This window comes from Lycorma delicatula, chromosome 10 (assembly GCF_047948215.1).
Source record: "Lycorma delicatula isolate Av1 chromosome 10, ASM4794821v1, whole genome shotgun sequence".
NCBI lineage: Eukaryota > Metazoa > Arthropoda > Insecta > Hemiptera > Fulgoridae > Lycorma > Lycorma delicatula.
Window position 1 is genome coordinate 29543833 of NC_134464.1, and position 114855 is coordinate 29658687.

At 31.7% G+C, this 114855-nt stretch overlaps 3 protein-coding genes and 1 long non-coding RNA gene across 10 annotated transcripts in view; 3 read left to right on the top strand and 1 right to left on the bottom strand.

Moving 5' to 3' along the window:
- Rsph3 (Radial spoke head protein 3) overlaps positions 1 to 20200 on the top strand; it is a 121156-nt gene extending 100956 nt beyond the window's left edge. The window contains exons 6-11 of one of the 2 annotated variants that reach the window (XM_075377278.1): positions 2187 to 2390; positions 3407 to 3569; positions 12033 to 12119; positions 16024 to 16143; positions 17619 to 17736; positions 19926 to 20128. In XM_075377278.1, the coding sequence (XP_075233393.1) occupies positions 2187 to 2390; positions 3407 to 3569; positions 12033 to 12119; positions 16024 to 16143; positions 17619 to 17671 (627 nt within the window). In that variant the 3' untranslated portion in view covers positions 17672 to 17736; positions 19926 to 20128. Of the gene's footprint in view, positions 1 to 2186; positions 2391 to 3406; positions 3570 to 12032; positions 12120 to 16023; positions 16144 to 17618; positions 17737 to 19925 lie in introns of both variants that reach the window. The other variant, XM_075377277.1, reaches the window with a different exon arrangement.
- Positions 20201 to 27741: 7541 nt separating this feature from the next.
- LOC142331140 (uncharacterized) lies at positions 27742 to 45055 on the top strand. 3 transcript variants are annotated; one of them, XM_075376841.1, is made up of 4 exons: positions 27742 to 27833; positions 35087 to 35175; positions 41972 to 42118; positions 44143 to 45055. In XM_075376841.1, exons 2-4 carry the CDS (start codon positions 35125 to 35127, stop codon positions 45040 to 45042), a joined length of 1098 nt encoding a protein of 365 aa, XP_075232956.1. In that variant the 5' UTR covers positions 27742 to 27833; positions 35087 to 35124; the 3' UTR covers positions 45043 to 45055. The 3 variants fall into 3 exon arrangements, with proteins under 3 accessions (XP_075232956.1, XP_075232957.1, XP_075232958.1); XM_075376842.1 differs by having other exon boundaries at positions 27762 to 27855; XM_075376843.1 differs by having other exon boundaries at positions 27764 to 27802.
- A 12324-nt stretch (positions 45056 to 57379) lies between these two features.
- Positions 57380 to 69429, bottom strand: LOC142331142 (uncharacterized). The gene is made up of 3 exons (XR_012757897.1): positions 69071 to 69429; positions 61125 to 61307; positions 57380 to 60975 (listed from the first exon to the last, which is right to left on the bottom strand). It is a non-coding gene; the product is annotated as an uncharacterized LOC142331142 (long non-coding RNA).
- Positions 69430 to 69467: 38 nt separating this feature from the next.
- LOC142331139 (zinc finger MYM-type protein 1-like) lies at positions 69468 to 105369 on the top strand. 4 transcript variants are annotated; one of them, XM_075376838.1, is made up of 5 exons: positions 69468 to 69669; positions 74940 to 75029; positions 82366 to 82506; positions 84234 to 84323; positions 103183 to 105369. In XM_075376838.1, the coding sequence occupies exons 2-5, from the start codon at positions 74979 to 74981 to the stop codon at positions 105262 to 105264; spliced, it is 2364 nt and encodes a 787-aa protein (XP_075232953.1). In that variant the 5' UTR covers positions 69468 to 69669; positions 74940 to 74978; the 3' UTR covers positions 105265 to 105369. The 4 variants fall into 4 exon arrangements, with proteins under 4 accessions (XP_075232953.1, XP_075232951.1, XP_075232954.1 ...); XM_075376836.1 differs by lacking the exon at positions 69468 to 69669 and adding an exon at positions 69699 to 70221; XM_075376837.1 differs by lacking the exon at positions 69468 to 69669 and adding an exon at positions 70356 to 70374.
- The last annotated feature ends 9486 nt before the right edge of the window (positions 105370 to 114855 follow it).

The window sequence follows — 114855 nt, forward strand, 5'->3', positions numbered from 1 at the left end:
AAAAAAGGTTTGAAAAATACATAAAACTGATTATAATATTAATCATTAAAAAATTGTAATATTACTTCACAGTAATTTACACAAAAATGAACATATACAGTTTGTTAATTTGTTTTAAAACTTCTTATCACACGATAAATATATTGTGCATGAAATAAATTTATAAAAAACAGGGCCGACATGAATTAAAGTTGAAGGCCGAATGTTAGCATGTCTGACAACTGTTAAAGTATGAGGTGAATTGTTAGCAAACAGCACAAAATAGAATAACACTCGATCGTGTAATTACTGCTAAGAAAAAATATGTGTATAGTAAATATATTTTATTCTTATATTCTGCAAGTATTTTTTTTTTGTCTTCTGTTCAGTGTCAGTTTTATGCATATTTATATTTTAAAAAAGAAGAAAACACTGAATTGAAAGATGATGACTTTAAACATAATAAAAAATTTAAAAAACACATTCCAACCACATAACTTACATAAATCAGTACCTAGACTATCAAAAATAAAGACCAGGAAAATCTAACAAACAGCATCATTGAAAAAGACAGTAACTTTGTTGTAAAGTGGTAATGCTTTGGCTATTTTCATATGTTACAAAATTTTACCACTGCATTCTCATATATTCAAACTTCAATTTTATGTGGTAGATTAATGAAAAAAATGTTTTCTTAATAAAGTTACAAATTCATAATAATAAAACAACACTACAGAACTTAAAAACAGTATAATAAAAAAATACTAACTCATAATATTAAAAAATTAATTTCTCGAACATGGTATGGCTGATATGTTAATTTAATTAAATAATAATAATTAATAAAAAATTCACCTTAATGATTGATGGTTGATTGATTTGGTTGATTTTATTAATTGTTATTATTATTTAATATTAAAAAACTATTTTAAAAATTCAGGCATCTTATTGTACAATATACTATGTGAAATAGATCCACTCCAAAACAACTACCCACCAAGATATTGCAAAAATTCAACTAACATTTCTTTACACCCTGGCGTTAAATTGTAAAGATTTTTTCATCCACCAACAACCTATTTTTTCAATAGCATAGACAAAGTATCGTAACATTTATTTGTTCTTTAAGATAAAAGATTTTGTAACAAAGGAATTGACAACTATTCCATAATATACAAACAATATACAGAGAGTATTGTTATGTATAGTAAATATATAATTATGTTGCAGTACATAAAATACATAAATCAAATTAATCAAAAACAATAACTAACATACTTGCGAATCAAAATAAATAATCTTAAACAGTGTATCATAATACAATTATAAAAAGTCTGCACATTTAATATCCTTTATTTGTCCCTGTGAGATGGATGATAATGAATTCTGTAGCTTGTTAAAAATGTCAAGTCTGTTTGAGACTTGAATCCAGAACTTCTGGATGAAAGACAGAGTCACTACCACTCTGCAAAGGAGATTGGAGATTGCTTTTATCACCAATATACACACAGTAAGTTTTAAAAAAAGATTTCTTAATTTTTTAATGAATTTTCTGTAAGACTATAATTTCATCTCACTTACATGACACAAACTGAATGTTTTGCTAGATAGGAATATTTTTTCTGTATAATTAGGTCAATGTAAGTAGTTAATTACCTCTGCTATAGCAGTTAAGTAATTACATCATAGTTTGAATTCTTGGCCTTATTTTTTTGTATAGTCTTTGTTCTGGTAACATCAAACATACCTCTTTTTCTCATAGCATGCCTCATTCATTTGAATCAGTGATACTCACTAATCTCATAAAATAAATTTTCAAATTCTGTTAAAGTGCAATCATAACTTTCAAAGGATGAGTCTTTGATTCACCCTTAATTGAAATCTATTTGTTATATTATAAACAATAGTTTGATTAATCATGTTATTAGTTCTGGCTTAATGAAATAATCAGGGAGACTAATTAATGATGAAGATGGTATTCCTGAATCATTAGTACCTTCAAGAATTATTATTTGGGACAATCATTTTCCCAATCTAGTTGATGAGATTTTTCTTCCAGTAATTGCATTAGAGTACTTTATTAAAAGATAAACAAAATTCAAAAATATTTTTTTGGTTCTAGTTGGAGATAACTTTCACTCTTAAGTGAAAAAAGACAGGCAAATTTTACTTCATATGCTTATAACTGTGTTTGATTTTGTTTCCAGCTGTTTGATTTTGATAAAGAAGTTATGCCAATACTTGAAGTATTAGTAGGTAAAACAATTGAGCAAGCATTAATAGAAGTGTTGGAAGAGGATGAATTAGCATCAATTAAAGAACAACAAAGAAGGTACAAAGAAATAAGAGCAGCAGAAAAGGCTGAAGAAGAAAGGTTAGAAGAGGAAGAGAAGAGGAGAAGAATAGAAAAGGTATTATTTTAATTTTGTTAGCATTCACATTCAACTAAAATAGCAACGGTAGAAATCAAACAGATTTTCTTGTTTTACCTTAAAGTATTAAATGAGCATAATTAATGAATTTGTTTGAAACACCCTCTTCAAGAGAGGTGATTTCTAGTAACTGGCTGATCTAAGGATCATTTTTCAATTTAGAAAAAATCTGTAAACCAAAAGTCCAGTGTATACACTACCCAAGATCTTAAATTCAATTCCCTAAGATAGAATTTTTCTATTCCAAAGGTTCATAAACTTCCTCCTTTTCTGGCCACATTTATGAAGAAGAGTATCTCTTCTTCATCTATGCCAATGGTTTAATTTCTCTATTCCAAACGATTAAATTTATAATGATTTGATTTAAAATTAAATCAAATTCTATTAATACAATAAAAAATGTATGATGCCAACATTGGACCAGAATGAATCTATTCACTGAGAACAAATGAATATATTCTTATTAATTTCAAATTAAAGATCAAATATGGTTGCAAACATTATGAAATTTAATAATTCTGATTTCTTTCTACAGTTTTTTTTCTATTTATATAAATCAGTATTTATAAACAAGCCATCACATAAGGACATATTAAGAGAACTGAGCTTGCCAATCAAGAAACAACTTTCATTCCTACGTCATCTTCTAAATTTTAAATTTTCTATTTAAATTTTTTAATTTACATTATATTATTATTTTAATATTTTATTGAATATTAAAAAACAATATTTTGTAAAATATGAATATTTAAACATGTTGTCAGGATACATCACAAAAAACATTTCCACTGTAAATTCCTATGATATTAAAATTTGGAAGAAAACCAATTATTTGGTAAATTTTTTTTCATGGACAAATAACAAGGAGAGTTCATCAACTTAACATAAAAAAAAATCACAATTGATTTTAATTAAAAACATTTGTTTCAGCTAATGATGTTATAAGTTGGTCTCATATTCATAAAGAAAGTTAAAATATTATTATTGTTTTGCAGGAGAAAAGAATTGCAGAACATATTACTGCATGTAATATACAGCAAGATACTGAAGAAAGAGTAGCTGCGGCTGTTCTTACAACTGGCTACATAGCAAATCTGCTTCCATCTGTTTTAGAAGGTCTAAAAGAAGCTGGTTATCTTGTTGATGAAATTAAGCAAGGTAATAGAGGAATTTTTTCTCAAAATTATGTTGTGAAAACTCAATATAATGAAAATTTTATTTTATTAAAGCCTATAAAATATAAAAATCAAATTTTTGTTCTGCTGTTTTTTGCTTTTTGATCGGGTTTTTTCGGATTTATCCATCAGGAAAGTGCTGTTTAACATTGTGATTGGACTACTGGACAAGTCTAAAGAAAAAATAGAATTTTTGGTTAACGGATTACTAAGTTTTTAAATTTTTTAAAAAACTTTTTTGTTTTTTGTTTTTTTAAACGGAAATTTTGGATTCACATCAAGGATGGATATACAAATAAGTGTTTAAAATTTTGTGAAAATTAGACAATGGACAACTGAGTTATTTCTGTTTTTTATAGTGGACATTTCGTGCAAGTTAATACAGGAGAGTGACGTCACTGTATTTAACGTAAATAAAGACTTGGAAAATTTTCACTAATAACATAGGTATACTGAATTTTTTCTGTTTACAGATTTTTAAGGGATAACTTTAAACGTTCATATCTTGTTACCCGTTGGTCGTAGACCAAAACTGTCAGGATCTATACGAATTGGGTCATTTCCTATCGATTGACCCCCCTTATTTTTTTTTATTTTGGGGGACCGTTTTGACCCCCCTTATTTTTGACCGCCCCGTTGGTCCTGGATCAAAACCGTTCAGGATCTATACGAATTGGATCATTCCCGATTGATTGACCCCCCTAATTTTTTCGGATTTTGGGGGACCATTGACCCCCCTTATTTTTGGCTACCCCACGTGTGGGGTATCAAATTAAAGGGAATTACTTGGAGAACGCAACTGCTACATAGTTGTTGAGTTTATTTATCATCCGTGGCGGATAAAGCAGAACAAAGTTATGCTTGTGGATAGGGATCCTCAGGCCTTCCGCCGCTGAAACCGACTGATCCCAAGGGCAAAAAACGAATTAGACAATCCTCCTCTGAAGAAGAGGTCTATACTGGTGGCTTAAAGGAGGTTACTCTTCGACTAGGACAAGCGATGATGACAAACAACATCTGGGAAAAAACATGTTAAATTATATGTATGACCATAGTAAAGAATTAAGAGAAATATACACTGCTTTAAAACATCTGCGGGAGACTACGACTACTCCAGAGACCAGTTCACAATATACACATACTGATATGCCCCCTGGTGCAGATGAGGAACACATATTAAGTCTTGAACTAACTGATGAGGAACTTCTGGATATGACCGCTAAGAGATGGTCTGCCTGGACAATGTTTAAAGCCAAATTAATTACCTTGCCTGCAGAGGGCATTACAGTTACCTGTCAATTTATGGATATCATAAAGTCCAAAAGGGCAATGGCAGAGGGCAAGAAGCCTGGAATGATAGCTGTAGACACTTCTGTCATTATGGATGACGAATACGATACTCAGTCCAATAAGTATACTGTTTTCTACGACTCGACAGAGGGCGACAGGGCTGCTGCTGGGTATATACTAGGCGCGGTCAAGAAGCTCTTACTAAGGACCCCTAATGCGGCGTTCGTTCTGCCAAGTGGTCCTATTGGTGTCAGGATTAAGAAGATCTATCTGTTCAGGACTAGTAAGACGCCTGCATTGATGGTAGCGCCGAAAAAGACTGAAGAGAGTAGGACGCGTTCTAGACCCGCTTCTGCTCGGCATTCAACACCTCCTGTGGAGGACAGCAAAGTGGTGGTTGTCCGGTCACAGGGCAAGTCATATGCTGATCTACTCCGGATTGTAAAGGATAAGATCTTTAAAGACGAGGCAGGGGAAATCCTGTCCCTTCGCAAGGGTAGAAATGAAGACTTGGAAGTCAGAATTAAAGATGCGGCTCAGTTTACCACAACATTGAGAGACAGGGCTTCTGACCTTCAAGTGGATTTCCGTACTAAGGGCGACCGACGCGCAGTGGTACACGTTAAAGTCATGGAAGAGACTACCACAGCGCAAGAATTAAGCGAGGCTATTACGGCTGTTATTGGAGACACTGAGTCTTTCAGAATTACCTCATTACGGCAGGCTTATGAAAATACTCGAAATGCGACAGTAATAACCAATCAGAGGGCTACAACTAAGTTAATTTCCAGTAGAATAAAGGTCGGCTGGGTTCACTGCCGGGCTAATATCAGGACTGATAATTTGAGGTGTCAAAGATGCTGGGCCGATGATCCCACGAGTACGGTATGTAAGGCCCCGGATAGGTCAACCCTTTGTTACAACTGCGGTCAGAAAGGCCATGTGATAAGAGACTGCAAGGACGCCACTAAATGCCTTGACTGCAACTCCATCAATGCCTTGATGGACCATCGCACGGGAGGAGTGCAGTGTGGACTACCTAAATAATGGCTAAAATAATACTATCTAACGCCAACAGGAGCATTCTTTTCCACGATCTGGTGGGGGAGACTGCGAACGATCTTGAGGTTGAATTTATAGTCACCACAGAGCCCAACCTGAGAACGGCGGCCAGAGGTGATTGGTGGGCTGATGCGGTTGGGGATGTTGCTATCAGTAATGTCTCCGGCCGTCTTGGCTGGCACCTACTTCATAGAGGTAAGGGAATTCTGGCAGTAGCACTCCCGGACTTTGTCCTTATAGCCGGTTATGTAAGTCCAAACATTAATATCGGGGACTTTGCACAGTACATCAACGATTTGCAGCGAGTTATACAGCGGGCACCTAGTAGACCTATACTCTTAGGCGACTTTAATTGTAAGTCCATTTTAACTGGCAGCTCTTATACCAATGCAAGGGGATGAATCTTCATTGACATGATGATGACCACAGGGCTGATCTGCCTGAATGACCGCACTTATACCTACGAGGCAAGAGGCCATAGATCAGTGCTGGATCTTACGCTGGTAGACGGCAGATGGAATCCTTCCGTCTTTAGTTGGAGCGTTCTTGAATCTGAAACCGGAAGCGATCACCTAACAACTTTGCTTATTATGGAAGGCGCAAGACCTTCAACATCAGCCACTGCACGATTTAGATTTAGTCCAAGACAAGTTGAGGTGGTGGTTAACAAGATTGCCAGGACCCTATCTGATGGAAGAATAGTAACGCCGCAAGTCCTTCAAGAATCAATTATTACAGAAATGTCTAGAGTCCCGCAGTTTGGAGGGGGTCGTCACCCGGTATACTGGTGGACGTCTGAAATTGCAGATCAGCGAAGAGTGTTACAATTTTGGCGTAGGAAAAAGCAAAGGCTGCGGTGCGCCGTATGACCAGGCGAAGTAAAGATTTCTCCAAGCTAGGCGTACTTTGAGAATCATCTAATAAAGACTAGTAAAAGAAACTGTTGGAAACAGCTGTGTGCTGACTTGGATACAGACCCGTGGGGACGGGCATACAAAATAGTAATGAAGAGACTAGGACGCCGCTTGTCTGTCCTAGTTACAGAAACGGCCAGACTGCATCTTCATAGCCTCTTCCCTGTTCAAGACGAGGGACATACGGACATAATAGACTGTGAAGCTAAACGCTTTACACAAAACGAGGTCGCTATTGCCGTTTCTGGTCTGAAGGATAAAAAAAGTCTGGGTCTGCATGGAACCCCGGCTGCCCTCCTCAAAGGATTAATGAAGATAATCCCCTGGGAAATCACTGACGTGGCCAATTATGGATTACAAAACAAGACTTTCCCCGCATGCTGGAAGGAGTCACGGACTGTTTTCCTGCCTAAGAAGTCCGGCAATCAAGAAATCATTAGCTATCGGCCGTTGAGTCTCAACAATAATATGGGAAAGGTTGCCGAGCGCTTGGTAGCGAACAGACTTATCCAAGAATTAGAGTCCAAAGACGGGCTTCATGATAATCAATTTGGGTTCAGGAAACTTAGATCCACGCTGCAAGCTCTGGAAAAAATTACCAATTGGGTATTGTCTGTCAGATCTGGTACGTGGTGTACCAGAAGAATCCCGTTGCTTATTCTGTTAGATATCAAAAATGCCTTTGGATCGGTCCGATGGGATACGATTATGGCAGCTCTCATGGATAAACAGATTAGTTCCTATATCAAAAGACAAGTACGAGAATATCTGACTGATAGGTGGACTTTGGTCGAGGCGCTCGAAGGTAAATTTAGATATCAGCTTCATGGAGGAGTGCCGCAGGGGTCTGTGTTAGGCCCCTTGCTTTGGCTAATAGTAATTGATGGAATACTCAGAATGAGATTACCTGAAGGCTCGGAAATAGTTGCTTATGCCGATGATTTGGCTGTATTAATTGAAGCCAAAACTGAACGTGACCTTGAAGTTACCGGTAATGAAGTGCTAACATTGGTTAATAACTGGCTCTCGGACCGAGAACTATCTTTGTCTTTAGATAAATGTCACTATATTTTTCTGGCTGGAAGAAGGCGACTCAGAGACCTAAACCTCCGCGTGGGCGATCGCAGACTAGACCGTGTGGCAGTAACAAAATATCTTGGTATCATTATAGACCCAGCTCTAAAGTTTAGTCCTCATCTCGCACAGAAATGTAAAGAGGTCGAGAATACCGCAAAGGCTTTAACAAGATTGTTAGCTGGACATGAAGCTCCACGTGCATCTAGGCGGCGGGTCATTGCCTCAACTTTAACCTCTGTATTATTGTATGCTGCACCTATAAGGGAAAAAGCACTTTGTGTTGCAAGAAATGTCGTAAGACTTAGAACTCTGCATAGGCAAGCTCTTATAAACATCACTTCTGCATACCGCACCATCTCTTACGATGCGGCTTGTGTATTATCATCGGTTCCCCCTATCGACCTCTTAGTTAAAGAGCGATCACTTAGGTATAGTGGCATGCCAAAACAAGAAGCCCAAGCCAACATCAGGCGCATATGGCAGGATAGATGGAATCTTTCTACTAAAGCTACCTGGACCATGAGATTGATACCCGACTTGGGAATGTGGCTTGATAGAGGACATGGGGAGGTTGGTTATTATCTTATTCAAATACGTTGGTAGCTTCGAATATTATTTACATCGATTCGGTAGAAGACCAGCACCTATTTGCATGTTCTGCCAGGATTCGAATACTGCCGAACATACTCTGTTCCACTGTAATAGATGGACTATATATAGACGACGTGCAGGGCTGCAAGAATTAAATTCGGAGAATCTGCTTCTTTTTCTCCTGCGATCCGCTGACAATTGGAACAAAATGGAGGAGTTTGCCAAGATAGTGCTAAAGGCTAAAGATGATGTAGCCCTTTTAAGAGGCCATTGAGGCCCCGTGGTAACTTAGAAGTTTAATATTTTCGTTAAGGCAAGCAGCTATGAGAATGAAGATCATTCCTTCGTTTGGGGATCATAACAACTGGGTAATGAAAAGACCGAGGCCCGGTTCCCTCGGCGGGGGCTAGGGACGGCTTTGTCGGGCCTGGTTCTCTGTCGGGGGGGCTTGATGCAGGCACATTAAAACAAAAGATCCAACCGAAGGGGCTGACCTGCCGTGCCGGACTTACAGCTGGCGGGTGGGGAGGCCTCCTTTGAGTTTAAAGGACATTTTCCCGGGCTGCGCATACTTGAATGGATACCCGGCCCGGGGAAGTAGGAAAAAAAAAAAAGGTAAATCAAATCTGTTTAACTGATTATGAAAATCTTTGTCTTACTCAGTTTGTATTATTAATGATCCAGTATAAAATTGTATAGCATGCTTTATTGAACTTCAATTTTTTCAATGAAAAAACTACTCTTACTTTGTAAGATTATGTGTGTACATCAGGTTATCATAACTATGTAACTTAGATGTTTATTCAGATGATTTTTACTTAAATGTAAAGAATAAAGTACACAAACTATAGACCTACAGCTACTGTTTGAATGTTGTTTATGTGTGAATGTATAAAAACAATATTCTAAAACAAGTAAAATATTGTTTAAATCTTACAAATCCTTAACCCATATCATAACCTTTAAAGAATCTTCAAAACTTAATTTTAACACCACACCCAATAACAAAATAGAACTTTACTAATTTAGTGTTTCGTAAACACCTTACACCATTCAGTTACACCAGCTTTGTACTGTTTTGTAAATATCTCAATTTCCCCCCCCCCCCAAATGAGAGAGAGAAGAACACCCGCCTTGTGACATGTCTAGTTGCCACATCACCCCATCCATTCCTAGCCATTAGTGGCTTAATCGGAGAACATCTTCTTGCCCTCAAACTGATAACATTCCACAGTCATCAGTCAACCTCAGTGAGATGCCACTGATGCAAATGCCTCAAAAGACATTCACATAAGTAAATTTTGCCCTTGTCAAGATTTGCCTTTTAAGAAGACATCAGACACCTAAATCTACCATGTAGCTCTCAGAAACTGCTAAAACTAACTGCCTACCTGCAGAAGATCAATGGCCTCGTACACCTAACTCTTATTACCATTCTAACACCACCTAAAACCATATGTACCCGCTTTACAATAAGAGTATTTCAGTAATTACAATGACATGACAGCATATGTTAATAAATTTAGTGATTGGAGTGCTAGTGTTTTGTAAACATCCCAACCCCGTAGGAGAAGACACCTTGTGACGCTTCTGGTCGCCCCCCCCCACCATTTGTAACATGATGGGCTTTAACAGGAGAAGTGTGTTTTGTATACAGACGAGAACCAGTGTATGTAACATGGTATGGCCATTGGCTGTGTTTTGTAAACATCCCAACACTTTAAGGGAAGACACCCACCTTGTGACACTTCAGGTCGTCACACCACCTTCCCCCTGTTCCTCGCCCTGATGGGCTTTAATAGAATGTCCAGGAATCACTTAAAATTTTGAGAAAATAAGTTTATTTTCATGCTCACATATGAATTATAACACACACTAGTCTGAAATCAGCCGATAGGGGGTATGCCTGAACTTACCTTATAGTGAATGATTTCCCAAAAGAACTGTTTATAGGTATAGAATTTTTTCCCTTATGATTCTCCATCCATTTCTTAGAATTTAGTTAACTTAATGACTAAGTATTTCCTTTCTTCATACATATTTCTTCCTTTTATACATATTTTAATTTTAGATAACTGAACACAATAAAATTTTCTAATAAGTAAATATAGAACAAATTTTATTTTTAAAAAACATATTTTTATTCCTGAGGAAATGAGTGAAAAAAACTAAATCAAAGTTCATAAATGAAATACATCTTTGAGGATTATGATTACAATCAGATATGTAAATACCCTTTCTCCAAAATAGTAGAATAACGCAGAATGATGAAGAATAAAGAAGAGGATTTAGATACCTTGCATTATTTTTAGGTATCATTTTTGAAATATACAAAATAAAATATTTTTGTTCCCCTAAAGAAAAGGTAACTGCAACAGCTGTAATTGTCACATTATGATTACTATTTCTATCTTTTTTTTTCGTCTTTTTTTCTTTCTTTGTGTAATCTGTGTACTAAAGTCTGGAGTTAACAAATTATATTCTTAAGCGGTAATTTTATTGGTTTCACCTATGACATCACTTACGTAACTTTTCAAATTATGTATAAGTATTACAAAAATTGGAAAAGAGTTGCATAACTTCCCTGGTGAGCCGGGAAAGTTATCCAACTTTGGTTATTAAGAGCTTTGCCCTTGGCAAGCTACTACTTAGGAGGAAAATTATAAGCCCCGTAGCTTCTTACTTCATCAGCCAGAATATACCAATATAATTAATTCTATTAATTTGTTACAAATTTTGACAGGATTAATACACCTGGAGTTTTTCGCTCTGCTAATAAAAGTGTCAATTGTAACCAAAATTTAATGACATCAATAACTTATATTCAGAAGTCATTATATAAAATCTTATAAAAATCAGGTAAACCAATCTTAAGATAATAAGCAAAATGATAATGATAAAAACCCAAAAAAAGTTAAGCTTATTATTTCACATTCCTGAATTAAATTGTCCAAATACATAACCAAATGTAATGGAATTATTTAATTACTAAAAGAATGTGAGTCCAGAAATAAGAAAAAAGAAAAAAATGGATTTTTGCCGTTATCTCCCAATCTCCTTAACCAACTATGATCAAAATTATATGTCATTCATTGCCCCATATAAAGAAATCATTACGTCAAATTTCACTGAATCAGTTCATCCAATCCAGAAATATCAAGCAAAAAAACAAACCGATGTTCATACATCCTTCTGAATTTTTCACTATTAAAATTGTGATTTTTGATTAGAAAAGGTCAAAGGTCACCAACACCACCAATGAAAAGTTTGATGCAATAAGCATACTTTATCTTGTATATTATATGTACACATCTAATAGTATAACTATGTAGCTGCAAAATTAAACATAGTTTCTAAATACTAATGTGTCATATAAATTCATAATTAAACATTATTAAGAAAATGTTAAAACCATTCATATTGTCAAACAGTGCACAAATATTAAATTTCTATTCAATTTTATTGACTACTGTTATAACCTATTTACCAAATTTTTTTTATATTTTTTATAGATGTTGAAGACAATTTTATGACATGGTTAATGGAAGAAGTTAAACAAGAAATGCAAAGAATGGTTGAAAATAGAGATTTGTTATCTGGTAAGAAATACACATTCATATTCATTGAGTCACCAGTGACAGTGAATTATGTAATAGCTTATTTTGCCTATTTATCCTTTACTCCTTTACAAATGTAATTTTTAAACTGATAGATAAAAATTAGTAGGTTAAATTCTTAAATTAGTAGGTTAAATTCTTAAAAACATTTTAGTTACATAATATTAAAAAAAATCTTTGTTTCAAATTTGACCAATGCTTAAATTATTTTGATTTTATTTTTTTTTTTTAAATATTGATATAAGTTTATTATCACATCTTTGTTTTATAAAACAAAAAGCAGTTTCATATTATAAAACAAAAATCAATGTTGTATCAGAATAAAAATATTCAAAAAGATACTCTCTGCTTGTAAGAATAGAACTCTTGGCAAGAACTATGTTAACGAAATAAAGTTAGCTTAATATATAAAGACTGCTTATGAATACAAATAGTATTATCACCCCATATTATACAAATAGTTTGAAGTATGTATTAATAAAACATTATCTTCATTATTAGAAACATCTTTTTTCTCACTGAGGATGAATTTTCAAATAATCTAATTACAAGATTATGTTTTGCAAATTAATAAATATATGAAAAAAGACTTTGGATACTAATTTAAAACAAAAAAGAAAAACATTATGTGTATATATAGTAAATTGTTAGATATGACAATCATTCCAGACTTTAAAACTAGTGACGTTCTTAAATCATTTAGAGCTATACAATTACATAATAAAAAGTTAATTTTATTAAGATGTGCAAAATTTCTCAGCAATAAGAACATAAAACTGTGTAATTCAATGAAAACATATGATCTTTGTTTTTATCTTACTTAAGTTTCTTTAGTACTTATCTACAATAACAAGGAGGGTTGTTGAATTTTAATCCATTAATTTAAAAGCGTCATTTATACTTTTTTATAATAATTTTAGTGTTAACATATTTCAACTTGTTGTTCTACAAAAATCATAATATTTACCTTCATTGTTATAAATTATTATTATATAAGTTATTATTACATAAGTTATAAATTTATGTGAAGGCCATATATTCTGAATCAAATTAACATATTTCTCTAAAAAATAAATGTGCAAAACTTAATAAAAAAATTCACGGCAAACAGAAACTTACTTTTTTGTTTAATACACGTATTAGCAAATTGTAATGAATGATCTTTATTGTTGTAAATGTAAAATGCTATAATCAAGTAATTCTCCTATCTTAAGCTGTGATTAATCAATATATAAGCTGGTGCTGAAATATTTGACAAAATGCTTTAGGTAATAAATATTTAAGTCTTTGGTAAACCTTACTCTCAGCCTAATGAAATGTACTACAGACTTTCCCTCTGTGTATTTGCAATACTTAGGTGCATCTGCTTAGGTCTGTAGATAGGATAGGATAGGATAATAAAACACATAGTCATATCTTTTGTTAGTTAAGCATCATTTACAAGCCGATAATTCAGACCAGTTTGTTTCTCTAGTAGACTGGAGAATTGCCTTAAAGTACTTGAAAAGGTTTCTTAATCACTTCAGAGAACAACAGCACCATTTTTCATTATAGTTTACTTTCATTAACACACTCCAAAAGAAGAGACTGATCAGAGTCTTCAGAAAATCTTTCTAAGACATATTTCTACTTTCATAGCATATGAGTCATAAGTTTACTTATTTTACAAAAAAAAAAGTTTAATACATAATGATGATTATGTCTTTCTAATTACTTGGGAATATGCTTTCTTCTTGAGATTTTTTTTTAAATCTAATTCTCTGGGAAATCTCTTTTTGAAAAATATTTTCAACTATTTAGAAAGTAAGCATGCATTGAATTTATTACGTTATACATTTTTTTGGTCTCATGACCAATTAAACCCAGCTGAATAAAAAAATATTATTGTAGGCCCGTAGTGTGTTTGTACATGTGAAATGATGTCACAAGCATTCCATGAGAGGACAGTGGGAGACCGCACGAGACTGTTCAGTGAGTGACTGTAGACAATTAGTGAAAGGGATAAGTACTGAAGTCATTCATAAATTTTTGGGGTAGATTTTTTGTAAACAGCAAAGATATATGCAGAGAATAGAATAGAATGAAGTTTATACTTTGTCTTATCTATTGTATTATTTAGTTAATAACCAGGAATCAAAAAAAATTTCAAAAACAAAAAAACTTTATCAGGCAACATTGCTTTACTAAAACGGTTCCTTTTAGCCCTTTTTTGACAGTATTTAGGTTGTCAGGTGTTGGATATATATATAATAACCTGAGATAAATTAGGCAGCATTGCTAATTTTAGGAACCATCTTAAAGATCATAAATAAATAAATTATTTTAAAACTGTACCCACCATAGGCTTACTTTAATATTTCATTTATAACACCAAATTTACAAAAATTTGATAAAACCTCTCTTTATTGTGGAGATATTGTTGCATGTTCACGACTCGATGAAGATAGTGAGAGATTAACAATTTAAAACATTTAATAAAAATGTTTATTACATCAATAATAAAAATAACAATAAAAATAATAAATGACAATAATAAAAAACTCACAATAATAATCAGCATAACAATAATGACTACAGCAAACAATAATAATAAATGTCAATAATATACAAATAATAATCATAGTAATCACAACCACAATAATAATAATAATAATAATAAAAATCAATAATAGTAATATTAAACAGTGATTACATACAAAATAGAATTTAAAGTAATCATCAGAATCTATTTACAGGTAGTTAAATATTGCAAACCAGAATTCAGTCCTATTGACAAGACATTAGCATGACCACTAATCTTAACACTTTTAACAACTAGCCTTGTATTAACAACAATACTACAACAAGTTCAAAGTTCTTTCACTGCAATACCTTTGCTCTTCACAAATAAAACTACCATAACAATTTATGAATGAAATTTAATACATTATCTTTTTCACTTATTGTCTAAGAGTAACTCACCGAACCACTTCTTGTTTTCAAGTACTAGAATTACTTGTGACATCACTTTAATCACGTCGAACTTGTACACACTAGAAATTCATGCCTTCACTGACTCCCCGACCTACTGGCAGGATACTCTCACTTCAGACTCGCATAACTCCTCGTTTAGAACTCTCTCTCAGAACTCAACTTCAACTCGTCTTACCTGGCGTATTTATACTCCTGTCCTCTTGACCTGCAAGACCAGATGCCAGTTGAGCATAAGAACGATTTACCGAGCCCTTTCATTTTCCCATGCATTCCTATTCTGGGTCCGGTAACTCTTCTCACAGAAGGTGTGTCAGCAAACAGTATTACAAAAGAAAATTGTTAAACAGATCTGTTAGCTTTACTAAAACGGTTCCTTTTAGCCCCTTTCTGGATTCCTCCCATTATTATATTTTCTATTACTTTCTTCTTAATTGGCAGAAATTCATTACTCAGGCTACTATGCCAGTCTTGTTACAATATCACAAAAACAAAAAATAAAGAAAAATAAAAATTTAGATATTTTAGATATGGAAAATCTAACATTACCATGAAAATTCTTAAAAGTTTAAACCAATTCACTTGAGCAATTCTCAAATTACTATCAGACAAACCAGGACGCCTTCTGATCCTGAGTTTTAAATCCAGTTTTTTTTGTATTTATCAACAAAAAACTTCTTATTTAGTTGTTCAAAAATAATAAGGTAATCAATAAAAATTTAATTTAATATGAATGCTAAATAATTATGAAAATCTGAATATTTACTTCCAAAATATTATCTTCAAATCTGATCATATCTAAATATTGGTTCCAGCAGTAGTTTATCATCTCACTCAGGACCCAATTGAATTTTTTAGTTTATTTTCGTGGAATTATTATATTGTTGATCACATTTTATTGTCTTTTTTTCTTTAGAAATAGTGAAAGAGATTTTAGAAACAAGAGCTGCTTTATCTGCTGGTGAAAATGAAGACAAGCAGCCAACTAGTGAAGAAGATTTTGATAAAAATCCTTTACCAGAACCTGATATATTATGTGAGTATATTATGTAATCCATTAAGTTTTATGCTATTTAAAATAAAATACTTCCTTATTAAAATTTTGTATTTTGAATTTAATAACTGGATAAATATATTCTTTAATGAGATTGATGAATTTTTTTTTATTGAATGATAAACATTTAATAGAAAATCAGTTAGGTTATTATGGCTTTATATACTGCTATTCTGAAAAAAAGGTTCATTGAAACCGTTGAAAAAGGTTGAAACCATTGTTTCAAGTTCTTCAATCAAGATATTCTTTTTGTTGGGCCCCACCTTCCATCTATCTCTTATTCAACCATAAGATATAAAAGACAAATTATTTCCAATATTTCATCACACATAAAAAATATTCAACCTTTTTTCTTTTAAAATTTTAACTATATAAATGTACTTTACCTTCACAGAACACCTTCATACCAAACCCTATCAAATTAATTTAAATATTTTTCTATAAATCCATATTTCAGTAGTCTATATTCATTTTACAGGATATTGTCAGAAGTTCTAAGAGTCAACAACATTTACCAACATACAGTAAAGATATGGAAGTATTTTTATCATCATACGCTATCTTAAATTGTGGCCACACTATACATTCTTATTTTAAGAAAAGCTGTTATAGCTTTACATTTTTGTTCTGCTTCTTATTTCTCAAGAATGATTTCAGCTTTCATTTAAGTAGCACCCTAAATACAAGAATGTAGACATTCTTTTAATTGCAACCACCTTCAATGAACAAGTTATCATCGTGCATTCTTTTTTTTCTCACTTATCATTGATAAGATTATATTTTTATGTTAACTGCTTTAACCATAACAGTTGCTGACAACCTGATATGGCCAACAAGTTGCTTAAAAAAAAAGTATGTGATTACTAGGAAAAGTGAGGAATGAAGTGGTTTCTTGTTACTTTCTTCATGTAGCCAAATATACAGTTACATCCAAGTCCACTAAAACATTCAGTCTGGCAAGTGATGTATTTCTATTCACCAGATAGGATAGCTGTATACTGAGCATCATTACTTTTGAGAAACAACTGTGACTATTATCTCTAGTACCTCAGATGCTTTATATGTAATACATTCATAAAACCTTGGAGGTACTATAAGACAGTAGAATATTGTATCTACAATGAAATATTGAATTATATAAATTGCTTCAACATGGCTGGGAAATCATTGACAATAGGTCACTGACTGAAACGATAATTTTTCTGAATATATAAAAATAGAGTCAATAATTATTGTTATCAACAAGAAATGCTTTCTACTGTATACAAATAAAGATGTCAGGATCTTGGAAACATAATGTTATGAAAAATTATAGCTAAATATTGCATTACGAGATTGTACTTTTTTGATCACAGTAATTTATAAAACTAACTTGATAGTTTTTACATATATAAATATTTAAATAAAGTTTTTAAACAGTAAACATAAAAATTATTAACTAATAATATAATTTACAGCTGGTGAAATTGCAGAAGAGGAAACTTCAGTTAAATCAGAGAAATCATTTTAATGTTACAGAAATAGCATTTTTCAAAAAACTTAATCTGTCGCAATCAAAAACATTTAAAATTGAAGGTATTTACAAATTTTTTTAATGAAATTTTTCTAGATTAGTTCCTTATTCTAAATATATAAATTAATAAAAGTATTTTGCTATACTTTTAATTAAATTCTTATAATTTTAGAATTCTTTTATTCTTATAATTAATTCACTAAAGAATGTTTTTACTGATTAATACTAAGGAATATGGTATGAAAAATGTCAAGCCTTCGTGAAATTGAAACCCCAAAAGCTTGTAGATGAAAAACAGTGCCACAAAGACCTTATAATTTATTAATTAAAAGGGCCAATAGAGATGTGAATTTGTAATGTTAATTACAAATTAACCATACAATTGTTATAAAATTAAATTATTTTACAAGTTACAAAATTAAGTTAAAAATTAACTTTTATTGAAAATAAAATATATAATAGTAGATTTTAAAAATGATATATTTTTAATACATTTTCAAAGATATTAATATACCTTATATTTTTATAGATTCTGTATTAATTCATTCATTTTATAATGATCTCCATAATTTTTCATGTTCAGGGCTACAAAAAAAAACAACTAATTATGGAATTTATGAATATACATTGCGTTAATTAAAAAATAATATTTGTTTCTAATAGCATCCTAAATATAATCATGGACATAAAAAAAAACAGATATTTTTTTATTAATATAGAAGGAAATCGACGTTACTTAATGAATTTTTTTTAATACAAATTTTATACAGAGATTAAAAAAAATGTTGCTAATATGTTAAAAAGAATATATGAAACTAAAAATCAAAGAACAATAGCGAAACAATAAGAAATATGTTAATGTTTCATGTTTTTTTCTTGAAGAATTAATTCACTACAGAAGTTTACAGAGAAGCTTGTATGTGGGAATATAGAAATAGAATTTTGTAGTGTATGAAAAATGCCATGCCTGACTGGGATTTGAACCTCTGGTTGAAAGGCTGAGAAATTAGTACTCCACCATGGAATTGGCAAATATTTAATTTAAAATGTGACCACTCTAATCAAATTTTATGAAAAAAATATTTTTAATTGCTACTTTAAAAAATTCTTTAGAAGACTGAAGATGGTTACAAGAGTGATAAGAAATTTTTTCAAGAAATTATTAAAAATAATATATGTTTATTTAATGATTAATTATTATTGACATTCATTTATTATTAATAATTTTTAGTTTTCAACTTTGTCATCCTTATATCCACCTTCAGCCTGCTGAAGAACTTTTTGGAGGAAGTTATTAAAAACATTTTATTATAAAATTTGGTTTGGTTTGGCATTTTAAAAGTATATTAAACTTTCAAAAGATTTTCATTGTCAATTATCATAGACAGAAAAATCCAAAGGTCTGCTTTTAATTTTTTTTTTAATTTATCAATTCTTATTTTTTTAAGAAATCTATTTTTTCTGTAGCAAGCTGGCAAATGCAACATACTACTATAAATTCATCAGTTCAGTTACTGTCTGTCACTCATACCATCTGATGAAATTCATTTAATCTACTGCCCTTTATGTTTTATCATTTCTCAGATGCATTCATACTCTACCCTGGTCTTTATTTAGTAAATTAGCAATTATTTTGAACATAACTGATAATTCCATTTTTTTGGATATTTTTATCCAGTAGCATCTACTGTTATCCATTCCTATTAAACATTTATCTAAAATGTTTTCAGTACCAGGTATATTCTGGCATAAATAGTTTCTTTCCATAAACTTGCATAATGATGACATCATTTTATTACGGTTGTGTTGGTCTAACAACTTCAATACATGAAAATTAAATTGTAAACACTATATTTTTTTCTCAGATTTATGTATGTGTGTAACAAATACACACACAAATTCAAAAGGGTAACAAATTTAAGAGTGATAAATTTAGAAATTTTATGATAATGTAGAATGTAAGTAGACTTAGTTCTACAATTGTTCAGTATTAAAAAACTTTACAGTTTAAATAAAATTTTTATATGATTTGTAAAATTTGTATTTAAGAATTATGTTATGTACATGATTTCACTTCGAAAACTCACCAAATTAAATGATTCTAAAAATTAGCTGTGCATTTAAAATAGTATGAGGCCACTTAAAAGAAAAACTATATTGCCAACTATAATTGGTTTAAATTTTTATTTTAATGAATAATGTTTTGTAGTAATGACATATTTAAAGAAGTTATTCTAATGATTTGTTTCAGATAAGCTTGAAGATTGAACAACTGATTTCTATTTTAAATTTCTTCAGTAAAATGGAGTGATCACTTCAAATCAGACAGAGAAATATATTATATAATTTATAGAAATGAATTTTAATCATAAATGAGAGAATCAAAATAAATTTTTAAAATATTTTAATAACAATGTTTTATTGCATTTATTAATAAATATGGATTATCATTATTATTACTTTTAGAGTCTATAAAAAAACTTTAATATTTTGCTTATAATATCAAAATATATATTATTACACTGAGTGCAGTATTTCTTATGTAATTAAATTGTTATATAACTCTTGATCGTTTTATACATTAATTGTTTAAAGCCAATCGATCCACTATGCTAGTTTGTGAGAAATCACAAATTTACAAAATGGATTACATTTTTTTTTATATATACTTTGTCGTAAAATAAGATGTAATGAACTTGTATAAATTTTATTTACTCCGTGAACTTCATCAGTTAATTTAATCATGAACAACTTAATTCAATCTCTTTTCATGTTTCAGCCTTAAGTATGTTATCTATCACCAATTATTCTTGTTTTCAAACATAAAAAAAATGGATTTTTAAACAAATACTTTATTCTGATTAGTATATAATAAAACAGTATAGCATGTCAGGAATGGATGGATACTCTATGACAAAGATAAAAAAAGTACTTTCTCAGCATTTGCTTGGATAGATCAAGGAAAATCAAGGTCAAACAATCTGAACAGCATTACAAAATACATAGTTAATTATAAAACAAAAAACAACAGTTAAAAATCAATATTAATAATTAGAAATAAAGAATAGATGAAATAATACTAATATAAATGTAATATGATACTAAATACATAAATACAAAATAACTATTCAGAAGGCAACAATAAAAATTATTTGAGCACAGTTGTAGATGATAAACATCAGGATTTTTATTTTTTTTTTTAAAAGCAAAAAAATATGATTTGATTTTGTTGCAAACAGAATCAGTTTTATTTGCATCTAATAAAATACCAGAAATATTCACATTATGGATAAGTGTGATACCATCACAACCATTAACAGAAATTCTAACCACATAATTAGTAATGCTACTTCCTGAGAAGCACAATGCAACAATTCTATTTATATTTAAGGTAGATAGTTACAGTTATAATGCATCCAAGTATTCTAAAGATAAATCAAAAAAAGAAAATTAATGACATACAAAAAATATTTGATGCATTCAGCTTTTAAGCTCGCCCTCAGAAAAATGTAACAAAATGAATTCTTTACCAAAACATTATGTTAGTGAAAAACATGTTGTTTTAATTTAAAAATTGATATTATGACATACCCAGTGAACTGATTACATTACCAATAATTAATAAACTGTTGGATCATTCCTTTAGAAGTTTCCATTTTTGTTAAAGTTAAATGAAGAACCTTTTTTTAAAACTAAACATTATGATACAAATTCTTTTGGTTCAAGAAAGTGCATGTGGTTTGTGAGGTATTATAAATTATTCATTTTATGTATTTGTATACCATTTTTCCTAATCATTACAATAATAAAATAATACATTAAAATAAAACAATAATGGATGCATAAAATATTTATTTATGGATGTATAAAATGTTTATAGCATCTACCTTTGTTATTTTTAATACTTAATCAGAAGAAATTTATAAAACAGATACATATTAAAAACAAGTAAAAGTAGATAAAAAAAGAACATTTTTAATTTTTTTTTTTTTTTAAAGACAGTGAACTAATAACATTAATATAAAAATCATAGGCTCAGCACGTACCTAGTACACTGTCATTTATATCATTGTTATAATAAATAAAAGAAATTATCAATAAAAGACACATTATCAAATTATCATTAAAGACACTTTCATTATTACTGATATATGGATTTTTTTTTATTTTGATACTTGAGACTGCAGTCACCCACTAAGCACTCACAAATACCATTGTTAATTTGATTTTCATTTGCTAGGTCATCAGTTTCTTGAAAGATTATTGTTTTATGCCACAGAAATTCAAGGTTTTTCAGCTAATCAATACCAAAATATTTATCAAGCAAATTTTTAATATCATCTCTTTTCATAAAATGAATAGCCATGATTTATCACTAGCGTTGTAAAAGAACATTTGCAGCACTAGCAATCCATCTAAAGTATTTTTCTTCACAACTGATAGACAGATTTCTCATTCAGTCAATGATGAAAATTTATAATTTGTAAAATACAATTTTTTGAAAATTTTACCTGATTTCAGTTTCTTATGTTTTGATATGATAAATCATTTGACATCACATATATCTTTTTATATTTATATAAATACTTTTTAATATAATTCAGAGAAAGTATAGATTTTAATTTCATAAACAAAGCAATCTGTACAAAGTAAATTTACAATATAATTTTCTGTATATTTTCATACACTCTTCTTGTGATTTTATTCCTATTTGTTTTTTTTTTTTTTTTTCAACTCATCCAAAAACCTTGTTCATAGAAAGAAATGAATGACCTTGAACAGGAAATATACTACTATTTTTTTAATGTGGATTCACTTTTAAACTAGTGGCACAAAATGTGCATAATATGAAAACAACGGTCTTGTCCTGCACATTCATCACAAAAAAGGATATGATATTAATATTTTCATTTTAATCAAGTTATTTTAACTGATGAAAAAGAGCAGAACCTATTTCTTGAAACAATCTATCAATCAGATCCTCACACTTAAAACATAATTCTAGGTTTAATGTCTACAAAACAAAATGAGAAATAAAATAGTAAAAGGTTTTTTATAACATGTTTTTGGTAATGGATGGATTAGTAGATTGAATGCGAATGAAATATATGTCTCAACATCGACAGTTATTTCATATCTTCATGTCATAAAATACGTTTGATCAAAGTAACTGAATCCATAACTGAGTGCATATTTTGTTACTTGTTTACATCATTTTAATCTGAATCAGTTTCATTTTTCAAACGGATGCTCAAGGAACACATATTCAGAATTGGTTTACTGTATTCGATATTAAATTTGAAGAGAAAATCTTATAGAAAAATGAAAAAGTAATCTTGTTATATCTATTCTAATCTATCTCAAATGGTAATTTTGTCCAACATTACACATTTTACACAATTTAGCTGTTGATAAGTCTGTATTTAAATTAATATCTTTACTCTTATGTCTGAAGTAATGTGGTGACTCACGTTATTTACACATCAACCACAATTCTATAAAACTGCCTATATTTTCAGAAAAGAAGCTAATTATGTAGCTTTCAGAATCTCAGAAAAAAGATTTTGCAAGATCGTATCACAAAGCAGTAATACTGGAGTGTACAAACTAAACTGGAATGACTGAACTAAATACTCCTTTGGAAGACTGGATACACATTATCCTTAAAATTAAAGAACCTGTGACACACATCAGAATAAACTTGAAGATCCTTTTTAATAGACAAGATATGGATTAATTAGTATTAATCAAAATATCAGCTCAAAAGCCACAATCTCAACATGATTGAATATTATGAAATTTACTAATATCCTAAATTTGATAAAAGAAAGTTACTACATGAAAAACCAACAACAACCAGTTGGTGTAATGGTTAGCTACCACAATAACTTCTAAAAACTTAGTTGCAGCTCCAATTCCTGGCAAGGGTCTGCTATTTTTTCACATATCATTTCATTTACCTTATCTTCCTCATTTAAAATATATGCAAAAGCATGTCCAAGGTTTAATAGTGAAAAAAATTATAAAAAAATAACAACACCGACAGAGATCAAATACATACTTTCAATCAGATGTAACACTACTGAAGCAGGAGCTAAATAATAATAGTTAAACAAGTTGGCCAAGTAATTTTTTTTAAAGCATGTAACTTAAATGGTTTCCAAGTCCCCACTGTTCATTATTCATGTTTCCATATTTTATAAGCTTCATCTCTAACAACACCATCTGTCAGTTAGTGATAGAACTATTTGTGTTACTTACCAGTGTTATGAGCTACACAAATATATTTCTTGTTTAAGCTCAAACTCTACCAATCCTCTAAATCTTGTATCATACTGAAGTGAAATAAATTTTATGTTTTTTTATCAACTATCTCGGACCTGTACCATACAGAAAGAAAGTCAAGAGGAATCAGATAGAAATGCCTCACCATAAATGTACGTACATACAGGACATATGTAACCAGTAACAGCAAACATGGTAATAAAATCTGAAAAAAAAATTTCATGCTGTTTAAAAAATTATGAATTTTTAATTTGTTTTTTTAAAAAAAGGTTTTAATCACTTTTTGTCTACATAGTACAATGAATAACTAATATATTGCTTCACCTAAATATTAATCAGAATAAAACAGCAGTTTGGAATAAATGAACTGATAGTTGTTGATGTAAGCACAATATGTTAATGTTGAATGAAGTTAGGTTTTTACCTATAATCTTAACACTATTTCAAGAATAGAACTTCTAAATTTGATGAAATGAAAATCAAGAAAACATGTTTATCGTACAACACTAATTACTTTTAAACACAAACCAAACTAAATTTACTGTAAGCAAAATGTTTTTTTTTTCTTTTTTACTTATGTTTCATCTTGCTGATTATCTCAGTTAATCAATCAAAAGCAAATTGTTGCTTCATTTTGAGGTGGTCAATGAAATATCATTGATTACTAATGTGTTGCTACCATCCTAGATAAAGAAGTCTTGATCACTTTATATCCTGGAAGGTTGTGGGTAGAATGGATGCATACTACCTATAGGTAACCTTGAAACATTTCATCAGGTAAAATTGTTAATCTGTTTTACAGCTCCTTGCTTCTTAACCCCTTTATGCCTGATCGCTTACTGCCCCCACTGGATTCATACTTGAGACATGGGTTCTTTAGAGGAAGTATCATATTTTATATTTGGTATGAGTCAATTTTCTAGTAGCTGGCTTAATAAGAAATATATATTTAATATAAATAAATAGTTATTTTTTATGATTTTTTGACCCTGCAGTTTTAGCTAGTGTCATGCTAACTCCTGCTGGCTGACTCAAGTCTAATAAATGATTACCTTCAAACTCTGAATGCTCATACACCATTAGAGTTCTGCCTCATGAAGCAGTGAAAGGACTGAAAGACTTGTATAGCATTTCAAATCAGTAATCAATGAAACTGGTTTAAGTTATGTTTTTAAGTGCTATCTTGCTGACAAGTATGATTATAATAAAACTAGTAATTTTTAATTACAAACCTAATTAAAATTATTCTAATATAATGATTTTTAATTCAAATCATAATGCTATCAATAACTTAAACTCATAACACTAAACTCGAAAGATTATGTATTTCTTTGGGATGACACTAATATCAATGTTAAATGACAGAATATATAATCCTGTTCCAATTAGGCTATTAACATAGGTACCGTCTGCATAAAGATGTCATACAGTTTCAAAGTTTAATATGAATTCTTTAAATATTTTTAAAAGTGAATTTGAAGTATCAAGGTGTAACTAAGATCTTCTTTACTGTGTAGTCAGATTTCATTGGCAACTACAAAGAGGGAAGTTCTGCATAGTTGCCCTTAAATATAGAAGATTCCAACTATTACTGATTCAATCAATCTTTAATCTCTTAAAAGGCAGAGATTATGTGAATTAATTTTAACAAGGTTTCAGTACTAAGTAGTAGTAGTGCCTTCTACAGCCACCATTTCATGGGTGGCCATTTGATAGACCATTGACTTCAGTCATTTGAGTGATGTCAAACACTTCAGGCACTTCTCTGTTCCTTTCTACTACATATCAGACCTTTAATAAACCTCCTAGTTACTCAATTATTATCTGTTTTGTTTATTCTAAATTTTTACAACCTTTCATTTTAATCATTTCCTTCTAGATACATTCACTAAACCTGTATACCTTAATTTAGGAGTCACCAACTCTGTTATTTTAACAAAATTCTACTATACGAGGTGCTACCCAAAAGTTTGGGGAATTTGAATTTCACGCGCAAACCATTGCTGTTATGACCTGCTGCCACAAGACGTGGCCAACAGTATTCTTTGTGAATCATTGTTCCAACAGCTATGACGGTGAGAGGCTGCATTGTTGACATACATGCGGTTGTGTAACATTGTGTTTTACTGCTTCGGCGAAGTTCTAAATGGCAGATTTTAAAGAGCAAAGAACCTGCATCAAATTTTGCTTCATGCATAAAAAAACTGGTACATGCTTGTGGAAGCATTTGGTGACAATGTTATGTGCAAAAGTAAAACTTTTTTGCGGTACAAACGGTTGAAAGATGAACAAACGACAGTCGATGACGATGAGTGTTCAGGAAGAACATCAACAAGCTCAACACCGGAAAACATCGCGAAAGTGCAAGAGGCTATTGTTGCAGATCATAGACAAACAATTGTACGATTGCACAATGTTTGAAAATCGTACAAATGTTATATGTTTCCGTGCAACGCATCTTGTCGGACAATTTGAACATGAGACGCATTGCTGCAAAATTTGTACCGAGACTGTTGAACAAGGACCAGAAACAAAATCGCGTAGTTGTCTGTAGTGAATTGAAAAATTCAGCAAGAGATGACCCTAACTTCATCTCCAACATCATAACCGGTGATGAGACATGGGTGTACGGGTATGACCCTGAAACTAAGCAGCAGTCGTCGCAGTGGAAGTCGCCAAGTTCACCGCGGCCAAAAAAAGCACGCCAAGTTCGCAGCAACGTGAAGTCCATGATAATTGTTTTTTTCAACATCAAAGGCATTATCCATAAGGAATTTGTTCCTCTTGGTCAAACTGTCAATGGGATGTTCTATTGTGAAGTTTTGAAGCGGTTATGTGAAAGCATTAGGCGCAAACGTTCAGATCTGAGGGGGAACAACAGCTGGGTTCTGCACCATGACAACACGCCCGCGCACACATCGCTAGCCGTTCGGTATTTCTTGGCTTCCAAAAAGACGGTAGTGATTTCCCACCCGCCCTATTCGCCTGACCTTGCCCCGTGCGACTTTTTTCTCTTTCCGAAAATAAAATTTCAATTGAAAGGCCGTCGTTTTAACACAATTGAGGAGATTCAGGAAGAAACGCACAACGTGCTTCGAACACTTACACCTGCAGACTTACAGAGATGCATGGAATCATGGGAAAAACGCTGGGATCACTGTATCTATGCCCAAGGGGATTACTTTGAAGGAGACACTGGAAATTATAAGTTATGGTAAGCTATTTTATTTTTATGGTCAAATTCCCCGAACTTTAGGGTAGCACCTCATAAATGTCTTTCTTCTAAGTCATTCATTTAAGTATCTTTCAACCCAACCAATTTTCAACACTCTCCCGCAGATTGTTTTTCTAATTTTTACACATGTTTGACACACAAAAGTAGACTTCAAGGAGAGAATTAGAGTTATAGAAATGAGTCTCTTTACATAAATAAATACTTTATTCAGACAACATAATTATTTAGTATATAGATAACATAAATATGGTAGTTATACCATTGTAGATAATCAAATTATTACTTTAATATTATCGTTTTTAAAGAATCAAGAGAAACTGTAAAAACAACCTGTATCAGTACATAAAGCCATTGTAAAATACTTGTTGAGTAAAACCTAACACGTCACAATTCTTTTTAACCCATTCTTTCAGAATATTTTACGCATACTAAGAATTATGGACTAACTACTTGCTTCGCATTCCTAAATAATCACGGTTTTCTTAATCATTTTGCATATATTTTAAGTATCGATTGTGATAAGATTATCGATGTTGAATATATACATGCAATTCGATTGTTTTATGTAAATTTCTCATTTGTTAGTTGCAAACAAAATTTTGTTAAAGGTAATTTGTTATTGCCCTACCGAAAAACTTGGTTAGTAGCATTAGGCTGTGTAGTAAGTAAATTCCTGAATTTGTTTACTTTATTTGATAGAAACGAAGAATATTTTTCTCACGAACTATTCTGAGTAAACTCTGTCTCTTATCTAGGTTAGGTATAATACTTCTTTTTACATGGTTAATTCATCGAAATTTTTCTTAAATTTCAAGAGTTTTCTTAAAATTGCAGTAAGAAATTTTATAGGTTTTACGATGTTGAGAAAGATTGTACAGCAAGCAGAAACAACTTTCTGCTTGCTTTTCTCGGAATTGTTTTTGCGTAGATTACAAACCTGTAAACAGAGTTTTTCCTCATACTGTATTTAATATGTTAAAAAAACGTAAAATTGATTAATTAGCCTTATCTGTTACCAGTATAAGGATCAATACACAGTATGGTTTTAATGCATTAAGTTGTTAGGGAATGCTTTTCTTTTGTTGGCAGCTTCTGGTATAAACCAAGTTGAAGTTGTTTGCGAAAACCCAAACCCCGACTGATTTTCTACCACTGGAATATCTTTCAAATATTCATAATTTATTGCTTTAGGATTTGGAGGGAAGACATCCAGTTTTGAATGAAAGATTATATATTTAATCACTCAGCTGTGCATGAACTTTTTCCAAATGCCCATGTTATGTCAACATAGTGATTTGTTGATACTCAGACAATTACCTTAGACACTCAGACAATTTTCGGTACTTACATGTTAGTACTTGAGTTGACCAATAAATTGCAAACTTTTGGGTATTGTTAATATCACTCGATTTTTTTTTTTTTTTGCCTTCAGTCATTTGACTGGTTTGATGCAGCTCACCAAGATTCCCTATTTAGTGCCAGTCGTTTCATTTCGGTATACCTCTACATCCTACATCCCTAACAATTTGTTTTACATCTTCCAAACATTGCCTGCCTGCAAAATTTTTCCCTTCTACCTTTCCCTCCAATATTAAAGCAAATATTCCAGGATGCCTTAATTTGTGGCCTATAAGTCTGTATCTTCTTTTAATTTTATTTTTCTAAATGTTTCTTTCATCATAAATGACAATTTCATCAATTTCCTTTTTCAACACCTCTTCATTTGTCACTTTATCTACCCATTTGACTTTTAACATTCTCCTATTGCACCACATTTCAAAAGCTTCTAATATTTTCTTCTCTGGTACTCCAATCATCCAAGCTTCACCTCCATATAAAGCTACTCTCCAAACATATGCTTTCAAAAATGTTTTCCTGATATTTAAATTAATTTTTGATGTAAACAAATTATATTTCTGAATGAAGATTTGTTTCCCCTATGCTATTCAGCATTTTATATCATTCCTACTTCGTCCATCTTTAGTAATTCTACTATCCGAATAACAAAATTCTTCTACCTCCATAAACTTTTATTTTCCTATTTTTGCATTCAATGGTCTTCGTTCTTCGTTATTTCTATTACATTTCATTACTTTCGTTTTGTTCTTGTTTATTTTCATGTGGTGGTTCTTGTGTAAGACTTTATCCATGCCATTTATTGTTTCTTCTAAATCTTTAACTCTCAGCTAGAATTACTATATCATCAGCAAATCGTAGCATCTTTATCTTTTCACTTTGTGCTGTTACTCCAGATCTAAATTGTTCTTTAACATCATTAACTGCTAGTTCTATGTTAAGATTAAAAAGTAACGGGGATTGGAAACATCCTTGTCGAACTCCCTTTTTTATTACGGCTTCTTTCTTATGTTCTTCAATTATTACTGTTTCTGTTTGGTTCCTGTAAATGTTAGCAATTGTTCTTCTATCTCTGTATTTGAACCCTAATTTTTTTTAAATGCTGAACATTTTATTCCAATCTACATTATCGAATGCCTTTTCTAGGTCAATAAATGCCCCGTATGTTGGTTTGTTTTTCTTCAATATTCCTTCTACTATTAATCTGAGCACTAAAATTGCTTCCCTAGTCCCTATACTTTCCTAAAACCAAAGTGATCTTCTCCTAACACTTCTTCCACTCTTCTCTCAATACTTTTATACAGAATTCTAGTTAAGGTTTTTTATGCATGACTAGTTAAGTTAATTGTTCTGTATTCTTCACATTTATCTGCTCCTGTTTTCTTTTGTATCATGACTTTAGCACTCTTTTTGAAGTCTGACAGAATTGCCCTTTTTCGTAAATATTACACACCAGTTTGTGTAATCTATCAATCGCTTCCTCACCTGCACTGCAAAGTAATTCTGCAGGTATTCCATCAATTCCAGGAGCCTTTCTGCCATTCAAATCTCTTAATGCTCCCTTAAACCCAGATCTCAGTATTGTTTCTCTCCTTTCATCCTCTTCTTTCTCTGTAACAGAATTTTCTAATTAATTTCCTCTGTATAACTCTTCAATTTATTTCACCCACCTATTGATTTTTTCTTTCGTATTATAAATCAGTGTACCATTTTTGTTTAACACATTATTAGATTTTAATTTATGTACCCCAAAATTTTCCTTAACTTTCCTGTAAATTCAATATGTATATTCAGAGCATTTATTTCCTTCACTAATAAACGTGAGAGTAGTAAACAACCAGATAATTCAAGCCTTGGTAATGTTATTTGCTTTAAGTGAGCAAGTCCTGATTTGGAACAGAGTAAGTTACATGAAATTGTTTGATTAGAAAATAAAGTTCGAATGTAGATACAACAGCCGTAACCCTTTATGGAGGCATCTGAAAATCTGTGTATTTGGATTTAGTTACCTCCATGCCATTGTTGAATTTAATTGGACAACTTATCTTAATTAATTCAATTAAGTGCAACTGATTGTATAACTTATACCATTGAGAAATCATTACGGGTAATCTATCATCCCAATTAATTTTAAGTTCCCATAAAGATTGCATAAAACATTTATGATAGAAAACAATAGGACCAATAAGACTTAACTGGTAATAAAATACTCGTGCAATAATAGAGAGAATAGTTCTTTTAGTATCAATAGATTGAGTAATGTGAAATGATAATGTGTCTAGCATTGTTCCATAAAATGCCTAAGGTACATAATTCATGTTCCTGGGCTAAAGGAATAGAACAGTTATGCTCAGCAGTAGCAATGTTATGACTATTAGAGAACCATTGATGAAATGTAAAACCATAACATCGAGTAGCTTAGAAACATTAACCATTAGTTGGATAGTTTCATCTAGATGGTCGAGCCTAAAATAAAATCATCAACATAAAAATAATTTTCTAATAGTATTACATGCTAATGAGAAGTCTCTTTGGTTTTCATTTGATATTTGAATTAGGCATCTAGTGGCTAACGAATTTCATACTATATCGGCAAACATAACCTAATGCTCACTTCACTTGCTAACCTTCTGATTGTTCTAAATATTAAATTGGCTGATTGTTAGGCAGGATCAATACTTGTATATATAACCAAATTTTAGTCTGAAAAAAAAATGTATGTTACACTTTTACAGTAGTGAATTACAAAATGTTTGGTGAGGATACGGTGTAACTTACAAGGTTATGTACCTTGTAGCATCAATATGATACCTTTCACAGATGAAAGGCATCATATTGATGCTGTGTGCGAGTCATTTCCATTGAGTATATAAAAATATAGGGTACTTACGTATTAACGCCACCGCAGCTACATCTTCTGTTTAGGTTATGTTGACTTTGTGTACTGACAGATTGTACGTATATCAAAATAACCTAACTAAATATAACCTATGCTCGCTTCGCTCGCTAACCTCTTATGTATTAACGCCACCGCAGCTACAGCTTTATTTAAAAACAAAGTAGTCAATCGGATTTCGGTGGATTAACATTAATTGGATTTCGGTGCTATTACATTAAGATTATATTATTAATAAGTTGTATATATTATGCATATTTAATGTTAATTATAAGAGGTTAGCGAGCAAAGCGAGCGTAGGTTATATTTAGTTACGTTATTTTGATATACGTACGATTTGTCGGTACACGAAGTCAACATACACATACGAAGTCAACATAACCTAAACAGCAGCTGTAGCTGCGGTGGCATTAATACATAAGTACCGGATATAGTTATTAGAATATTAGTGGTCATGTCATAATTGACTTTTTTCCCTTATACATTAAAAAAAAATTTTAAATCCATCTGCATGATGTTCAATGCAGAAATGCCTCTTGCAGCAATGTAATTTAATTTATGATTATTCTTCTTTTTATACACTAACAAATCTGGCAAGTCATTTTTTTTTTTATTACCATTAGACTCTTCTTTTTCTATTACTACTTATTCTGTTAAGCATCTGGAACCACTGTAAGGTATTACCTCAGAGGATGAATAAGGATGATTTGTATGAATCTAAATGAAGTGTTAGTCTTGTTGACCATTCCTGAGAGATGTGGTTAATTGAAACCCAACCACCAAAGAACACCAGTATTCATGATCTGCATTCAAATCCATATAAAAGTAACTAACTGCCTTTACTAGGATTTGAACCATAGTACTCTTGACTTTGAAATCAGCTGATTTGCGATGACAAGTTCACTACCAGACCAACCCGGTGGATAGCATTAGACTCGGTGGATGATGGTTCCTTTTTTAGAACTTTAAGGATTATTGTTCTTAGCGATCGCTGGAAAGTCTGAAATTTCAGGTCCTCTTCCAACCATTATCATAACTCATATATGAATTCTTTCCTGGTAATTTTCTTATATCCTTTTGATGTTCTTACTTATTCAAAATAATATAAGGATTGATGCTTGCCATATTTATCTTACAATAAAATATGCACAAGGGCCACTGCTTTGTTTTTTTAAAAACAATTCATTATTCTGCACATATGATTGAAACAATTAACTCCACATTTGGTTTCATTATAATGATCATTATTTACCAGTCTCACAGTTGTGTGATAAAAGATGGACAATGTTATTTTACTTTGTATTTGATGGCAAAAGCACTATTTGGCCACTTGCAAATCACCTACATTTCTTCTCTTCCATTGAATGCAGTAAGTTAGCAATTCTGTTGTAATCTCCTATCATTGGATCAGACACATTCTGTGAGTGTTATATATTCTTTTTAGCTGGGCAAAATACATTATCACCTGATGATTTTTCGTCAAATGGTAACTCACAGTCATCAGAGCAAGAGTAAGAAAATATGTCATCCTCAAACTAATTTCTGCTAGGTTCACAAGAATTCTCCTTACTTCTGCTTGCATTGATGATCATATCTTTTTTGGATGACTGAAGTGCCAGTTTCAACTAATAAAAAGTACAAAAACATCTTTGACTAAGAAAGCCTCAATTTTTCAATTATCTAAATTCAGAGCACAAATAAACTTAATAATTTAATTAAAGACTTATTTTATATACTTATTTCTATTATAATAATAAATGATTGGTGAATAAAATCCACTAAATAATTTCCAAAATGAATAAAACTTGTAAAATGTAAAACATTGTTGGTAAATATTTCTAAAAGTCATGAAACAACACTAGCAGAGAGAAAGCAACACTACATTAACTGGTTCTGCTAGGTAAACCACATGAAAGGATGTGGGGAGCATACCAGGATTGTTGGTACAGTCACTTAAAAACTCTGCTGAAACTAACAAAAATTTAAGTTGCTTCTTAAAAATTATGGATGTATACCATTTTAGAGGTAATATGGAATTTATTTCATAATTAATTAATTAATTAATAGAATTTGTTCTTCCAAAGGACCTTTCATGACTAATTAGCACCACCTTCTTCAGTGCTTATATTGCTGCTGCTGCTGCTGTTAATGCCATCAATTTCAAAAATGTTAAATTATTTTATTTATAAAATTAATTGTTTACATTTGCTATTATTGTTTTTTCTTGAATGTTAAGTACTTTCACTCATATATCTGCTTCATCAAAAAGTTTTAAATGTGTATGATCTAATGAAACACATTTTTAAAATAATAACATTTTAGAGAGGTTTCTTATCTGATAAATCGTTTAATTTACATTTATTATCTTGGTTACTGATATGAAATAATTATTTTGCTAGTATTACATTAATTATATAATGAAACTATTGTTTTTGTTATCATAATTGTAATATGTATTTTAAATATAGAATGTAATTTATTTTAATTATATGTCCAAATCCAATTATCATGTCCAAATTTTATTTTTCCATTAGTTGTATTTTCGTTGCTGTTTTTTTTTTGGTTTTAAATAACAGCAGAACAGTTAATTTCAAAATATATTGCATTTAAGAGAGTATGAATCAAACTAAAAGTAAAATGAAACATAAATAAAATTGAAAATAAAAAGAAAATGGGAAATTGTTTTGTTTTGTCCAAAATCTTATCAATAATGAAATTGTATCTGGTCAATTGTATCTGGAAATAGACTGTATTATTGTTTAAAGTAACTAACCCTTTCTGTATTATAGTCTACTTTATATAAGTGACCATAATTGGATTCTCTTTGGTGGTTCATAAGTAATTTATCTCTCTATACAAGTCCTGTTCAAAAAGATAATTTTCTTTTTCTTGAATGGTATTTTGAATGTTAGAAGAAAGGTCAGAGGAATACTTCCATCTAGTGATATTGTTACTTCTGATGTACCTCATATTTCGTATTTAAGATCATTTCTCTTTCTTTTTTATATAAATAATGTTAACTTGAACAAACATATTAAATGCAGATGACCTGAAAATATTTTAAAAGGTACTGTTATACAAACTTGGTTATTCAAGTTCTTCCCTGATGTGAGGCTAAACATTGGAAAATTCAAAGTAATGAAATTTTATAAAAAAATTTTATTTAACTATAAGATTGAGGTATTCCTTTAAAGTTTGTTCAATAATGTGTTGTATCATGCTACATGCCAAACTCATTCATTACACAGTTTGCATATTTCACTTTGAACAGATCCATTAAGATGCTTGGATTTATCAGTAGAAACATAAAATATTTTTAAAATGTGAATGTTTTAAAAAAATTTTTATTGCAGCTTAATCTGTGCCGAGTGGCATATTAATACTATCACTTGGTCTACATTCTATATGATAAAAAAAATGTGTAGCATAAGTTTTTAAAAATAATCAATTTTAAACTACATTTGATATATTGTGATCAACATTGATTATTCAAACTTATGTAAAATGTTGTATATATTACAAAACAGACATGCAGTTACAACATTTTTCTGTTATTTAAAGTAGTTACAGTGCACTATTAATTGAAGTATATCTAATTGGCATTAATAGTGTTATTTTAAAGTACTTGATACTTTTTTAGATACCGTTTTGAACAATTGAAAATGATCCTGTAACCTTATGAAAATGGAAGGGAATATGAAAAAAGAAATTTGTTATTTTAGTGAAGAGGTAAGTTTATTTATTGAATTGGCAAAGATATTTTATTTTTTTAGAATAATGCTGTTTTCCAATTCATAAAAATTTTATTGGTTCATAATTGATGTGGACTTAGATAGGGACTTCTTCCTGGTGTAACACATGCATTACTAAGAGTATTTTTGTTAACACACAAGTGTCTGTGCATTAATGGTTCCACAGCAGGCTCCTAGCTAGTTGCTCTGTCACCGACAGTAGTACAGTTTTTAATTTGATCTTTTTCACTATAGTCAGGAAACATTGAATTGGCCACTAGATTAATCAAAAATCAGTTTCTACTTAGTTTTGGGCTAATAACTAATTTTCTTCTTCTTTGATCCCTAGCTGGTGACTGGAGGGGCTGGCTGGCCGCAGCTGCTGTGGGTGTTGTATAATTCTGAACTTTGCTCACAATGTTTTTCCATGCTTTATGGTTTAAAGCAGGGCTTCTTAAACTTTTTTATATAGCGACCCCCTTCAAGCTTAGGAAATTTTAAACGACCCCCTCCTCCATATAATGAAATATATATTAACCGTAGATGTAGATGTAATATCGCACTATTTTACAATGTAAATAAAATAAGGATTAAAGAATACGTACCCATTCATTTCACATATATATAATTGGAAACGTTGACGGGATATCGGTCGTAATAAAACACAATAAATAGAATGACATAAAACTATATATATATTTATTCAATAGAAAAAATAAACTTTTGTAACAATTTTTTTATAAGAAAACATAAAACTATATCTATATATTCAATAGAAAAAATAAACTTTTGTAACAATTTTTTTAATAAAAACATATTATTAACATCAAACAATATTAATGTGACGGATGTGATTGTTTATTTTTACACAAATAATTAAATCTAGGCTCAATTTGAGTTAGTGCAGATCGTAATAAATTTTCAACGTTTATTAAAGTTGAACGGTATTTTGATTTTATGTAAGTTAATGTGGAAAAGGCTGATTCACATAAATATGTTGTACAAAATGGCAGTAATTTGTTCATTGCCATTTCCGATAGTAGGGGATATTCTGATTTGATTTCTATCCAAAATTCATGCACAGGCACTTGAGAAAATCTAAGTCGCAAGGTAGTATCACTTGTTAATTCGGCAAATTCTTCTTGTGCTTTTAAGTTTAAAAAATTAATTTCTTCCATTTCAATTGAAAATGGATTGCAAATCCATTGTTGTGTATCGATATCATTGGGAAAATACCTATGCATGTAAACTTCCATATCCTTCAAATGATTAACTATAATTTTTGTTATAGGAGTATTTTTTTTTTGAAATATTGTTACTAATTATATACTCGTCAGTAAATGGAAACATTTCGAGCGATCCACTTTCCACTCTGTTCTTCCATATAAGAATTTTTTAACAAAGGCCTCAAGTTTATTTTTTAACATAAACATATTAACGCAGACTCCCTGGATTGATAAATTCATATCATTGATTTTATCAAAAATATCTGCCAAATAGCATAGCTTGAGAAGCCATAAATTATCTTGAAAATAATCGGCCAAATTAGAATTTTGCTCTGTTAGAAATATAAGAACTTCATCTTTTAAAGTTAATAATCGTTTCAAACTTCGACCTTTTGATAGCCACCTAACTTCAGCATGTAACAATAAACTTGTATAATCCATATCAATGCACAAATTTTTAAACAATCGACTATTAAGTGCTCGACTTTTAATAAAGTTAATGATTTTGACTGCATCAAAAAACACAGTGTTTAATTCTGGTGCAATTTTTTTAACAACAAGTGCCTCTCGGTGAATCATACAATGTGTAAATGTAATATGATCATTTCCAGCTTTAACAAATGCTGTAAAACCAAGATCTTGTTCGGTCATTGCTGCAGCACCGTCCGTGCACACACCAACACAATTTTTCCAATTTAATCCTTCTTTTTCAAAAAACTCATTTACTTTTTTATATATATCTTTTCCACGAGTATGACCTTCCAGAGGACGACAAAACAGTATATCTTCATGAATGCTTCCCTCATAAATATATCTTACAAAAAGTAACCACTGTGCCATTTTTGAAATGTCTGTCGACTCGTCCAGTTGTATTGCAAACTTTCAGCTGTCTTTAAGCCTCATAAGAAGCTGTTGAAATTGATCATTGCTAATGTCTGAAATTCTTTTGGACACAGTGTCATTTGATAATGGAATTTTACTAATTTCAGCAGCATACTGTTTTCCATGAACAATTTCAGACATTCTTATAGCTGCAGGTAGTAAAAGTTGCTCTCCAATAGTAAAAGGCTTTTTCGTTTTTGCTATCAAATACGAAACTTCATACGATGCCAATAGATATTTATCATTCAAAGTAACATACTTCTCCAAAGTGTTCTTTTCTTTATTTGATGTTTGCAAAAGACGCTCAAAATATTCTATTGGCTTTTTTGATAACGTTGCATGTTTAGTATTCAAATGTCGTTGCAGTTTTGACGGTTTCATGCTTTCTGCAGCCAAAACTTCTTTGCAAATTAAGCACACTGGTTGTTCTTCATTGTTGTGAGAAGAGCATGTGAAGCCATACTGCAAATATGATTCGTCATATTTTCTTTTTTTTGTTTTGCTAGAAGTCGGATTTGAAGCACTGCAACTTGGTTGTGACGGCGTGGCAGACTTATTAGTTGGAATTTTAATTAGCCATTTATCCATGATGGTTAAATAATAATAAATAATTAAACAAAATGTAGTTGAACTTTAACGTAATAATTAAAAACACCAACTGAAAATTACACAGTAAATACACACGTGTCACTACGAAGACAAAGCTGAGTCCAAACTGAAGTACAAACAGAAAAATAACTACACTCGAATCTTTACCAGTGCAATGACAACAAATTACGATCAGATCAACCCCGACGCATGGCGTGTTCAAAGTGTGCAGCGCACAAAGGCACCGTATCACAAAGACGCCGAAAAAGAAGCTTTCATTTAATTTTTTTTATTATTCTTTTATAAAAATAATATGCCGATTCGCCTAGCCTAGCTTGATTATGCTTCCGTATTGTATGTTTAAGCTGTAAGGCGACGCGGCGTCTGGGTACTTATAATCACTAAGTTATCTTGCAAACACTGACGCCGGCGGCCAGACATCAATGTCGAACGTTCAGTTGAAAATCGAGGAGCGCGTTGTATTTATTATTTTAAATGCTACTTCCATATTTTCATTTATAGGCCCTACATAACAGTTTTGCATTGCCACTTTTTTCAAAAAATAGTTATAATAAAACTACAATAGTATTTTGTATGATTTTTATTTGTATTTATATTTGTACGTAGTGTGTATACTAATTTTAAAATTTTATTTATAATGATTGAAAAGTATCAGATCTTTGCGACCCCCTTTCAGTAGTCTCGCGACCCCCCTGGGGGTCGCGACCCACAGTTTAAGAAGCCCTGGTTTAAAGAACTAATTTTACCTAATAATAATAATCTTAACTAATATTACTAACCCTACTATCCTGTATGCAAACATCAGAAAGTCCAACAATTTGAAAGAGAATTTCTGTACACTTACCATTCTTTAACAATTGGACCACTGATGAACCTCACTCTTTATCATGTAGATGTTACGCCCAAGAAGAAACCCGGATACCTTTATTGTCAACACTCCTTAATCAACTATAACATAAAATCTATTAATTGCAAGAGTACTAACTGCCACCTACGGGTTTTGACAGCCACCCATGTTTTGTAAACTACTCTCTAAGCAGTTGCACTTTTTCTATAGCTTGATTGTTCACTTTCTTTTCTCTCCTTCATTAAACTTTATTCCTTCTTCCTTGGACTAATGTCACAGGAATTGGGTCAGCTGCCACCCAGGTTCCATCTGTAATATCTTGCCTTGCCAAACTGGTCATCCTGTTTCTCAAATTTAATCTAATCTAACCATCACCCAAGCAGTACACGACTGAAAAAACTTGTCATTCTTCCACCTTACCAGGTGACTTCTATCTGTCACCCTTCTGCACCTTTACTAATTACCTTTCCCTAAAACTGCCTATTATCTGAAATATCATCTTCCTAGAGGGGTCTAAATTGGATTATTTCCGCCATACAGTATTGCATAAAGTGGGCAAGGTATAATTTTCAACACTGTAACAGAAAAAATTTTCAGATTTAAAGAAACTTCTATAATTAAACTGCTGTCTACATCCATAATCCTTGATTAATAATAGATTTTAGGTATTAAATAAAACATTTTCTTCTTTAAATATTGTTTATTATTAAAATTGGTATTGTTGAATTATTATAAGATATTCAGCCCTCTATAAACACAATCCTTATATAGCTTTGCATTTAAATATTTATTATAAAAGAAGTTCAAATTTTAAGTACCCCTACATTTTTGGTAAGTACCTGTTATTTATAGAAAAAACGTAGTACCACATCTAATACAATTGATATTGTAAGATGGTGGGTTTATTACAAAGCATAAAATGCAAATATTTATCGTACCATTACACTTTAGATGTAATTTATTCTGGTATAGACTGTTTTGTTCCATGTTGAGCCGGTTGGTGCTGCACTCTAACATATACTAGCGCTGGCCGGCAAGTTAATCTAATATCACCATTCTACGTTAGAATCGCACCCAGTGCAGTCACATTTTTCATTTTGTCTGGATGGATAATTAGTGTTAGTTATATTCTACGTCAGAATCCTGCACAGTGTGGTCATATTTTCATTTCAGTCCAAGGGGACTCATACTTTCTTGATAATGTTCAAGTTCAATTATGGCTAAAGTGTTATACATCCTTAAGTTTAATGTAACTATTGTAATTCAATCAAAATGTCAAGGGTGACAAGAAATTAAATATAACGATTCAAGAAGAACATAGTGTTGCTTCATCTCATTATCTACCATCTCATGAAAAATACAGTCCACACTAGCTCTAAATTCTACCATAGACTATTATACTTAAAAATTCATGTGAAAAGAAATCCGTTTAGAAAACACATCATCAACTTTCATCTCTTTGTTCTTTTGTTTCCTAACATTTAAAACTAGAAATCTTTTATTTGTGTAGTGGCAAATTGTTTTTGTGAATTTTGCAATGATTTGTCTTCATTATATTATACATATTAATGTTTGAAATAGAATGGAAAAAATTGCAGCTATATTAAAGTGGTACGCTTAAAAAATTTGTTTAAGGAAATTAAACATTTTGGATTTTATATACAAATATAAGTTTTACTTTTCAGCAATGTGACTCCTAGTTTTCAAAATATTGTAAACCAAAATATACAAAAGCTGTATTTTTTGTACATATATACTATTTGCAATAAAAAAAAAATTGTAAATAACATAGAATGTAATCAAAGCAATCTGTACTGTAATTACAAAAAATCCCTTTTGGCACGCTGGAAGGCAGAGGTAGATTTCATCAGTGCTAAGTAGGGGATAAAAAAGATTCCATCTTAAAGTTAAGAAAAACTACAAATTTACTCAATACTACAGTGGTTAGCATGTTTAGCATATGACAAGCTCCATATTCTTACAATTCCAACAATATTTTGGTCATCCCGTGTTATAATTGATCATATCAAAAATTGTTTCAGCAAAAGTTTTAGGTAATGTTTAGAGGACTAACGACCACTTTAAACCGATTCAATACTATGCCTATTTAGGGAGGTATGATTTTTTTTTGTCTTTGAAACCCCATTTTTCCCCCCCCCCCCCACCGCCCTGCGGGCCTGTGGTTGATGATATCAAAAAACTTTAGACCCTTATCCAAAGAATAGTAGGAACTTAAACGAATTCAATACTTTACTTAATAAGAAAGTTATAGTGATATTTTGTTTTTTTAAAAAAACCCCACATTTCCACCCCCATGGTCCAATTTTGGCCATTAACAAACTCGTCTGAGATTTTGGGTCATCGTATTTTATGTATCAATTTGAAAGTGATTGGCGCAAAATTGCGGCAGTTATTGTGTCCACAAAAAAGTGAAATATATATAAACTTTCAAACTGATGGTGGTTTTGGGGTCTGCGGGATGGGAAACACAAAGATGTCAGAATTTTCCAGAAATTGAATCATGGTACCCATTACAATAGGTAGCTTTCTTATGAAATCTACCAAAAATGATGGCAAACACTTGAAAAATCAACTGATTTCCGGCTACTGTGATAACTTGGAGAATTGTAATGTCAAAAATTATTGATGCATAGAAGAAACTACAAATATAAGCATTCAATTTGTACCAAAATTGAAAAAATCAAATATGAATTAATGATCAAAATATTTGATTATTCTGTGTAACTATAGTTTTTCTAACAGCACTGAACTTTTGTTTTAAGAAACAAAGTCATCTGTCAGAAAAGCTAGCTTGGGTTAAACTTCAATCTTACATTTCATTGCAATAATGTTGTAGTTAGAATATCTGGACATTTAATTCAATAATATGTGAATTTCATTTAGTATGAAAGTATATTTTTAAATGGAATTTATTTAAAGTATTTGCCAAATACTGTGGTTGACATCTCAGTAATCTAATAAAACATATTTGTCTTAACATGTACTAGTTTTAATTAATGTGTTTTCTCAGCATAGTTAATGATATTCCAGGTTTCGACTTCAACTGTTTTTGAATTGATCTACTTATTAAAATTAATCCCTATTTTATTTACCTTAAAAATATTTTACATTTGGGTTTACTTAAGTAGTCTACTTATTAAAAAGAATTGTTTAAGGAGGATAAGATAAGCATCATTGCAGATTTTCATATAAAATATTTTATGCTACAGGAAGTGGATGATGGTAACTTGTGTTCAGATGAGCTTATAAAAGAAGACCCTCTTTGTATAGAAACAAATGATATTAAATCAGACCCTGACGGTTGCAATTTATCATCAGTTAAATTTGAACAAGTGTTGATTAAACATGAAGAAATGGTAAGATTTTTTTTTTAATTTTTAGCATATATATATTTTATAAATTAAAGACATATGGTTAGGCAATAAGCAAGTACTGTGATGCGATGAATGTTACGTTTATTCCTTCCTTTGTTTAATTTTCTCTTTCTCATCATGTATAGATAGATGTTATTAATTTATATTTATCTTGTTATTATTTTCTGTGAATAAATTTATTATCATTTATTTTCAATGATTCTTGATGAAAGGCAACCACATATTTCAGATGTAACATTTATAAAAATATATTTATTTAGTAAGAGTTCTCCATTTTAATAGTTTCTTGATAATTTTTACTATTTCATAATAGTTAATGAACTCATATTTTTTAATACCATGTATTCTACAATTCGGTTTGGATGAATCCAGATTGTTTGCTCTCGCAGGTTTTGAAATCTGATTCGAGTTCTCCATCAAAAATTAGGCAGGGGATGTCTTTCAGGAAATGTTTATTGAAACATCTGGGGGTCCTTTATGAGGGTCAAAGTTTTGAAATATGTGCCCTTCTAAATTGTTAGATTACTCTATCACCCATTCACTTGCTTATATAGATGGACTGTGTAGCCCTTTTAAACATTGTCATCTTTTGAAGCAATTGCCAAGAATTCAAGCACCAAAGCAGCAGTTTTTATTTTAAGTGACTGCCGTATAGAAATTTCCTTTGGCAAAAATTTAAATGACAGTTTATATAATTCTTAAATATACTTAATTTTTTTTTATTCTCAATATACGAGGGTTATTTTTTTTTCAAGGTCCGATTGGTCGTGAAATTAAAACCACAGTAAAAATAAACAATTTTTTATTTGTAACAAGTACTTACGTAGTTACTCTATTTCTCTACATAGTCGCCACTCCGATTTAGACGTTTGTCATAGCGTGGTACCAACTTTCCAATACCCTCGTCATAGAATGGAGCTGCCTATGTTTTCAGCCATGTTTCTATGCTGGTCTGCAGCTCGATGTCTGTGCCAAAATGTTATCCTCCTAGCCAGCGTTTCATGTGAGCAAAGAGGTGAAAATCGGATGGAGCCAAGTCCGGGCTGTATGGTGGGTGATCAAACACTTCCCAACAAAAATGCTGCAGGAGCTTCTTTGTTACAGCTGCAGTGTGCGGCCGAGCATTGTCATGGAGAAAGACAATGCCTGATGACAACATTCCTCTCCACTTATTCTGAATTGCCCTTCGTAGACGTTGAAAATACCTTTTCACCTTTTTTGCAATCTTTTTAGGGGCTAACAATTTCATATAGTACAAAAAACCATATGTGTGTATACATGTGCACTGCTTTTGTATGGTCTTTTAGCTCAGGATTGACCAAACCTGTATTGTAGAGAAAACTTTACATAAGCAAATTTGTTAAGCTTAACATATATATATATATATATATATATATATATATGAATATTTTTAGAAAAATATTTATTAAATTTATTCCCCACCTCAAAAAAGTATATATTTTGTTTTTTGGATCTAACTTTTAATTTTTATTAAATTTTTTTTTGCATTTTTCTTTATGCTCAAAGGGGTATTAAAATAAAGTAGCTGTAGCAGCTACATTATATTCTAGACCCAAAATGAGAAGTAATTTATTTTCAATACATTTATAAAAGTTAAATCAAGCAGTACTTTGCTTGATTTTTTTTTAGATTTTCTTAGGATATTTTTATCTGATGTTATTGTGATTTTAATTTGTTTAGCCTTAAAAGTTATTTAGAAAATTTAGTAGAGGTAGTTTTGTTTAGTCAAGAAATCTTACATCTCCTTTCATTTTTTTTCATATTAGAAAAAAGGTCATAATGTCATCTACTATATAAGTATTGTTTTGCCTGGTGAGCTGAAGTAGTGTGGTTAGCAAACTGGTTTCTAGATCAGCTGGTTTCAAGTTTGATATCTGGTAATTTTTCACCTGATTCTGTCTTCCATGTTAAAACATTATCCTTAAAGCTTTTTGAGAATATAATACTAAAATAAAAAATGTTTATGAAAAATATTATTGTTACAGGATTTAGGTACAGAGATAGTTAATTCAGTGGAGGAAGATGCTGAAAATTTATCAAAACATCTTCTATTTAGCAGTGATGAAACAAATGTAAACAGCCACAATTTACCACAGGTTAACGGTGCTGATAATGAAACTAAAGTCTATTGCAGTATATGTTTAGTTAGATTTGAAAATCCATTAGAGCATAGTAATCATGACTGTTGTGAAAGAGATGATATAATTCGATGTAAGTGTTGTGCTAAATTGTTTATCACAGAAAAAGATATTTCAAATCATTTTAAAGAAAATAAAAGTAACTTTAGTTGTGATGCATGTAATAAGACATTTTGCGGCAGTATTTGTTTAGAATTGCATTGTTGCAGTTTAGGTAAAATAAATAAAAGTAATAGTTTGTACATCAATAAAAGGTTACAGACGTGTACCAAGAAGATTAGTGATGAAGAATTAATGCAGCAGAATAGAGATGTTTGGGAATATAGATGCAAATGTTGTAATAAAAGATTTAAAAGTGAAAGTAATCTAAGGGAACATTTTAGCGAACATAATTACAGGAAAAGATTTACTTGCAGTTACTGCCCAAAGTCCTTCGATAGAAAATGGAATTTAATGAGCCATGTTAACATTCACACTAAAGAAAAGACATACATGTGTGATTTTTGTCAAAAGTGTTTTAGTCGAAAAAGATCATTGAAAAAACATGTTAATAGCATTCATTATAGTGAGAAAAAATTCATCTGCAGTATTTGTCAGAAGTCTTTTGATGATATTATATCTTTAACGTATCATCTTGATGATCATGCTGAATTCTTGATGTTTACATGTAATATTTGTGGAAAGTCCTTTAATAAGAAAGGTAATTTAAAAAGACATTTTAATACCCACCAAAAAGAAGTTTTTTAGTTCTAATTTTTGCCAAAAGTTATGAAAAAAATCAGCTAAAGAAAAGTTTAATAGTTATAATTTTTTCTAAAATCTTTCAAAAGAAAATTCTCAATGAAACATTTTAGTACTAACAAAGTATTAAAATATTAACATATTCTGAAAAGTAGGTTTTTGACTTCGAAGAAAACTGTTTTATAGAAGATGTAATTTGATAGCATTTCTTACTACTGACAGAAATCCTTAGAAATATGTTAGTTCTTATTCAAAATGTAGCATTAGGTTTTGTTACATATCATTTAAATTATAGATTATTACGACTACGTGAAAAGATTTAAAAATATATTTATTCATTGCATACTTCCTCTGCTGAATTGGTAAATAATAGTATTTATGAAATACCTAAGCAAAAAGTAAATGGTTTATGAACAACTGTTTTAAATGTGATTTTCTGTATTATCATTTTTAGAAAACATTAGACATTTAATATTACTAGTAACTATTACTGTTTCTGAAATAATAAGTGCCACTAATAGCCCATTCTAAGAGGGTTATTTTTTTTTCAAGGTCCGATCGGTTGCGAAATAAAAACCCACACAAAAATTGGATGAACTTTTGCGCATATGTGTTGCGCAGCGTCTCTAGTATGTCCTTCAATCACGCCGCATCACTTCGTTTAGTTTTGAACACGCAGCTTAGACACGTAAACATGTCTACAACAATAGCATCATCCGCCAAGTGCCAAGTGCGTGCGGTAATTCGATTTCTTCAGACTGAGGGATGTAATGCAGCTGAAATTCATCGACAAATAAGAATGTGAAACTTCAATGAGTGACAGCAAAGTGCGACAATGGTGCAGGAACTTTAAAGCAGGAAATGCAGATGTTGATGATGCAGGCGGTCAGGGAAGAAAGCGAGTGTCAACTGATGATTTCGTTGAGCGAGTGGATGAGGCAATTCGAGAAAATCGTTGGTTCACAATTTCTGTATTGAGTGATTCGTTTCCTGAAATTTCAAGGTCAGCTCTCTAAACCATTGTGATGAGAGACAACAGTACCTCAAACTGTGTGCGAGATGGGTTTCCAAGTTGCTGTCTGACCATCACAAAACAATGAGAATGGACGCCTCCCTAACGTTTCTCCAGCGCTACCACAATGAAGGAGAAGATTTTTTGAACAAAATTGTCACAGGGGATGAGACATGGGTCCATTTCGAAACTGAAGAAACAAAAGAACAATCCAAACAGTGGATGCATTCTCATTCTCCCAGTAAATCAAAGAAGTTCAAGCGAACCTTCTCCAACAGAAAGTGTATGGCTACTGTGTTCTGGGAGCAGAATGGAATTCTCTTGGTGGAATTCATGGAACGTGGCACGACCATCACTGCAGCCTTATACTGCGTGACTCTTCAACATCTACAAAGGGCAATTCAGAATAAGCGGAGAGGAATGTTGTCATCAGGCATTGTCTTTCTCCATGACAACGCTCGGCCGCACACTGCAGCTGTAACAAAGAAGTTCCTGCAGCGTTTTCGTTGGGAAGTGTTTGATCACCCACCATACAGCCCGGACTTGGCTCCATCCGATTTTCACCTCTTTGCTCACATGAAACGCTGGCTAGGAGGACATCATTTTGGCACAGACATCGAGCTGCAGACCAACATACAAACATGGCTGAAAACACAGTGGCTCCGTTCTATGACGAGGGTATTGGAAAGTTGGTACCACGCTACGACAAATTTTGAAATCGGAGTGGCGACTACATAGAGAAATAGTGTAACTATGTAAGTACTTGTTACAAATAAAAAATTTGTTATTTTCACTGTGGTTTTAATTTCGTTACCAATCGGACCTGGAAAAAAAATAACCCTTGTATCGCTGAAGAGTTTTTTCCCAATCCACTGTTTACTAAGTTTTATTTAATATATTTCAAGTGGTAATATATGAGATTTGGCTATTAAATAACGAGACTAATACTACAGAAGAACTGCACATGTACCAAATTCATACAATTTAGATTGTTGCCAATCCAGTTTCTGTAGACATATTAGTCTGGCTGTGGTCTTCTTTAATTTTTGTTTTGCCAAAAAAATAACTACTTTATTAGAGCAAAGAATTGTCATGAAATTTCATATGATACTTGGAAAAACCACTACTGAAACTTATATTTTTTAAAAAAGAGTATATGGTAATGAATGTTTATCATGTGAACAGGTTTTTGATTGGTTTAAGTGTTTCCAAGGCTGAGATAATGTTGAAGATGATGTTCGCCCAAGTCACCCTTCCACGTCAAAACCAGATAAAAATATTGAAAATATTGGTAATCTGATCCGATCTGGCCATCGGTTAACTTTTCATGAGATTACTGAAACTGTAGGAATTGACAAAGAATGCATAAGGCAAATTTTACATAACAATTTTAACATGCAAAATGTATATATGAAAATGGTGCCTAAGATTTTCACAATTGAACAAAAAGAAGCATGTGAAAATGTTTGTTCTGACACTTTGAATGCCATTTAAAATGATCCAAACTTCTTGGAATGAGTAGTAACATGTGATGAATCTTGGTTTTTCACTTATGATCCAGAAACTAGGCGTCAATCCATGCATTGGAAGGCCCCAACTTCACAGAGCTAAAAAAATTTGAATAAGCAAATCAAAATTCAAAACGATGATTGTTTTTTTTTTTAATATTCATGGGAGATTGTATACCCTCACTGGATTCGTGAAGGTCAAACTATTAATCAACATTATTACCTTGAGATCCTTGCTCAACTCCATGAAAAAATATTTAAAAAAAACGATCCGAATTGTAGAAGAACAAGTCATGGGTTCTTCATCAAGACAACGCACTGGCTCACACTGCATTGTCTGTCAAGATGTTTCTAGCCAAGCATAAAATACTAGTGTTAGACCATCCACCTGACCTGTGAGTTGTGTAGTGTATATGTGCTTTTTATGATCTGTATATTTAAAAATTGAAGTGCCATTCTAATTTTCAAATCAAGAATAAGCAGATATTGTTTTCATTTATGGTTTTACTAATGGAAGTAGCTGGGCACAAAATGTGAATATGAATGAACATTTCTGAATAGAAGCATTCCTACTCATGAAACACTTTCCTTAGTTTTCAATAACTTACGAACTAATGCATCTTTTCCAATGGTTGCTTGTTCCATTGAGCGTCCTGTAGAGCCGTCTGTACTTGAACAAGAAAATATCGTTCAAATGATACTGCAGCAGTCCTCAACTCAGCTCTTGCAAATCGAGCAGGCATATCTTATATTTTAGTCTAGAGAACACTAAAGAAAGAGAACATTTATCTTTATCCTTTGCAAACTGTTCAAAATCTTCAACCAGGTGACAGTGAATTAAGATTAAATTTTTGTTGATGGGTACTAGAAAAACAAAATATTGCTCATTACATTTTATTCACCAACGAAGCTATTTTTACAAGAAACGCAATAAAAAATTTGAAGAATAGTCAGATGGTCAACTGAAAATTCAAATTCAATAAAAGAGTCAAACTTAACTTTCAAATCAGATTTTCAATAAATGTATGGTGTGGTATAATTGGGGGACCAGTTAATCGGACCATTTATTTGTCAAAATCTCCTTTCTGGTTTTGTGTACAAAGATTCTTTACAAAATCAATCGTCAGTTCTGCTAGAATATGTATATCTTAAAAGGAGGCAGCAAATGTTATTCTAACATGACGGTGCACCACCTCATTATTCACAAGACATTAGACAGCATTTAAACTTAAGTTTTCCAGGCAATGGATTGGTCGACGTGAGTCAATTAATTGGCCTCCTAGATTCCCTGATTTAAATCCCTTGGACTATTAACTTTGGGGTCATTTAAAGGAACTTGTTTACGGAGAAAAAGGTAATTCCAAAGAAGAATTATTGAAACAAATTTTAAATGCTTTTGAAAATCTTAAGAACAACCATATACTGTTAGAAAAGCTTCCTTTGATGTTATACTTCACTTTAGATTTTGTATAAACTATCAAGATCATTTTGAACAGTATCTGTAAGGTATGAAAATTAAATTTTAAAAAATAAAATTAAATACAATAATTTTTTTTGTGCAAGTCATTTCATTAATTTTTTGTTCTGTTTCTTCAGTAAAATTTTATATTTTAAAACATTTATTTGAGTTTTATTTGACTTATTTACATCATTATTTTTAGAACTAAATTCTCTACAAGTTTTGTTAAAAATTTTATGCATTTATTAATCATTGAACAAAGTTATTGTATTGCACACCTCAAAAAAATGGTTTTCAGACAACAAAATTTTAGTTTTACTTCGGATATTATTAAATCATACCAGTAGATTTACCATTTACCATTAGATCATACCATGTATCTACTGGAGTTACAGTTCTGGAAACTCTCAGTTCTGGAAAATGTTATTCAATTTTTTAGGTTAAAAACCATGGGAAACCATTAATTTCACCTCTTAGTTAACGTCCTAAACATTTCATTACAACCACATTTAACTGGAGGGGCTGAATTCCAGGTGAAACCTTTTGCTAGCCATAACTCGCCAACAAAGCATTTCTGTGTCTATGTTTATTGTGAACTTTTTTATTATTTTGATGAGAGGAATGAATACACCTGTGAAGTATGTCGGTTTCCTCATGGGACAACTGTATATGTTGTGTATATACAGAGTGGCCGGGAAGTCACCACACCCCTAAAATTAACAAAAAGTATGAGTTAGTATATGTGTTTAAAACATGGTATTTTCGTTGGGGTCAGTTGGCAACAGTTATGCACTCTGAATAAAAGACAGTTGTGTTAAAATGGCTGTCACGAGTAGTTACAGTGTCGAGGAGTGACAAGTGTATGGGTTCATGAATCAAACAATGAAGCTAATTAGTGATATATGTCAACAACGGTTTAATAAGCCGCCACCACGAGAAACAACAATAGTTGGCTTGGGAAAAACATACAAGGAACAATAATATTGCTCCATATGATTCATATGGAGCAATATTATTTTTCAGATTAGATTATTAGACTATTATTTTTCAGATGGAAATTTTCATAATTATAATAAATATTTAATAATATCAACAAAATTAATCCTTTATTATAACAATTTAAAAAGAAAAAATATGGTTTTATTTCGTTGTGAATAAAATCAATTTTATTTATGTTTAAAAAATACCAGAAATTCTAACCACACAATTAATAATGCTATTTCCTGAGAAGGATAATGTAACAATCCTGTTTATAATCAAGGTAAACAATTAATGCAGCCTAGTATTTTGAAGGTAAATAAAAAATGAGAATAAATTAAATATAAACAATACTTGATGTATTCTATTTTTACACTCATCCTCAGAAAAAATTAACAAAATGAATTTTTTACCAAACATTATGTTACTGAAAAATATGTTTTAATTTAAAAAATAGATAATTATGACATACCCACTGAACTGATTATAGTACCAATAATTAAGTAAACTGTTGAATCATTCATTCAGAAGTGGAGTTTCCATTTTTGTAAAGTTATATGAAGAACTTTTTTCAAAACTTAAAGTAACACCATCATCCAAAATTCATCTGGGTCAAGAAAGTTCATGTGGCTTTGTTAGCTATTGTAAATTATTCATTTTTCCTAATCATTGTAATAATAAAATAACATTAAAATAAAGCAAAAATGGAAGAGTGTAATATATTTATAGAATTTACCTGGGTTATTTTTAATGCTTCATCAGAAGAAATTTATAGAACAGATAAATAAAGGAAAATTAAAAATTGATAAAAAAACAATTTTTAATACAAAGACAGTGTACTAATAATATTAACATTAAAAAACAAAAGCTTATCATTTCTTCAAGTACACGGTTATTAACATCATCGTTGTCAAAGCATCTGTACATATTCATTCACAATATACACTTCTCTGTGTATATTTTCATATACTCTTCTTGTGTTTTTATTTACACTTGTTTTTTTACTCTTTCAAAAACCTTGTTCTTAAAAAGAAATGAACATCTAACAGGAAAAGTCATTTGAATTTTTTTGATGTGGGTTCACCCAAAAGCAAGTGGCACATAATATGACTACTCTGGTCTTGACCTGCACATTCATCACATTCAAAGAAAGATATGTTATTAATGTTTTCATTTAAATCAAGTTATTTTAACTGATGAAAAAGAACAGAACTTATTTCTTGGAACAATTTATCAGTCTGATCCTCAGACTAACAACCTAATTTTAGGTTTAAAGTCTACAATCCAAAATGAAAAAATAAAATACAGTAAAAGACTTTGGTAATGGATGGATTAGTAAATCGAATGCAAATGAGATGTATGTCTTGAAATCTGTAGTTATTTCATATCATAGAAAATATTTGATCAAAGTTAGTTAGAATCTATAATTGAGTGCATAAATTTTGTTGCTTTTTTACATCATTTTGATCTAAATCAATGTCAGTTTTTAAACAGATACCCAAGGATCACATATTCAAAGCTTGTGCGCTGTATTTGATATTAAATTTGTAGAAAAAATGTTATAGAAAAATAAAAAAGTAACTTTCATATTTTCAGTCTGTCTAACATTAAAGATTTTATATAATTTAGTTATTTAAAGGTAGTATTTAAATAAATATGCTTACTCTTTTGTCTGCGTAATGTGACCTACATTAGGTGTATATCAACCAAATTTTACAAAATTGCTAGCATTTTCAGAAAAGAAGGTAACTATGTAGCTTTCAGAATCTCGAAAAAAAATTTCATTAAGTTCATACAACCAAGTAGAAAAACTTTAAAGTAGCAATCCAGGAGTGTCCAAATTAAACTGAAATGACTGAATTACTTAAATAAATACTCTTTATAATAGACCGGATGCACATTCCCTTACTCCAGGTATAAAAACCAAGGACATACAACATCAGAATCAAGCTTTGCAAATCATTCTATAGAAATGGATAAGACATGGTTAGTACTAACCATGATATCAAATTTCATCATAGCACTCAAAAGCCAGATTCTCAACAAAATTAAATATTATGAGATTTACAAATACCATAATTTTGACAAAAAAAAAGTAATTCATGAAAAGACAGCCAGCCACAGCTAGTTGGTGTAATAGTTAGCATACTAGCTTCTAAACAAGTTAGTCTCAGCTCCAGTTCTTGGAAAGGGTCTTCATTTTTTCACTTATCATTTTATTTACCTTATCTTCCTCATTTTAAATTTATGCAAAAGTATGTCCAAGGTTGTAATAGTGAAATAAATTTAAAATAAACAGATATATCAATGTGTAGGAAGAACACCTTCATGTACATATGTGCTAAAAAAAAACAGTATAAAGTTCAAAGTCTGTGACTGCTGAAGCATGCACCATGTATTTTCATTATATGAGAAGCAGGTTAATACCTTATACCGTAACTTAAAATACTCATTCTGATCTTGAAATGTTATCTAATGTAAATAAATACTTATATTTTATTATTTTTTGACATTTACATTTTCTGAGCTAACTTTGCTGACCGACTCAAGTCTAATAAATTGTTACCTTCAAACTCTGAATATTTAAACACCAATTAGAATTCTGCCCATAAAAGAGTAGAGGCCTGAAGACATATAGCATTTTAAATCGGTAATTAATGAAACTTGTTTAAGTTATGATTTAAATGCCATCTCGCTGTCCAAAACTGATTATTATAAAACTATTACTTTTTAATTAAAATTATTCTAATACAATGTTTTTTAATTCACATCATAATACTATTTTTTTTATCTACCATCTACAGTAAATGGGGATTATTTAAATTATAATTATGTTTATTAACATACCTTCATCCCTGGGTATTATGCATTTCTTTGGGCTGACACTATCAGCCCAATGTTCAATGTTAAAACAGAATATATAATACTCAAACAAATTCAGAACAGATCTATGATGAAACAATCATCACTGAAAGAATATATGATACTGCTCCAATTAAGCTATTAACATTCGTATCATCTGCATAAAGTTCTCGTACAGTTCCCAAGTTTAATATGAATTCCTTAAATATAAGCCACACCAAGGGAAGCTGTGTATAGCTGCTCTTAAATAAAGAAGATTTCAACCATAAACAGATTCAGACAACCTTTAATCTGCCAAATGGCAGTGATTATGTGGATTAATCTTGACTGTCGTCCAATGCTAACCAGTGGTAATGCCTCCTATAACCACAATTTGATGGATGGTGGCCATTTGATGACCGAAATGAGGAGAAGCACAATCTTCTCGAGACCAAATGTTTAAGAAATTCGGGCCAACAACGTTTTGAGTGTTTGTAATAATACGATCGAGAAGCAAAGCCACATACTTCACTGCGTTTAAATTTCTATCAAATATAATCCCTACCCGTCGTCTACCAATAATACTTACCCGTACATTTACTTTGACTAAATCTGTGCATGTGCCTTACGATATTAGTGTAGATTTATTAATATCGATGCAGTATCGACAATTACGGCGATTACATTGCCGTTTAAAAAAAATGTGGCCGCATCACTAAAAACTGTTGTTTAATATGTTAGGTACTGGAGAAATATTTTGCATCGCTCAAATCTTCAATCGTAGTTATTTTCAGCAAGTCCACGCACCAAACGAATTTTGAAGGGTTTAAATTTTCACTTTTTTAATATTTGAAACGCTGAACTTTGGCTAATATTATGTTTGCGTGCTCCTATTCGAGTCCAGGAAAAAGAATTCTCAATAGATTCTTGCATAACCTCTAACGACTTGTAATTATTTGTTGAATATTTAGGCCTCCCTGATTTTCCCTTATTATTAATGTTCCCTGTTTCTTCAAATAGTTTGATGAGTTTTGACACTATACTCTTTGAAATAGGGTTACGATTATTAAATTTTGCATCGAACAATTCACACACTTCATTATACGACCTAAATCTTACCATCAAGGTCCCTCATCATTAAAAGTGTGACCCTCTCCTTAATGACACGTCGATAGAAATGTTAGCAAGTAGCACAGAAAAGATTATTTCGGTAAAAATCAATTACAAAAAAGAAAAAAAATGTAAATAACAAAAATTATTTACAAATGTGACAAAGGTAGGCAAAATCAATTAACCAACCGATCACAGTAAATTCTCACAAGAAACTAAGAGAGTAAGTAATGAAACACTCTAAATAGAATATTACAGCCCACCGCGTTGATCTAGTAGTGAACGCGTCTTCGCAAATCAGCTAATTTCGACGTTCCAACGTTTAAATCCTAGTAACTACAGTTAATTACTTTTATACGGATTTGAATACTAGGTCGTGGATACCGCCGGTGTTCTTTGGTGGTTGGATTTTAATTAACCACACATCTCAGAAATGGTCGATCTGAGACTGTACAAGATTACACTTCACTTACACTGAAACATATACTCATTCATCCTCTGAAGTAATACCTGACGGTGATTCCTGGAGGCTAAACAGGGAAAAAAATAGATTACACAGTGAAGTAAGCTTCATTTTGTAACAGCGGTAAGAGACCGTCAATGACCAGCACTGTTAGATGACAACATTTTTATTTATTTACTCATTAAATTGGGAAAAAAACGATTTTTTATATTAAAAAATAATCATTATTTAAATTTAACTTTTAAAATAAATTTTAATTTTTACATTTAATTAATTTTATTTTATTTTATCGGTGAACTTACTAAATTTAGTAAATTTAAAATCCAAAATTTATCAGTCGCCATTTTGGGTACAGACATTTTATCAAAATTTTACTTCCTTGTTACTTCGTACAAGGAAGTATTGTCACCGCAAAAAATTTCGGTTTTCAGATTTCAATGGAAATATCTATTCTGATCATCCCTAAATCCATTTTGACTAGTTTCGGCTTGACATCTTTACGTACGGGTGTATGTATGTACGTACGTATGCACCTCGCATAATTAAAAAACGATTAGCCGTAGGATGTTAAAATTTTGAATTTAGGATTGTTGTAACATCTAGTTGTGTACATCTCATTTTTACTGCAATCGACTGAACAAAAAGTGTCCAAAAAAGCCCAAATGGCAAACAAATTTGGATTTTGGACTCTTTCTTAACTACAGTAGTAAGCCTTCATTGACAGCTTTTCAACGATATATCATAAGTGGTACTTATTTACATTGGTTCCAGAGTTGTAGCCAAATAGAATTTTAATTAATTAAATATTTGGAAATTACACGGGGAAGGCACATCGGTTCGAATCAGACTTCATCTCCATTTTTTTTAACTTAAATTATTGATTTATTAATAATTATTAACATCTGATTGTAAAAAAAAAATTTACAATAAATAATAATTCAATAATAACTATGAAAAAATATCAGCAGTTATTAATGAAATAAAATTTTACATTCTTTTCATTTAAAAAAAAATGTTTATGTGAAATTTTATAAGCGTATAAGGAAATCATATGGTGCCTACATCGGAATTTTATTTATATAATTTTTCTTGTCTTAAAGAGAATTTTAAAATGATACATCACACAAATTGTGTTACCATTTGAAATATTTACGTTACAACCTCTGGACCACCCTTCAAAAAGGGGTTGAAATTTTATATCTCGTCAAAAGGTAGTTGACCGATACCTTATTCTGAAAATTATAATATTTTATGTGGAACGGGTTTTACGTGGTTGTGGGGTTTGCATACTTTTAACTTTCTCTGAATTATGTAAAATAATTGGAGAATGTGCCTTAAAAATAATGTGAGTAAACAAGAAAGAGGAAAAATATTTAAATCGGTTGTGTATAACAAAGCGAGGGAGCAATTCCAAAAGATTTCTTTTATTGACTCTATAATAATAAAAAATGATGAATACGTTAACCGTAATTAGAAGTTATTCATAACCTCTAAATGTACAAATAAATTTAAAAATTATAAATAAACTGGCAATTAATTATTATGTTGGTTTATAAATTACTATATCTGACATTAACAATTGTAATTGTTGTATAACTGTGCTTAAAATTACCAAATTACTTTATGTTAATTGGCTAATATGAAAAATAATAAATAATTTTTCTGTTCTCATAAACTTGCTTAAAAACATGTATATATCAGCTAATAATTCATTTATTTAGTAGCATGTAATTTTATATGCGATAATTTTTCGTATAATTGCTGTAAAAACTGCATTATAATATATTATGCATAAATATTTTTATATACGATACTTGTTTTTTATTTAAATTCATGATCTCTATTTTGTTTTTCTTTCTTTAACTTTCATGATTTATTATTTTAAAATGTTACAGACTTTAATTAGAAAAATATTAAAAAGAGATAATATAATAATAAATAAAAGATAATAAATAAAAAAAGAAATAATATTTTTGACATTTTAAATTAAATTTTATAATTTATTTGTACGTTTAATAAAAAAAAGTAAAATAGTATTATATTTTTTTTACATTTTTATTGTTATTAATTGATAAGCTTAATATTCCATATTGAATTCTGATCAGACAAGCCTAATCCTTATGTGTAAGTAGTTCGGAAATAGGGATACGGCCGCCAGAAATGACGTCATCCAAGATAGCGATCTTAGTAATTAAAACAGCATTTATAATCGAGTACCAAGTGAGAAATTATTCAGTTCTTAAAAAAATGCCATCAGCATCATCATCTCTGGTTTACTTATCGTGGGTGGAGATACTAAAACAGTCGATAGTAACGCAACCCTCAAAAGAGGTGATGATACTTTTGAATCATATGTTTGATAACTCACAGGATACCATATGCGTATTAGTTTGTGGGTTACAATAGACAATTTCTTCGGGTTATACACCGAATATCTTCCGTTAGATACCGTTTTATATTTATATTTACGTGGGGTAAATATTTGAGTGATGAGTGTCCATGTGTGAACAGTCCATTCGGTTATGTTTCAAACAGAGTCTATGCTAGCTTACATTTGACCACACATCTTACCCAAATGGATTATATTAATCACGAATTTAAATTAGAAAATAGATCTTCTGTTAACATAACGGTGCGCAACTGGTGGAAGGATGAATCCATCAGCGATGGGTGGTGATACTAGTAAGTACATTAAATTAAAATTCTAGATTAAGGTTGTTTTTTTTAATAGAACCTTGGAAAATTTACGTTTTCTATTTAGGCTGACACTACCACTACTTGGTGCAGATGCTGTATTCAGAGAGGAATATTATGAATTGTTATTCAAATATCTGCATGACAATACCAGAGAATTTAATCAAATTATTTTAAAATACCTATCAGAAACTACAGTGGAATTTAAAGTATTATTTCTCAGATATTTGATGAGGAGGTATGTAGGGGTTTTTTACTTAAGAAAAAATAACACAAAATATAATACAATAGAATAATTTATTTTATATTACATACATAATTTTTTTTTGTTAAAATAATACATAATGGGATTTTTTAAATAAAAGAAAGGCAATATATATCCGCATGATAAAAAAAATTAACAATAGTCATGGTCGTGGGCTACTGGGGTTTCGTTTACGGTTCTTGGACTACAATAGACATGACCGTAGGCTATGAGCACTTCGTTTACGGTTCTTGATCTCTTTTGGGAAGTGTTGTCGTCATTGTTGGGTGGAAGTTTACGTTTCTTTTTGTTTATACTGTAATCCCCGTATGGAACTGTGTTGATTTTATTTTCTAATATGTAACGTTTATCGTCGTAAGGCGAAAGTGATTTCTTTGACTTAATAGAAAATATATTTGCAAAGTGCTTATGATTCCATACGCGCTTGTGTGGGTATCGGAATCATTAAAAAGACTTTTTTGTACAGATGTGTCTAAGATCCTTTGCAATGGATACTCTAGGAATACCCTTTGCAACATTCTTCTTGTTGAAATCGAGAATGCTATACATCTTAGCACAAAGTCCGACAAATTCACGAACAGCTTTTCCATTCATCTCATCTTTGAATTTACCAAGTCGTTTCTTATTGGTATTACTACAACATACGTGATCGCGAGGGTAATTTGAAGTATCGAACCGATCGATATCGTGAAGAATATCGTTGTAAACGTTATCGGTTACGATATGATACATCAGACTGTCCGTATCGGTCATTAGAAGATTTATATTATCACCGTACTTTTCCACCATGTAGTCATAGTGGAATTCGTACATGATCATATTGCTAATGTCAAATACGGTAAATCCGATGTAGATCGGATGATTGAGGATATCTTCGTTTTCTTCAGACTTACCCCGACGACATCCTTGTTATAGATGTACCAAGCCTTAACTCTCGGTTTTTCAATCACCTTATCCACTTAGGTTCGTTAGTAACGTTAGGAAGTCTATTCTGTTTCGTATGTTTCCCAAGGACTTATCTTCCGTACACCGCATTGTTCATCAACTTAAAAAAGTCGTTTTCAAAACTGTTTCGTGCTTGTGCTCGCTTTTCAGTATTGAAGTCGATGTACGGTTTCAACCAAGGCGATTGGGAGAACTCCAAAACTCTGAACGTTTTTCACTTTCAGTCCTAGTCGAGTGTACAACTTTAAGTTTCTGTAATGTAAAACGTATCGTTTTTTGTCGTACAATGTTGTCATTAATTTCTTTACGTGACATCTCTTTATGTCCTTCAAATAGGGGGACAACATATCATCGGTTGGTACTAATCGTTCTGGTGCGAGAGGGTAATCCTATGACGATCGTGCAATTCTTGTGGATACTCAAGATCCACTTCCAAGATGTAGTCCTTTTCACCACGATCGTCAACGCCGTTAATATCGAGATTGTCAATCTCTTCAGTACTCAACCACCTAAAATTAGCGTGTGGTAAGGGCTCAACCATGGCTGTCCCGTAAAGTTGTTGTAATCGTAATATTGAACCCAGGACATGGGTTCGGATGGATCATACTGATCTGGAATGTTTGGATTGTTCGCCTTGGCGTATCTGTTTGAAATTATGGCTACACCGCCTCGTGTACCTTTTTCAACAAACAGATGCATATCTATGTCGGTCAACAGTTCCAATTTTTGACGGGTAAATTTTAACATGGCATTCCACGTGAAATGGGAGGTGGAGTAAAGGTGACAGGGGTCCAAACGGTAATATTGCATAGACGTACTATGAAAATTTAAAAAGACGTCTGCCAACAATAATACGTCGCTAAGAAGGTAAAGATCGTGGTAATCGCCTAACGTATTGCAGTCAAACGTTTCCCACACGTTTTGAGCGTGGACGTAATCATCGTCCGTTATGTTCTCTCTTCTTATCGTACTGTAGAATGCCGTCTGCGGTGGAAGTTGGGTTTCGAAAAACTTGTTTATATGGGTTATGTACTCGTACGGATAAACGCCTTCACGGATTAAACAATCTACTTTCTCGGGTAGCGGGTAACAATGCGTGAGACGTTTAAATACGGTGTCTGTCCTGACAATCTTTTACTAGATTTTTTACAAGTTTTTCGAGGGACGACGAAAGAAATTGTAGAGTCCAAGAACCTCAATGGACCAATGGACAGTAACTGTAATCGCTCGGACGTGTTGGCGATACAGTTTATTTTTACATCATCCTTGTATTTTCCTAAAGCTTGAACTATGTGATGGCTATCGTAACCGCGGAGGTTATGAAAAAATACCGGAATATGCTCGGTACGCTCACAATTTAAATTGCACTCGTTATGACATGCACCAAGAAACCGTCCTGTGGTATGCGAGTGATGACGTACACGAACGTAGTTCAACTCACAATGACAAAGAAAACACTCGGTAGCCCTTTAAAATGTTTCCGTGTCTTTGGGAGTCATCATCATCGGCTTCTCAGTAGCCATAATTTTGTGCAATCTATCACCGTGACCGAGCAATTCATCTAGCATCTTTTCAACGATATTTTCACCATCGGTTCTCGCTCGGTAGACTACAGGACCTTCGAAAATCTGCCTTTCCTCATTAACGATTATATATACGTAACCGGACGGAAGATGATGGACTACCTTATCGGTAAAACTAGTGTTAGGTTTAGGGGTGGCGGTGTCTATCGGATTAACAAACGATTCGAAATCCGCATACACCGCAAACGGAACGCGGAGTGGGAGAGTAGTCCCTAAACTTCATCACGCATTCCCTTTCTTTAACAGGATCGGGTAATCTTATCCCTTGTGCACCGTGTCGCTTAAACTCGACCCAGATGTTTTTTCAAATTTTGTTCAGCAACTAGTGGATCTGATGAACTGAAACGGTGCAAGCAATACGGACAATATTGACTGCTGCAACGACTTTGTTAGACCCGAAAGGAGACAAGATAGCCCGTTCTTACCAGGTTTGGTTTTTATAAGGCAATAATGGAATTTATCTGTCGTCGCTCCTGCAAGCAGCAATAGGTGTATGCAGTGGGTACGATCGCGGTTTTCGGTAACACGTACCGGGTACACACGATCGTTATCTTCCTCATAGCCGTAGTCATTGATCCTTATTATGGGGTTCAACACCTCGAAGCGATCAATGTCTTTACTTTTACTGGATATATCCCGGTCATGTGAATTTCATGTTCGTACTTTGCATACCAAACCTGTCGGTGATCGCCAGGTTGATTGTGGAGGTATGCTAGTACGGACCATAGGAAACATTTTTGATCATGTGGATTCTTTATATTAATTATTGCCTCTCTTACAAGTTTTTTTCGGTGTAGCAATGAATGTGCTAGAGGCACCGTATAGAGGGCGGTAACGAACAATATTTAAATCTATATAAATTATTTTACTCATTACCCACCCGCTGCCGTTGTTGATGAATTTGGTCAGTGTCTCTGATCTTTTCCACGGATTCTATCCATAATTGTTCAACAACGTCGGTGTTATCGTCCAAATTTATCACCGTTCTAGTTTTCCGTGCAAATATAGATTAGTGAATGTCGTCTCTACTCCCTCTTCGAGACGTCTCTGCTTCATCAATTCAACGTTTGCAACAACGTACCTGTAGAAAGAGAATAATTTTAGTACATATTGACTACTATTTCTTTATAACTGAAAAAAAAAGTATTAAGATAAAAACAGTACATTTACAAAAAAATATTAACGTTTTTCTTTATAGTTGAAAAACATAAATAAAACATGTATAATTACCATTTTATGTTGCCGTCAAAACGTCTGCCTTCTTCCTCCAAACGGTTCAGGATGTTCTTCTGATACCGCAGAAGGGTTGAAAGGAGATACATTTCCTCAGTCAGACAAATCCCATCAAAGACGGATGACATTATTTTTTATTACACGGATAACTACCGGTGATGCCATTTTAGATGAAAACGTCTAAAACAAATTAAAATAACATATATCGTAAACATTGTTTTTTTTTTAAATGGTAATTGTTTTGTTGTGTGTTTCAGTGAGTAACAGAAGACATTTATTTTTTAATTGTATTTATTTTTAAATTTAAATTATATATATTATTTGTTTGAAAGTCATTTGAAGCCCTTAACGAACTTTCATCTCTTGCGTCTCGTCTCTGATACTTAAAAATGCTAATAGATATATCCCACAAACATCGGGAAACCCAAGACTTCTTTCTGTTCCTTGGTGGAATGATGATTGCCTAAACGTTATTAGCAATCGACGACAGGCACTGCGCAAATTTAACTGCAGGCCTACAAATGAACAGTTAGCTTTATACTAAGGCTAGAGCGGTATGTCGTCAAGTATTCTTGAACGCTAGGAGAAAGTCATGGAGAAAATACGTGGACACCATCTCACGCACTACTCCCACGTCTGCTCCTGTGGAAGAAGATCCGTACAATTTGCTGATCACCAAATCAATCCATTCTCGGACATTCATGAAGGAGAACACCTTACATCACCTTCTGCAGTGGCAAGTAACTTGGCAGATTCTTTCCGTTCGGTGTCTCTTACTTCATCATACAGTATTGATTTTCAGAGGTACAAAATGCAGAAGGAAGAATTACCGTTCAATATTATTGATTCGGTCGGTAAACTAAACGTTCAATTTTCATTCAATAAGTTATCACACGCACTTAAAAACTCACGTAACACCTCCCCTGGACCTGACAACATTCGTCTCAGTATGATCTCGCACCTTCCAAATTCAGTGCTACAATTCCTATTGTGTATTTATAATGGTTTATTCTCCTCTCAGAGGACCCTTCGGTCTGGTCAGAAGCCATTGTCATACCAGTGGTTAAGCCTGGTAAATACAAAGAAATCCCCTCAAGCTACCGCCATATCTCTTTGACAAGCCTCTTATGCAAAGTAATGGAGAGAATGGTCAACCGCAGGATTACATGGTATTTAGGGAGAAATGGCCTTTTATCTCCAGAATAGTGCGGTTTCCGACAAGTTAGAACATCCATTGACCATTTAGTGTCATTTGAAACCGCTATTCAGAACGATTTTCTGCAACGCCAGTGCCTCATCGCTATCTTCTTTGGTATCATGAGGACGTTCGACACGACCTGGCGACGTGGTATCCTAAATACTCTCAAAGAATAGGGAGTAAAGGGCAACATGTTGGCTTTTATTAGAGGTTTCTTAAATGACCGAACTTTCCGAGTTCGTGTTGGAGATTCTTTATCGGGTAGCGTCACTTTAGAGAATGGAGTCCCTCAAGGAAGTGTATTAAGTGCCACCTTGTTCGCTATAGCCATCAACAGTATTACTGATTGTGTGCACCCTGCTGTTTCATGTTCGTTATTTGCTGTCCCGTTCAACAGCCACAGCAGAGAGACTACTACGCAACATAATATCTCTCGCCTTGAAGCTTGGTCCAAGGTAACCGGCTTCACATTTTCACCTGAGAAAACAAAATGTGTAGTCTTTTCTCGATTGCGGGACCCATCTACTCCGCAAGTTTTTCTCAACGAAGAGCAAATTTCTATCACTCCTGATATCAAGTTTTTAGGTTTGATTTTTGACAATCGTCTTACATGGGTCAGAAACGTCAAAGAACTAAAAACGAAATGTTCTAGAATTTTAGATATGGTGCGAGCTCTTAGCAACACCAAATGGGGAGCCGATAGGTTATGTATGTTGCGATTTTATTACTCTTTAGTTCGTTCCCGCTTAGGTTACGGTTGTGTCGCCTACTCTTCAGCGCGTAATACCGCGCTGAAAATGTTAGATGCTGTACATCACGCTTTTCTCAGTCTTGCTACAGGGGCTTTTAGATCAAGCCCTATCACTAGCATACTTGTTGAGTGCGGTGAACCATCATTTTGGGATAGACGTGACCAAACTATCAGCATCTTATTTTGCCCGCCTTAAAGGGCAACCGAATCCCCCGGCTTTTACCGTAGTTGTTGCGAATCGTAATTTACAAAGATATGAGGACTATCCACGATCCACTGCACCTATGGGTATACGTATCCGGCGGAGTTTTTAAACGTAGACATACCTGCTATTTTTCCAACGTATCCCTATCTGTATCCACCGTGACTAATTAGCCTTTTAAATTGTATTTTTGATCTTACCGTATACAAGAAACAATCAACACCATCTATTGTCTTTCAGCAAAATTTTCACGATATTCTTTCCACAATAAACCCAGACGCAATAGTATACACAGATGGATCGAAACAGAATGATACCGTTGAATACGCATTTATTGTTAATAACAGAATCTATATGTTTGGTCTACCTAAGGTTAAAAGTATATTTACTGCAGAATTGTACGCCATCAATAAGGCTTTAAATATCGTCATATCCTTATTTGTAGTGACTCGTTTAGTGTACTCTTTGCTTTGGAAGATTTTTATTCTAGACATCCGTAGGTGATCGAAATCTATAACGCAACCGCCGAATTGAACCGTCAGAACGCACAAGTGAGTTTCTGCTGGATCCCTAGCCATGTAGGAATTGTGGGCAATGAACGCGCAGATTCCACTGCTAGGGACGCATATAGTCAACCTTAATTTACCAATCGTGTTACTACATGCGATTTTAGCGATTGTGTAAAACACACTCTTCAAATGAAATATCAAGGTGACTGGACTGCCACAGTATAAACTTCGATACATTAAAACCACTGTGTTGCCATGGGACTCGTCTTTTAGAAAACTCCATCGAGAGGAAGTAGTCTTTTGTCGATTGCGGTTAGGCCATACTAGGGTCACACACGAATGGCAAAAGAGGATGCACCAACATGCGTACGATGCAACTGCCGCTTGACTGTGCGCCACATCCTTGTGGATTGCATTTGTTATGCGGCATTGCGTCGTAGATTTAAATTGCCCAGGAACATTCGTAAAATCCTGTGCAATGATAAAGCAATCTTAGACCGTGTGTTTCTGTTTCTTAGAATTATCAATATGTTACACGTTTTTTAACAGTGTTATGTGTTTTTTTTTGTTACTGTTGTCTTTGATTTTAAATTTTATTTTCTTTTGTTATCCGTTATAACGATATTTTATGTTATTGTTAAGTTTTAGCTTTTTAACTAGGATTAGTTTTTTATCTGAATTTTTTAGTCTTTCCCTCATCCGAGTAGGAACTCTTTACACCCCACTTGGATTTTTTAAAACTTTATTTTTGTTAAATTTTACATTTTTCGTTTTAAGCTTTTTTTTATTATTTTTTATTTTACGGCTGTGATTTAGTTTTAAGTGTTTTTAAAAATAAATTTTTCAGCTGTGATATTAGTCGTAAGTTTTTAATGTTTTAGTTTTTAAGGCAGTATTTTTTTTTACTATTTGTTTTATTTTAAAACATTATATTCGGGGCGATGATAACGCCAAAGCGTTTTCGCCCTTCAAAAACAAAAAAAAAAAAAACAAAAACAAAATGAGTGCGTCGGTGCATGGACACAACTACGGAAGCGAAGCTTCTTACGCAATATTATATGAATTATTAATGGTGCAAAATAACGTATACGCAATATACATAAACGACAATTTTTTTATTAAAAAGAAATAAGAACTAAAAATGAAATCCAATCTGTTAAATCAGTCAACGGTTAAATCCAATCTGTGACTGAAATATTTAAATATGAGAGTAATCAAATACCGTTCACGAAAGAGTAATAGTATCTTTCTTTGAACTGTGTTATCAGCTAGGGTTTGTTTTTGCCGTAGGGGGAGGAAAAAACACTGACGGCAAGTGCGGAGCTCTTACCTGCAAAAAAACCTCCCCCTCTAGTCACGCAGGGGACAGACCTAATCCACATGTTATGTACGCAGCCCCTGCGCAATCACCTGAGCGCTCATGTCACCGAATTAGAATAGCCAGGGCGACGTCCCCAGGGCATCATCGACAAACGACAACTCCGAGGAGCCCCCGCTGCCTACCCCCTAAGGCTGGCCGCTCACAGCCGTCCGACATAAGTCGCTCCGCCACAGGTCAACTACAGTCTTCCAGCCTGCCTGCCCCTCTCCGCTACTGCCTTGTTTCGAATTATGGCTGACACCACAGTCGTTAATCTCGTCCAAGCATCTCTGTCAACCAACATCACACATGACATTACTCACATTTACTGCGTCATAGCCCATCATGGCGGCCCTCAGGTCTCTCAATCTCGTACAAAAAAACACTACGTGTTCCGCCATATCCTGTTCCCCACAATCATAGCAGCATCTCGTGGTACTCCTACTCATACGGTACAGGTAATCTTGAAAGCAACCGTGCCCTGATAGAAACTGGGTGAGCTCTTAATTGGCATCACCGTGCTTCCGCGTTACCCAGCTCCTGACGACACTGATGAGCCGGTATATCCACCGTCCAGTCTCCGCCGCGTTCCAAGCTCTGAACATCTCATCGACAGCCACTTTCCTCTCATCAGCTTGCGCGCGACGCTTTTTAGTGACGCTCGTTTTTTCTCAGATGACCCCCCTACTCGAAGTTTGCTCTAAGAAGCTTCGCTTCAAAATAAAAAAAAAAAAAAAAAAAAGATTGCTACTGCTAGAAGGATTAAACGATTTCATGTGTATGAGATTTTTCTGATTTTTTTTTTATCTTCCCAGTGAGATAACATTTGATATTTGAGGCATATTTAAAATTATTAATTAGATCTCCTTTGATAACATAAAAAATGGAATAATTTGAATGATAAAAATGAATTTTAATTTATTTAATTACGTTTTTTAATATTTATTTTTTTACAGTCTTTTAGAAATTATGAGAAAATTTGTAAGGTTTTTGTTGTCGATTGAAAAAAGTCCCTTATTAATTTTATACTAGATTAAATTTGCATTTTTAAGACAATTTAACTCCCTTTTATTATACATTCGTTTTTATTTTTTACACGAGAATTTAAAAAAAAAAAACAAAAAGAATTTTTATAAATAAATATTAAATAGAAATAATAAATACTCTATTAGATTTTATGGTATACCAAACTTGTATTTTTTTGTTTTTTTATTTTTATTAGTTTATAATGGAAATCAAACAAGATTACTGTCTTGAGTATTTTTCTTTGTAAAGATGATTTTGTGTGTGTGTGTGTTCAGTGTTATAACATGTTTGTGTATAACCTGCTCATGGCTTGATACCAGATTATTGCTTTTAACACTGTGTTAATCTAACGACTTGAATTAATATCATTAATCAAAACAGTTTCTGTTCTTGACTTAAACTAAGCGGCGAAATGATGTTCACACAAATTTCTATCTTTCAAAAAATTTTCTATCTTACCTACTGACACATTCACGTTATGTAGTGATATAATGTATGTTTTTAAAGTAAAAAAAAAAAGCAAAAAAACCGTTACATATTAACGTGCTGGTTTTTAAATTTTATTATCTTTTTAATGGTTCTATAAATGAGGATAGTAAAGGCTAATGGTTCAGTAATCCAATATTAACTTTAATATAAACGAAAGATTTAAATTACATAAAATGTTATCGGATTATTTTACTTAAGTCACATTTCATTAATGGCTTTTTTTAAAGTTAGTAATGTGTTGAGGATTGATTTTAAAGTGCTTATTTTTATTTATATAATTTATACATTTGTTTTGGCTTAAAATTAAAATTGTATCGCTTAAATTAAGCAAATCTACCTATATATACGCTATTAATTTAATTATTTACACACGATTAATTAATTAATTTTTCACAAGCTATTAACGTATAACCCTACATTGAGAAAGTTTACACAAGTCTGTTTTTCCTTATATACTGGCCCATGTTCAGTACCATCTACCTTAACATCTTTAATGAAAAGTGATGATCCCCTTATATCTCTTTCTAGTTTTTTCTTTAAGATTAGTTATTCTAGCCAGGCCGCCCTCTGTTTCAGTGTTTTTATACCAATGACAAAGTGTTTTTGCTGAATCAATTCAGAATGTCTCTGTGCCATCTTTTTTTTCTCATCTTATTGGTAGTTTCAATTATCTTTCAATATTAAACGCAAGAATTTATTATAGTTAGATCAAGTAAATGATAACATAACCGAAATTACCATTTCTTTGACCTCATTTTTATTCAGCATCACCCAGTATTACTATTCAGCAAGTCAACATTTCCAATATGTTGATTGTATTCACCAACAGCTGGGCATGGTATGGTAATATATTTCTTGACGTTCTCTTATATCATGGTTTATTAGGATTTTTTGTAAGCTCTCCATCATAGGTAGAAAAAAGTAACATATTATTGTCTTTGAATAGCACAGAAGAATCTGTAATATCAGCAATAATGCACAAGTACTCTTCTGAATAATCTCTATGTTTTTTTCAATACCTCATTATCGGAAAATTTACAATTGGGAATTCTATTCCGCATAACTGTGCCAATAGACAACAACCCCAATGTTTTCAAATGCATAACTAAATTCATAGAATTACAGTACCGATCAAAATAAAGTTTATTATCTTTATATGTGGGAATTTCCCATACTACCCTTATCAAAACATTTCCACTTGCCCCAGGGAAAAAATGTATACTATACAAAAATAAACATACATAAAAGAAATATTAAAAACATAACAAAATGAGGAACTAAGAATATTAGGCCTATAATACAAAACAATAATAATGTAGAATAATATAAAATATGAAGGCTGATTTATTCGAACGACGTAAATTTCACCCAAGGTCTCATTAATTTTAATGTGCATATTAGTTCCAGTAATCACCAAGGATTATTTAGTAAATTGTCTTCACACACCTTATGCATACAATTGGTACAATCAGAGCAAGTGTTAAGGTTGATTCCCAAACAAAATTTGACCGAACTGTATTCTTTATAACAGCAGTAATACAACAATATAATTTAATACAACAGTGTGAAAAGCTAATCATGGCTTGATGTGCCAAGTTCCATTAATTGTTTAAACTTGCCAGTCTTTTGTGGAACAAACCCAATACTCTTTACTCACGTGTATAATTTCATTTCGTGCCCATTAGCATATATTGTGAAGAACACCATTGTTTTACAAGAATTGAATAGCTGTTTTGTTATTGTGAAGACCGATCAATTGCAGTAAATTCGTTTTAGCAAATAAAAATTAGTTTTATGAGAATAATGAATTAAGGTTTCAACTCGCATAAATGATTTCTGAGAAATGGAATATTGTAAATAAATCGGTACAGTGGCAATGATAATGCGGCTATGATATCATTCCACTACATACTGAGGCGTGTTTACACTATTCTCAACAAAATGCAAATGCTGCCACTCAACAGAAAAGAATCAAATTTTGCACTTATATATTTCTTACTAGCAACTGTACAATTATTATCAGTTTCATTCATTGCATCAGAGATCAGGACTTCAAATTTAGGAACCAAAGTTACAGGCTTATGTGTAGAAGGCCCAGATACACTGATACTCTGCAACTTAATGTTATATAAATCCTTAACTTTCTGAAAGAGTTTATAATGGTCATAATTTCATCATCACTACACCCAACTATTTTATCAATTCATCATAAGTAAAAAAAACTAGGATCTTCATTACAAAAAACATCATCACTTCACTGTATGAAAAAATATACCCAGTAATTGTTGTTCTTCAATTTATATCAATGCTGTTATCATTCAGCACCACTCTTTTGTGAGACATTTAAAAAAAATTTACTTAAAAAAAATATATAAATTATATATATAAATACAGATATAGGTACTTACGTATTAACGCCACCGCAGCTGCAGTTTAGGTAATGTTGACTTCGTGTACAGACAAATCGTACGTATATCAAAATAACGTAACTAAATATAACCTACGCTCGCTAACCTCTTATAATTAACATTAAATATGCATAATATATACAACTTATTAATAGCATAACCTTAATGTTATAGCACCGAAATCCAATTGACTACTTTGTTTTTAAATAAAGCTGTAGCTGCGGTGGCTTTAATACGTAAGTACCCAGATATATATAATCAACAACTTTTGCCAATACTACGAAAACTGATACAATAAATCACAACATAACCTAGAATTATGTGCAAGTTTTTTTTTTTACTGTTTAGCCTCCGGGAAACACCGTCAGGTATTACTTCATTGGTTGATATGTATGAATGTAAGCGAATATTAGTCTAGTAGAGTCGCAGGTCGACCGTTAAGGAGATGTGTGGTTAATTGAAGCCCAACCACCAAAGAATACAGATATCTAATATGTATTCAAACCTGTATAAAAGTGACTGCCTTTACTAGGACTTGAACGCTGGAACTCTCGATTTCCAAATCAGCTGATTTGGAAAGACGTTCACTAGATAACACGGTGGGTTGAAGCACACCATCTTCAAACACGTCCACTTATTAGAGGGCATTATGAAATATTCTTAAGTAATGGTATTAATAGTTCTAACAAAAGAATAACAAACATTTTCACTGTAGAGATATTTTTCTTCAAACAAACACGCTAATAAATATTAAACTGTATCCGAAATCACTGGGGCCGGACAGTAATAACTTCAAAAAACGCAGTTTTATAATACAGAGGCATTTATATTATATTGCCGGCCTCTGTGGCGTGAGTGGTAGCGTCTCGGCCTTTCATCAGGAAGTCCCGTGTTCGAATCCCGGTCAGGCATCGCATTTTCACAAACACTACATTCATTCATCTCTTCCTCTGAAGCAACATAACGGCGGTCCCGGAGGTTAAAAAAATGCAGAGGCATCTAACGGTGATGTGCAGTATTATTATATAGCATTCGTTCATTTGCAGAAGTTGTTTATTGTAATTTACACGAAAAAAACAAACAAATTCCTTGTGCATTTCTGCAGAACTGTGCTTTAAGTTATTAAATATACCAATCATTGATAGCATGCTGTAAGTAGAATTTTCATAAATCTATTTTGTTATTATCCAAACGATAAAACTAGGTTAGTAGCTTTAGACTAGTAAGTTACTGAATTCTGTTCACTTTCTTTTTTAGAAACGAAAATTTTCCCAAAACTGTTGTGAGAAAACTTCTACCACTGTGTAGGTTATGTGTATCATTTCGTTTATGTAATATGGTTAATTCATTGAATGTGTTTTTTAATTTATCATAAGAAATTTGACAGTAATTATTCTTGAGATGGAAACAATTTTCTGCATGATGATATGTAGTTTTCGGAATTGTTTTTGCGTAGATTACAAACCTGTAAACAAAATTTTTCCTCATACTGCATTTAATAGATATGTTATAAATATTTGTAAAATTAATTAATTACCTTATCAGGTTCTTGTTGGATAAGCACAGTAATGTTTTAATGCACCAAAACGTCTTAGGTAATGCTCTCCTTTTGTTGACAACGTCTGGTATGTACTGAATTGAAGTCGTAGCCAAAAACCGTAAAAATCTGTCATATTGGTACTTAATTTACAGTTACAACGATTTTCTGCCAGTTTCAAGCAAGATATCATTGCTTAGTGAGACTACAGTTATTGTGCATACCTAAAGTATTTATACCCAACTTTACATGAACTAACATTTTTTCTAATTGTCTATGTAACATGGTGGTTTACTGATACACATATAATTTTCTTATACATTTTAGTCACTGTCCTATTATTCAATTCTAACTTAATACAGAATTAAACATTTAATCTTGATCAATTCCCATATATGTAGACCTTAGAAAATATCTTCCTTAATATTTTAAATGCATTTAGAAATTTCTGCCTTATAGTCAAAAATCATAGGCTGAACTTTTACAAAACATTTTTTATCAAATGTTATATGATTAAAAATGTTATTTTTTATACCCAAATTATATGAAGAGATTATAAAAATATGGTAATTATGGACTTGCCTTTGATTTTGATGAAATTTGTAATATGCCTTATTTAGAACCTAAGTTATTCATTACAGTTGATATTATTAGTTGGAAACTCCTTTCATCCGAGTTATGTCCCTCATAAGTTACGCACTACTGGTACTCTCGCCAAAAATTTTGTAATTCATCACTATACAAGTGTACAAGTGTTACATATATTATTTTATGAGTAAATAATTTGGTTTCAGTGAAATTAAGAATGAGATCAGATTTACTTAAGACTAAATTAAGTTAGGTTAAGCTTAAGGTTGGGTATTAGTAAATTTGTCATATACATTGTTTATGGAGAAAGTAGCTTTAAGTGAAATTTAATTGAGTAGTTAGGTTAAGGTAAAGTGTGGTAATGATTCCATGTTCTGAAGCTTCATATGATATTAACATTCTAATGCTAACCTTGTCTAATTAACTTTAAATATTATATTGTTTGATGGTTAGGTTGAGCCCATAATTATATACAATATTCAATTATTTAGTCCAAAAATAATGTTATTACACTTTTATAGTGCTGAATTACAAACTTTTTGTCATTGTACTGTGCAACTCATAAGGAGCGTAACTAAGTGGAAAGCTGTTTCCAATGAATAATTTAAATTGGGAAGAATAAGTTAGGTCCTAAATAAGGTATATTCCTAATTTTACCAAAATCATAGGCGAGTCCATATTCATATATAATTACCAAAAATTTTATTTTCTAATTTAATTTGGGACCCATGATTAATTTTTTTCCCTAGAGTTAAGTTTTTGTTTTTGCCCTAGACTTGTAGCAAGATATTGCCCCTACCTTGGCTCCCCCTTACCCAAATGCACCCATAGTATTTTGATGCCGTAATTTTGCGTCTAGGCAAAGAACTCCCAACTTCCAAATAACCACTCGTGTACCAACTGTACCTCTTATGATCTATTTTCCCTTTAAAAAATTTCACATCTCATTTGTTTCATTTATATTGTACTATAATTTATTAGTACAGAAGAGAACTTGTTAACCATTCTGAAACAGCTGAAGTACTTTTAAACTAATTTAGAGTAAATTATGAAAAGCTGGTAAGGTTCACATTTACACACTTGCCCTAATTTAAACACTACCTTGTGGTAATTCTCAGCAATTACTGATCACTTCAACTTCTTTTTTGTACTTTAATTTATCATAATAGATATGCTTAGGATCTTGAAAATCCAAACTTAAATTGTCGGAAAGCAGGTTTGGACAGCGGGTGACCTGTGCAAGGTCAAAGGCTGTGCCACATTGTCAGTACTCTAGTCAATTAAGAATCAGTTTATTAGTGAGTTATGGCTACTTGTTGAGTTACCAATCCATTCTGTGGATAGAGGTTAGGGTTAAAGTTAGAGTGGATAGAGGAATAAGCCTTTAATGGTCATCAAAGTTATACTCTGAGTCAGCCGGTGAAGATAACTGATGGCACTCTTCCTAAGGTGATTATCCTTCATACACACGACTACAAGGAACGGACATGTGTTGTAGTCTATCTCTGTAGTGACTACATTTCAATTTAAGCATAATAAAGCTAAAGAGATTGTGTTAAGCTATTACCATAACTTGGTAACGCATAGTTAACCCCCACAAAACAAATTATTATATGAATAGGTCTCAATAACTCACAAAATTGATCATTAGTTGACTATAAAAATATCGATAAAAATGCTATAAATAAATATATGCTTTAATGTCTATAAAAATGTGATATTAATCATATCACATTAATATCTATTAAAAAAGTCATTTTCGTCTTCAGAGTACTCTAAAAAAGTTTTGTATTACCATAAGTCTAAAATTTGTATGTTTCTTTTAAGTAAATTCCAACATTACTATCATAATCCTAGAAGCTCAGCTTAATACTTAATTTAATTGCTTAATATATACCACATCATGTGATATGAAATTGTATTTGTGGACTAAAATTCAAAATTTGAAATAATTTGTTATTATATTTGCTGCCATTTAGATTGAACAGATTTTCCAAAATAAAAATCTAAAAGAGATTCACTCGTCTAATATCAGATCTCAAAAAGAAGTATACATTAGTATTGTTTAGATTCTTAGAAATACTCGATACATTGATAATAATAAAAATAACATTAGTATTAGTAATTGTTTAATTCATGTCAAACCATCAGGATACCAATTGGCGAAGTCTATCCTCTAAATTGATTCCATAATTAATCATACTTTACCTGGGACCTTTGTCATATCCTGATCACCCATTTTATAGTTAAGGTTTTTATGATTATAAGAAGCTTTTATCTGACAAGACGTTTTAATTATACATGTAGATGTAATATTGTTTTGGTGTAATTTTGAATTTGCCAAGTTTTTTAACAAAAACTTATCATTCACACTTATAAGATGTTATGAATTCTCTATATCAATTTATCTTGTTAATTATTGAATGTCCCTCATATTATCACACTTATTTTAACACACTGTCCCACAAAGCCAAACATAAATGAACTGACAGCAGTGCAGGGATTACATGTCCAACAGACCAAAAGGTACTGCGCATGCAAAACTAACCAGCGTCACCAATCATTATTTATAACTTATAAGTCCTTACTTTTGAACCACGCTTTGTATTACACTAAATGTAAATAGTGTTTATCTACAAAATATATTACACTTAAAAACCAGTACAAATCGGATTAAAAATAGGAAGAAACAATATAAAAAGGAAAACAATCAGAAAATTGAAAATTGCAACTGATGAAATACATGAATACATAACCTTTAAATCAAATTTTTAAAAATGACATAACCATTAAAATAATTTACCAGAAACCTCATCAAAAACGAAATTGCATCTGACCATGCCTACAGATAGAATGTATTGATTAAAGTAAGCCTCTATTAAGGTCTTCTATTTTAAATAGGAGGTCATAATTCAGTTCTTTTTGGTGGTTCATTAGGTCACATTTATTCTTAAATATATGTATGAGTCATGTTCAAAGAGACCATTTTTATTCTTGGATAGTATTTTGAATGTTTGAAAAAAGAGGAATGATTTCATCTAGTTATATTGTTACATCTGATGTACCTCATACTCTTTCTGTTGTATATAAATGTTAAGCTGAACAAACATATCAAATTTCTATTAAATGCAGATGACCTGAAAATATTTTGAAATGTACTATTATACAAACTTAGTTATTTAAGTTACTACACTGATGTGAGGGTAAGTTAAACATGAGGTTAAATTAATGTTGGAAATCCAAAGTAATGAGATTTTATAAAATTTACTTTATTTTGTAATAAGATACCTCAATAAGATTGAGGTATTCCTTTGGAATCTGTCAAAATAATGTGCAACTTTGGTAACATGCTGGATGCCAACTCTCATTCATTCCACACTTTGAATATGTCAGGAACAAAGCCTTGAAGATGCTTGGATTTATTAATAGAAACAACAGACACTTGGAAAATCTAATTGCTTCTGAAATATTGTACTGCAGCCTAGTTTGTTTCCAAATGAAGGATTGTATTTTCACTTGGTCTCCAGTTTTTAAGAATAATCAACTATAAGTTGTGTAATAATATGATCAAATCTATGTAACAAGTTGTCTGTCTATATTTCAAACCATTCATGCAGTAATTACATTTTGCCATTATTTAAAATAGTTATTAATATCTCTCATACAATTCACTATTAATGTCAATTGAACTGTGTTTAATTTGAATTAGTAGTGATATTTTACAGCAGGTGATTTTTTTTTCAGATACCTTCTTTTGAACTATTGAAAATGATCCTATAACCCATGAAAATGGAAGGGAATATTAAAGAAGAAATTTGTTATTATAGTGAAGAGGTAAGTATATTTATTAAATTGCAAATTATATTTTATTTTCTTAGAATAATGCTGAGTTTTCCAATGCTTAAAAATTTTACTGGGTCATAATTGATTTGGACTTAAGTGAGCATTTTTCTTGTGTAGTGCATTTATTACTAAGAGCTTTTATTGTTTTTCTGGAAAGTTGTATCGACAAAAGTGTGCATCAATGGTTCTGTTGCAGGGTACTAGGACAGGTTAGCGTGGGGACTGTCGAATAACTGCTGCCTTAGTGAAGTACCGTGGTTAGGTTGAATTATTCATGTATTTGATCAAGTGCTGGTTCAATTATTTAAATAAAAAGCCTTGAATTAATTATGAATAGAAATTGTATTTGTTATAGTTTTTTTTTATGTAATTCACAATATGATAATAATGAATGATGAGTTATAACAAGACCATGTGAGTCTTCAAGCGATATAACGAGATGAGACTGCCTGATGCTAATGCGAAGCTGGCTTATATAGTATAGATGGAGCCGTGTGAACCATCAGGAGCTGTGTGTATTGTACAGAGCCAAGTGAAATGTCAGGAGCTGTGTCTCAACAGAGGCTATGCAAGCTAGTAGCTCTGTTACCAGCAACAGTACAATTTTTAATTTGATCCTTTCCACCGTAGTCATGAAATATTTAATTGGCCACATCAGATCAGTCAAACAGCATTTTTTACTTATACTTTTGGGCCAAGAACTAATCTTTGAAATAGGATTTTGTGTGTTGTTATTAACCCTACTATCCTATTTATAAACTTCAGAAAGCCCAACAATCTGAAAGAGAATTGCTGTACACTGTAATTTTTATAGCAATTGATGCCGTGGTGATACTTCACTTGTAATCATTGTTATTAGTATATAGACACAAGGGTGAGTAAAATATAAACCAGAATATTTGTTATCATTGACTCACAGCTAATGAGAAGGGCATGGCTTCTCAGTGTTGTACATAGGGATGTATGGAGGGGATTCCAGTCTTAGAAAGCTAACTCACTACTTTTTCCTAGTCAGTATCACAATGTCAGCAGGAGGTATCATCGCACATTGTGCAACGTATTATTATTAAATTTCTCATGGCAGAGGGTGTGAAATCATCCAAAATTTTAAGAAGACTTCAGGCCTAGTTCGAGGACAACACACTTAAAAAGACTTAAGTGTATGATTAGTGTAAACAGTTTGAAGGACAAGAACTAGTTGAAAATGAAGGTCACCAACTTCACCCAAGGACAAATGTTACTGCAGAAAACATTCTCATGGTTCATCACCGTATAGAGGACAGTCATTGATTAACAATTACAGAAATTGTTTCTGTAATTGGAATAAGCTACAGCAGTGCTCAGGTAATCATTACTGGCGATCTTGGATTTAAAAAAAGTGACAGCACGATGGATCCCTTGTCTTCTCAGCAAAGATCAGAAGCTCTGTTAGCTAGTGTGCAGTGGTTGTTGAGTCATTACCAAGCTAAAGGATAATTTTATTTCGCATGAATCATGACCTGCAATGAAACTTGGGTGCACCATTATGCCCAAGAATCAAAACAGGCAAATATGGAGTGGCAAAGAAAGGGAGAAACTGCACCCATTAAAGCCAAAACTTGACTGCTAGCTGGAAAAGTTCTGGTCACAGTATTTTTTGATTTCAAAGAAGTTTTGAATGTTGATTTTCTCCATGAATGTCATATAGTGAATTCTGCGTACTACTGCCAAAATTTAGATGAAGCAAAACTCACATATTGTGAAAAAAGACGTCAATTTGCAATCTGAGACATCATTCTGCTACACGACAACACTGTGAAACTACGTAAGTTACAGCACGCCATTCAAAATTGGCAATGTGGGTGGCTGGATGACAGCATTGTCCTGCTGCGCAATAATCCATGTCCACATGTTGCAGGTCTGACATGTGATTTACTGAGAACATTTGGATGGGAAATTTACAATCACCTACCATATAGTCTGGACTTAGCTCCTTCTGATTACCATTTATTTGAGAAATTGAAAGAATTTTTGAGTGGTAAGCAATTCACGGGTGATGATGAACCTAAAATTGCAGTTAATCAGTGGCTAAATGGACTGGTGACAGAAGAATACAACAAGGATGTATTGAAGCTGGTGTGTCGCTACAATAAATGTCTTAATTCATGTGGCGATTATATAGAGAGGTAGCGTAAGGTATGTAGTTTAAGAGAAATAAAAAATATTAGGAAAATTTTCAGAATAAATGTTTTTACAATGAAACAGTCTCTACTGTAGAGATAACCTATTTTTATTGTCCTTCAATAAATTATAAAACAAAAATTCTGGCTTATATTTAATTTACCCTCATATTATGGCCAAGAAGAAACCATGATATTTATATTGTTAACACTCTTTAATCAGTTATAACATGAAATTATTAATTGCAAGAGCACTTAACTGCCGCATGTGGGTCTTGACAGTCACCGATGTCAAAGTAAGACAGTAAACTACTCTAAACAGATTCAATTTCTCTGTGGATGATTCTTCACTTTCTCTTCTCTCCACTTCATTAAACTTTTTTCCTTCTTCCTTAGACTAGTGGCACAGGAATTGGGTCAGCCGCGCCGCCCAGGTTCCATCTGTGATATCATGCCCAGTCAAACTGGGCATGTTTTTTTTAAATTTAATCTAATTTAACCTTCACCCAAGCATTACACCAGCAATAATAGAGGCAAAATCTGCACCATTAAAAAAAGACTTGTATTACGTTCCATTCTTCTACCTTACCTCATATTACTATTACCTGTCATCCTTCTGTATCATCTACTAGGATGGTACTCTCTCCCCAACTACCTATCATCTGAGACATCATCTTCTTGGAAGGAACAGTAAAAATTGGATTCTTTCTGCTTTACAGTCGCATAAGGTGGGCATGGCATAATTTTCAACAGTATAATAAAGCGAAAGTTGCTGTAATTAAAGAAACTATTGTAATTAAATTGCTGTCTACCTCTAATAATCTGATTAATAATAATTATTAGGTATTAGATTAAAAAAAGTTTTCTTTAAATATTAATTGTCGCTGCCCTCTATGGCGCGCAAGTGGTAGAATCTCAGCCTTTCATCTGGACCTCACTGCCTCACTCCACCTTCTCTCATTATTTTATCTCCATGTACCTCACAAAGTTGCCAATGAATTTCAGTTGGTTGGAGGTATTTTGCTGTTAAAAACTCAGTCACTGAACTTACCTCACAACTTGTGGGATTTTCTATTGAATCGCATATTTCAATAAATCACAACGAACAAAGTAGAAAAATTCCTGTCCACATGTTACGACAGCTTGATGCGTACTGAATGTAGAAACTTTTTGATGCCAAGGTGGCAGCTCTATCCCCACCCATCACCATGCTAGTCACAAACAGAAGTTACTTTCTGGATCACCCTCTTAATTTATTCTGGACTAATGTTAATGTAAAAAAAAAAGTCAGTTTAGAAAAAACATCATCAATTCCTATTTCTTTGTTCTGTCTTCTTTTGTTTCTTAACCCGTGAACAGTTACTTATTTGTGTAACAGTAGACTATTTTTGTGACCATTTGATTTTGCAACAGTTTAAAATTGTAATATTATCTTTATTATATTACATATATTTGTTTGGAATGGAATGTAGAAATTACGGCAATACTAAAGAAGCATATTTCTCATAAGAATTTATTTAGAAATTGAACATTTTGGATTTTATATACATATATGTAATTTTTACTTTTCAGCTATGCGAGTCCTGGTTACTTTCAGGAAGAGCACACTCCAAATGTGATCTAAGTCAAAGAACAGCTTTTAACAATGGCATAAAACAAAAACTACTCAGTGTATTATTTTGTGTTCACACAATAATTAGCTATGGACATTTTACCTGCATTTTATTATTTTTTAACATTGTTTTGTGCTCTTACTCTGTGTACTACTGGTTTTGATAATATGAGTGCAATGCAAAAACGATCAGTAATCTTGACTGTGTTTATTTTTTCCTGGTAGTAAAGGAGAATTCAGGGATAAGATTTTGATGGAAGGTTTTAATTAATTTATTAAAAAATATAACAAACCAAAGCAAAAGAATGCCATTCAAAATAACACAAAATTCAGGAAAAAGTTCAAAAAAATAATAAAACAAAAAATGATCTTAATTTCTACAAAAACTTGTAAGGGTCCAGAATAATTAACACAAACAAAAATTCTATGTAAAATATTACAATAATTTGCATAAAAATTATTTGAAAAGTTAATGATTAGGTTAAAGGTACATAAGATCTAAGCTAGTAAAGTTATTGAATTTGTTTAGTTGCCCTCAATAGTTCAGTATTAAGAAAAAACGAAAAGTAGCTGTAATTTTCTTTCTTTTGCAAAATTCAGAAAAATTTCAAAAAATCATTAACAAAAATTCATTATCAAAAATTTTTATAGAACAGAAAGACTGATAAAATACATAAAATCCTGATTTCAGTATCTAGAAATTTACTGATCCATTATTCACTTTTTGATAAAATAAAAATTAATGGAAGCAGTAACTCAAAACTGTGCACAATTAATAGATTAATCTAAACTGGTAAATCTTCGTAATACTTTTTCGATTATGGTGATAACTGTAGTAAACTTAACCATTTCAAAACTTAGGTTTTGAAATGGGTAATAATTCATCATGAAGTCTTAAGTTCACCGTTTGATATCAGCAATCTTGTTAATTTTTTTTTCTACAAATTATATAACTTGATATGCCTTCCCTGTATTTACTAACTGAGAATGAGCTGTTGTTATTTTGATTTCCCAAATAGGCTTTATTGGAAGCCTGTTAGATTGGTACTAAAATCAAGAGAATCGTATACATATTAATCATCAAAATATTGATTTTTCTGAATGACTGTTGTTTTTTTCCAGCAGCACCATCTAAGAAACAAAGCGACTCGCAGTTTTAGGATACAACATATATTTCATTACAATTATGTTACGGTCAGAATTAATTTCTGCTAATTTAATGTTATACACAGTAGGTAAGAAAAGTTCCCAAACTAAATCTCTGTAATCTATATAAGAATCGCCATTTCTTGGATAACCAAGGAACTATGTAGTACAATGTCTGATGAGTGCGTGTACAAAATTTCATCATGTTTCATTACTCCAGTCTCAAGTTATACTTGGCTACATACCTTGGGTTCATGTGATCTTGTGCGAGCTCATGACATGATACATAGAAGCGCGGTACCATTTGTGTTTGACTTCAAAAATGTTTTGTTGAAACTTATTCTATGATACAGCATGCGTTTGGTGATGAAGCCGCTTCTCGTACTACAATATACAGCGGAAGCGGTTTAAGGACGGTAGAGATTTATTAGATGTTGACGAACGAAGCAGTAGTTGCTGTTCATGAATGAAGCAGTCAACAGTTGATCACGATGAAAACATTGCGAAAGTGCACGCGATCCTGCTCGAACAACCTCATCTTACCCTTTAGGCCATAGCAGAAGAGCTAAACATCGGTAAAGAAACAATATTACATTGAAACGATATTACATCAGTACCTACAATTCTAAAAGAAAAAATGAACCACCAAAAGGTGTGCTCTCATTTTGTGCTACACTTCTTGACCGATGAACAAAAACAGGTGCATCTTTCTTGCATTCAAGACTTTATTGAAACTGCTGATAGCGACCCAAATTTTTTGCAAACACTTTTAATGGGATAAAAGGTGGTGCTTTGTGTGTGATCTGCAAACAATGCATTAATCCGATGCTTGGTTGAGGCCTGTAGCACAAAGACGGGCAAAAGTCAGGCAGCAAGAATCAAGAGTGTAAATGATGTTGATTCCATTCTTCGACTCAAAGAGCTGATTCATCTTGAATTTGTCCCAACTAGGCAAACCATGAATTCTAAATTCTATTTGGAAGTAATGAAACGTTTGATGCATCGATTCCAGCCTGAGTACCTGGATCCGGGCAGTTGGTCTCTGTTGCACGACAATGACCCAGCACACATGGCAACAGTTTTTAACATGTTATTATGCCGCAAATCAAATCACCATCTTATCCTTTCCGGCTTGGCTCCAGCAGACTATTTTCTGTTCCTAAAACTCAAGTTGAAGATGAAAGGCTTCTTTTTTGATGGCATTTCAGCCATCCAAATAGCATGCACCAAGCAGTTGGTGTAATCCCACAAAGTGATGTCTCCAGAGGGTTTGACTGGCTAAACCGGCGCAGCAACAAGTGTACAACCAGATAAGCGTTCTATGTAGAGAGCTGATGTGAGTAAATTGGTTAATCTTTAAATTTGTATTTTTATTTAATTTAGTTTAGGAACTTTTCAGATATACTGTGTAACATGTGAATTTCATTTAGTATGAAAATATATTTTTAAATACCATTTATTTTGAGTGTTCGCCAAATACTGTGGTTGACATCTCGGTAATCTAATAAAATATGTTCATCTAAACTAAATTTACTAGTTTTATTTAATGTGATTACTCAGCACAGTTAATGATATTCAGGTTTCAGAAACAAGACCGACTGGGTTGGTCTAATGGTGAACGCATCTTTGTAAATCAGCTGATTTCAAAGTCAAGAATTCAAGAAATCCTGGTAAAGGCAGACTTTTATATGGATTTAAAAACTAGATTATGGACACCAGTGTTCTTTGGTGGTTGGGTTTCAATTAACCAAACATCTCAGTAATGGTTGACCTTTTCTTTTCTTTTTCCTGTTTAGCCTCCGGTAACTACCGTTTAGATAATTCTTCAGAGGATGAATGAGGATGATATGTATGAGTGTAAATGAAGTGTAGTCTTGTACATTCTCAGTTCGACCATTCCTGAGATGTGTGGTTAATTGAAACCCAACCACCAAAGAACACCGGTATCCACGATCTAGTATTCAAATCCGTGTAAAAATAACTGGCTTTACTAGGCTTGAACGCTGTAACTCTCGACTTCCAAATCAGCTGATTTGGGAAGACGCATTAACCACTAGACCAACCCGGTGGGTTAGAAATGATTGACCTGTGACTGTACAAACTACACTCATACATATCCTCTGAAGTAGTACACAACAGTGATTCCTGGAGGCTAGACAGGAAAAAAATAGGTTTCAGAAACGTAGAATTATATTCCATGTTTTTGTATTTATCTACTTATTAAAATTAATGCCCATTCTATTTACATTAAAAATATTCTACATTTGGGTTTACTTAAGTAGTACACTTATTAAAGAGAATAGTTTATATCATAAAAAGTTTTTTTTTCTTTAATGAATAAGATATACATTGTTACAGTTAAAATTTACTTTGTAGATACATTGTTCATATAAAATGTTTTATGTTGCAGGAAGTAGATGATAACATGTGTTCAGATGAGCTTGTTAAGGAAGATCCACTTTGTGTAGAAACCAATGATATTAATTCATACCCTGACAGTTGCAATTTATCAATTGGATTTGAACAAGTGTTTGTTAAACATGAAGAAGTGGTAAGATTCTGCCTTCTTTTAATTTGCAGTATGTTTTTTTTATAAAATAAAGAGCTTTGGTTAGAAGATAAGCAAATACTATTACTTAATGTATGTTATGCTTGTTCAGTTATCCTTTGTTTTATTCTATTTAGTTTTCTCATTATGAATAGATCTTTTATACAAATTGCTAAGAATACCACCAGATTTAATAGGAAATTCTTCTTTTCTTCACAATGGAAGAAAAGAAAAGAAAACAATGGAAGTATCAGTTTTCCTTCCCGTGGAAGGAAAACTGATACTTTCAGTTCGTTAACTGAAAGTATCTACATACCACATAAGTGTTGCTTAAAACACATGGTTTGATGAAGAAAAGTAAAATCTTTAATAAAGTCCTACCAGCGGTTTTTTTTTTTTTTTTAGATGGCTGTAGTATTAAAGTTTCTATTGACAGAATTTTAAATATTTAAATGACAGTTAAGAAGTAGTATAAAATGTACTTTTTTACTTTCCCGGCTAATATATCTAGAATAGGGGAAAGTATGTATTTATAGTTTTTAGGGGAAAGTATGGTAATCATACCAGGTTTTTTTGCAAATCTTTGTATTTTAGGATTCATCTAGACAAAAAGAAACATAAAAAGAATCAAATGTGTGTTGCACTGCTTTTAGCCTTATATCTCAGAATTGAACAAACCAGTTTTCTTCAAATTTCGCTCAAATATTTCTTCTATATGTGTGGGCATTAATTATATTGATTTTTTTTCCAAATTTCATTAGGGGGTGAGGGAAATCATGAAAAAAACAAATTTCGATTTTCTTCATAGACATTTTAGAGAAAACTTTTATTAAAGCAAATTTTTTACCTATAATGCATATGAGTATATAAAACATTTTCAGAAAAATCAACCGTACCTTTTAAAATTAAAATATATGTATTTTGTTCTTTTGCCTATCTCCCTTCAGTTAAGTATTTTTTTTTTAAATTCTTGAAAGTTTATGCTTCATATATAAATATAGGAGGCTACCAAGAAATGTCTTTTTAAATTACAAACCCCAGACTAAAATGCAGAAAAAGCTTTCTTTCTTATCTTAGCCTTTAAAGGGGCTGTTAGATTTGGGGAAAACTTTAATTAAGCAAATTTATTAACCTTAACATTTAACTATATACAAATATTTTTAGAAATTTTTTTATTAATTTGTTTCCATCTCCAAAAAATATTCTCATTTCTGTTTTTGTATTTTTCTTCATTTTCAAAGAACTATTAAAATTATAACAAGTTTTACACCTGCATTATATTCTGGACCCAAAATGAGAAGCACAATTTTTTCCATCACATTCATAAAAGTTATACTCAACCTGAATAGTCAGGGAAGATGTAATACTTTACCGGCTTTTTGTTTAGGTTTTCTTTCGTTATGATTTTAATTTTGTTTAGCCTTAAAACTTATTTATAAAATTTAAGGAATATAATTTTATTTAGTCAAGAAATCTTCCATCTCTTCTTTCATTCTGTTTTCCATATAAAAAAAAATCATAATAGCGGTCTACTGTATAAGTATTGTCTTACTTGTTGAGCTAATTTAGTGTGATTAACACAGTGGCCTTTAGATTGGTGGGTCTCAAGTTTGATTTCTGACAAGGATTTGGTAGTTTTTTACCCATTTCTGTTAAAAAACTTTCCTTACAGCATTTTCAAGAGTATAATACAAAAATAAAAATGCATATGAAAGATATTATTGTTACAGGATCTAGGTACTGAGGTAGTTGATTCAGTGGAGGAAGATTCTGAAAATTTACTATCAAATGATCTTCTGTTTATTAGTGATGAATCAAAGGTAAACAGCTACAATTTACCACAGGTTAATGGTGCTGATTATGAAAATAAAGTCTATTGCAGTATATGTTTAATTAAATTTGAAAATCCATTAGAGCATAGTAAACATGACTGTTGTGTGAGAAATGATATAATTCAGTGTAAGTGTTGTGCTAAATTGTTTAACATGGAAAAAGATGATTTTTCAAATCAGTTTAAAGAAAATAAAAGTAAGTTTAGTTGTGATTCTTGTAATATGACATTTTGCAGCTGTGTTTGTTTAAAAACACATCATTGCGATTTAGATGCAATAAATAAAAATAATAGTTTGTATATCGATAAAGAATTAACACAGCAAAATAGAGATGTTCACAAAAGATTTGAGGGTGAAAGTAATTTAAGGGAACATATTAACAGTCATGATTATGAGAAAACATTTACTTGTAGTTACTGCCCAAAGTCCTTTGATAAAAAATGGAATTTAATGAGCCATATTAATACTCATACCAAAGAGAAAACTTACATGTGTAATTTTTGTCAAAAGTGTTTTTGTCGAAAACACTCATTGAAACGACATATTAATAATGTTCATTCTAGGGAGAAAAAATTCATCTGTAGATTTTGTAAGAAGTCTTTTGATGATATTACTTCTTTAACATACCATAATGACCATGATGGTGAATGCTTGAGGTTTACGTGTATAATTTGTGGAGTATCTTGCAATAAGAAAGGTAATTTAATCAGACATTTTAGTACTCACAAAAAATAAGTTTATTAGTTCTGATCTTTGCCAAAAGTTATGAAAAAAAATTTCCATGATAAAAAAGCAAATTTTATCAATCAGCATTCTTCAAAGTTCAACAGTTTCAATTTTTTCTAAAATCTTTGGAAAAGAAAATTTTTCATGAAACTTATAAATCTGAAAAGTATATTTTTAACTCGTTAAAGATGTTTTATGGAGCATTTAATTTGCAGCATTTCATGCTCTTAATGCGGATTCTAAAAAATTTGTTATTTCTTATTCAAAGTGTAGGTTTTGTTAAGTATCATTTAAATAGATGATTGTAACAACTGTAGAATTTAAAAAAATATAATATTCGATACACGTTTTCTCTATATAATTGATAAATGTTTATAAAGTATCAAAACAGAAAGCAAGGTGGTTTAATAATAATTAAAAAATTTACCATTTTGATACTACTAATATATAATGCTTCTGCAGTAACAAGTGCCACTAATAGCCTATTGTATTACCCAGTATTTTTTTCCTAGTCCACTATTCACTATGTTTTATTTAAATATATATATATATATGAGTAATTTAATGGTAACTGCTTTAATTTTACATTGTTGAATTTTTTTTAATTGTATGTGGGATGGCCAAATTATGAAAATTGCTATAACACAGATCTACAAAAAGAAATGTGTTTTCTGTTACATGCATTCAGTAAGGTGTCTAATAGTATTTTTGTGCCAATTTCAAATCTGCAAACCAAAATTGAATGGAGGGTAGGGTTTTTTAGAAACGGATTTAAAGAAAATCTTATTTTTTAATGAATAAGCCCGTAGTATAGCATTATCTTACCTAATATTTGCTTTAACTAGGCTCTGTTTTAACTTGTAACGTTTTTTCATCATTGATATATCCTGGTGAAAGCATTCATCATGCTCATCGCTTAGATAGGCAAGGTTAGAAAAAACTCTATGTGTATGTAATGTGTATTTTTAGAGGCAAATTACATCTTAATTATTTTTATAGTTTTCAGAAACTTTACTCATCAGTTCTACTTGGTTTTTAGTCTTCTTTTTGTCCAGGAATAATTTAACAGTATTTTGAAATTTTACCCATGCTGCTTTCTCAGATTAATTGAAGCTCCTTTTTAAAGTACAAATACTTTATTAGCTTACATATCTGTGGTTCAAAGAACCACATTGATATTTACCTCACTAGTCCTGGGACACTTGCTCTTAAGGTATAAGAAACCACTGCATTAATAAAATTTCACATCAAACTCAAGTTTTATGTGAAATGGTGAAAGATACTCTCTTCAGATTAACAAAAGGTTGACAAATAACACTTTCTGTGTGGCTGTGAGGCTTCTGTTCACTGTTTTTTAATGTACTGGTTTTTCCTGTCCCTACTGTTCTACTCGCAGAAGAAACAACAGTACTTAGAATAACTGAGCTGCAATACTAATAAAATGGCTATCACATTTTGGTCTCTTCATATACCAAGAATACTTTCCGTATTGTATTGTTGTTAGTAAAATTGTTACACATATCCTTCATTTGTGCTTCATAAGCAAAAAAAAATTGATGGATGTGTTGTAAGGAAATAGGTAGCTTTTGCTGCCTAACATAGAAAAAAAAATTTTTATACATGTTCCAGGAAGTTTCTTCATTTTAATCTTGAAGCTAGTAATTCTGACCTGACAGCATTTCATTTAGCTCTTCTTGAATAATTTGTTAGGTTCTCTCTTCTTTCTTGGAAATCTGGATTCATTTCTTTTTCTTTATTTTCTAAATCTTATCAGGGTTGTATGTCAGTTACCAAAAGAGGTCAGGTTTACCATAATTCCTAAACATCACCACTGTTACTTGACAATCATGATAGGAAGGAACTCTTTATCTTCTCTAACATTATTTGATCCATTCAATTTTTATATTTCCTAGGTTGAGAAGTTTATGTTTCCTAAGTTGAAATTGGGTTTGTAACATGTAATTCAGTTTGTTAACCTCAATTTTTACATGACCATCAACATAATAATGCAGCATAATCTTTCCTGCTATTAATAGGATTGAATTTATCATGGCTCAAAAGATGATTTTGATAGTATTGAATTTTGTGACTTTCTTTTGATACAAAAGAATATCACTTTTCCAGTTTTGATCTACATATGGGAAGGAATCTAAATCTAAATTTGGGTTAGGAATTCTGATCAAATGAACAGTGCTTGTATCGGTGTGGTAATAATTCAGCAAGTCACAGGGGGTGTGGAGCGTCACCATCTACATTTTCAAAATAATGACAACTTAAAAATTTAAATCTTTGAGCACTCTTTTTTGATAGTTGTCTTGAGCAATCGCCATTGATACATTAGAAGGTGCTGAGTTCATCCATTTGAACATTTTGAATAATTTCTTCTTTTGTTTGCAATAGACCTTCATTGTATTATTTTCTTACCTTTATATTCTGTTGGTCAAACCTCAATAGAATCAAGGTCATATATAATTGAGTATTTTTTCACTATTCGCTATATTCACAGGATGTAGTGCTCCTGCACATTGGCAGATTAATCTTATTTATTCCTAAAGTTTTTTTTTTCTTTTTTATGGTATTACTTATTACATGGGTCAGTCAAATATACACCAGGCATTATTTTCATAGCTCACATACAACATGAGTGGGCTAGCTGGAATGATGTTTGATGGTAGAGATGTGCGAACATATCATAAAGTTACTCACAAATGAGAACCCTCTGAAATTTTGACCAGGCTGCATATTGAGATATGATGTTATGTACCCAAGTCTACAACCAGGTCAGCAAATTTGATGGAGTGTGAAGCTGTAGAAAATGAGTCACAACAGGTATTCAAGGGCAAGTGTAATGGATGACAATATTTGATTGTTTTTATTGAAGACAATCTGCAGTTTACAGTTGATGAAACGACTTTGAAAGTGAATGTCAGTTATGGGAGTGCCCGTTTGATTATCACAAAGTATCTTGGGTTTTACAAAATCTGTGCGAGGTTGTTTTTAAGACTTTTGATCTAAAATCACACAAGTTTAACTAGACATTTGCCAGAGGTTCCTGATTCAATTTTGACGAGAGGAAAATAATTTTTTTACGTCAAGTAGTCACATGTGGTGAGACATGGATCCATCACTATATTCCTGAGCAGAAATTTGCAAGTATAAAGTAGAGAGCCTTGCCCTGTAGAGGTGAAAATGCATCAGTCTGCTGGAAAAGCCCTCACTGTCTATTGTGACTGCAAAGGAGTACTGCTTGTCAATTTTCTTCATGAGCATTGTACTGAGAATTTTCCATACTACAGCCACTTGGACAAAATGAAAAGGCTCTATCAGCCAATCAGAGATGTGATTCTCCCTTAAAACAACGCCAGCTTACACAGCCCTTAGCACTCTATGTATAAATTAAACAGAATTTATTGAGCAACCTTAGAACATCCCCCTTCAGTCCAGATTTATCCAATGTCTTTTTGTTTGGGCAATTAAAAGAGGTACTGAGAAAAAATCGATTCCAGAGTGATAAAAGAATAGAGGAGTTCGTCCACAATTGGCTTTTGATGAAATATTCAAACTTTTAAAAAGAAGGATCCATCAATTCCCCAACCCATTGGAAAAAATATGTAGAACTTAAGCGAGATTACTTAAAAAGGCAATATGTTTTGATTTTTATTCTATACCAGTAAATATTAAAAACAAAAGTCCAACTTATATTTGACTGACCCTCGTTGTTTGATAATCTATTTAAGTAACTTAATAACTATATAAGTGAATTAGTGTCTTGATATAAAAATATGTAGACATAGTTCCAATAAATTGAAAGATGTAAATATTTTAGCAGTAGAGTTGGAAATTGTTTATACCATAAATTTATACAAATAAAAGTAATTTTTTTTTTTTTTTTTTTTAATAAAATTAATATTGTGAACTCTTTCAATACATTAATATTTCCTCAGATCACTTTTTTTTGTATGAAATATAAAGATAAATTTTATTGAATGATCATGTTTGATTAAAGCATTAATTCTTTGATTGAACATGGTGGAGAAAACATTCAGTTAGATTTTAGAATCATTCATTTGTTATAAATTTCATGAGGAATTCAAAAAAAGAACTTCAAAATACTTAAGATAAAAAAGGGGAATAAAATTGAATATATTTAATCATCTTTTGTTGAACATATCTGCTAGAAATGTAATTAAAAACCACTTATTAATCACCAAAATTTCAAGCTTAATATTATTAATTTAAGCTGAATCTGGACTTTCATCATGACAGCTGTAAGATCTTTAAATTGATAGATCTGAAAAACTTGTATAAGTTGATGAATTTATAATAACTTTGAAATTTTGGTATGTTCATAGGTGATTTTATTAATTACATTTATACCTAAATTCTGGTGTTAGAATATTTAATATGAATTATTTATCGGGTAAATTAAAAATTGGAAGTATCAACAATAGGCATTTGACAAATGATGCCATTACTGTTGACCTTAATCTCTTTGTATTATAGATGTTGGTAAGAAAATCGAAGAAAAAACCTTTCTATTCTAAGATTAAAATAAAGCAAGATGGAAGCACTTTTAATGGTATTAAACTTCGTAATATAAATTTTTCCCCTTTTGATAAACCGTGAAACTTCTGTTATTTTCATAAGTGGAGTGAAATACATGCATATATAAATTAATTAGTTTCAGCATTTCAGTGTCTTTGTTAGAGCAGCAAAACCTGTTTATATTAGGGAGTATCTGTAACAGTTTTGTTCTGCATCTAAGAAAAGTTATAAATATCAAAAGATTAACATATAATGAAAAGACACTCAGGAGGCAATATAGAAAGTGCAGACAGTTTAAGATTCATCCAGAACATTTCTTTTGTTTCTTATTACCACCTAGGTCCACTGATGTATATGTAGGAATATAAAAACCAGGGGGTTTTTATACACTCATTCCAGTTCAGTTCTTTGTTAAACCTTTCTATAATTTAATCTGTTACTCAATTAGTATATAGTGATCAAAAGGTTATACTACCCATATGGAAAAAAAGTACCTGGAAACCAATGTAAGAAAAAATTTTTAAATTTAATAAATAAATCACTAATTCTGTTATAATATATTTTCAAAACGTCGTACATTTTCAACTATACAGACTTCAACATTTTGTTCATGTTAGCAGCCACTTTTTTTTAATGGTTGCATCAACTATGGAATATTTCAATTTCAGTGTTTCATTTGAATCATTAATTCATGCTAGAACTATTTCTGAATCCGAAAAAAATCTATGGGAGATAAATTTGGCAACTTAGGTGGCCATAGACCACAGGAAATGATTTTTCTCCAAATTTATGTTTTACATTGTGTTTGCTGTATAGGCTGTTGCACTGTCTTGCTGCAACCAGCAAACACATTCATCTTCTTCGAGCAGAACTATGAAGTCAGTTATAATCTGCTGGTAGTGTTAAATATAACCTTTTCTGTTAAAAATATTTGACATTCTAATCTCAGAAATTGCATACCAAATTCCAATCATTTCTGAGTGTAATGTAATCTCATGGAAAAGATGAGGGTTCTCTGCACTTCAGTATTGGTTAGTCTGGCTGTTTACATAATCATTTAGATAAACTATGCCTTGTTGCTAAAGAAAATGTTATCCAACATTTGAGTATTGCTGCAAACAAACACAAACCATTTGCAATAATTGAATTATTTTCCATGATTGGATCTTGCAATTCCTGCATGACTTGATAATTTTAATTTCTCTGCATCTTTGTGAACATGCCATATGACATTACAATTTGCTGATATAGCCTTCTTATTGAGTTTTGAAGTGATCATTCAAAGGATGCATGAAAATATTCTGAAGATTTGTCTTTTACAAGTAAAACTATTGGCCAGCTGAACCGTTTTCATTCATCTGGACCACTGGTTTCTCTAAAATGACTGACTATGCATGAAATTGTTAACTAATTGGATGTGTTTAATTGAGGAAAACCTGCATTAAAGTCTTCCTACAATTTAAAATAACTCTCAAGAATAAATGTAAGTTAAAGTGCGTAAAACACGTGATATACTTTTCATAGCATACTTGCCACTGACAGACAAAGTAAAGAGAGATTTCATGTTTGTAGTGTATAATTAATGCTACTAAGTCAAACATCACCAACCCATTAGTGTCAACCGTAATGAATTCAGGGTTGTCTCAGTTTTCAGTCAACTGTATATTAAGTATAAACCACCTAGAACAGAATATTGAAATAAGACATCTACACGTAATTTTAGTTTTTCTCAAAACATCTTTATTTATTCATCAATATTGATTTTGTTCCCTACAAAGTACTTCTTTTCAGATATAATACATTTGTACCAGTGCTTTTTCCAATCTTCCAAGTAATTCTGGAATGTAATTTCTGGTGTGGTGTTTAGCTCCTTCAACAATTCTGTCTTTATCTTTTCAATGTTGACATATATCATCTTTCATAGTTCTTTTCAGCTTGGGGAATAGGAAGAAGTCACAGGGAGCCACCTCCAGCAAATATGGAGTTTGAGACTTCATAACACTATTGTTTTTGGCCAAAAATTCACAAAAAAGCAGTGAAATACAAACAGTTGCATTGCATGGTACAATTGCCATGAATTTTTTCACAAATCCAGTCGTTTACTTCAGATTGCTTCACACAAATGGTATAGAACTTACCATATTGACTCTGTGACAGCGATTTGGCAATTGTCCATAATCATTTTCTTCACTTTGCAATTTTGTCTTCAGTTGATGTGCTGGGACATCCAGGAAGCTCATCGTCTTCACGGCCCTTTTGGAAATGTTTATACCACTTGTAAATGCTTGTTTTCTTTATAGAAAAATCACCAAAAGCAACATTCAACATTTCCAATCTGATGCTGCACTAAATTCCATTCTTAAAGCAAAATTTAATGAAACATTTTTTTTTCCAAAGTTAAAAATCGCTGGCCATAACAAAACAGTGGTAACCTTTTCAACAGCCAACAATAAACTAAGCATCCAATGTAGCTACCAACATAAATATATGTTAGGGACAAGAGTACCTACACAACAAAAAAAGAATTGTGACAATTGGACTTTACAGACTGGGAAATTAAAAAATTCCACAAATTTTTTGATCAAACCTCACATATTATATGAAGTATAAACTACTAAAACACAGTAATTAGATTTATGTGTTTTGGTGGTTTATATTTCAGATGGGGTACTAGCGTACCCCGTTGCGACTTCGTCCACAATATAGATGTAGCTTCACTCGCAATGCTTTTTTAATAGCAAACTTATTTTTTTATAAATAAAAAATATTAAATCAACAGTATTATATTTAGATTTTCATTAAATACTGATTGATAAAACGGTAAATAAAAATTTTTATGAAAAATACTGAAGGAATATACGATAATCAATGAATTGTTGCCCAAACTTAAATAAAGGAAAACAGAAAATGGAAGATAAGAAAATTGAACAATATTTGTTAGACCAACCCATTTTATGAATGAATTAAAACAGTTCAATATAAAAGTCCAATAAAGATAAACAAACAATTTATTACAATCCCAAATCTAGCATCCCCATCGCGGCTTCACCCATACTCTATGGTTACTTGCGCTTCCCGTCACGATCAGAGGGTCATGGCTCGCTTTGCTCTCCCTTCCCATTTCTCTTTCCCTTTCTCCTTTCTCTTCCTCCATTTCCCTTTCCCCCTTCATCTTTTCTATTTCATTTTCCCCTTCTTCCCTTTTTAGATTTTTCCCTTTCTCCCGTCTGCCTCGGTTTTCAATTCCAGTTGGTTTTCAATGAATCTCTGTATAGGTTCATTTTGCCGCTAAGTAGAAATCATGGTAAAATTCTTTGTTATTCCTAATTTAAGAAATAAAGCCTTTTCTAGACATATGTTTATTATGAACTTTTTTCATTACTTTAAACAGGGAAATACAGCTGTAAAATTTAACAGCATTCTTCTGGAGCACTCACTTACTCATTCTGTCACTCTGCGTACGCACATGATGTATTAATATTAGTTATTTGGCAGATGTAATGAATTACTTCATTTCCATGTTTTACCTGCGCTTTTAATCTCAACCATTTTTTTGCATCTGACATCTTTAATTATTTGCTTTACATATTCTAATTTTTTAATTCCATTTTAATTTAATTATTTATTTATTTTATAAATTTAATTAAAATTAAATTTAATCCCCTTCCTCTTTCTTCTTTTCTTTTTTCTCTTTTCCCTTTCCATTTTCTTTTCCCGTTTTTCCTTTTTCCCTCTTCTTCCCTTTTGCCTTTTTCGATTTTTCCCTTTCTCCCTTCTTCCCCGTGCGTAAATCAGTCCAGTAGTTTTTTAGGCTATAGCGGCCCAGTAGTTATTAGTGTATGTTGTTTTTACATCCAACAGATAGCGCTGTTAACACAAAATTTAGTTTTTTACCGAACCTATTAAACAAACCACCTAATACAGAATGTTGAGATAAGAAATATTGTACCTTAATTTTACATGGTAGTACTTTTGCGGGATCCAGCATCCTCAGTCATGATAGAAATAACTCTGTTATTGCATAATAAAAATATAAAATAATGAAAATTGCATATTAATTTACATGAGTACTGCTATTTGTTATAGTTTTATGAGACAGTCTCCCTCAAACGCTGTTTAATGATTTATCAAACTGAAATTTTGTTTGTATTTATACATGTAGTATTTTTCTAATATATTTAAATTTATGTCATCAGAAATTAATAAAGATGAATAAAATTAATTATATTAGAAAAATATTACTATATAATTACATATAAAATTTCAATTTGATAAACCATAAAACAGTGTTTGAGGGAGAGTCTTTTAAAAACCGCAATAGAAAGCAATACATATATCAATTAATACACAATTTTTATTTTTAGATTTCTATTATGCAAACGGAATTATTTCAATCATGACTGAGGCTCCAGGATCCTATGATAATACAATCATGAAAGATTAAGGTAAGTTATTTCTTATCTCAGTATTCTGTAGTAGGTGATTTATTTAATAGAATTTAAATATAGTTGCTTTCATAATAATTATCCACAAGTGTAGACTACTTTATTTGTGAAACAGCAATTTAAATTGTTGGAAGTTTGATTGCAAACACGTTTCTAAATTATGTTTTGATACCAGACAAGACTTTAGTCATTATACATTTGAAGAATATATTTTTCCTTTTTAATGTTACCAAACTTTTTTCCATAAATTCTAATTTTAGTATTTGACTTACTCAATTCAACTTATTATCTTTTAAAAATATAGAAGTTATCAGAGGCAGTTGTTTTTAAAAATAATAGCTTTTTTGTATTTATCTATTTTTTTTTAGAAAATAAATTAATTATATGCCTTTTGTAAAATAAGATAGATGTGCAAGTCCTTTTTATTGTTAATTTTTATTAATCAAACAGCTATAAATTCAATATACCTATGTTGATTTAAATAAGGCCATATTCTGAAAAGCAGATTAGTATTAGCTTTATTTTCTTTTAGTTATAGATTCAAAATATAATTAGGAATTGACCTTTAAGTTAAACAGTATTATCTGAACTGTTATCAGATATATTAATGCTGTCAATAGAAATGTATTAATTATTATGTATGTAAATGTATACAGTTATTTCAAGGTAGCAGGTAGCATAAAGCACCCATCAGGTTGGTCTAGTGGTGAACTCATCATTGCAAATCACCTGATTTTCAAGTCGAGAGTTCTAAGGTTAAAATCTTAGTAAAGGCAGTTAGTTACTTTTATACAGATTTGAATACTAAATGGTTGTCAGTGTTCTCTGGTGGTTAGGTTTCAACTAACCACACATCTCAGCAATGGTTGAAATGATAGTGTACAAGACTACACTTCATTTACATTCATACATATCGTCCTCTGGAGTAATACCTTGAGTAGTTCCAGAGGCTAAACAGAAAAAGAAAGAAAGAAAGATAGCATAAAACACAAATATTTATTTTTTTTTTTGATAATCTTGATAATCAGCTGTTGCTGATTATCAAGAAAAGTTCTAATGGCTGATTGTTATGGTTTTATTTATAACAACACTTATTCAATTTTTGGTGAATGTTATTTTATGTTTGCTTTATTTATTTATGACACGAGTGTGATTATTAAAGCACTTGAGAATTAAAACCATTAGAGTTCCATTTACGCTGTAAGTTTAGGGCTGGTATCGCTTAATAATCAATCTTTTTTTAATTTCTTCAAGTTAGTGGATTAGTCAGACCAGTAACTGGAGTTTTAAATAAAATAATCATTATATATTTATCTGAATGTCCTTTCTAACAATTTATATTTATACAACATTGAATATATTTGCTTACATAAAAAGTGAGTTTTTTAATTATTAATTTATAATTAAAACTCTCTTACCAACAATTTTTTTTTATGCGTTCAAGCACTTTCGGAATAGAATTCCATCATCAGGAACTTAAAAATTATATTCTTAATAAAACTAAAGCTTCATTGTCATATGTAAAGTGTATAAAATATAACAACGGTTGTCATGTGTTTAAAATTGTGTCAACTTAATGTCCTGTCATTATGTATGTCTCCACCATTACGGTAAAGTGGAATGGGAACGGTATGGTCAACTCACTCTATAGTTATTATGAATGTCTCCACCGTTATACTCTATAGTTATTATTTAGTACTTTTTTACACAATATATCATTATCAAATCTTCTTTGTTCATTTATTAGTTTTTATTATTAAAATATATATATGATACTTTTCTAAATTATTGGTAATGTGTATATTTTTTGAAAATTTGAGTGTGTCAATGAAATTTCCTGGGTTATAGTTATAACCCAGAAATTTCTGTTTTCTGTTGTTATTTATAATATGTTTAGCAAAATTAAATTTTCCTATTTGACTTTTTTTATACAATTCATATGTTCTTGTATTCTAATAGAGAATGACCGATTTGGTCTTGCCAATGTATTTTAATTCACAATCTGCACATTTGAAGCTATATACGCCTTGTCCATTTAAATTAATTTTAAATCTAAAACAGTAATAAAATTAATTTAGATGGACAAGACGTATATAGCTTAAATTCTCAGATTGAAAATTAAAATGCATTGGCAAGACCAATCGGTCATTCTCTTTTAGAATACTAGAACATATGAATTGTATATAAAAAAGTCAAGTAGGAAAATTTAATTTTGCTAAACATATTATAAATGACACCCGTAATTATAACCCAGAAAATTTTATTATCATACTCGATTTTTCAAATAATATATAAATTACCAATAATTTAGAAAAGTACCATATATATTTTAACAGTGATAAATTAATAAACGAACAAACAAAATTTGATAATGATACATTGTGTAAACAAGTACTAAATAATAACTATAGAGTGAGTTGACCATAACGGTGGAGACATTCATAATGACAGGACATTAAGTCAACACAGTTTTAAACACATGACGACCACTGTTATATTTACACACTTTATATATGACAACAAAGTTTGAGTTTTATTAAGAATATAATTTTTAACTTCCTGATGATGGAATTCTGTTTTGAAAGTGCTTGAATGCATAAAAAGAATTGTTGGTACGAAAATTAATAATTTTCTAATTATTAATTATATAATCATACCAATGGGTCATGTTTGATAAAATTATTATAGTTGTTTTATACTTTGGCAGTAATGTTTAAATACTTAAAAAAAGAATTCTTAATATAATGTTTTTTCCACCTTTCTTCTCATTCTCTTTTTTGAGTTATATTTCTCTATTAGCAGAAAATTAAAGAAATTTGTCTTTAGAAGATTTTTAGCTCGATCATAAAGAATGTGCATCCATTAAATCAACTGTAAAGAGGTAAGACTATTTTTTTTATTGTTTAATTGAATTCAATTAAGTGAATATGGTTCACAGAACTTTGTGTTATTGTTACTAATGGTTCACAGAACTATGTGTTGTTGTTACTACTCCTGCTTGAATAATTTTAAAACCTCGATTTGTCAAGGTTTTAAACCTTTTTTTTTTTTGTTAGCCTCTGGAACTACTCTAAGGTATTACTTCAGAGGACAATATGTATGAATGTAAATGAAGTGTAGTCTTGTACACTATCATGTCAACCATTGCTGAGATGTGTGATTAATTGAAACTCAATCACCAAAGAACACTGGTATCCACGATGTAGCATTCAAAACCATATAAAAATAACTACCTTTACTAGGATTTTAACTTGTATTAAATTAATCTACCATACCGGTCAATGATTAGATATCATTGCAGACTTATGGGGCTGTAGGGTACGTCAATTGACTCCACCTTATAAAGAATGTATGAATTTAGTTAAAGGTACAGGCTATGATTAAAATGTAGTGTTGTGATTGTACTGTGTCAATCAGTATCACCCTTTTTTTATGAAACTATAAAAGTAATTATATTCCCCTTTTCATATTCTCTGCCTTAGATACATGTCAGTGTAACTTGTATTAGGCAACCTATTTACAGTACATTTATACATATATTATAGTTTTTTTTCTTGTTATCAATATTCCTGGAATAAGTATCACCGATGAGATATCATTTTTGTTCTTCTTTGACATTGTGTGTATTAAACGCACACAAAACATGTTTTAGTTTTTCTGTGTTTTAATTATAACAGATAAATGATGTATCAACAAACATAAATGTTTTTACCTTCTGGTAAGTTTGGTACTTCTCTCTTCTTCCTTGTTCAGGGGAGGTTATTATTTACCATTTATGAATAGGGCAAACTAATCTTACATATGAACACCGAATGAATCAAACCGATTCACTGGTTTGTGTTTGCTACAACTAATGTTACACCATGTAATGCGGCATTGCGTTGGAAAATTAAGTTAGGAGCCAACATCCAAGATATTCTAGGAAACAATATGAGGATGTTATTGAATATCTTGTTGTTTCTTAAAGCTGGACACAACATTAACATTTTTATTTAACATTTATTGTAATACGTTTTTTTAATATTTTATATTATGCTTTACTTTTTCCTGTGTTATTGTGCGGTTTGTTTGTTTTGTTTCTGTTTTTATTTAATTTAATTTATATATTGTTATACATAGTGCATGTTGATATAAAATTAGTTTATATATTGTAGAATCATTCCTTTTGGGTGCTAATAACAAACCTTGGTTGTATGCCCAAAAAAAAATTCTTCCATGTTATTTACTTTTTTTTCATCTTATGTCATCGTGACACTTTCCTTTTACCATTTCCCCTCTCACCTGCAAAAAATTCATTATCAAGAATTAACTTAACTTTTTATTTTTAGCCTACCTTTTTGTGTTTATTTACCTACCAATTGACAAATATTATTTCTAGCAGTAACTGTTTTGTTTTATTCTGTACTTCTCTCTCGCATACTATGTCAACTTTTACCTTTATTTTTCCTTTCCTATCCAACCTATATAATTTGTGAGTAGCCTTTTCAGTGCTGATGATATTTGTTCAAAAGTATGGTACAGATGATCTTATGTGATTTTACATACTACCACAATGAATGTAATGTTCTTTCCCAACTTCATCTGTAAAAATAATATGATGTATAGCAAACATAAATTTTTATGCCTTCTGAAAGTTTGGGACTTCTCTGTGCTATTTCGTTAAGGAATGACTAAATTAGTTCCTTTTTGTGTAATTGTGTTACTAACAGTAACTACTCCATTCAGCAATTCTTAACTTCATTATTAATTATATTTAGTAAAAAAATAAAAGTGTGATAAAGGTGATTTATGTGATTTTACCTGTAATAGGTAAAAATATATTTATATATTCTACGAAATTTAGAAATAGTCTTTATTGTTTTGTATTATTTAACATTAAAACAACTCCTATAATCTTATTCATACACACTCCTTGTTTGTCAGATGGAGTAGAAGGTTAGCTTATCTCCTCTCAGAAGATTGACAGGAAAAGAGCAGTATGAATAATTAATACTTAAGAGCATTGGCTTCTTGTATCATCTTCAAACCACCAATTCTTTTATAAGGCTCTACATCCTGATCCGACAGCCCAGGGATGTGTCAAAATTCCACAAAATCACAAAGTTTATCTCATAAAAGTGCACATAGACTAACTAGTATTAGAGAGTGATATTTATTGTTCAATAACCAAAGAGAACTCAATTTGTCTATTAATTTTATTACAAATTTCCTTTGCTCTTTATGAAATATCATCACACCAGAGACAAGTACTCTAAAAAGTTGCTTTTGAAAGTAAAGTAGAGAATGAAACCTAGACAATCTGTGAAAAAATGCAGAGATCTGAAGCAACCCAAGTTTTTGTAAATAAGGGATTATCTGGAGCAAGAAAGATGGCTCTTGATAAGGAATTAACTCAACTGGAGGAATAACATTTATATGCAGATATTGCAACTAAAAGTTAAAAACTGTAAATTTGCTACTTACAAAAAAAAACTACCAATTATTTACTAATGACTAAAAATCATCTGTTTTCAATGAGGGATTATTATAGTAAAAATTAAATCCAATCAAGATAGTCGGTAATCTTCACAGTTAGATTAAAAACATGATTAAGAAATGTGCATGAAGTATTCTTTGACAGTAAGCAGTAAGTTTCAAGTTTTTTGGATGTCTGCCTCTAACTGTGGAAATAACATATCTTCAAAAGTCTCAAGATCTCTTATTTTCCTGATGGCACTGGTGAAGTGACTATGTTTGAATTTGTAATATTATATATTATATTTGTGGACACTATAATCAGTGTACTATGCATCAATGTTTGTAGATCTAATTTTAATGATCTAAACTATTTTCATATTCAATGCTGCCTTTCGATTGCATTTCTCGTTCAAATATGCGATCTGTTGTAATTTTCTTTGCTAGTATTTTCTGATTTAAAAGTGATGTCAATAAATAATTTGATAGTTTGTACCTATTATCATCCAATAAATGGCAATATTTAATCATTCGATTTTCATTCTTACTTCACTGTTGCCAAAAATGTAACTGTAACGAATAGACCCAGGCCATCTGACTATGATTCTGATTAGAAAATTAGAATCATGTATATTTTGAGCATTTATTGAAAAGTATCCTTTCCAGTATTAAAATGTTGACACCTTACAACCACCAAAAGACATAATTGGAATGTTAGTACAATCAGTGCCACCTGTCACTCTAGGAAAGTAGCCTACTCTAAAGAAATCCTTAATAACTTTAAGACCTCTCAACTTCTTTTGGAAAATGAATATAACATGGTGCCAGTAAAGTAGCTACCTTAAAAACTAAGGCAGAAATATCGATTCACTGTTGCTTTTGAAACACAACTGAAATCTGTGCTTAAAATTTGGAAAGAATCTGTTGCATAAAATCTGATAGTTAAAAGAAGGAGCTTCAATAGTGTTAGTGACTTATCACTGTTATCTGTTTATTTAGTCTTCATAAATTATCATTTATCATCTGTATGTTCAAGTATCTTTAGAACCACTTGCTTTAATCTTACACTAGTAACAAATTTGGTAGTCTTAACTGAATAAAACTTATCATTTCTTACAGATAAAATGCTTTCTGGTACAAAATTTTAAAGCATTTCAATGCATATAACCTCAAAAACAAAATTTTTATCCAGGGATGGAATTTACATTCAGACACACCTAGCACTTAGCATCATTCACCTCTCTACTTTGGTACTTAGTAAACGTGGATGACACTCGTTATTTAATGCCTTTAACAATGAATATTTAACTGCAATACCATCAAGGAAATTCTCTGATCTACCCCACCAATCGATGTCTAGATTGTGGAACATCAAAAAAGTTTGTATGACATATTGAGCAAGTTTGATCACTGTTTTATATGATTGAACTTATGAATCATATTTTAAACACTGTCCGCCTATCTAAACAAATTTACCAAAGAAAATTTGAGCATTATGACACCATGTCATAATACTCAAATTAATTAAGCTTCATGATAAAGCTTATTTATTACAAACCAAAAATTGATGGAACTCGTTTTTAGTCTACTCTTCTTCTACTTCAGAATTACTTCTAATCAGCCTGATTTAGATCAAATCAACCCTTAAGAACAGGGTGTTCAATTTAAAAGAGGCGCCATCACTTGGTTTAGTCTCTAAGTAATAGTTTATTGGCAAACACATATTAATTTATAGAAGATATTTAAAATGATATCCATCCACTTATCAACACTGTTGACCATGTTCTTGGCTACTCTTGTTAGCTATACACTGTCCATTTTCTGGATGGCATTGGTAATGTTTGTCTTGCAGTTTGTGTGGATTGCTCCTATAAACAATCTCTTATAAATAATCCCACAGAAAGAAATCTGGACTAGTCAGATCAGGGGATTTTGGTGGTACAATCCTTTAGAAATGATTCTTCTACCAAAAAAAGTTCTGTAACATCTCTACAATAGAACAAGCGGTATGCCAGGTGCCCTGTCCTGTTGCAACCAACAATCATGCTCATCATCTTGCAATAAGGCTATGAATTGTTGGATAATTTCTCTGTAGACCACTGCATTCATAAAAAAAAAAAATATCAGTCCTATCATTCGTCACCTTATAACCACACACATACATTATATTTTCTGGGTGTAGGGGAGATTCAAAGAAATGTGCAGGTTTTCAGTACCCCAGTCCAGTGACTGTTAACATACCTACCAAGGTGAAACTGCACTTCATCTGTGAAAAACACCATCTAAAATGTCAATTTGCCTCTAATGAAGTTCTTGAACCATTGCCAGTAGTGAACCCTTTTAACATAATCAGCACTAGTTAGCTCATGGAAAACCTGTATTGGATACGGGATACATTTCAGCATTCTCTCCATTGCAGTGTAGGCTGAACCTAGTGAAATTTTTTTTCCTGACTTAGTCTCCAGAAAGGTTTATGAAAGCTTTTAACTGCCATTCTAATGTCTTGTATGACATGCGTCATTAAAACTGACCTATGTCGGGCGTGTTTCTGGTCTAACAGAAACACAAAATGGTCCTGTTTCACAAAATGTTTTAATTTTTGAAATATAACACTGATGCTTCCTTTTCAAATTTCTCCCTGAAATTTTGTGTCTAAATAAGTTTTCATCACGAATATACGCTTTTCAACAGTTAATTGCATTTTAACATCACACTATTATGTAATTTAGTTCAAAAGCCAATGCTCAACAGAGACTGGCAATGCTCAAATGTACAGACAATAAAAAGTCCTCCCCATTCCAGCTCCAGTTGTACCAACATGTTCCACATTTTTTACCCATTTCACACCAATTTATACATCAAAAATATACATTAGTATAAACTACTGAGTGATGGGGGCCTCTTTAAGTTGAACACCCATAGATGAAATTAAAAAAATGATTTTTCATTACTCAGTATTTTTAGTATCATTTTTCATCTCATAGTAAGAGTGGAAGTGTCTTGCCCAAAGAAAACAGCAAAGTTAGTGAACTTGCAGAATTGAATGGATGACGCAAAAATAAATAATTTTTTTTGTTTTTGTTAACAATTATTAAATAACTGGTAAAGTAACATTTAATGTAAAAGTACGTAATAATAATCAAAATTTTTTGTTTCTGATAATTGAAATTAATTTTTTAAATGATTAACTAAGACAAGTTTAACAGTTTTGATTAATTTTTAGGATATTAGTAGTATTATTGTATTACTAGGTAGCAGTGGCGGCTCGCATATAGGCATTGTGGAACTGCAGCACCCCCTATTTCCATTTAATATAATGAGTCCCTTTTTCTTAAATTCTTTCTTTACACTTGTATAATATATAATCCTTAAGCTAATGTTAGTAACCATCCCCCAGTTTATGAAAAAGATACAAAAATCTTTGTATGGAACTGTGTGCTTCACAGTTCCAGCAGTGTGGTGTTTCGCTGTTGTGCGGATGCACACAAGGGAGAGAGAGTACTGTCGCTCCTGCAGTTCCGACCTTGGCATGCTGGTGGAAGGTAGTGTTTTTTACGTGTGTTGTGCTTAAAACCGTGTACCGTATTCTTGAATGTGATAAAGTGTAGAATTAGATTATTATCCTGCTTCCAGCTATTCTATTTGATTCATTTTTATTCGGTTCTTTTATTTTACAGAAAACTTTGCATCCCCAAGAAATAAGTTCTGTGACTGTACGTGAACTTCAACAGCTTAAGTTTTCACAGCTGTCTCTCCATGAGAAAGTTATAGTTAAGAAAAGAGGTCGTTCAACACCTGATCTTCTTATATCTCAGCCAGGCATAAGCAACAAGAAGAAATATATTCGTAGCTTCAATTCTGAATGGTACCAACAGAAAAGTTGGCTTTGCGGCTGTGAAGTAAAAAATGCACTGTTTTGCTTCCCGTGTTTGCTGTTTGGAGGTGATGTAACGTGGACAAAAGATGGTTTTAGAAATATAAACAAAATGAAAGAAAAAACTGAAAAGCATGAGAAGTCAAAGAAGCACGTTGATAATGTACTTTCACTGTCACTTTTAGAAACCGTAAGTATTAAAGAGAAACTTAGTGAGGCATACAGACTTTCAATCAGTGAGCATAATGTAAAGGTTAAAAAGAACCGTGAAATTTTGTCCAAAGTAATAGACTGCATTTTCTATTGTGGAAACTTTGAAACTCCCTTACATGTACATGATGAAAAAGACGATTCAGTAAATCCATGGGTATTTAGAGGATTAGTAAATTTTGCATCTAAATTAGATTCAGATTTGAAGAATCACTTAGAAGCCAGTGAAGTCTTCAAAGGTGTTTCTGAGACCATTCAGAATGAGATACTTGACTGCCTGTTACAGATATACCATGAGGAGATAAGGACGGAAATTAGAAAAGCTTCCTTTGTAGCTATCATGGCTGATGACACAACAGATGTTTCAGAACACACTCAAATGGTCCTTGTCCTACGGTATGTATTGAATGGAGAAATATTTGAGCGTTTTTGGGGATTCTTTATTCCAGAAAATCAAACTGCAGATGGCATATCAAAATGTGTTTTAGAACAATTGGACATAATCCTTCAAGGAAATGAACAAAAACTGATAGCTCAGACATTTGATGGTGCAAATGTCATGAAAGGCAAAAAAGCAGGAGTTCAAGCAAAAATAAAAGCAGTTTATAGTAATGCACATTTCATTCACTGTTATGCACATCAACTTAATTTAATAATGAGAAATGCAGCAAGTATTGCGCGAAACGCAAGAATATTTTTCTCTAACATTCTGGCTATTCCAACATTCTTCTCAAGATCACCGCAACGTGTGGCCATTCTCAAGAAACATATGAATCTCAGCATTCCACATCCATCCTCTACAAGTTGGGACTTCGACATACAGACCATAAACAGAGTTCATGAAAATTTGCAACCTTTAAAAAACTGCCTTACTGAAATTCAGTCAACATCAAATGCAGATCAAACCATTGCAGAAGCAACAGGAATTTTGAAATACCTGAATGATGATAATTTCAAGTTTTGGTTAGAGCTTTTTCATCAGATTATGCCTCATGTTGAAATAATTTACAACCAAATGCAGTCTCAAAAAATTAGTGTGTTTAAAGTTAATGAATATATAACAAATTTCCAAACTGCTATTTTAGAATTAAGAAACTCAAAGTACTGTGAGAATCCTTCTAAGGTACTCATGGCAGAAGCTAAGGAAGTGTGTGACTGGTTGTGTGTTGATATAATGGACAGATATTCTTCCACTAAACACTTAGCAGCTGCAAAATTATTTAACAAGAAATGGTTCACTAGTTTTAAGAATAAACATCCTACAGAAGAAATAGTACTGACTGCTGAATCATATCCCATGATCGACAAAGAAAAGCTTGAAACTGAACTTAAAGTATTCTATTGTAGATCTGATATTCATGAGTATTGCACGTTGTTTGAGCTGCTGAAATTTATCTTGGAAAATAATCTAGGTGATGTTCTTGGTGAAATTACGAAACTGATAAATATCCTCTTGACAGTACCCATGACTACATCAGAGACAGAACGCTGCTTTTCAACATTGAAAAGAATAAGAACTTTTCTAAAAAGCAATATGAATTCGGAAAGATTAAATGCGCTTTCAGTGCTTTCAATGGAAAAAAATTTCCTCAGTTGCCATCTAGAGATCAAGGAGAAAATTATTGATCTTTTTGCCCAAATTAAAACGAGAAGAATGGATTTCATTTATAAATGAGTAGATCAAGCTTCAACTGTAACAATTTAGGTTAAAGTAAGGAAAAAATGTGTGATTTTGTTATTTTAGGATTTTATGAAGTTTCTGAATAAATTTTTTTTTATACATGTTTGTTTCCTTTTACACAATTTTAAAACAGGCTAACATTTTTCTGGAGCAGCTAATTTTAGCTACGAGCCGCCACTCTTAGGTAGAATTATTACATTAGTTTCGCCGAGTTAATCATTTTAAATCGATTTGTAAGGTGCTTTTAGGCTGTTTCATCACAAGATTGTATATTCATCCGGCGCACTGTGTAGTAAAAATGTGTGTTTGTAGTGCACGTGCTGCTTGTAAATTATTTTATTGTTTGGTGAGGGGTGGCGTATGAGCTGCGCGAACTCTTAGTTATCTTGATCCACTTAGGAGAGTTTCGGCCAGCAGACAGGAATACAGAGAGCAAACCTTTATCTACAATTGTAGTTTAAGAACACTCGGCCCCATAATTTCGTCAAAGCTTCTTATGCCTCTAATATATTAATTTTAGTAGCTAATCATAAAACTACTTTAGTAAAACAAAGTTTGTGTTGACTATGTATAGTTTTAGTTCTATATTTAGCTGTATGATAGTAGATGGTGATATTAGTTCATGATTATTTTTATTTCCAACGTACACAATTAACAACGCCACGTAAATCAAACATATTAAAAGACATACGCTCTAAATCATCTCATAAATCTTACTTCATTTGATGTCAGTGGAATCACTTTTTTCAGCGAAATAACAAACAAGTCATTACAAAATATGATCATGATGCTTATAGTAATGTAAGAAATTAACTTATTAAAAAACCAACACCTTACCGTAATTTCAGAATTAATCACGTTATAAATATTACTCAATTTGGTTCGATAAATAATTTTTACTAGATTCACTTAACACATTACCTAACACACAAAATATTTAATTTCTTTACAAGTTATATTATTTCTTCAACTCCACTCTGTATGTCCTACTCGTCATCACTGTAAATTGAAATCGGTTTCATGTAAGTTAATAATAAAACGCCCGGAAATTTCGTTCTAATATCGGTTCAAGTTCTAAATAGTTTATCTCACAGTTTTGCAAACTGCCTCCAGATCTTTACATTATCTCTAAATTTTTCTTTCGACAGTTCTATTGTTTTCAAAATTGAATATTACACATTTGGGCAATTTTTAACACATGCCCACACATTCTCAATAGCATTTAAATCGGGATGATAAGGTTGTAGTCTGACATGGCCTTTTTCAGCAACGAATTTATTTTGTACGTTTTAGGTCGCAGTTTATGAAGTTTTATCAGTGTATACAATTCAGGTTTGAACATTTCACGTGAAAATTGTATCTTGTTTTTAATGAGCCAGCCGATTATATTTTTTTTTTAAACTCTAATTAGGGGCTGGTTTTATTTGAACATTGTGAGACGCAACCCATTTTTGAAAGTTATTAAAATTCATATCGTCTTGGTAATCGCCCGTTTTTTGATCCGATTTAAATATTAGGAGAGCATTTTCGATAAAACCGTCTTCTCTTTCTGCATTAATTATCCTCGATTCCCCTTAGAAACGGGAACTTTCAGCCTTTCTGAAGAACCATCGGTCCTTGCTTGATCCTCCTTGCTTGAAAAATATGTAGGTTTCATCTACGTATATAATTGGACAATTTTCTTCTCTGTACTGCGTACGGAGCGCAGTTAATGCAACATTTTATCTCTTATATCGTCATTCTCGATCAAAATTTTTCTGTTTCTATCCTTTTTCTACAGGAAGCCTACATTATTCATGATTACACGAAAAGCCCAAATGCCTCCTTCAAACGTTATTTCCTCTTTTTACTAATGGTAAAAGTTTCATTAGAGAGGGGCGTTCTCCATGCCTTAAGTGAAACTCATTCACCTTGTTGAAATCGCCCAGGTGCAAGGGCGTTCGCAAGAGTGATTACCGGATTTGAACCCCCACCCCTTGAAGGGTTGGTACTTTTTAATATTAGGCCTATATAAAATAAACATACTCTAAATTTACACATATATATTTCAGTATCTTTTTAAAAATCCATCGTATTCTCTCCTCTAATTTCTCACTGTCAGAGTAAAAACATCTGTCGACATAAGATCCAAGCCGCCGCCCTTGCTTCTTCAATAATTTAATCCTCGTACTCGGAGGTGCGGCACGTACAGTACATCACTCAACGTGCGACACAGTAGCCGTCTGAGAAGGAGGCAGTGCTCTTACTGGCGCGGTGGGTGTCAAAGCCTATACCCCTCCTCGTCTACTGAAAGAGAGGAAAGATCATCAAAGCCGTGCCGCTTATTAAGAAGGTACGATAATAATACCGACCTTGTGATAAAATAAGGCCAACACCATATAAACTTACTTGTGAAACATATTGTCGGGACAGCTCTGCAGTAGCGGCAGTGCACTTATGAAATACTGTACATTGTCGAGCGGTATTCACTTGCTAGTTTGTGTTCAGATTTTGTTGTGGAACGTTCTTTTAACGTTTTGTGCATTTCGCAGTCCATATTTTTAAATAGAAACTTCACAGTATTGTTCCGTATTCTTTAATATGTCTAAGCGATCTGAAAGTTTAATTTTACAATTTTTTAGCAAAACATCGTGTGCCGTTAGTGATTTTTGTAACTTTAGTGAAAATTTCACATTACCAAATATTTCTTCGCTGCCGCAACGTGACGATGCTGTCACAAATGTTTTCCCCGAAACTAGTTTCACACACCCCTGTGAAAACTCTGCATTGAATGTACATCGACATCACTCAATAATGTTGACGTGTCCGCTGAATCATTTAGAAGTGATAAGTGTATTGTTCTAGTTCCGGAAGCTTCAACATCTTCAAGTTCCAGTGAACCACACGCTTATGATATTTGAGTTTACGTAGAAAAAGACTTATCTAATGAAAAAAAAACATGTCTTGGACAATATCTGGGAACCAAATTCAGAGTTTGTTTTTCCAACAAAATGAAATGAATCTGCGATTTCAGATTAAATGGCTTTACCACTGGAATTGGCTTACATATTCCAAATTTAAGGGAGAGAGTTTTTTTAATTTTTGCTCCAAAAATTAGTGTTGAATCTGGCAAGCAACCCTTAGGTTAACTTGGTAGTGAGAAATTTGACAACTGGAAGGATGCCGTCGAGATGATTTCAGAGCACGAGAAGTGGCTTTATCACAAAGAAAGTATATTGCAACAAATCAAAAGAAACTGGAGAACAGGAAAAAACTTATTCCTATTATTGAGAATATTTTGTTCTACGGGAAACAATGTATCGTTCTGCGACGCCACAGGGATTTGGGATGATTAGAGGTTGAAGTCGACCAAGAACTAAAAGAAAATTATGGTAATTTCAGAGCAATTCTTCGATTTCGAAGTAAGACTGAGACTGTATTAAAAAATATGTTGACCTGTAGTGTTGGAAATGCGCAGAACACCAGTCCTGGAATACAGAATGAAATAATTTAAAGTGTGCAACGACCTGATTGTTCGAAAAATCGTGAAAGAACTTAATGCCTACAGTTGCGTCTCTATTCTCGCCGATGAGATGTCAGACATATCAGGCTTGGAATAATTATCACTGTATGTTCGTTATGTTGATAGAGAAAATTTCACTGTGATGGAAAAAGTTGTACCATTATACGAGGTGCGACAATAAAGTAATGAGACTGATTTTTCTTTGCAAGATGTGGCAACCCTGCAGCTTGCGTAGGCACACCATCTTTTACCTTGGTCTGTAAGCTACTTCTAGTCCAAGCGGCACATTGATGCAACTGCTCAGTCGTGAGTTGTGCTGTAGTAAGTGAACACGTGTTTGTGTCCCTCGTCACAGCTTTTTGGACATCTTGTGTTGTTTGAAAATGGTGTCCCTTGACCGCCATTTTGACTCTTGGAAATAGATAAAAGTCGCACGGAGCGATATCTGGTGAATAAGGTGGCTGTGGTAGTACTGAAATTTGTTTTGAGGTTAAAAATTGCTGTACTGACAGCAGTATGGGATGGCGCATTATCGTGATGCAGAATCCAATTATCAGTAATGTTAGCACGGACACGAAGAACTCGTTTACGAAGTCTTTCTAAAATTTCTTTGTAGAAATATTGGTCAACTGTTTGTCCAGGAGGCACCCACTCTTTCTAAACAGTTCCCTTGGAATCGAAGAAGCACACAAGCATGCATTTCACTTTTGACTTTGATATGCGAGCTTTTTTTGGTCTGGGTGATCCCTTTGAGCACCATCGCGAACTTTGGCGTTTTGTCTCTGGATCGTATTGAAAAAAACCAACCTTCATCACCAGTGATAACACGGCTCAACAAATCTGGATTGATTTCCGTTTCCTCTAACAGATCGGCTGCCACATTTTTCCGTGTTTCTCGCTGTTGTTGTGAGATTTTTGGAGACCATTTTTGCACAAATATTTCTCATACCAAGATCTTCAGTTAATATTAGACGAACCGTTTCTCGATTGATGTTGAGTTCTTCTGCAATCATTTTTACGGATAATCTTCGATCAGATCGTACGATTTCCCGCACCCTGGTCAAGTTGACATCTGTCCGTGAGGTTGATGGTCGTCCACTGCGGTCTTCATCTTCAACATTCGTTCTGCCTTCACTAAATATTTTATGCCACCGAAAAACTTGAGCTCTTGCCATAACCTCCTCTCCAAAAGCCTTCTGAAGCTTACCGTAAGTTGTCGTCGCGTTTTCACCCGATTTAACGCAAAAAGAAATGGCATACCATTCACTCAGCGAGTTTGATTTCCTGATTTGGCGACATTCCTTGGCCAGGGCGTTCACCTGATCTGGCTCTTTGTGATTTTTTTTCTGTGGGGGTATCTGAAACATAAATTCTTCAGTAGTCGACCACAGTCAATTGCAGAACTCAAGGAGGCCATTCAACGAGAAATTGAAGCAGTTCCACAAGTGATGATTGAGCGAGCAATGTCAAATTTTAGAATGAGGTTGAACGAGTGTGTGAGGAATAATGGAAAATATTTGGACGACATAATATTCAAATTAAAAAAAATCTATGTAAGTAATTCACTATAAATTGCAAAAAATGATCTTAATTCGATATATTAAATGTTTCAATAGTACGAAACACAGTTTATTATCCCTCAAAAATCGTCAGGTTTATATGCCGGACCCTGTACAAAATGAAATAGATGTTAATAAAAAAAAAAATTGTAACCTAAGGCTATGAAAAAATAAATTATAGAAAATTTTATTAGAGTATTTATGAATGTGTTATATTCGAACATTGTAAAATAAATATATCGTATGCCACTGCCCAGGTCAGTTCTCAGTTTCTTCTTTCGCCGTTTTTTACTACTGAATTCACTTCCATTAGTTTCGTGTTGTTCTTGTTACTTTAAAATGCGCTGAAGGTATCTAACGGATACACCGGTCGCTTTACAAACACGTCTGAACTTGTTAAAATTTTTTGCGTGTCCTTCTTCGGCTTCTTTCTTCATAGAGTTGTAAATATGAAGAATAACTGCTCGAGTCTAACTTTTGATAATCCTCTTTCCTCCAATTTTTCCGACATTTTGGGTTTATGTTTACAATACAATAAGTTAAATTTACGAATAATTAAAATAAAGTTGATTAAAAGATAACTTTTCCTTAATACTAACAATATTAATAACAATAATAACAGCTGCGAAAAAAGGTCGATTATGTAAGTATTAAATCCACTTGTTGGTTATAAAAAACGTATAGAATGTTCCCAGAAAAGTGCTTAAAGACGATGTTTTACGCTCAGAGTTCTGATATCTACTGATTTGTTTACCCCCACCACAAACTATTGCTACGGCGCACCCAAATTAAATCTGCCACCATTGAATAAGCTATAACACGTATTAAAATTGGAGGAATTTAGTTACATCCCATTGGTACTCTGTATTTACTCGTGTGATTGGTTGTTTTTTTGTTTTTTTTTTTTGGAAAAATATACTATAAATAAATGCCAAAATTGGCTTTTATTTTAATTCTATTATATTAGTAAACATACTAAACCAATCCGATAACCCTTTTAATTTAAAGGTATTCCAAAATTAGTCGATTAATTATTATTTGTTTGTTTCATTGTTTGAACGGGATTACACGTGAACGACACAAATTTTTTTATGAAAACGTTAAGAATAAATTTATTTTAAATGGAGTAGCAATTTACGTTTCTTAGATAGAACTGCCTGCAATTTCTTCAATTGAACTGTCAACAATCGGATGTCCTCGATGAAAAATAAGTTTTTGGCATTTACTTTGAATTAAATAATAAAGCAATTCAATATCTTCGTTGATCAAATTATTCCGCAGTCAATTTCAAAATATACTGTTATGAAATAATTGTTTTACAAATTATTTCTGTGAATAATGAAATCATGAAAAACTCAGTTTCATACTCTTTGTTCCAATGAACGTGGATGTTTAAGTAGGTTTTAATGAAATGTGAATCATTTTTAAATGAACAGAAAGTTTATCAATTAATAGTCAAATTCTAAAAGTATTCCACGTTCAGAAAATATACAAGGTAATTATTATTAAATATTATATAATATTATTTTCTCCCTTACTTATTGAAAGGGATGGAAGAAACCTGCTGACTTTAATGTAATGAACCCAAGTTAATAATTTCCACTACACTTGTTTCATTACAACAAATTAAAAAAATGTGAATTATTGAAATATTTTCTAAGAAAGAATGGCAATATAAAAGTAAACATAATTAGTTTCAGAACCAATCTCAAATCAACATATACATTTTAAGGTGACCGACACTGTAATTAGTTATAAATTGCCAATATTTAAAAAAATAATTATTTTTACTTGTAAAAGAAGTACATAATTAATTTTCAGAATCGAAATTTTTCATTTTTATGTCCTCTCAATTCTAACATTAATTTAGTTTTTCAGAAACCTTATTTTTTGTTATCTTTTTTTTATCATTGAGAAAATAGCTGAAAGTTAAAACAGATCTTGAAAGTTTACTTTCAACTTGGAAGTTTAACAAATGTTGAATCTGTACACAGAATTCAAATTACTCTAGCTAGCTATATGCGTTTGTTCTGGTTTATAACTATCTATTAAATTCAAAATTACTTGCACATCAGAACTGTGAGATCAGAAATAACCTTACATCCTTCTATAAACCTCACAAATTCTAGCATACAATGGATTCTGCATACATAAACATAAGTTTGAGCTGTGGATTCTGTTTAGCACGTACTTATTTATGTTTTCTGCAATAATTCAAACTTAAAAGGCTGTAATGTTGCCCTAAAAGTTAGCTCTAGATCAGTTGGTCTCTGGTCTGATTCCTGGTAAAAGTACTGCATAAAATTATTATTTCATCCCCATCACCATCTCTAAAACTTTGTGCGCTATATTGTACACATGATCGTAATAAAAACCAAAATAAGAAAATCTTGGTTGTAAAAATATGAATAATGAAAACTTGATTTTAACCAGAGTACTACATCACAGAACTGCTACAATATCTGAAAGTCAATGTTACTAAAATCCAATCAGAGTGACAGTTTGGTGTTTCAATTCCTTTTCAAACATGATCAGAAACAAGTGATAATCCATGTTTCTTTTTAACTATTAGACTACTTCTAAAAATTTTTTTCTCCTACTGACTGAAGATTGTTGTAATAAAGTCAATAATTTCAGCAGAAAATGATACATTAATTTATTGCTTTATATAAACTGTTCTGCTTTTTCTTATGGCTGTAACATGTAAAAAGGAACTGAACTACAGGAGGCGTCAATCAGTATTGCTTTCTCTGGAAGTGATGTTAACTCAACTAATAGTTTATGCAGATCAAAACCTTAAAAAGATCATGTCTGGAATAATATTTCTTTCTATAATACTGTTGGGTAAAATTACTTTATAAATTGTTTTTTTTTTTTTCATTTATTTTGCGCTTCCTCAAAATGATACAATGTAATGGGACATTGCATCCTAGTTTTGCAGTGGCCAAAATAATGTTTATTGTAACAGCGGCAGAAATAAAATCTTATAATTACTGAAATGAAATATATCATGAATGTACTATTTGGTAGTTATATTAAAACTTCCTTGAAGAATCCTCAGTAAACCAAAAAAAAAGAAAGTAATAGTTTACAAATTCCGCACAAACAATTTAAGTGCGAATACTGTACATAACTTCAATTTACTTGTTCCAGTTTCTCATGAACTAGAATTTTTTTTATATTAACTAAATTTAAAAACCTAGGATTCAGTAAGATTGTAGACATCAAAAGTTTGTATCTTTTAGATGAATTTTTGTATTGATCAATCAACGGGAAAATCTAATAACAAAAACTTATAAAACTAAAAACTAAGTTGTGAAATTGTAAATAAACTCTTTTGTATATAACTTTTCATAGAATATTTGTTTAATTCTTTATTTATTATGTAGCCAAAATTTAATTGCTTGTGGAGTAAAACTTATGATTTTAAAGCTATTTTTAAAGCAATAAAATCATTTATGTATGAGTGTGCTCACATCGCACAAATTAAGAATATTAAAAAGAATTTCTTCTTAGGTTTGAATTACAAAAACGTTCACAGAGTTATTTTTTCCCCAAACATATTTTCACATTGTTAATATTACTATCTGTATCCAAAAAAAATTACAATGAAATTGTAAACCGTATATAGTAACAGTTACATAGATATAATTTCTTCTGCTTAAAAAACAAAAATTTTGGTAATAATTAGTGTTTTAACAAAATGATACTGATATCAAAAAAGGTAAAACATTACATTTTTATTATCAAAATCTGTTATTAATTTATAATTTTGCTTAAAAACAAAATACAAGTTAAATAAAACTTTTACTGGCCGATTTCATTTACATGTAATACCTATCACATTTACAGAAACAATACAATTCTTATGATTATTCGCTGTTTGATAAATGAAGTCGGGCCAGTAAGAGTATTATTTACATATTTTTTTTTTTAAACAAAATTCTAAATAACAAATTTTTATAATAGAAATGAGAGTGTCTTACATTTTTGATATCAGTATCATTTTATTAAAAACAGTTTTATTTATATTACAGAAATTTTTGTTTTTTTGAGCAGAAGAAATTATATCGGTGAGACTTATCGTACGGTTTACAATTTGATTGTATTTTTTTTTTTTTTTTTTTATATCACTGTGTTTTGTTAATTATTCTCTTACTTTTTTTTTTATGAATTACTGATTGTTATTTTATGGATTTATTATTAAAATTTATTGCCTTAGAACAAACAAATTGAATTTCACGGCCAATTTTTTTTATTCATATCATTCACTTCTTACTATATTTTTCCTTTTTTAATAAAACTAGTATAATGACCTTTATGAATCGAAATTCTGTGTTGTAATATTGCACTTATTACTTTGTAAGTGTAACCCTCGATTTTTATCATTAAATTCAATTTTATCAGTTGAATTTATTTCTGTTTTATTTATTCCTTTTTTTTTAAATAAAATTAGTATAATCTCTTGCAAACTAATACCTTTATTTTTTTTTAAAGAAGTGATGGGAATTAAAAAAATTGTTT

Excerpts from the sequence above, each read along its gene's own strand:
- LOC142331140 (XM_075376841.1), top strand. The coding sequence starts at position 35,125 with ATGAAAATGGAAGGGAATATGAAAAAAGAAATTTGTTATTTTAGTGAA. Across the intron at positions 35,176-41,971 it reads TTTGTTATTTTAGTGAAGAG|GAAGTGGATGATGGTAACTT; the intron begins GTAAGTTTATTT and ends TTTATGCTACAG. Across the intron at positions 42,119-44,142 it reads TGATTAAACATGAAGAAATG|GATTTAGGTACAGAGATAGT; the intron begins GTAAGATTTTTT and ends TTATTGTTACAG.
- LOC142331139 (XM_075376838.1), top strand. The coding sequence starts at position 74,979 with ATGAAAATGGAAGGGAATATTAAAGAAGAAATTTGTTATTATAGTGAA. Across the intron at positions 82,507-84,233 it reads TTGTTAAACATGAAGAAGTG|GATCTAGGTACTGAGGTAGT; the intron begins GTAAGATTCTGC and ends TTATTGTTACAG. Across the intron at positions 84,324-103,182 it reads TTATTAGTGATGAATCAAAG|AAAACTTTGCATCCCCAAGA; the intron begins GTAAACAGCTAC and ends TTTATTTTACAG.